This window comes from Lithobates pipiens, unplaced genomic scaffold (genome assembly GCF_037356315.1).
Source record: "Lithobates pipiens isolate NorthernLeopardFrog02 unplaced genomic scaffold, aLitPip1_a1.2 Scaffold_22, whole genome shotgun sequence".
Taxonomy (NCBI): domain Eukaryota; kingdom Metazoa; phylum Chordata; class Amphibia; order Anura; family Ranidae; genus Lithobates; species Lithobates pipiens.
The window spans coordinates 179292144-179412226 of NW_027507784.1; the positions used below are offsets into that span (position 1 = coordinate 179292144).

Genomic DNA, 120083 nt, shown 5'->3' on the forward strand with positions numbered 1-120083 from the left:
TAAAAAATGACTGCGCTCCTAGTTTAAAAATTTCACCACACAACTAAAGCTGCAGCTACCAGAATGTGATACATTTTTAAGCTTATTGACTTTTTGGATGTGTATGTGGCTGCGCTACCTAAACACTCCCACCCCACTCAGTATGAACAACAGATGTTGTCACAACCTGCAGACCATCTCCTTGATATATAAATTAAGTGAAAAATAAGTAAATACTTTCCCAATTAATTAACATAAGTGAAGCTTAATAAATAATTGAATAAATATTACACAAATTCATAATTCATTCAAATCATAAAATTAACATATTATCCTACTGATAAAGGATACCATCATTTGTGTTTCCTTTTATGATGACACGCATGTTAATTTTATGATTTGTCTTAACTAGAAAGAGTTGAGATTTACCTTAAGTATAATTTTTGGTATTCATTCCTATTGCCTTTTTGCTAATAATAATTATTTTTATCATTTTTATTATTTATCCACCACTTTGGCTGAATTACTTTGACCGCCATTGTTTAACCACTTGCTTACTGGGCACTTAAACCCCCCTCAGTCCCAGACCAATTTTCAGCTTTCAGCGCTGATGCACTTTGAATGACAATTGCGCGGGCATACAACACTGTACCCAAATGAAATTTTTATCATTTTTTTCCCACAAATAGAGCTTTCTTTTGGTGGTATTTAGTTACAGCTCGGAGTTTTATTTTTTGCTAAACAAACAAAAAAAGATGCAAAAAAATAAAAATAAATAAATCATGTTTTAATAGTTTGTTATAAAATTTTGCAAACGGGTCATTTTTCTCCTTCATTGAAGTGCGCTGATTAGGCTGCATTGGTGGGCACTGATGGGCTGCATTGGTGGGCACTGATGGGCTGCATTGGTGTGCACTGATGGGCTGCACTGGTGGGCACTGATGGGCTGCACTGGTGGGCACTGATAGGCATAGTTAAGGCGGCACTAATAGGCACAGATAAGGCGGCACCGATGGGCACAGATAAGGCGGCACTGATGGGCAAAGATGGGCACATAAGATGGCACGGATGGGTGGCACAGATGGGTGGCACGGATGGGTGGCACGGATGGGCACTGATAGGTACCACAGATAGATGGGACTGATAGGTGGCACTGATAGGTGGCTCTGATAGGTGGCACTGCTGGGCGGCACTGCTGGGCACTGATGGGCGGCACTGGGGTGCAGCACCTTTGAGGCACTGTGGGTGGCACTGTGGGTGGCACTGTGGGCACTATGGGCACTGACGGGGGGCACTTACTTTTGCGTTTTATTTTACTTCAGGATGGCACTGCGGGAGGCAGGTGGGCACTGGCAGGTGGCAGGTGGTCCCTTGTATTGATGGCCGTGATCGGGACTGATGTCCCGATCACGGCCGCCGGTGATCGGCTTTTTTTTTTCTCCTCGCGCTGTCAGCGCGAGGAGGAATAATAGCCGATTACCGGCTCCGTTCTATCACATGATCAGCTGTCATTGGCTGACAGCTGATCACGTGATAAGGGGTCGGGATCGACCCCTTGCACGGATCGGTGATCAGGCGAGTCTCACGGACTCGCCGATCACAGAGCGCGCCGCGCGCGCCCCTCAGGGGGCGCGCAGGCCGCTCGTATCCGGGACGACGTCAATAGACGTAGTCCCGGAAATGTAGGTCCGCGCTGTTGCCGTCATTTGGCAATAGCGCGGATCTGTAGTGGTTAATCTGGATATTTGCCATCAGTTGTGCCCTTTTCCAACATGGCATTTGCGATGAGTCGTGTCCGCCATGTTTTTTCATGTTAATGGTTACTTCCTGTCCTCCCCTCAGCTCAAAAGGAGGCTTGGTTTTATTTGTTGTATATTTAAACGTGATGCGTCAGTGCGTCGCCCACACCCCAGACGACGTCACCGTATGACTTAACGCCCTTCGGGTGGCTTAGATGTGCTGACGCAGTCACGTGACCTCTGAGGGAACGGGCGCTCGCTTGCCGGCTGGCATACATGCTATATTTTGATTTCTGTTTGAGTATAATTCGTTTTTTTATTCTAATAAAGTTGTCTGCCTGTTTTACGCTATGGGAGGCTTCTCTATTTATGTTTCATGAGTTACCATCTGAATTGCTACCTGCCTACATGAGAATTACCTGGGATAAGTTCCGGTCAGAATCGGTGGGATTCGTGTGATCCAGCTACATACTTAGTGAGTGTTTTATACGCTTCCTTTTGGTAAGCGTGCATTTTTACCGGTGATCAGCACTTTTGGTTTGGTGAAGGAGCACTGCACGTTTGATTAATATCCTGCGATATTTCTCTCACTGAAAGGACTTTGTTTGGACTGTTTTTACTTTTGGTTGTGTGTTATTTTTTTCACACATTATTCATGTATTTATTTTTATTAGATTATTTAATTTTTTATTTGTTCATATCTATTTTTCACTGGCACTTTGTGTAATTATTAATTTGTGTAATATTTACCTTATTTATTCACCATATTTATCATATATATTTTTTTGTAATATTCACAGTTATTAACGATTGTTTATGAATTTGTGTAATAATAATTCAATTTATTAAGCTTCACTTATGTTAATTAATTGGGAAAGTATTTACTTTTCACTTAATTTATATATTAAGGAGATGGTCTGCAGGTTGTGACAACATCTGTTGTTCATAATGAGTGGGGTGGGAGTGTTTAGGTAGCGCAGCCACATACATTCTTACGCTTATTGCCTTAAGAAAAACGCCCGTTGCTCAAAAAAGTACAGGAGCTTCTTTTTTGGCAGATTACAGGTGTTTTTTCATTCTTTTACATTGGTGACCTTTTGACCTTTACAAAATCGCGTGACTTTCTGCCTGAAAACAATACACCCACGTGTGAACAGAGCCTTAATGAATTCAGCTTTTTGCTCCTGTATACCCCTTACAGCCCACAGCAGATTTCAAATTTCAGCTGTGGGCCCATTGATTCAGCAATGGCTTAATTATTTAAATCTGAACTCCATGGAAATATGAAACCTCACTCTTGCATGGGGGTTCACCCACACTTGCTTGGTTTCACTTTGTGTCCCTTGGAGAATGAGTGCCTTTCCTTATTACATTCTATTTTGAGATGGAATATTATTTTCTCTACTGTCAACGGCTCCTGGAAGATTCAGGTCAGTTTTGGAAATTCTGGAAGTCTCCCCAGTAAGACCTTGTGTACACTGCTATGCCTAAACTCACGTTTAGGAGCTTTTGGTGTTTTTTTTTTTTTTGCCAAAGCCCCTGAACTCAACTCAATAAAAGCCTATGTGTCCATGCACACACAGGGTTGATTTACTAAAACTAGAGTGCAAAATCTGTGTTCTGTGTTTTATATAGATTTATTTGCGATTGAATAAATATCTGCAAGTTCACATCTGAGTGCTGTCATTCTATTTTTTGAGTTGTGGACTATTTAGTGAACTGGACAAGCACCTGATCTGCAAGGGGCGGAATGTGAGTCGGCTTAGATCAGCACTGCATTTAGTACTGTATACTGTTTTCTACGTGGCTGTGACGGTCCTGCAGTCAGCAATGGCAAGTGGACTGTGTTCCAGGTAACACAAGACTCCACCTTCAGGTCAGACCAGTACTTCTGGTGATTCCTTGTGAGCTCCAGAATCAGAGCTGTGACAGTTTCTGCAACATTCTCTGAAGACTCATTTTATTGTAAATTTCTAATCTAGGCCTTTGGCTATTCTTGGGATTTAATTTCCTTTTTTGTATGTCCCCAAAGATTTGCGCTTTACAATTTGACACCAAAGACACTCTGAGTAAGACACAAAACTTATGCCGCGTACACACGATCAGACTTTTTTCAATGGGCTAGGTCCGGCGGACCAGAATCCGTCGGACAATTCGATTGTGTGTGGGCTCCAGCGGACTTTTCTTTACCAAAATTTTGACGGACCTAGAAATAAAACATGCTTCAAATCTTTCCAACGGACTTGAGTCCAGTCAAGAAATCTGGTCGTCTGTGTGCTAGTCCGACGGACTAAAACCGACACTAGGGCAGCTACTGGCTATGAACTTCCTTATTTTACGTCATCATGTTAGTCTTCCTCGAACTTTTGGAGTGATCGTGTGTGCGCAAGTCCGTTCATTTGAAAGTCCGGCGGACCTCCGCTGCGAAGTCTGTCGGATAGTCCGATCGTGTGTAGGCGGCATTAGGGATACTTATTTCAGATTGCAAAAGTGAGCAAACCGAGTGACCATTCAGTAGGAAGAGCAATTAGAGTTCTAGGATGCATCACTAGAGTGTAGGGATGAGCTTCGTGGACTCGAACATCGGCTGTTCGCCCGTTCGGCGAATTCCGAACATTATGGGCCGTTCGCGCAAAATTCGTGTGGCGTTCACGGCCCACAATGCACTGCGTCATCGCAGTGAATTGCTGGCTCATGATTGGCCAAGCATGCACTGTGACCCCGCATGCTTGGCCAATCACAGCGCCAGCAGCGAGGAGAGCCATGATTGGCCACAGGCAGGATGCCTGTGGCCAATCATAGCTCAGGCTGTGTAGTACACGCCCCACACTATATAAGGCCGCCAGCACGGCGGCCTTGTGTAGTGTGTTGGCGTCTGAAGCAGTTAGTGGGTGTTCTGTGTACCTTCAACACAGTATACACCGATCGTTATCGGACAATTTTCGATCTTGCTCTTCTGTAGTGGTTGTTGTCTGCGTGCCCTGACCGCAGTATACACCGATATATTCACCTCACCTATATAGCTAGTGATCTATCTTTTATAATAGAGCTTGCAGTCAGTAGTGTTAGGAGCTTGTGCGTGCTGTCTGCGTGCTCTGTACCTAGTACACACTGCTATATCCACCTACATAGCTCTTCTCTATTTGAGCCCACTTGCCATCTGCAGGAGTTATTGGAAGTTGTGTGTGCCTCCAGCACAGCACAGTATACATCTGTATATACCCCTTTATCTCTGGTGTTCTATAATAAAGGCATCGGCAGGAGTTAGTGGGTGTTGTGTGCTTCCAGCACAATATACACCTGTATCTACCCTTTTATTACTGTTCTCTAATAGAGCCATCTGCAGGGCTTAGTGGGTGTTGTGTGACTCCATTACAGTATACCCCTTTATCTCTGGTGTTCTATAATAAAGGCATCTGCAGGAGTTAGTGGGTGTTGTGTGCCTCCAGCACAATATACACTACACAACTGCTGTTTTACCCAACTTCCTTCAGGCCATTACCATGTCTGGAAGGCCAGCAAGGAGAGGCAGACAGGCGCGAGCCGATAAAAGAGGGCAAGCAGGCTCTGTGTCTAGAGACAACAGTGCTGGTCGTGGACGCGGTGCATTGTCATCAGCACGTGGCCATGGGACAGGCTTGTCCTTCTTTTCGGCAGCTGGACATGTTGAACCGCAACATGCCAACGACTTGGTAGAGTGGATGACCAAGCCCTCTTCATCCTCCTCATCCTCTCTCACCCAGTCTCGGGGTACTAGCAAAGCAGCTGCCAACGCATCGTCTTCCCTCCTCTCAATGTCATCATCAGTGACTCCTTCCCTAGACCCACCACGTCCTCCTGAGGAGTCTCCTGAACTCTTTGAGCACAGTGTTGGGTACATGCTCCAGGAGGATGCCCAGTGTTTTGTAGGCTCTGATGATGACACTCAGCTAGAGGAAGGCAGTAGCGTGAATGCAGAGAGGGGATGCTCAAGAAGGACAGCAATCTGGCAGTCATGTTCCACAAGCTGCAGCATATTGCCAGGTTTGCTACAGCGATGAAGAGGGAGGGGATGATGAGGGCACTGACTCCACGTGGGGTGCCTGGTAGGAGAGAGGAGGAGGAGGAGGAGGCACATGTCCGACGAGGCAGGATGCCCTGCGGGGGCCAGCTTAGGGGCAGCACACTGACTGAATCACACTGCAGAGCTCCGCCTGTGCAGAGCGCTGCCTCTGCGCGTTATTCTAAAAGTTCTTTGGTGTGGGCCTTTTTTGAGACGAGTGCATCAGATCGCACCGCTGCTATTTGCAACATATGTCTCAAGCGTATCTCGCGTGGCCAAAACATCAGCCGCTTGGGCACCACATGCTTGACCAGACATATGTTGACCTGCCATGCAGCTCGTTGGCAAGCGTACCTCAAAGACCCACAACAAAGAACAAAGCGGACCTCTCCTTGCTCCTCATCAGCTGGCATCTCCAACCCCACTAGACCTTCAGTCCTCTATGAAACCTGCTCTGAGAGGAATGAAGGTGTAGAATTAGGTGTGTCACAGCCAAGTGCTTCCAGGCACTCTGCTAGCAGTACACCCACGTCCGATTATAGCAGGCAAATGTCCCTGCCCCAGCTGCTGGACCGGCGAAAGAGGTTCACTCCCAGCCATCCACATGCCCAGCGGTTGAATGCTAGCTTGGCTAAATTGCTAGCACTTCAACTGCTGCCTTTTCAGTTGGTAGACTCGGCCCCCTTCCGTGAGTTTGTAGAATGTGCGGTTCCTCAGTGGCAGGTCCCCAAATGCCACTTTTTCTCACGGAAGGTGATTCCGGCTCTCTACCGGCATGTGGAAGGCAATGTCCTTGCCTCGCTGGACAGGGCGGTCAGTGGTAAGGTGCATATTACCGCTGACTCATGGTCCAGCAGGCATGGACAGGGAAGTTACCTGTCTTTCACGGCCCATTGGGTCACTCTTCTGGCAGCTGGGAAGGATGCAGGACAAGGTGCAGTAGTGTTGGAGGTTGTTCCACCACCACGCCTCCAAAATGCTACTATTGGTTGTGACACACCTCTCTCCTCCACCCCCTCCTCTTCTTCTTCCTCCATTGGCTCTTCCAGTGCTCTGTCCTCAGAACCAGCGGTGCTCCGTAGGTGTTCCAGGGGCTACACAAGTACGCAGGCAAACCTATGCCATGCCGTGCTTGCCCGTGTTTGTTTGGGGGACAGGAGCCACACTGGGGCGGATGTTTTGTCAGCTCTGCAGGGGCAGGCCGAGAGGTGGTTGACGCCACGCCAGCTTAAGCCAGGAATGGTGGTTTGCGACAATGGCACCAACCTCCTCTCCGCCCTCCGACATGGACAACTGACCCATGTGCCCTGTGTAGCTCACGTCCTTAACCTGGTAGTGCAGCGGTTCTTGGGCAGGTACCCCGGCCTACAGGATGTCCTGAAGCAGGCCAGGAAAGTCTGTGTGCATTTCTGCCGATCATTTAATGCCTGTGCTCGGCTGGCTGAGCTCCAAAAGGAGTTGAACCTGCCCAAGAACCGCCTTATATGTGACATGCCCACCAGGTGGAACTCAACGTTGGCCATGCTGCAGCGGCTGCACACGCAGCAGAGGGCCATCAATGAGTACCTGTGCGACTACGGCACCAGGACAGGGCCAGGGGAGCTCGGTTTTTTCTCACCACGCCAGTGGGGCATGATCAGGGATGCATGCACTGTCCTGTCACTGTTTGAGGAGGCCTCAAGGATGGTGAGCAGTGACAGTGCATGCATCAGTGACACTGTACCTCTTGGAGCATACGCTGGGTGGAATAATGGACAGGGCATTTGAGGCAGAACAGAGGCAGGAAGAGGAGGACTTCCTTGCCTCTCAAGGCCCCCTTTATCCAGACAGTGTTCCTGCTGTGCCACCCATCACACAGGAAGAGGATGAGGAGGAGGAGGAAGAGGAGGAGGAGGATGATTGTGTCAGCATGGAGGTGGAGGCTGGCACTCAGCATCAGCAGCAGCAGCAGTCTTGTAGGGATGATTTACAGTCCCAAGAAACCCGTGGACTTGTACGTGGCTGGGAGGAGGTAGCTGCGGATCATGTTGCCCTTAGTGACCCAGAGGACTCCGGACCGAATGCCTCAGCTAACCTACGCTGCATGGCCTCCCTGATCCTGCAAAGCCTGCGGAAGGATCTTCGTATTCTTCGGATCAAGGAGAGGGACCATTACTGGCTGGCCACTCTCCTTGATCCACGGTACAAGGGTAGTCGACCTTATCTTGCCATCGCAGAGGGAGCAGAGGATGAGACATCTCCGGGAGGCCTTGCAGAAAGGTCTGTGCAACGCGTTCCCAGAGACTGGGAGGTTACAAACTCCTGGTCCTGGACAACGTGTTGCTGAGGCATCGGTCAGAAGGAGCAGTGGAGAAGGTGGCCGTCTGATGCTTTCAGACAATTTTTTAGTCCGCAGCCCCAAGGTATGATCGGTTCCAGCAACCATCGCCAGCGTCTGATTTACATGGTGCAGGAATACCTAGGGGCAAGGTCAGACTTGGACACCTTTCCCAACGAAAATCCTCTGGATTACTGGGTCTTGAGGATGGATCACTGGCCAGAGCTTGCACAGTATGCAATTGAGCTGCTGGCCTGTCCTGCATCCAGCGTTTTTTCGGAACGCACCTTCAGTGCTGCTGGTGGCTTTGTTACCGATCACAGGGTGCGCCTGTCCACCGAATCAGTTGATCGACTGACCTTCATCAAGATGAATGAGTCTTGGATCACCCACAGCTACCAAGCACCTGAAGCTGATGTAACCGAATAATTTTTTTTGAAATATCGCATCCCTTCAAGACTGCCTATGCTGATGCTGAGTGACTGTCCTGTTATGTCTATCCTCTTCCTCCTCCGCTGATATGTTGGAAGAACATTTCTGGTTCTGGGTGATGCCATCAGCCCAATTTTTCTGCCCCTGTTTAACAGGGGCGTTTAATTACAATTTTTGATGCAATGCTTTGCAGCAGGGCTAATTCCTGCAATAAAACTAGAGTATATGGGAGAGGTTGCAGTGTCGTGGCACCAGCACCAGTGCCTAAGGCCCAATTTTTCTGCCCCTGTTTAACAGGGACATGTAATTACAATTCTTGATATAATATTTCACAGGAGGGCCCGTTCCTGTGCCCACCCAGAGTAACTGTGAGGACTTATAGTGTTGTGGCACCAGCACCACAACCACCAAAGGTCAATTTTTCTACCACTGTTCAACAATGGCATGTAATTACAATTCTTGATATAATCGTTTACAGCAGGGCGCTCCAGCGCCCACCAAGAGTCACTTTGAGGGCTTACAATGTTGTGGCAAAACCAACACCTTGTTCCGCCATTTCTGCAGAGCATATAGGGCAGGCCCCTACTTTCAAACATCCAACTTACAAACATCTCCTACTTGCAAACGGAAGGAGACAACAGCAAGTGAGATGAAAAAAGATGTACGACAAAACAAATTATACAGGGGTGATAACCCTTCCCTATGTTTTCCAAAAAGCTTAAAAATAGTTTTTTTGACTGGAGCTACACTTTAAAAATGTACCAGTTGAAAATTACAAACAGATTCAACTTAACACAACAAACCTACACAGTCCCTGTCTTGTTTGCACCGCCTGTATACTGCTGTTCTGAGTATATAGGGCCTGGGGGCCACACGCATTTCCTTTTTTTAATATGGGTACGGGGTTCTCCTTAATATGCGTACAAGACCCAAAGGGGCTGGTAATGGGCAGGGAGGGCTACCCATGCCATTTTTCTCAATGATCTTCAACCATATTGCAGGAACCAGATATAACATTAAAACCGCAAGCAGTTTTAAATGATGTTATTTCCGTTTAATGTAATTTTGTGCAGGGACTGTTCTAAACACGGGAAACACGTGGCACTTCACAGGCATACTACAGACACCCCCTAGGCACCACATTTAAAGGAATATTTTACTTTTTTTTTTTTCACTTTAATCGTCATTAAAATCAGTGCTCCCGCCAAAACGGCCATTTTTGAAAACATTTTAGGCATTGACCCATGTCCCCTGGGGCAGGAGCCAGGTCCCCAAACCCTTTTTAGGACAGTATCTTGCTTATTAGCCGTTAAAATTAGCACTTGTAATTTCGAACGTTCGAGTCCCATAGACTTCAATGGGGTTCTAAAGTTCGTACGAATTTGGGGTCCGTTTGAAAGTTCTGGTGCGAACCGAACCGGGGGGTGTTCGGCTCATCCCTAGTCCAGAGGGAAAAAAAGGGGGAACGTGGAGACATGACTGAAACCTTTAGATACATTAGGGGGGTGAATAAGGTTCTTCGGGAGGAAAGTTCAAAACTAATCTTAGAAAGTATTTTACTAAAAGATTAGTTAATGCTTGGAATAGACTTTCAACAGAGGTACTGAGTCAGACAATAGTAAGTGTATTCAAGCATGCTTGGGACAAACCCAGATCTAAACGTCGCTCTATGTTTCTGTGAGTTTGTGGTGCAGGTCTCCTCAGCCAGTGCATAAAACGATTTTTCAGGGACACAATAGACTGTTAGCCCTTGTATACACAGTCGGAGATTCCGACAACCAAATCCGTTGGAGTAATTCCGACGGATTAATTCCGGAAGTGATGTTGCATACACACGGTCGGACAAAGTTGTCGGAAACTCCGATTGTACATAACGTGATGACGTTATTTAGTTACGACGGGACTACGTTCAGGCTAGTAGCCAATAGCTTTGGTCTAGGAATTTGATCTGAGCATGCGTGGCACTTTGTCCGTCGGAGTAGGCTACACATGATCGGAGTATGTCCAATCGGAGCATTTTGTCGGAAAATTTTACCGGCAAGTTGGAAAAGTTGGTCCGTCTGATATTCCTGATGGAAACAGTCCAATGGAGACAACACACAGTCGGAATACCTGACAAAACGGTCCGATAGGACACATTCCGTCGGAATCTCCGACCGTGTGTACAAGGGCTAATAGTGCTCTGTGTCTGCAGGACAGTTGTCTCAGCCAACCTCCACATACCCTCTGCAACTCTTCTAGCTCAGATGGTTGTGAGTATTCCTGTGGGAATAAGTGCTTTTCCCTAAACTCCCAATCCACTGCCCCCTCCTGCCTTACTCTTTGGGGGCTTATTTCTCTTCCTGGCTCGCAACAGAGGTTTTTCTTTTTTTTTTTTTCTTTTTTCCTTCTGTTTTGCAACGATTTATGACTTGGTGCAGCTTATAGATTATAAGCGCTTACTAACACCTTTTCCAGTAGCTCCTGACGTGGAGATGTCTAAAATAAAAATATTTACAAAGATTAGGAGCAAGAAATTGTTTATTTGGATGTTTCTAAATGGTTCTCATTTTTCCTTTTGAGGAGGACTTTGTCCCACATGTGTCTCACCTTAATAATGTTATGACCGTACCCAAAGAAGACACACCTACCTTTAAGGACCCTATTGACAAAATGTTGGAGGCAATTTCTTAGTCCATCTCTTCATTGGTGGGCTCTGCCTCTCAACCCAAGCTTGCTCCACATCTCATTTCTCAGACCTTAGTTGACTGGTCTAAGGCAGGCCATACATGGGTTGAATTTTGAAAGAATTTTCGTTTGTATTTCACACCATTAGTGGTCTGCAGCAATGGATGATTTTCGTGCGGCAATCAAATGTGAGTGATCGGACATGTTGAAATTATTTTTTTAAATGAACGATGAAGGGAGAATCGTGCAAGAAATTGAATCGATAAACAAATGCGCAAGTGCAAGAAAAGAAGATTCCCATCCACGAAAATTATTTTCTGTAGCAACATGAGGTGAAACTGAAGGCTTGGTTGGCCGAATTTTGAAATCAATGGTGGCACCATTGGATCACAAAACGCACAAATTTTCTGATTTTCAAAAGAAAATTATTTTCGAAATTCAACCATGTATGACCAGCCTAAATCCCTGAGCAGGGCCCTGGCAACACTGAACATGATTATTATTATTTTTTATTTATTTTTTAAGCAGATGGTTGTCTGTTTACATTTTAGGTGTGATGTTGAGCTAGCTGTCTTTTATGTCTTGGATAACCCACTCTTCTGCCCAGATCTGCTGGGCACTCTCTCACTTCAGTGCTGGTCGCCAGAGCAACAATGTGAGAGAAATTGTTACAGCTAACCCTCGCAGGACATGGTCTATTTGGCTTTTCAATTAATGAAATGGTTTAAAGTTGTTGCTGGAGTTACTAAGGTTGAATAAAGACACCAGCCCATCCAGTTCAACCTGAGTGAGTGTCTACAATTGTCCCTATCCCTGTACATTGCACACTCACATTGGTCCCTACCCTCAAGGAGCTCACAATCTAAGGTTCCCATTCATATACTAGGGCCAATTTTGGACAGAAGCCAATTAGCCTACCTGCATGTCTTTGGAGTGTGGAAGGAAACCGGAGTACCTGGAGGAAACCCACGCAGGCACAGGGAGAACATGCAAACTCCAGGCAGGTAGTGTCGCGGTTGGGATTTGAACCAGTGACCCCTTTTACTGCTAGGCGAGAGTGTTAACCACTACACCACTGTGCCACCCTGTTGCGAGTACTTGCTTAGCCGAACTACACAAAGCTAAGGATCAACAATGCAGGTTCCTTTTTCTGGACCCACAAGTCTTTTTCCACCCTCTAGCTCAGTGGTGTCCATAGCATGCCAAACCTGCAGTTAAATCCTAAAGCTTTAGTGGAGATGCTGGGTAGCTCGCATGGATGTTGGATGTAGTAACATGAGGTTATAAAATGTTTTTTTTTTGTCCCCGTCTCGTTTCTTCCTGTGCCTCAGATACATTGGACACATATATCTCTTTTCAGCCATATAGGGATCGCTGTCCCAGGGCAGTATTGTTTTTGTTCCTTTCAAACAAATTTTTTTTTATTAATACATACAGTATCTCACAAAAGTGAATACACCCCTCGCATTTTTGTAAATATTTTATATCTTTTTTATGCGACAACACTGAAGAACGTACACTCTGCTACAATGTAACCTAGTGAGTATACAGCTTGTATAACAGTGTAGATTTTCTGTCCCCTCAAAATAACTCAACACACAGCCATTAATGTTTAAACCGCTGGCAACAAAAGGGAGTACACACCCCTAAATGAAAATGTCCAAACTGGGCCCAAAGTCCCAATATTTTGTGTGACCATCGTTGTTTTCCTGCACTGCCTTAACCATTTTGGGCATGGAGTTCACCAGAGCTTCACAGGTTGCCACTGGAGTCATCCGCCACTCCTCCATGACGACATCAAAGAGCTGATGGAAGTTAGAGACCTTGTGCTCCTCCACCTTCTGTTTCAGAAAAACACACAGATGCTCAATATGGTTTAGATCTGGAGACATGCTTGGCAAGTCCATCACCTTTACCCTCAGCTTCTTTAACAAGGCAGTGGTCGTCTTGGACATGTGTTTGGGGTAGTTATCATGTTGGAATACTGCCCTCCGGCTCAGTCTCCAAAGGGAGGGAATGATGCTCTGCTTCATTATGTCACAGTACATTTTGGCATTCATGGTTCTCTAAATAAACTGTAGCTCCCCAGTGCTGGCAGCACTCATGCAGCCCCAGACCATGACACTCCCACCACCATGCTTGACTGTAGGAAAGACACACTTGTCTTTGTATTCCTCACCTGGTTGCCACCACACACCATCTGAACCAAATAAGTTTATCTTGGTCTCATGAGACCACAGGACATGGTTCCAGTAATCCAAGTTCTAAGTCTGCTTGTCTTCAGAAAACTGCTTTTTGTGCATCATCTTTAGAAGAGGCTTCCTTCTGGGATGACAGCCATGCAGACCAAATTGTTGCAGTGTGCGGCTTATGGTCTGAGCACTGACGGGCTGACCCCCCCACCCCTTCAACTTCTACAGCAATGCTGGCAGCACTCATACATCTATTTCTCAAAGATAATCTCTGTATATGACGCTGAGCAGGTGTACTCAACCTCTTTGGTTGACCATGGCAAGGCCTGTTCTGAGTGGAACCTGTCCTGTTAAACTGCTGTAGGTCTTGGCAACCATGCTGCAGCTCAGTTTCAGGGCCCTGGCAATCTTCTTATAGCCTAGGCTATTTTTATGTAGAGCAACAATTCTTTTTTTCAGATCCTCAGAGAGTTCTTTGCCAGGAGGTGCCATGTTCAACTTCCAGAGACCAGTATGAGAGAGTGAGAGTGATAAAAACAAATTTAACACACCTATTCCCCATTCACACCTGAGACCTTGTAACACTGAGTCACATGACACTGGGAGGGAAAATGGCTAATTGGGCCCAATTCGGACATTTTCACTTAGGGGTGTACTCACTTTTGTTGCCAATGGTTAATAAAGATCTAATAAAATATTTACAAAAAATGTAAGGGGTCTACTCACTTTTGTGAGATACTGTAATTATAGTTCTTAAAGGAGGCATTCATTCCATCCATTGGAGTTAAGAAAACAAAAACCAAAAAACTCTCAAAGCTTTGGTATGTCCGCAAAATTTTCAGATGGACTTTTTTAGTCCCTTTATTACCTCTCTAAATTGTGGGGACTTCTTGGCATCTGTCGATATAAATGGTGTATTTACACACCCCTATCTTTACTGTTTATCTGCAGTTTTTTTGATTTGCTGTTTGAAAGCCGCCACTATCAATTTTGTGTTCCTTCCCTCGGCTTCTAGAGTATACACAAAGGTCCTCCTCCCAGTCCTGCATCTTTTGTCTTGGGTATTCAAGTCATCAGCTAATTCCTCCAAGGTCTGCAGTGTGATCGATACACTGAAGACCTTGGAGGACTTTGGATGGATCCTGAACATCAAGAAGTCATATCTAATTCTTAACAACTCTTGCTTGGAGAAATTGGGCCTTCTCATGGAAAACCTTCAACCCAAGATGAAGCTGCAGAGTCAGGTTCAGTAAGTTGCCTCAATGTCGGTCTCCTTTGCAGAGTTGTGTGCATGTGCTGGGACTGATAGTATCCACCTTTTTAAAGGCGGTACCATTTGTTCAATTCCACTCAAAAAACGTTCTATAAAACATTATGTTAGACAAATCAAGACTTTCTCTGAAGAAGATCATCCATTACATCTGTGAACCAGGATGTTGCTGTAATTGTGGTTTCTGACCCCAGCATTGTAGTTTTTGTTTTTCTTTGCCCTTACTCTAAAAGATTATGGCTGATGACAGCTTTTTGGGTGGGGGGCAGAGTTCTCGGCCCTCTGTTTCAGGGTTGATGGTTTCATGAAGAATTGACACTTCCAGCCGACATGCACGTCTTGCGCTAGTCCAAATAGATAAAAATGTTAAAATAATAAAAATCAAAGTCCAGTCAGAAAAAATTAATTCCAAATAAGTGAAAAGAGGTTGAAAAATCTTGTATTTCAAAACTGAGGACAGGATGTAATGCTTACCACAGAGTATGGACCTCCTATTACGGAAGGTCACACAAACTCTGTCTCCTCATGCACCTATCACGTATGGAAGACAGGTGGAAGCAGTTTGAGACAGGCCATGGTATAATGTCAGTCCTCAGGACAATCCGTGTCAATGGTAGCAGTCCCAATAAATAGATAATTGCTCATAGTGTAAAAGTTCCTTACAAGTTGCGTTTATTATAAGGTAATTCACTTACATGGTTCAGGAATAAAACCCCATAAAGCACTAAATTACATTTGGTAAAATGGCAATCACTACTGTATCCGGGTATCGTGATGACAGGAACGTGTCACTCCGCCTGGCCAGTTTCGTCACCAAAGAACTTCTTCTGCAGCACGAGTGTCACGTCCTGCCATCGCTATTCAAATGTAATTCTACCAAGCCTCTCTTTCATTACTTGAACCCAGCAATTCACAAAACAACCAAGCCTCGATCTCAAACCCAATGACAACCATGCCTTGCTCTCATCACAGAAACGATGTAAAAATACCAATTGTAGACAGAAATTGTATTCGGGAGACCGCAGTACAAACAAAAGGGACCATTTCCGTTGATGTATATGATTCGCAAGCAGCCAATATTCAATAAACTACTTGGAAAATGAAAAACAGGCTTTATCAGAATATATACAAACAAAAAGCATATATGTATATATGATAAACATTATATAAAACTGTATAATTTAAAAAGTAATTTATGAACAAAAAGCAAGTTTAGGAATTGTCAATAATATTGTCAATCTTGATAGTTCCCTTACACTGAGGATGCCCTTCCACTGGGACACATAATGATCTATCCCCATAAAAGGGTCCCAGCTGGTTTTCTATTATTTATAAGATCATAGTGTCGTGAGACGCTATGATTTTTGTGCCCCTTTCGAATATTGGCAATATGCTCATTTAATCTCACATTCAACGCACGGGTAGTGCAACCCATATTTTGTAACCCTCAAGAGAACTCAAGTAGATACACCACAATCTGGGTGCAACAGGTAATAAAGGGTCTCCTCGTATATTTTAGCGGTAATGTTAGTGGACTGTCAGGTCACCTTGATGCGAGGTGACAGATGCACTCCGTAGGGATCAGGAGTGCACCGCAAGGTTGTGGACCCTACAGCTGACTGCTGCGGATGGGAGACAGGTCCCACCGGGGTTAGAGCGTAAGATTCCCTGGGGCGCGGAGTCTAAGAGCCAGCAGGTTTTCACCAGAGCCTCGAGTGGTGAGGATGGACTTGGCTGCAACTGGCTCCAGGTTGCGACCCCCAGGGTCCCCCAGCTCACACCCACAGTAGGCAACAGGAGGATAGGGATGGTGAGGGACAAAGCCAAGGTCGGGGCCACAAGCTGACAGAAATAGTCAGGGACACGCCAAAAGGTCAGGATCACAGGCAAACAGGGATAGTCAAAGACACGCCAAAGTCGGTAACGGAACAACAGAAGAGCACACGACAGGTAACAGGAAGCCAAACACACAAAGGAATACACAATGGTTGATCAGCACTGATGGCCTGCAGTGCACAGGTTAATATAAGGCTCCCTGATAGGGCCTGGGGTGGAGCCATACTTAGAGGAGAGGTTATAAAAACCACCAGATGGAAGTGGCTGGCCTCTTCGTCTGAACACACAAGGGGAGGCAAGCAAACACAGGAAGATCACTGCACAACCATGACAGTACCCTCCCTCTTATGAGGCCTCCCCCTCCCCCGCCTGGGTCCAGGCTTAAAGGGAAACTCCAGATGGAACCTCCTTAACAGACAGGGAGCAAAGACCTCAGATGCAGTGATCCAAGACCTCTCCTCAGGGCCCAACCCTTTCCAAAGTACGAGGTACTGAAGAATGCCTTTACGGAGCCGGGAATCCAAAACTTGACTAACCTCGTATTTTAGATTATCCTCAGAGACCGAAAGAGAGGTAGGGGGAAGACGAGAGGACTTGAGGACTAAAGGCTTTTTAGGAATGGGTAAGGGCATGAGAAGATCAGGAGTCTGAGCAGGGTCCCCCACACCCTTAAAGATCAGCTGGGCATCAATAACAGGACCAGCAGACTGGGCAGAGGTCAGTGGATCCCTGAGGTCAGGTTGGTTAGAAAGTGACATGTCAAAAGAGTCAAGCTGGATAGCTGCAACACAAACAGAATGCAGAGAACCCTGAGAAAAAGATTGAAAACCCCTCCTGGCCGAATGAGGTATTCTATCCAAAGGATGGATTGAGCCTCTTAAACGGGTTTGAACGGACATAGTAGCAATAGGGTGAGGCCAGGTCACCGAAGGTGCTGAACAAGAAGCAGGAAGCTCATTGGGCATGGGCTGGACTGGCATTACTGGTGCCGAGGTCGACTGAATAGTATTGTCAGGTGTAGCGACCATCTCAATCGCATCACAGGGCATAGCAACTGTGGAACTTGCAGACAAGTTAGCCTGGCTGTGCGTCCAAGGGAGATTAGGGACAGACAAAGGTAAATGGTTATGCGAACTGGAGTGAATGATTGACTCAGGTTCATAGGTGGGCCCCTCATCCAGAGTACCACATGACCTAGAGAGTGCATCAGTCCGACTATTGCAGGATGCATCCCAGAGATCGCTATATACAGCAGGAAGAGCAGAAGATACTGGGATGGTGGTAACAGGAAGTTTCTCCTTTGGGGTACCCTTGAGTAGGCAGGAAGAGGAACAGGAGGAACCCCAAGCCAGAATCTGTCCAGCAGACCAGTCAACGCGTGGAGAATGGAGCCGTAACCAAGGAAGACCTAATATGATAGGAGATGAAGCCTTAGGTAAGACAAGGAAGGCTATCCACTCCTGGTGGAGTTTCCCTACTGACATCTTAACAGGAAGAGTCTGAAAGCGGATAGGGCCCCCTGGGAGAACAGTGCCATCAATCGCCAAGACCACCAATGGTGTTGTAAGGGGCAAAAGGGTAAGTCTCATGGAGGATGCAGTTTCCCAATCCATGAAATTGGCAGCGGCTCCAGAATCCAGATGTGCTGAGACAGAACAAGAGGAAGCACGACCTGAAGCAACACAGAAAGGAGAAGAGGAGAAGGTGAAGGTGATATTTCAGGGTCTAATACTCCACCTTCCAGATGTATTAGCCCTGAGCGTTTTTCTGGACGAAGAGAACAAGTGTCAAGGAAATGACCTTTGGCCCCACAATAGAGGCATAGGCCCAGAGTTCTGCACCTAGCACGTTCTTCGGGAGATAATTTAGTCCAGCCCAACTGCATAGGTTCCTCAGTAGGCAGGGGGTGTTCCTCGGATCGAAGAGAAGGGACTGGGGGCTCAGGCTGCCTAAAGAACGGGGAGTGCTGGCGTCTTTTTTTCCAGGGCCCTCTCCTGAAAGCAAATATCGATCTGGTTACACAAGGAGATGACACTGTCCAGATCAGCAGGAAGGGATCTTCCTGCTAATTCATCCTTCACTCTATCAGAGTGGCCATGTAAAAAGGTTGCAACTAGGGCCTCATTATTCCAGCTCAATTCAGCTGTGAGGATACGGAACTGAAGAGCATACTGTCCCACAGACGCAGACTCTTGACGGAGATGTAAAAGAGCGCTAGCCGCTGAGGAGACAAGACCCGGTTCCTCGAAGATATTCTGAAAAAGTTTCAAGAAATCAGACAGGCTAGAAACCACTGGATCATTCAGTTCCCACAGAGGGGTGGCCCAAGCTAACACCTTGCCGGACAGGAGGGATATGATATATGTGACTTTTGCCCGATTGGACAGGAAGTTTTGGGGCTGAAGTTCAAAATGAATTGTGCACTGGCTAAGGAACCCCCTGCAAGCCTTGGAGTCCCCAGAGAAACGGACTGGAGCTGGTAGTTGTAATGAATGTGTGGCTGCGACTGATGCGATAGGTGCAGCGGCAGATAGTGGTTGAGGTTGTTGAACCGGGGGTCCTAATGAGGCCTGAACCTGTTCAACACGCGATGCCAAATCCTGAAGGAATCGCATCACCTGGGTCTGATGCGATTCTTGGGTCTCAAGTCTGCGAACTAAGCTCTGCAATGGATCATCTGCAGGAAGCGGCACGTCAGCCGGGTCCATAGCTTAGTATGGTCCACAGATACAGAGATTGAACTGTTTACCCCATCCTCCAGGTCGTTTATGAACAAATTAAATAGGATTGGTCCCAGCACAGAACCCTGGGGGACCCCACTAACCACCCCTGACCATACCGAGTACTCCCCATTTATCACCATCCTCTGAACTCGTTCTTGTAGCCAGTTTTCAATCCATGTACTCACCCTATGGTCCATGCCAACGGACCTTATTTTGTACAGTAAATGTTTATGGGGAACTGTGTCAAATGCTTTTGCAAAATCCAGATACACCACATCTACGGGCCTTCCTTTATCTTGCTGGCAACTCACCTCCTCATATAAGGTTAGTAGATTGGTTTGGCAAAAATGATTCTTCATGGGGGCATGTCTGGATGTAAAAGCAGGCAGACTTGCTAATGAGGAACTCCGAGCATCCGAATATCAATCCTTGGCCATCCTTACAATTCGCCGGCTAAAATAGGGGAGAATACCTGCCAAAAGACCCATCTACGCTATTCACTGCAGCCTGTGTGGATATTGTGGAGGTCCGGCCTGTGAACAGCCTGAAAGCAACTTATCCTCCGCATCCGCTGCTGCCGCCATATTCCCAGACTGTGTCCTGCTGGAGGGAACCATTCCTGAGCTAATGGCGAGCTAGGGGTCTCCCTTCATCCTCCAGCTTGCCCCTCTGTGTGCCTAGTGCGGCCTGCCGCCCACTGGTCTTTCCTAAGCAGCTGGCCAGAGGAGGAGTGCCGCGACCAGCCTCAATTCGGGAGCGCGGACACTGCCAGTGAGGTAGGAGACTCCTCACATCCCCCAGCTTGCCTGTCTGAGTGCCTGGTGTGGTCTGTGGGGCCGCTGTTACCCCCGAGCGCAGCCGCGGCCTAGTACAGCCTGCCACCCACCCCAGTTTCTTACATAGCCGGCCGGCGGAAGAGCACCGTGGCCGACCTCAACTAGAGAGCACACACACTGCCGCCCTCCCAGCCCTCCACCTTCCTTCTTACACACTACTGAGCCATCAGGGGTGGGCTGTGTGGGCAGGCTGAAGACCTCTGGGGCCCAGCATCCTTCCCATCCTCCACATCCATCCAGATCCCTGGTCCTTTCCTACATAGTGCCCCCAGCTGACCCTCCTCACTAGATGACCACCATCTGTGGGTAAGAGGAGGATTGCGGACGATTACTGCCTATCTTTCCTTCATGGGCCCTAAGCACCGGCACAGGAACTCATCTACACCGGGCTGCTTGGCTCCTGAACCAGCTGCACAACCAGATCCTTCTCTCATAGAGAGACTGCAGACCCTGCTGACGGAATTGGCCATGGAGCCTGAAGCTTTTTCAAGTGTGGCTCGGTCTACCCCACACTCCCAGGACAGCACTGCGGTGATCCTGGCTGCCACTGAACAAAGTAAAACCTCTATGCTGGTGAGAATAGACCGTCTTGCTGAAGAATTCAATCTGGATAATTAGAAATGACCTGGATAAGATCAGGGGTGGGCTGACCGAATCAGACTCTAGAATCTCTGCCACTGAAGATCTTAAAGCTACCCACACCAACACCATAGCAGAATTGCAACGCACGGTACAACTGTTTGTCGCTAAATCTGATGACGCGGAAAACAGAGCAAGGCGCAACAATGTCTTGCTCTGGGTGACCGACCAGCGAAGTTTGCGGAAGAATTCTTCAAAAAACTGTTGGGCCTCTCAGATATCTCCCTGACCTATGTAGTTGAGCGTGTCCACCATGTACCCACGGGACGCACTATTCCTGGTGCAAATCCCAGACCCTTCTTGGTCCGCTTTCTCAATTTCAGGGAAGGGGAGAGGATCCTTTTTCGCAGCTCGCAAACATTCCTCGCTTCCATACGGCAACTCCTCAATCCTTCTGTTCCCGGATTTGTCTGCCGACCTACAGCACAAGAGGAAGTCCTTTAATGATGTCCATAAGCGCCTGCGCGAAAAGGATATAAAATACAGTATGCTGTATCCCAGCGGCCTCTGGGTCCCTCATAATGGCTTGGTCAGGTTCTTTGACTCTCTGGCTGATGCAACAGCCTGGTTGAATAACCTCCGGTAACCACAAGTTATCCCCATTCCAAATTGCTATCTGCAAGTTACCACAAATTTTACATTCTTCTTCCGGATCCATGTTTGGGCGGTTTGTTTTAACCAAGCATTAATATCTGTTGTATAACTCCTTGGATCTCATCATCAGATGTCGTTGCTCGTAATCCTGAGCCCCACACGCAGGATTTACCCATTATTTTGGGTGGGAGTCCATTCTACCCCCGGAAGCTGTTGAGTTGACTTGCCCCTGACTGTGATTTTTATTTCTATTTTTTTCAAGACCCATCGATCACTAAAGATCCTAGTTCTAGACTGGATGTGCATTTTTCTACATTCTTCTAATCCAGAGCTACCTGGTTAGACGAAACTCACTAACGTATCCACCCCCCCCCCAAGTTCTCCATTTTCCCCGGCAATTGAAGAGGCATCAGCGGCACAGAGTGGCTGCACTTTGGAACTTTTTTTTTTTTAAGAAGTCTGAAGCGTTTGAATTCAGGTTTTGGATATTAAACTGACCATAGTTATTGTTTTCTGTTCTATTTTTCTCTTTCAGGGGTACTCATGGTCAGTGGGGAGTTCACAGGTTACTTTTTTTTTTTTTCTTTGTACGCTCTATATCCACTGACTGATGCTTATATTTTATGTGTTCTATTAGTGCTCACTGTGCCCACTGCAAAATTTGTTGTACTTTTGACACTCTCCCTTGGTCCTCTAGGGGCTGACTGGCCACAAATAGGTATCACTATGCTGTACCATAATTTGTCACTGCATTCATGGAGTTAAAACTGGTATCATGGAATATACGGGGTCTTAATGACAAGGTAAAAAGGGCACTAATGTTTAAATATCTGAATAATCACAGATCCCATATCTTGTTCCTGCAGGAGACTGCGCAGGCCCTGGGTACGGCAATAATTTCATGCGACATACTCTAGTTATGCAAGGGGAGTGGCCATTTTGCTGAACAAATCCCTTCCATATAAGGTCCTGCACCTACACGCTGATCGGGAGGGCCGATTCATAATCCTACTACTGGAGATCAGAATGGTGGTCTATGCTTTAGTTAACATATACGTGCCTCCTCCTTTTAATCAATGGGTCCTCTACAAATTGTATGAGCTTTTAGCTACATTACAATTTACCAGATTATACATAGCTGGAGACTTTAATTATATCTTAGACCTGTCCCTTGATTCGTCCAATCCAAATAGGGTGTATTCACCAGACCTGCTTCAATGGGCACAAGCTTTTAATTATACTGAGATCTGGAGATGGAAGCATCAAATCACTAGGGCCTACTCCTTTCACTCCACCACTCATAGGTCAGGTTCCAGAATCGACCTGGTCTTTGGCAACACCTGTGCCCTGGCGTTGGTGAGAGGGGGCCTCGTACTTGCCTGTGGGCCTCTCGGACCACGCACCCTTGGAGGTCACCTTGGAGTTGTCGGACACCAGGAGATGAGACTGTTGGCATTTAGCACCCAAGTGGTTGCAGGACTCGATGGTGGGGGAAGAGGACTCTCCTAAATTACAACAATACTGGGAGATCAATGAGGACTCAACTTCAGCGCAGGTAGTCTGGGACGCCTTTAAGGCCAACACCAGAGGAGAATACATCTCTGCTATTAAAGCAGTCCGTTCTGAGATGTCCTGTCAGGTCAAGGCCCTCGAGGAGGGAGAGGCTAGGGCAGCAGCAGAGGCTTTTTCTGACTCACGGACTCTAGATCACTTCAGCCAGCTAGCTGAGGCAAGGAGAGCACTGTCTCTACATCTTGCCTCGGCCACACATTTAGATTTAAATACTCTGGTGGGGAAGGTCTTCAAGTCCAGAGACAAAAACAGCAAATTTAGTAGTGGACCCTAAAATGCAGACGGTGGTGTCAGAAATTTGTGGTTTGGATGGTCAGGTGATATCTACTCTTGAACTAATTCTAGGGGAATTCAGGGGTAGAGAACCTTGGCTCTCCAGCTGTTTTGAAACTACAAATCCCATCATGCCTCTGCCTCTAGGAGTCATGCCTGTGATTGTTAGGGATTTTCAATGTCTCATGGGACTTTTAGTTTCAAAACTGCTGGAGAGCCGAGGTTCCCTACCCCTGATTCAGATCCTTCTATGAAAACTTATATAAGGCAGTACCTGGCTGGCCTGAAGACAGGCGTAGAGAGTTTTTGCTTTCTTTGCACCTACCCACTCTTTTGCAGGAGTATCTTGAATTCTTAGACAGAGATTTTACCACCGTGGAGATAGAGGAAGCGATATGCTCATTTCCTAGTGGTAAAGCACAAGGACCTGATGGCCTACCTGGTGAATGGTACAGAATATATTATTATTATATTATATTATATTAATAATACTTAATTGCACCAAAACTGTTAAGTCTTCTCTGAAATTAAAAAGCAGATGGCCTTACCCCCTTCAATGTGTAAGGCACACATAGTCCTTATCCCTAAACCCGGCAAAGACATATCCCTCTGCACATCTTACAGACCGATCTCCCTGCTAAACTATGACCTCAAAATCTTGACAAAAATATTAGCGACCAGACTGCGGACGATTTTACCATCCCTGATTAATATAGACCAGACTGGTTTCATGCCTGGGAAATTAACAGATTTAAACTTGCGTAGAGTGTTGTCAGAAACCATTAATCTGACTGAGACAGAAGTACAATTAAATCACACTTGTTTATTAATAAAAATAAAAAGGTAACCAGATCGGGTAGTCAGCCAGGCCAAAGTTCAATAATCAGAATGGGTAATAAGCCAGGCCAGAAGTCAGGGATCCAAGTAGAGCAACTGCAAGCAGGATAAGGAGCCAGGAGGGATGTCAGCAAGCCAGTCTTGAAACAAACTGCAGGAGATGGTTTCTAGTGATGTGACCAGCACAAAGGCAGAGGTGAAGTGAGCTGGAAGGCTTTAAGTAGGCAGGTCAGACGAGCATCATCGGGAACAGCTGGTAACTGTGGAGAGAGAAGAGAGCTGGCAATTAGCCGACAGCTGAGCGGCCAGCCCAGAGAAGGAAGGGCTAAGCCAGCCCTGACAGTACCCCCTCCTCAATGACCCCTCTCCCTCGGAGGGCCACTGGGCTTGAGGGGGAACCGTCTATGGAACTTGCGGAGGAGGACAGGGGCATGTACGTCAGAGGATGAAACCCAGGAGCGTTCCTCCAGACCGTACCCCTTCCAATGCACCAGGTACTGTATGCGCCCACGGAACCTACGGGAGTCAACAATGGATTGTACCTCATACTCCTCATGGTTCTCAACCTGAATAGGGCGAGGACGTGGCACCGAGGTGGTAAATAAAACACATTTGAGATGCGCATACTAGGAGGAAGGTCCAATGCGTAAGCCACTGTGTTAATCCTGCGAAGGATACGGAAAGGCCCAATAAACCGAGGTGCAGATTTCAGTGATGGAACACGAAGCCAGAGGTTGCGAGATGACAGCCAGACCCTGTCCCCAACCTGGTAGGAAGGCACAGGCAGGCGTCTGTGGTCAGCATGGAGTCTGTACCTATCATTAGCATGACGTAAAGCCTCCTGGACTTGTACCCAAGTGGAACGAAGACCCCGGAGATACTCTTCTAATGCAGGAATACTCTGTGGAACAAACGAGTCAGGCAACGTGGAAGGTTGGAAACCATACTTCGCCATAAATGGAGACAATCGGGAGGCAGAATTCAAGGCACTGTTGTGAGCAAACTCTGCCCAAGGTAATAGGTCAGACCAGTTGTTATGATGGTCAGAAATATAGCAACGTAGGAATTGCTCCAAGGAACGATTGGCTCGTTCTGCGGCCCCATTAGACTGCGGGTGATACGCAGAAGAGAACGCAAGCTGGATTCCCAACTGTGCACAAAAGGCTCGCCAGAACCGGGAGACAAACTGACTACCCCTGTCCGAGACAATCACCTTGGGTAGCCCATGTAAGCGAAAGAGATCTCCTGAGCAAAAATGGAAGCCAGTTCCTTAGAGGTGGGCAACTTCTTAAGTGGAATACAATGACACATCTTTGAGAACCGGTCAACTACCATAAGGATAACAGTGTTGCCTTGGGAGTTGGGCAACTCCACAATGAAATCCATAGATAGGTGAGTCCGGAGCCTCTCTCCATTGGGTATGGGTTGTAGGAGGCCCACTGGAAGGTGTCGTGGAGTCTTACTCTGAGCACACATGGGACAGGCAGCTACGAAGGCAGTAACATCAGCCCGTAGACTAGGCCACCAGAATTGTTGGGAAATGGCCCAAATGAGTTGATTCTTCCCAGGATGGCCAGCTGCCTTGGGAGAATGGTAAGACTGGAGCACAGCAGCACAGAGACTCTCTGGGACAAAGCAGCGGTCACAAGGTTTATCAGGAGGAGCATGGACATGAGCAGCAATAATTTTGTCACCCAAAGGAGAAGTAAGACTGGTGCGAACCGTAGCCAAGATACGATCAGGAGGAATCATAGGAACCGGAACCGACTCCGATTTGGAAGTGGAGGAAAATTGTCGTGTAAAGGCACCAGCCCTTACTGAAGCCCCCTGATTCCCTTGTGAAGACTGAGGAGAAGAATAAATTCAATGCCTTCGCCATCTCCCCGTCCTTTGTAACCAGATGTCCTTCCTCATTCTTTGTGGGGCCAATATGGTCTGTCCTCCCTTTTTTACTGTTTATATACTTAAAGAATTTCTTGGGATTTTTTTTCATGTTCTATCTTAGCCGTCCTTATTGCACCCTTACATTTCTTGTTGAATTCTTTATAAAGTCTGAATGCTGATGATGATCCCTCAATCTTGTATTTTTTTGAAGGCCTTCTCCTTTGCTTTCATATGCATTTTTACATTGGAGTTAGCCATCCAGGACTTTTGTTTGCTCTTTTAAATTTATTACCCAGTGGGATGCATTAGCTAATGCCCTTATTTAATATGCTCTTAAAGCAAACCCATCTCTCCTCCACATTCTTTGTTCCTAATATTTTATCCCAATTTATGCTTTCTAGTAAGGTTCATAGTTTAGGGAAGTTGGCTCTTTTAAAATTCAGTGTCTTTGTATTCCCTTTATGTTTGTGTGATTTATACGGAAGCCAATTGACCTGTGATCGCTGTTCCCTAAATTGCCCTGTATTTCCACATCCATGATCAGGTCTGTATTATTGGTAATCAGTAGATCCAGTAACGCTTTATTTCTAGTTGGTGCATCTACCACCTGATCGATAAAATTGTCCTGCAAGACATTTAGGAACTGGCGAGCCTTAGATGAATGCGCGGTTCCCTCCGCCCAGTCTATGTCTGGATAATTAAAATTCCCCGTTATAATAACACTTCCCATCCTTTCTGCTAATCCAAATTGTGATAGGAGATCTTCTCTCCTTCCTCCTTCAGGTTAGGGGGTGTATAGCCTACTCCCAGTATTATTTTCCCCTTAGCTTCATCACTTTGGAGCTCTACCGATCAGGATTCCACCTCCTCCCTAGCTCCCTTAGTGATGTCATCTCTCACATTCACTTGTACATTATTCTTGATATATAGGCATAACCCTCCCCCTTTTTTACCCACTCTATCCTTGCAATAAAGTATATACCCTTGAATGTTTGCCAGCCAATCATGAGAGCTTTGAACCAGGTCTCTGAAATTCCCCAAAATCCCCAAAATCAAAATCCTCCTTGTACAATAGTATCTCTAGTTATCACCTATCTTGTCCGCCTTCTCCTGGCATTGGTGAACATGCCATGTAGTTTAGACCGGTCGCATAATATCCTTTTATTGGGTGTTTTGATATTGCAACTAGGACTTGCTACTATACTTACCTTGGGTTTATGTGCTTTGGTCAACCTACCATTAATGCCCCCAATACTACCCTCTGGAATATGTTCTATGCTGACTATCTCTAGCTCTGGACCCTCCCCCCATCGTCTAGTTTAAAAACCCCTCTAACTTTTCGGCCATCTTCATTCCCAGCTGATCTGCACCCTCCTCATTTAGGTGCAATAGGTATCGTTAATCCAGTATATGCTGTGCGTGTGTTCCATCAGATCTAATAAGAGGTATCAGGGTGTTGATGAGCCAAATTTTATGTAGGATATATGATTTAACCAGTGAAATCTGCACCACTTGGTCTGGTATTTCACATTTGCAGTTATAACTTGTTATTGTTAGTCTATCTTCTCCTGGTAATTGTGTTGTAAGGATGTTTCACGATGGGTGTAGTGAAATTTATAGTAGTTGGTAATGGGATAGGGTCAGGCCTCAATGGCATATAAGTTGGCATCTTGTGTGGTTCCTTGTGAGCTGTAGATCACTTTGATTGTCCCTTCGTTGTGATCACATTAGGTGTCACTGTAAAAGTATGGCATAGTCAGTTAGTCATTTGAAAATGCAAGCCCACGTTTTCCGGGATAGCAGTGGCAGAATCGTGGGCCTGATGTGCAAGATCTTCCATTTCAGCAATCCTGTTCACACGTTTAATCCATTCTGCTATGGTGGGCGGGTGGGGAGATTTCCAGTGTACTGGAATAATCATTTTGGCTGCATTGAGGAGGTGCAGGGCTAGCGAGCGGTGGTAGGATTTTGTAGGTGTGGCGGAATGATGAAGAAGTGTTTGAGCCGGTGAGAAGTCAAGGTTAAGTGTGGTGATATGAGTAATGAGGCGATGGATTTCTGTCCGGAAATTTTGGATCATGGGGCATTCTCATCAGATGTGTAGAAGGGAGCCATCTCATGCTTGACATCTCCAACATGTGGGTAGGATCAAGGGGTTAAATTTGTGTAGTTTTCTTTTCCCACTGTATAGTCGCCAGGTTGGATTTTGTATTGTATTCAGCAAATAAAAGGGTGTTGATGAATTAGATCAGGTGTCTCTGTGGTTCTGTGTTGGTACAAAGCTTTTCGAAGAGTGATTGTTGTCTTGAGAAGGCTGAGCGCGTCTTAGGGTCATTAAGGAAGTGTCGAATTTCAGTGTATGTCCACAACGGATCTGTCGAGGGTCTTTCTGGGTTGTGAGTGCAGACCGAGGTAGAAGTGCGTCATTTGAAAAGAAGTATCCTGCTCTTAATTCTGAGTGGGATCTCAGGTTGTTAAGAAAGGTGTTGACCATTGAACCGGAGGAAATTCTGGGTTCTGACAAACCGGCGCTAGTTAGCCTGGTGATGAAGAAATTTTAAATCGTGGCATAATTTTGTAAAGATTCATAGGTGTTACCTATTAGCGGTTGCTGTTTACATTGTTGTGGGATATGGGTAGTAGCTGTCCAGGGTAGTTGTTTAAATGGCATATGAGAAAAAGCATTTTCTATGTGAATCCCCATTCCTTGGTACTTGCATGAATGTTCCAGTTAACAACCCTTGTCAGTTGACAGGCCCAATAATATTTATGAATGTCAGGAAGTCCTGAACTGCCCTTCAATTTGGTTAGGGTTAATCTATCAAAGCTCAGTCTAGGATGCAATTTACCCCAAATAAATTCTGTGCAAGATTTGCGCAACGACACACAGAATGTTTGAGGGATTGTTATAGGGACTGTCTGTAGAACATAAAGAATTTTCGGGCAGGATGTTCATTTTAACAATGGCCGATCTACGGAACCATGAGAATAATCCTGTAGACCGCGCACGGTTTAAGGTCTTTCTGTATATTGTGAAGAATTGGGGTATAGTTCTCTGTATATAGTTCTGATAGGTGGGCCGGGATTTGGATTCCCAAATATGTAATCGATTTTTTTATTCCATGTAAATGGGAAATTTGCTTGGCATTGTGTTTGTATTTCTATCGTCAAGGATACATTTAGTGCTTCTGACTTCGTGAAGTTTATCTGCAAGTTAGCCAAAGTGTTGAATAAGGATAGGTCTTTAAGAAGATTGGGGAGTGTGACGTGTGGATCTTTTAAGAATAATAGAATATCGTCAGCGAATGCTGCAAGTTTGTAAGTGGTCTGTGCAATTGTGATATCTTTGATGTCAGGATTCTCCTTTAGGCGTAGGAGCAGAGGTTCAAGGATGATAACAAATATGAGCGGGGAGAGATGGCAACCTTGGAGTGTTCTCTTGGAGATGGAGAAGGCATCCAACAAGTGACCATTAATTCAAACTCTAGCCGTCGAGCCTAAGTATAAGGCCATGACAAATTGTAACATGCATTCTAGTATACCGATTTTTAGAAGGACTTCCGTTATATAGTCCCATGCCACCCTGTCAAATACCTTCTCTGTGTCCAATGAAAGGAAAAAAAATGTTGATGTGTTGAAGTCAGCCAATGATGAATGTTAAATGCTTTCAGGGTGTTGTCTCTTGGCCCTCTCCTCGGAATGAATCCGACTTGGTCTTAATGAAATGTGGTTTAAGCATATCAATAAATGTTATGTAACACCCTACCATCAGTCCATCTGGTCCTGGGCTTTTGCCTGGATTTAGTTGTTTGAGTACAGTTTCTAGTTCAGCTAACGTTGTTCTAGATCAGCGGCTTCCGTTTCTGAGTTGGACTGTGTTGGGAGAGAAAGTCTCTCAATAACTTACGTCTTGCTTATACATCTGTCTGGGGAGCGTTTGTCTTGAGATTGTAGAGTTTTGTGTAATATTGGACAAATTGGTCCGCTATATGGTCATTATATGTAAATTTTTTCCCTGTCGAATTGTGTATACAGTGAATCATTGTCGTTCCTTTTTTCGCTTGCAGCGCCCTAGCCAGGAGTCTACCTCCTTTATTTCCAAATTAATAGAACATTTTTTGCGACAATATATAGTTACGTTTTGTTTTCTTATTCAGTTTATCCACTAACTCTACCTTGACTTGAGTACGTTCTTGTAAGGTAGATATCGCTTGGGTCCCTTTATTTGCTGATTGTAAGTCGTGAATGCGTGTTGTAAGTTGTGAGATGTGTGCTTGTTTTTCCCGTCTTTTTTTGGCTTTTATTGCTATGAATTCCCCCCCTTATGGGACATTTGTGTGCCTCCCATTGTCTCAAAGGGGAGGTGTCTGGAGAATCGTTCTCTGTAAAAGTATTGAGTCAGTCTGTCTTGTATGGTGTGGACAATGAGGGTATCTGTAAGTAGAGATATTGGTGACCGTGATTGAGTGGTAGGGAATTCCACGGACATAATAATAGGATGGTGATCTGATACAGACATTGGTCCGATGGTTGTCGTGAGAAGCGTGGGTAAATCTCTTTGAGAAATTAATAGGTAGTCCAATCTGGAATAACGGTCGTGAGGGGCCGAATAGAATGTGTAATCTTTAACATTGGGGTTTAGACTGCGCCATGAGTCATGTAATGATAGTTCTTGGAGGAGTTTTTTAATTGTATGTAGTGCTTTGAAATGCAAATTAAATGTGCCAGATGACGTGTCGGGGATAGGGGATTCAAGGAGACGTTAAAATCTCCACCTACTGTATTATCAGGGATCCTTCCTGAAAGTCTGATAATATTTGTAGAGTATTTCTGAAGAAGGGTACTTGTTTAACATTGGGGGCGTAAATGTTGGCCAGGGTAAGGCATTTGCCATACAGTGAGCCCTTGATGAATAGGAATCTGCCGTGCTCATCTGTGAGTGAGTCCGAAATCTGAAAAGGACACTGTTTTGCAAAAAGGATGGATACCTCTTTGGTTTTGAACCCTCTGGAGGTTTTGTGTGTCGCCGATGGGTAGTAGGAATTCAATAGTTTAGGGCTTGAGCCCGCTTTAACCACTTCAGCCCCGGACCAATAAACACCTTAAGGACCAGAGGTCTTTTTCCAATTTCGCACTGCGCTGCTTTAACTGGTAATTGCGCGGTCATGCAATATTGCACCCAAACGAAATTTGCGTCCTTTTCTTCCCACAAATAGAGCTTTCTTTTGATGGTATTTGATTGCCTCTGCGATTTTAATTTTTTGCGATATAAACGGAAAAAGAGCAAATATTTTGAAAAAAAAAGATATTTTCTTCTTTTTGTTATAAGAAAAATCGAATAAACAAAATTTTAGTCATACATTGAGGGCAAAATGTATTCAGCCACATGTCTTTAGTAAAAAAAAATGTCAATAAGCGTATATTTTTTGGTTTGCGCAAAAGTTATAGCGTCTACAAACTAGAGTACATTTTCTGGAATTTACACAGCTTTTAATTTATGACTGCCTATCTCATTTCTTGAGGTGCTAAAATGGCAGGGCAGTACAAACCCCCCCCCCCAAATGACCCCATTTTGGAAAGTAGACACCCCAAGGAAATTGCTGATGGGTATGTTGAGCCCATTGAACATTTATTTTTATTGTCCTAAGGGATTGAATAATGACAAAAAAAAATAATAATAATTTTACAAAAAGTTGTCACTAAATGATATATTGCTCACACATGCCATGGTTATATGTGGAATTGCACCCCAAAATATATTCCGCTACTTCTCCCGAGTATAGGGATACCACATGTGTGGGACTTTTTGGGAGTCTAGTCGCGCACGGCACCCCGAAAAACAATCACCACCTTCAGGATTTCTAAGGGTGCAAATTTTTGATTTCACTCCTCACTACCTATCACAGTTTCGAAGGCCATAAAATACCAAAATAGCATAAAATCCCCCAAAATTACCCCATTTTGGAAAGTAGACACCCCAAGCTATTTACTGAGAGGCATGTTGAGTCCATGGAATATTTTATATTTTGCCACAAGTTGCGGGAATATTACAAACTTTTTTTTTTTTTTTTGCACAAAGTTGTCACTAAATTATATATTGCTCACACATGCTATGGGCATATGTGAAATGACACCCCAAAATAAATTCTGCTGCTTCTCCTGAGTACAGGGATACCACATGTGGGGGACTTTTTGGGAGCCTAGCCACGTACGGGACCCCGAAATCCAAGCACCGCCTAAAGGATTTCTAAGGGCATACATTTTTTATTTTACTCCTCACTACCTATCACTACCTATCACAGTTTTGAAGGCCATAAAATGCCAAGATGGCACAAAACCCCCCCAAATTACCCCATTTTGCAAAGTAGACACCCCAAACTATTTGCTGAGGGCCATGTTGAGACTATTGAATATTTTTTTTTGTCCCAAGGGATTGAATAATGACAAAAAATTAAAAAAATTTTTTTTTTTACAAAAAGTTGTCACTAAATGATATATTGCTCACACATGCCATGGTTATATGTGGAATTGCACCCAAAAATATATTCCGCTACTTCTCCCGAGTATGGGGATACCACATGTGTGGGACTTTTTGGGAGTCTAGTCACGCACGGCACCCCGAAAACCAATCACCACCTTCAGGATTTCTAAGGGTGCAAATTTTTTATTTCACTCCTCACTACCTATCACAGTTTCGAAGGCCATAAAATGCCAAAATAGCAGAAAACCCCCCAAAATGACCCCATTTTGGAAAGTAGACATCCCAAGCTATTTACTGAGAGGCATGTTGAGTCCATGGAATATTTTATATTTTGCTACAAGTTGCGGGAATATTACAAACTTTTTTTTTTTTGCACAAAGTTGTCACTAAATGATATATTGCTCACAAATGCTATGGGCATAAGTCAAATTACACCCCAAAATAAATTCTGCTGCTTCTCCTGAGTACGGGGATACCACATGTGGGGGACTTTTTGGGAGCCTAGCCACATACGGGACCCTGAAAACCAAGCACTGCCTTCCGGATTTAAATATAAAATGCTACCAAAAAAACTGTTAGCGATCGCAGGGATCAGGCCTGACTCTGCGATCGCTGCAGTTATGTGTTTAGTGTTTTATAAGTGACAGTGGTCGATCGATACTGCACTTGGGTGGGCTGGGCAGAGGGGCAAAACGCAGGTGCTAGCAGGTATCTGGGCTGATCCCGCTAACAATGCGTTTTTTTGGAACCCTAAACTGCTGGGGACGCTAGTATAGATCTGATCAGATCAGATATTGATCTGTTCAGATTCTATACCACTACGGGAGGTTTATGCTTTGCGTGTGGGTGTTAGCGGTACTGGCACTAACCTAGCGCTGCCTGGGGCGACGCAGACCCTGACCTTAAAACCTAATTGATATCACCGCCGGGTGATCAGGGGGTTAAACCTTTATTGGGTAATAAATGGTGGGTGCCCTGATGCTGTAAAAAGCAAACTAACCAGAGTCACCCGTAACACTTATACGGTGATCAGTGGTGAAAGGGTTAACTAGGGGCAATCAGGGGGGTTCAAATTTTTATTAGGTAGTATATGGGGGTCCCTGGCGCTATATAAAAACCTGACGGGGAACCTAAATAACTAACTGGCTAACCAGCGTCACCAGTGACACTTATACTGTGATCGCTGGTGAAAGGGTTAACTAGGGGCAATCAGGGGGTTAAAACCATTATTGGGTAGTATATGGGGGTACCTAACGCTATAAAAACCTGGCGGGGAACCTAAAAAAATAACTAGCTACCTAACGACACTAGTGACACTAATGCAGCGATCAGAAAAACGATCGCTTAGTGACACTGGCAAAAGGGTTAACTAGGGGCAATCAGGGGGTTAAAACCATTATTGGGTAGTATATCGGGGTACCTAGCGCTATAAAAACCTGGCGGTGAACCTAAAAAAAACTAGCTACCTAGCGACACTAGCGACACTAATGCAGCGATCAGAAAAATGATCGCTTAGTGACACTGGCAAAAGGGGGTGAAAGGGTTAACTAGGGGCAATCAGGGGGTTAAAACCATTATTGGGTAGTATATCGGGGTACCTAGCGCTATAAAAACCTGGCGGTGAACCTAAAAAAATAACTAGCTACCTAGCGACACTAATGCAGCTATCAGAAAAATGATCGCTTAGTGACACTGGCAAAAGGGGGTGAAAGGGTTAACTAGGGGCAATCAGGGGGTTAAAACCATTATTGGGTAGTATATCGGGGTACCTAGCGCTATAAAAACCTGGCGGTAAACCTAAAAAAAAACTAGCTACCTAGCGACACTAGCGACACTAATGCAGCGATTAGAAAAATGATCGCTTAGTGACACTGGCAAAAGGGGGTGAAAGGGTTAACTAGGGGCAATCAGGGGGTTAAAACCATTATTGGGTAGTATATTGGGGTACCTAGCTATATAAAAACCTGGCGGTGAACCTAAAAAAATAACTAGCTACCTAGCGACAGTAGCGACACTAATGCAGCGATCAGAAAAATTATCGCTTAGTGACACTGGCAAAAGGGGGTGAAAGGGTTAACTCCAAGGGCAATCGGGGTTAAACCTTTATTGGGGGGGGTAGGGGGCTACCCTGGACCTAACACTAACTGCCCTGACAGTTATTACTGTTACAACTGACACTGAATGCAGTGATCAGTAAATAAATGATCAATGCAATCAGTGACACTGTGACTGGGGGGGGGGGCGGGTTTGTGTACCTATGTGTACCTATGTGTCAGTGTAGTGTTTTGGTGCACTTACTTTTAGTCTTCTCCTCGTAGTCTGGTCAAAAAGACCGCCCCGAGGAGAATGACATCACTTCCTCCTTCCTGTGTATACAATACACAGTGTGAGGAAGCTTCTCATTGGCCAGGAGCGATCCAGAGGGGGTGGCCAGAAACGGCCATCCCCTCATCACGGATCGCTCCTGAAGCGAACCGGACCGCCGTATCCAGCGGGAGGGGGTCCGATTGGACCCCCCACCCGCTGGAAGGCAGGCACGTACATGTACGTGCTTGTGCCTGCCTGCGCCATTGCGATGACGTACAATGGCAATACGGCGGTCCTTAAGTGGTTAAAGTGCGTTTCTTGGAGGAGTACTATGTCTGCCCTGAGTTTGCGCATGGAAAGTAGGATTTGTGAGCGTTTTTCGGGGGTGTTGAGACCCCGAAGATTTAGGGAAACAATTTTGGCACTACTGTTGTGGTGTGTGGCCTGTGGATTCATTGTTTTGTGGGTTGACATGTAATGTTGTGGCTCACACTGTTCTGGTAGAGCACTGCTATCCACTTGGTCACACTTCGGTGTGAGGTGTAAGGGTCTTTAAAGATATGTTGGGACCCTAAAAAAAAAAAAAAAAAAAAAAAGAAAAGGTGAGCCCTAATCAGGGATGAGGGAGAAAGGTCGGCTGAACCGAAGCTGAATATAATTGAGTAAACGATACTGCTGAGGCCAGTACTATATCTGGGGAGTTCTGCTCACTTATCTGAATTAGTTTTACACCTGTATATAGGTGAATCCGGAGTGGATCAGTGGTGTGAGGAGCTATAGAAAAAAAAAATATGGGATCTTAGATTTATACCACTGTGTGGGAGGAGAAGTCGATGCTGGCGGATGTAAACTCAGAATGTGTTGTGGCCTGCTGACAGGGGGTATAACATGTGTTCCATTGAGGAGGTTTGGGTAGAACAAGTGTATTGCTCCAGTTGTTGCCCACAGTTTTTGAAGGAACTCAGCAGGTAGGTTGTTCCAAACATCTCTGAGAAATAACCACAGATCTTCTGTGGATGTAGGCTGCCTCAAATCCTTCTGTCTCTTTGTGTAATACCAGACAGACTCATTGATGAGATCAGGGCTCTGTGGGAGCCAAACCATCACTTCCAGGACTCCTTGTTCTTCTTCATGCTGAAGATAGTTCTTAATGACATTGGCTGCATGTTTGGGCTCATTGTCCTGCTGTCTTCTGTTACAGACAAATATTTCAAATTTTGACTCCTCAGTCCAGAGCACCTGCTGCCATTTTTCTGCACCCCAGTGAAATAAAGGCAGATACTTATCCATCATGCCATATCATCAGGGGAGCTGTGATTGGCCCTAAATGTATTCTGCAGCAGGACAACAACCCCAAAAAAACAGCCAATATATTAAGAACTGTCTTCAGCATAAAGAACAAGTAGTCCTGGAAGTTATGGTTTGGCCCCCACAGAGCCCAGGCTTTTAATGGTGCACAATACAAACATATGGTTTGTGTAGCAAAAATGTAGGCCTGATCCACTTGCTGGCCAGCTGATAATTTTTGGGCTATTTGCCAAGGCACCCCTGAAGAATCAAAATTCAAAAAAAGACTGGCCAGACTGACAGAACTCCACCCCAACTACTGACATTTCCAGCACGCCCCCCCCCCCCCCCGCTATCCCAGACTGAGAGAACCCCAATCCTAACCACTGACACAATCGGAACAACTCTACTATGCGTTTACATGATCAGAAATGCAATCATAAAGTAGGGGGATGGGGGGTGCAGGCTAGTAAAGGGGGAGAGGTTCAGGATGAAACTTCCCTTTCTCTCTCTGTATAATGACAGCTGTCTAACAACCAGCCACTGCTGTAAGTAGCACCCACTGGTTACATACAGTATCTCACACAAGTGAGTACACCCCTCACATTTTTGTAAATATTTTATTATATCTTTTCATGTGACAACACTGGAGAAATGACACTTTGCTACAATGTAAAGTAGTGAGTGTACAGCTTGTATAACAGTGTACATTTTCTGTCCCCTCAAAATAACTCAACACACAGCCATTAATGTCTAAACCACAGGCAAAAGAATTGAGTACACCCCTAAGTGAAAAAGTCCAAATTGGGCCCAATTAGCCATTTTCCTTTCCAGGTATCATGTGACCCATTATTGTTACAAGGTCTCAGGTTTAAATGGGGAGCAGGTGTGTTAAATTTGGTGTTATCATTCTCACTCTCTCATACCGGTCTCTGGAAGTTCAACATGGCACCCTTATGGCAAAGAACTCTCTGAGGATGTGAAAAAAAAGAATTGTTGTTCTACATAAAGATGGCCTAGGCTATAAGATGATTGCCAAGACCCTGAAACTGAGCTGCAGCATGGTGGCCAAGACCATACAGTGGTTTAACAAGCCAGGTTCCACTCAGAACAGGCCTCGCCATGGTCGACCAAAGAAGTTGAGTGCATGTACTCAGCATCATATCCAGAGGTTGTCTTCGAAAAAATAGACGTATGAGTGCTACCAGCATTGCTGCAGAGTTTGAAGGGATTGGGGGGATCAGCATGTCAGTGCTTAGACCATACGCTGCACACTGCATCAAATTGGGCTGCATGGCTGTCATTCCAGAAGGAAACCTCTTCTAAAGATGATGTATAAGAAAGTCCATAAACAGTTTTCTGAAGACAAGGAGACTAAGCACATGGATTACTGGAACCATTTCCTGTAGTCTGGTGAGACCAAGATAAACTTATTTGGTTCAGATGGTGTCAAGCGTGTGTGGCAGTGACCAGGTGAGGAGAACAAAGACAAGTGTGTCCTGCCTACAGTCAAGCATGGTGGTGGGAGTGTCATGGTCTGGGGCTGCATGAGTGCTGCCGACACTGGGGAGCTACAGTTCATTGAGGGAACCATGAATGCCAACATGTACTGTGACATACTGAAGCAGAGCATGATCCCTTCTCTTCAGAGACTTGGCCGCAGGGCTGTATTTCAACATGAGAAGGACCTCAAACACACCTCCAAGGTGACCACTGCCTTGCTAAAGAAGCTGAGGGTAAAGATGGACTGGCCAAGCATGTCTCCAAACCTAAATCCTATTGAACATCTGTGGGGCATCCTCAAATGGAAGGTGGAGGCAGGGCCGGTGCTACCACTAGGCGGACTAGGCAACCGCCTAGGGCGCACTGCCGCCTAGGGCGCCCAGCCGCTGGTTATTGTACTCCTCTCCTGCACAGTGCACTGTCCTTGTATATCCTGCCATGTCAAGCAGCGCCGCCCCCCCTCCGTTCCGCTGATGTAAACACACACTGCAGGGAGCCAGCCAGTAAACCTCTGGGCGCTCTCTGTGTGTGTCACTGTGTCAGGCAGCAGTAGCGAACTCCACCCCCCCTCGCTCTCCTCTCTCCGTTCTCTGCTCTCTGACTGTCTGTCAGTCTGTCACATGACACATCTCGCCGAGGCCACTCTCCAGACTCCAGCAACACAGTTCCCCCGGCCCCGCCCCCCCCCACGCGCTCCTGGAACGGAGTAAGTGTCATGGATTAATGGAGGATGCAAGCATCGTGGGATACATGGCTGCGTGGCGCCTGGCGGCAGCTCTCTCCGGGCTTTGGGACAGGTGCAGCCTGGGCTGGCTGTAACAGGAAGAGGCACCACAGGACACAGAACAGAACCAGCAGGTACACACTGTACACAGACAACACAGCAGAGTGGGTGCCAGTGAGAAACAGGGGTCACTGGTGGAATAATTAAAAACTGTTGCTTTCTCTCTTAGGCCAGGTTCACACTATAGCGATGCGGGAACGCCGCGAATCCGCAGCGTTTTCCCGCATCGCATGACTCCCGCCAGCAGTTCACACTGCCCTATGCGGACTGCTGGGAGTGTCAGTGAAATGTTAATGACACCCCCAGATCCGTCTGCATATTGCAGTGCGATCTGCACACTCGCACAGGAATCGGATCGCATGGTGTGAACACCCATGCGATCCGATTCTGCTGCGGACCAAAAAAAGGGTCCCGTGCGAGTTTGCTGCGGGAGCGATGCAAATTCAGCCAGACTATCTGTATGGCTGAACTCGCATCGCTACGGAGATCGGATGTAATTTGCACTGCAGTGCGGTGCGAATCGCATCCGGATCTCCCCCCCGCAGCAGTGTGAACCCAGCCTAAATGAGATTGTATATGAAATGTCATTTTAAAATGTGTATGAGTGTATATGTATTACCGTATATATTGACTGATCTGCTAAAATGTCCCCCCCCCCCCAGTCTGTATTTTATGGGCATTGCTGAGTCTCTATTGGATCATGGGCGCTGGTGACATGGTATTTGACGGGCGCTGGTGAAGCGGCATTGATGGGCGCTGATCCGTCTGTATTTGGTGGGCGCTGGTGAGTCTGTATTTGATGGGCGCTGGTGACATGGTATTTGACGGGTGCTGGTGAAGTGGCATTGATGGGCACTGGTGAGTCTGTATTTGATGGACGCTGGTAAAGTGGCATTGATGGGCGCTGGTGAGTCTGTATTTGATGGACGCTGGTAAAGTGGCATTGATGAGTGCTGGTGAGTCTGTATTTGATGGGCGCAAAAATTTGTTTTGAATTATTTGATCCAAAACCTGGTTTGGGGCAAAACTGTAAAATTTAGTTGGTCTAGCAAAGTGTTGCATGCAAAATAGTAGCGGCCATTAAAAAGGTGGGGATTACATGAGCAGGGCAAAGGGGGTGGAGTCAGGGGTGGAGCCAAGGGGGGGGCGGCAAAATGAGGTTTCGCCTAGGGTGTCAAAAATCCTTGCACCAGCCCTGGGTGGAGGAGTGCAAGGTCTCTAACATCCACCAGCTCTGTGATGTCATCATGGAGGAGGGGAAGAGGACTGCAGTGGCAACCTGGCAAGCTCTGGTGAACACCATGCCCAAGAGGGTTAAGGCAGTGCTGGAAAATAATGGTTGCCACACAAAATATTGACTCTTTAGACCCAAATTGGACATTTTCACATTGGGGTGTGCTCACTATTGTTGCCAGCGGTTTACACATTATTGGCTGTGTGTTGAGTTATTTTGAGGGGACAGCAAATTTACACTGTTATACAAGCTGTACACTCACTATTTTACATTGTAGCAAAGTGTCATTTCTTCAGTGTTGTCACATGAAAAGCTATAATAAAATATTTACACAAATATGAGGGGTGTACTTGTATGAGTTACTGTATCAAATGTATCTAGAGATCTAGCAGCATACTCAGATCTTCCTCTGGCATTTGTAGGGTTAATGTTGTATGCCAATGTTTTTCTCCCACTATCCTCTGATAATCATGATGACCATGATATTCTTCCACCATGATACCTCCGCACTCCAATGATAGACCCCCCCCCCCCCCCCCGAAGTACTGCCCTCAACTACTGCCTCTCTCCCGCCAACAGACCCCACCCCCGCAACAACCAGCCCCTCCCCCACTGACAGACTCTCACTCCCCTAACTGTCCCTGATTCAGAGGCATTGTCCCTAGGGTTGCAACCTGTACGGGAATGACCCGGACAGTCCAGGTTTTGACACTTGTGCCTGGGTTTCTGTCCTCATGAAACCTGGACACAGTACCATTCCTCCAGTCCCAACCATCAGGTATCTGTCCTGGGGATTTAGGGATGGCTGACTGAAGCCAGTGAGGGAACTCGGTGGGGGTATCCTTAAATGCAGCAATAAAATCCTGCGGGTTCTTGCTTCACTGCTGTGCGCTCTAACTCCCTCACACTCCCCCAACCCCCCCTTCCTCCTCCCATGCGCCTGCCGCTGTTGCTGCCACCAGCTCCTGACTCCTCGGTGTATCTCGCTCCGCTCACACAGCGCACCTCCCCTGGGCCCCCGAATATGGTGAACACCCACAGGTGGTACTGGCTCTCCCCTGGGCTCACCCTGTCAGGCTCCTGAATATACTACACACCCCCAGGTGTTCCTGGCTCCTCCTCCAGGCTCCCCCAATCAGGCTCCTGAATATACTACATGCCCCCAGGTGTTCCTGGCTCCTTCCCCGGGCTCACCCCATTAGGCTCCCGAATACAGTACACGCCCCCAGGTGTTTCTGGCTCTTCCCGGATGGTATGCTCTCCCCACAGCAGCACATCTGACCTGGTGTCCCCATCTCCACTTCCTCCTCTCCAGGGTAGGATGCTGGGGACATGAGCGTCAATGAAGTTCCACCAGGACCTGTCCTTCCTCTCCAGTACTAAGGATTGCCCTCCCTCAGGTTGCAGCACTTAGGATGGCAAAGGACCAGGAGCTGCTCCAGGCTGTCAAGGCTTAGGACCTAAACATGGTGCAGAAGCTGCTGTAGAGACCCAAGGCAGGCAAAGCCAGTAAGTACACCCACCTATCCACCAATCTACCCATCGACGGACTGACCTACTCACTGTGATGATAATGGGTTTAACGGGATCAGTCATTAGATCAGAGTATACTGGGTAGGGAGAGGTTGTGGGCAGGTTGTGGGCAGGGGCAAATTGACCATTTGGGCGCTTGGGCCCTGTAGGGGACCCGATTCATGCAGAACCAGGCTGGAGTCCCGAAGCCCAATGGCAAAGTTCTAACACTTGGCTCTGTTAATTCATCTCTCAATGAAGGGTAGAAAACACTTCAGGGATTTACGATGGGGGGATTTACATAGGGGGATTACACTAGGGGATATTTACATGGGGGAGGGGGGTTACAGTATTACACCTGGGCAATTTACAGTACACAGGGGGGATTCACACTGGGGGGATTTATACTTGGGAGATTACACTGGCTTTAAGAGGATACAGTATGTGCTGGGGCAATTTGGAAGGGGAGAGGAATCACGCTAGAATGGATGGGTTGGGGAAAGGTTGTGCCAGAAGGGGGAAGAGAATTTGATGACCGACCATTAGTCAGCACCACCCATTAGATACCCCAATTATATCAGTATCACCTTATATCAGCACCCCCCATTAGAGACCCCAATTATATCAGTATCACCTTATATCAGCACCCCCCATTAGAGACCCCAATTATATCAGTATCACCTTATATCAGCCCCCCCATTAGAGACCCCAATTATATCAGTATCACCTTATATCAGCACCCCCCATTAGAGATCCAATGATATCAGTATCACCTTATATAAGCACCCCCATTAGAGACCTTAATTATATCAGTATCACGTTATATCAGCACCCCCCATTAGAGATCCAATTATATCAGTATCACCTTATATCAGCACCCCCATTAGAGACCCCAATTATATCAGTATCACCTTATATCAGCACCCCCATTAGAGACCCCAATTATATCAGTATCACCTTATATCAGCAGCCCCCATTAGATACCCCAATTATATCAGTATCACCTTATATCAGCACCCCCCATTAGAGACCCCAATTATATCAGTATCACCTTATATCAGCACCCCCATTAGAGATCCAATTATATCAGTATCACCTTATACCAGCACCCCCCCATTAGAGACCCCAATTATATCAGTATCACCTTATAACAGCACCCCCCATTAGAGACCCCAATTATATCAGTATCACCTTATACCAGCACCCCCATTAGAGACCCCAATTATATCAGTATCACCTTATATCAGCACCCCCATTAGAGACCCAATTATATCAGTATCACCTTATACCTGCACCCCCCATTAGAGACCCAATTATATCAGTATCACCTTATATCAGCACCCACATTAGAGATCCAATTATATCAGTATCACCTTATATCAGCACCCACATTAGAGATCCAATTATATCAGTATCACCTTATATCAGCACTAGGGATGAGCCGAACACCCCCCGGTTCGGTTCGCACCAGAACTTGCGAACGACCCCCGCGTTCGGTAGGAACGTTAGAACCCCATTGAAGTCTATGGGACTCGAACGTTCGAATTGGAAAGTGCTAATTTTAACGGCTAATATGCAAGATAGTGTGCTAAAAAGGGTTTGGCGACCTGCCTCCTGCCTCAGGGGACATGGGTCACTGCAAAAAAAAGTTTTAAAAACTACAGTTTTGGCGGGAGCAGTGATTTTAATGACGATTAAAGTGAAAAAAAAAAGTGAAATATTCCTTTAAATATGGTGCCTGGGGGGTGTCTATAGTATGCCTGTGAAGTGCCACGTGTTTCCCGTGTTTAGAACAGTCCCTGCACAAAATGACATTAAACGGAAATAACACCATTTAAAACTGCTTGCGGTTTTAATGTTATATCTGGTTCCTGCAATATGGTTGAAAATCATTCAGAAAAATGGCATGGGTAGCCCTCCCTGCCCATTACCAGCCTATTTGGGTCTTGTACACATATTAAGGGGAACCCCGTACCCATATTAAAAAAAGGAAATGCGTGTGGCCCCCAGGCCCTATATACTCAGAACAGCAGTATACAGGCGGTGCAAACAAGACAGGGACTGTGTAGGTTTGTTGTGTTAAGTTGAATCTGTTTGTCATTTTCAACCGGTACATTTTTAAAGTGTAGCTCCAGTCAAAAAAAATATCTTTAAGCTTTTTGGAAAACATAGGGAAGGGTTATCACCCCTGTATAATTTTGTTTTGTCGTCCATCTTTTTTCATCTCACTTGCTGCTGTCTCCTTGCGTTTGCAAGTAGGAGATGTTTGTAAGTTGGATGTTTGAAAGTAGGGGCCTGCCCTATATTATAGCGGTATGTACTGGGTACAGAGCACGCAGACAGCATGCACTATCTCCTAACACTACTGACTGCAAGCTCTATTATTAACCACTTGTTAGCCCAATGTTTGCATAAAGTGAAAGATGAAGTTATGCTGAGTAAATAGATATCAAACATGTCACTCTTCAAAATTGCACATGCCCGTGGAATGGCGCCAAACGTCGCTACTTAAAAAATCCCCATAGGCGACGCTTTAAATATTTTTTTACTGGTTACATGTTTTGAGTTGCAGAGGAGGTCTAGGACTAGAATTATTGCTCTCGCTCTAACATTCTCGGCGATACCTCACATGTGTGGCACATGCGAGCACATGGGGACATGGGCGCTTTAATTTTTATTTTATTTTTTTATTGTTCATTTTACTTTATTTTAGTTTGACATTTTTTTTCCCAAAAATATATTTTTGATCACTTTTATTCCTATTACAAGAAATGTAAACATCCCTTGTAATAGGAATATGGGGTGACAGGTCCTCTTTACAGTGAAATCTGGGGGTCAATATGACCCCACATCTCACCTCTAGGCTGGGAAGCCTGAAATAAAAAATAAAAAAAAAGATTCTGGCTTTGATCGTACTGGCGAGTTGGTAGAAGCACCAGAGGGCGGTGAGGGGTGGGGGGCGTCTATGGCTGGGTACTTCAGGGTATCACCGAGTATGGCTGGGTATCTCTGAGTATGGCTGGGTATGGCAATTTATGGCAGGGTATTACAGAGTATTGGCGGGGTATTGGCGGGGTACTACAGAGTAATAGCAGGGTACTGCAGAGTATTGGGGGTACTGCAGAGTAATAGCGGGTACTGCAGAGTATTGGGGGTACTGCAGAGTAATGGGGGTTACTGCAGAGTAATGGGGGGTACTGCAGAGTAATGGCGGGGTACTGCAGAGTAATGGCAGGGTACTGCAGAGTATTGGGGGGTACTGCAGAGTAATGGGGGTTACTGCAGAGTAATGGGGGGTACTGAAGAGTAATGGCAGGGTACTGCAGAGTAATGGCAGGGTACTGCACTGCAGAGTAATAGCAGGGTACTGCACTGCAGAGTAATGGCGGGGTACTGCACTGCAGAGTAATGGCGGGGTACTGCACTGCAGAGTAATGGCGGGGTACTGCAGAGTAATGGGGGGGTACTGCAGAGTAATGGCAGGGTACTGCACTGCAGAGTAATGGCGGGGTACTGCACTGCAGAGTAATGGCGGGGTACTGCAGAGTAATGGCGGGGTACTGCAGAGTAATGGCAGGGTACTGCACTGCAGAGTAATGGCGGGGTACTGCACTGCAGAGTAATGGCGGGGTACTGCAGAGTAATGGCGGGGTACTGCAGAGAAATGGCAGGGTACTGCAGAGTATGCACTGGTATTGCAGAGTATTGGCAGGGAATTGAGGGGTTAAATTCGGTGAGCAGCGATGTGGGCACTGCAGATGCAGCCCACATCGCTGCTGACACCGATCTCTTTCCCCTCCGCTGTACCGATCGGTACAGAAAGGGGAGGGAGGAACAGGCGTCATAACATGACGCCGGTTTGTTTCCAAGTGATCACTCCGTCATTTGACGGAGCAATCACGTGGTAAACGGCCGCTATGAGCGGCCGTTTACCGTGATGCGCCGGGTCCATAGGACCCGGCGGTCACGGATGCTCTCGAGTGCGCACACCTCGGGGCACGCAAGAGCAGAATTCTGGGAGGCCGTTAATTAACGGCCTCTCTGAGTTAAACAACCGCCCTGAAGCCGTTAATCGGCAATGGGCAGTTGTTAAGTGGTTAAAGCTAGATCACTAGCTATATAGGTGAGGTGAATATAGTGGTGTATACTGCAGTCAGGGCACAGACAACAACCACTACACAGCAGCAAGATAGGAAATCAGCCAAAAACGATTGATGTGTACTGTGTTGAAGGTACACAGAACACCCACTGCTTCAGATGCAAAGTAACACACTACAGGAGGCCGCCTTAAAGGCGGCCTTGTATAGTGTGGGGCGTGCACTACACAGTCTGAGCTATGATTGGCCACAGGCAGGATGCCTGTGGCCAATCATGGCTCTCCTCGCTGCCGGCGCTGCGATTGGCCAAGCATGCGGGGTCACAGTGCATGCTTGGCCAATCATCGGACAGCAATGCACTGCGCCAACGCAGTGCATTGTGGTCCGCGCGCGCGTCACTCGAATTTTGACGCGAACGGCCCAAACGTTCGGAATTCGCCGAACGCACGAACAGCCAATGTTCGAGTCGAACGTACGTTCGACTCGAACACGAAGCTCATCCCTAATCAGCACCCCCATTAGAGACCCAATTATATCAGTATCACCTTATACCTGCACCCCCCATTAGAGACCCAATTATATCAGTATCACCTTATATCAGAAACCCCATTAGAGATCCAATTATGTCAGTATCACCTTATATCAGCACCCCCCATTAGAGACCCCAGTTATATCAGTATCACCTTATATCAGCACCCCCATTAGAGACCCCAGTTATATCAGTATCACCTTATATCAGCCCCCCCATTAGAGACCCCAATTATATCAGTATCACCTTATATCAGCACCCCCCATTAGAGACCCCAGTTATATCAGTATCACCTTATATCAGCACCCCCATTAGAGACCCCAGTTATATCAGTATCACCTTATATCAGCCCCCCCATTAGAGACCCCAATTATATCAGTATCACCTTATATCAGCACCCACATTAGAGATCCAATTATATCAGTATCACCTTATATCAGCACCCACATTAGAGATCCAATTATATCAGTATCACCTTATATCAGCACCCCCATTAGAGACCCAATTATATCAGTATCACCTTATACCTGCACCCCCCATTAGAGACCCCAATTATATCAATATCACCTTATACCAGCACCCCCATTAGAGACCCAATTATATCAGTATCACCTTATATCAGCACCCCCCATTAGAGACCCAATTATATCAGTATCACCTTATATCAGCACCCCCATTAGAGACCCAATTATATCAGTATCACCTTATACCTGCACCCCCCATTAGAGACCCCAATTATATCAATATCACCTTATACCAGCACCCCCATTAGAGACCCAATTATATCAGTATCACCTTATATCAGCACCCCCCATTAGAGACCCAATTATATCAGTATCACCTTATATCAGCACCCACATTAGAGATCCAATTATATCAGTATCACCTTATATCAGCACCCCCATTAGAGACCCAATTATATCAGTATCACCTTATACCTGCACCCCCCATTAGAGACCCCAATTATATCAATATCACCTTATACCAGCACCCCCATTAGAGACCCAATTATATCAGTATCACCTTATACCTGCACCCCCCATTAGAGACCCCAATTATATCAGTATCACCTTATATCAGCACCCCCTCCCCCCATTAGCTCAGAGCCCCCTTAGATCAGTGCACCCCTTTACAGAGCTCCCATTAGAGTCTGCTGACGGTGTGCGGTACAACTCCTGGTTGTACGTCATCACATTACACCTGCACAGAATGGCGCTTTTACGTTATTGCATAAATTCTGCATTGTGTGCGGGAGTAAGGACCACCCTAAATTACAATTTTTGCATAGTATATATACTGCAAATAAAAGAAAAATGGCGTGCGCCGCTAAAGTGTTCGGGTTTGGTGGCAACTCTAGTTGTCCCTGATTTGGAGCCATGTCCCTCTGTCCCTCTTTCCTCCTCATGTGTCCCTCATTTTGATCTGCTCTATATAGTTGTCTATAAAATACACTTTTTATCTTTCATCCAATTTATAAAATGCTGCATTTTGCAACTTTCACAAGCCAGTAAACACTTGTGGGTTTAGCTAATCATTTTTTGTGTAATTCTCCTTTAAAGGGGCGTGGCAAGGGGGTGTGTCCTCTGCCTACATACTTTTGCTGATAGGTGTCCCTCGTTCCCATGTCAGAACGTTGGGAGGCTTGCATCTGCCCGGCATGCACGGAGTTAAATGCTTTCAGTGAACTCTTCTGCTCCAGCTCTGCTTGTTTCCTGATTGGTTCGCTGTGTGATCTGTAGGCGGTGTGCACATGAGGTAATTATAATGTAGCAGTCCTGTGAATAGACCGAACAGAGCAGTCACAAGGGGGCCCTCTGCACAAAGCATTGCACGAAATACTATGGTATCTGTGTGACTGCGTTCGCTCCGCTCGCTGAGTGATACGCTGATGCGCATGTGCCTGAAGCTCTCTTCCTGTACAGCTTTAACTCGGAAATGCGGTGATAGGTGGGCACGGTCATATACAATGTCACATACTTCACTCCAGGTTCATGTACCACAGAATTGATATCTGCTAGGTTACATGGTAATGATGCTTGTTACTTCCTCGTGTAGGAATACTGATATGACTTAGGAAATAACAGAGCAGCAGGAGGGAGATGTACAGCCTATCACTGAATTAGAATATTTCATTGACGGCTTATTGAGCAAATGGAGTAGACAGTAGAAGGTCCCTTGTGAAGGGGTAGGTGCAGACAGCAAAGTGTATATATGGAGAGGACATGTGATGCTGGGGTGTCACTGAGTACTAAATACAGCTTGTCTTTTCCCTAGTGTATGGTAGTCAGTGAACAATGCTGTCCTTCCTTGTAGAGAAGCCCCCCACCTTTCTGAATACTGTCCTTCCTTCTAGAGAAGGACCCCCCCGCTTTTCTGAATATTGTCCTTCCTTCTAGAGAAGGACCCCCCCGCTTTTCTGAATATTGTCCTTTCTAGAAAAGAAGCCCCCTGCTTTAATGAATACCGTCCTTCCTTCTAGAGAAAAAGCCCCCACCTTTATGAATACCGTCCTTCCTTCTAGAGAAAGACCCCCCGCTTTTCTGAATACTGTCCTTTCTAGAAAAGAAGCCCCCTGCTTTTCTGAATACCGTCCTTCCTTCTAGAGAAGAAGCCCCCACCTTTCTGAATACTGTCCTTCCTTCTAGAGAATAAGCCCCCACATTTCTGAATACCGTCCTTCCTTCTAGAGAAAAAGCCCCCACCTTTCTGAATACCGCCCTTCCTTCTAGAGAAAAAGCCCCCACCTTTCTGAATACCGCCCTTCCTTCTAGAGAAAAAGCCCCCACCTTTCTGAATACCGCCCTTCCTTCTAGAGAAAAAGCCCCCACCTTTCTGAATACCGCCCTTCCTTCAAGAGAAGAAGCCCCCCGCTTTTATGAATACCGTCCTTCCTTCTAGAGAAGAAGCTCCCACCTTTCTGAATACCGTCCTTCCTTCTAGAGAAAAAGCCCCCACCTTTCTGAATACTGTCCTTCCTTCTAGAGAAGAAGTCCCCGCCTTTCTGAATACCGTCCTTCCTTCTAGAGAAAAAGCCCCCACCTTTCTGAATACTGTCCTTCCTTCTAGAGAATAAGCCCCCGCCTTTCTGAATACCGCCCTTCCTTCTAGAGAAGAAGTCCCCACTTTCTGAATACCGTCTTGCTAGAGAATGAGCCCCCACCTTTCTGAATACCATCCTTCCTTCTAGAGAAGAAGTCCCCACCTTTCTGAATACCGTCTTGCTAGAGAATAAGCCCCCACCTTTCTGAATACTGTCCTTCCTTCTAGAGAATAAGCCCCCACTTTTTTGAATACCGTCCTTCCTTCTAGAGAAGAAGTCCCCACTTTTCTGAATACCGTCCTTCCTTCTAGAAAAGAAGTCCTCACCTTTATGAATACTGTCCTTCCTTCTAAAGAAGAAGCCTCCACCTTTCTGAATACTGCCCTTCCTTCTAGAGAAGAAGCACCCCCCGCTTTTCTGAATACTGTCCTTCCTTCTAGAGAAGAAGCCCCCTGCTTTTCTGAATACTTTCCTTCCTTCTAGAGAAACCCCCACATTTCTGAGTACCACCCTTCCTTCTAGAGAAGAAGTCCCCACCTTTCTGAGTACCGCCCTTCCTTTTAGAGAAGAAGTCCCCACCTTTCTGAGTACCGCCCTTCCTTTTAGAGAAGAAGTCCCCACCTTTCTGAATACCGTCCTACCTTCTAGAGAAGAAGCTCCCACCTTTTTGAATACCGTCCTTCCTTCTAGAGAAGAAGCCTCCTGCTTTTCTGAATACTGTTCTTCCTTCTAGAGAAGCCCCCACCTTTCTGAGTACCGCCCTTCCTTCTAGAGAAGAAGCCCCCACCTTTCTGAGTACCGCCCTTCCTTCTAGAGAAGAAGCTCCCACCTTTCTGAATACCGCCCTTCCTTTTAGAGAAGAAGCCCCCACCTTTCTGAATACTGTCCTTCCTTCCACCAGTCACATATTTCCTGGACATGACCTGAATTTGAACCAACATCAGCTTCTTAGGCTGTATTCACACCTGGGCGATTAGAATAGTGGGTAGAATCCGCGCAATTCTGCCCACAATTTCAAAATGCTCTGCTAAAATAACAACGCAAATTTCAGATGCAGTTTGTTTTAATGGCACCTAAAAATGCTGAGTGGTTCTGCCGCCCAAAAGAAGCTCCTGATCGTTTTTTTGGGCAACAAGTTACACGTGATGCGGTTTGCCACAATTGCACTGTGATTTATCGCATGACAATCATGGCAGAACCACATTGCATTTTTAGGTGCCATTAACCCCTTCACACTTAAGAATAAAACAAATGTAAATGTCTAAGCACAATTTTGCAACTTTGACATGTGTTAGTAAAACTATACATATCGTTACAACTACTTAGTGCATCAAAGTAAATTATTCCTTGTTTTTTTCAGGACAAATTGGGCTTTCTTTTGGTGGTAAATGGTAATGGATATCTCCTGATTTTTAATTTTTTTTGTTATTTTTAACTAGTTGCCGCCCTCCCACCATCAAATGCCGTGGGGCGGTGCACCTCACCTTCTGGGACAACATCATATGGCACAACCCCGATCTCTGTAAAGAGCCACGTCCGCAGCTCTTTAATCATGTGATCGGCTGTGTCCAGTCACAGCCGGAAATGCCGGTAATCGTCGCTCCTCGCCTCACACTGGCAGAGTGTGAGGAGAGGAGAGCCGATCAGCATCTCCTCACAGGGGGACATCTACAGATGTAATCAGGGCACTGATCATCAGTGCCCTAATTACAATATAGTGCCAACTGCGGAGCTCGGTGGGCGGGCCGCATATGTCCTAGTGCCACTGGCCACGCACGCAGTCTGGCCTGAGGTCGTGGTGGCCATCTTAAATAGGGGCAAATTTTACATTACATCCCATTACCAGCCAGTTGGTCTGCAAAACCTGTTTAAGACCCCTTTCACACGAGAGGCGTTTTTCAGGCGCTACAGCGCTAAAAATAGCACCTGCACAGCGCCTGAAAAAAAGCCTCAGCTGCAAACCCAGTGTGAAAGCCCGAGTGCTTTCACACTGGGGTGCTGCACTGGCAGGGCCTCTCACAAAAAGTCCTGCCGCTAGTGAGGGGTTAAAACTGCTGAATACCCCCGATAAAAAGATGGTAAAGCAGTGCTAAAAATAGCGCTGCTTTACCACTGACGCCCGGGGCGGCTCAGTGTGACAGGGGTCTTAGAGTCTATGCAGCAGACAGAGAGTCAGAGAGTTAACAGGTAAGCTGTTCTACTCAAAAGATGGGCAGGGGATACATAGCAGAAAGAGCAACAGCAGTTCTATTGCAGTAATTAGCTCAGTCTCCTCCAGAGAAGTTAATGCTTCCTGGTCCACCCTCAAGAGAATCCTCTCACCATGCAGCAAATATCCCTCCTAGACATCTGGATGATGGTAGGCCATCTGAGGATACCTCAGAAGAGCTCGGCCCTCTGACTTTTTCCTAGTTCAGCCTTATGTCCAGGCTGTAAAGCCAGCTATGGGCTGGGAGAAAGCCGACACAACATCTGAGTAGTCAAAAGATGTACTTCCTATTTCTAAAGAACCAGGTTTCCTTCTTTCGGCTCGTTTTCCACTAGTGCGACTTGTCATGCGACTTGGGACTGCAAAGTCGCATTACAAGTCATACCCCATGATTTCCAATGAGTACTGTTTATAAATGTGCGATTTCAAGTGGCAGCGACTTCAAAGTGGTCCCTGCACTACTTTGGTCCTTCTTTGATGCAACTTGAGGTCCATAGACCTCAAGAATACACAGGCATTGTTTCAAGTCGCCTCAAAATCTGCGTCTTTCAGGTCGCAATAGTGAAAACATGGGCTTACTCTGATGGATGATATCAGAGACATTGTTGAAAAGGAAAGAAAAATAGAATGTTTCCTCTCAATTGCCTAGGAAAACTTTATCCACGGTCCAAAAAAGATTCTGCAATGCCAGACGGTCCGCCGGAGGTAGTCGTGGCAGGGGTTTGTATAACAAAGAATTTCATCTCACCAATCGATAATTCAGCCTCAGTTGAGGATCCTTTAGACAGATGAATAGACCCCAACTTAAAGGAGCTTATCAAATGGTGGGTAAACGCCTGAAAGTCAGCAACTGCCTTATCTGTATCCAAAGCCCTGTGGGCATGGACCAAAAACATGCAAACAGTGATTCATCAAAATGTTCCTAGGGAAAATATAGTCAAGGCTTTGGATGAATTATGGCTCTCAGCAGACTTCAACGGTGAGACAGCGATGGATACAATTTGTTACTTCGCAAGATCAACATCACTACTTGTGATAGCCATATGGGTATTGTGGTAAAAACCAGGGCCATCCTATTAAAATCATGGGCCCTTAGGCAAAGTAATGCACTAGGGCCCCTAACAGGGAAATAGTGACCTGTGGCGCCCTATGCGCATGGTGGCAAGGAGTGGGTGTGGCTAAATGATGCTACCTATTGGGCGTGGCTTTTGAGTCTGATTAGCAACAAAAAAATACACACAACCGGGGAATTCTAACACCCTTCAGATTTTCATCTAACCTATTTGTATTACTCCAAAAAAAAAAAAAGACTGGGGAAAGAAGCATCACCTGGTACCCTCCGGCCATTCCAGAACTGCAGTATCCATCATGCCTAGTCATGTCTGTGAATATCAGAGCTTTACAATACCTTATGGGACATGTGGTTCTGCGGCAGCAGGCGAGCCATAGTTTTGCAGATCCTTGCTCTAGTACAATAGTTTCATGGCTAATCAAGTTGGTTAAGAAGGTGTACAGGGATAGGGGACTGGAATCCCCTCTTTAGTTAGGCTGTATGCCACCCGGTTGTTTTCTGCTTCTTGGATGGCCAGAACAGACGTATCCATCAAAATGATTTAAAGGATAGCATCATGATCATCCCAACATGCATTTACAAGACGTTACAGAGTAGACCTGGCAGCTGTCTCATTTGTAGAAACTGGCAGACAGGTTATCAGGCAGGCATTTGCCTATTTTAAATTATTTAAAAAAAAACTTTTACTTTGCATCATCCCACCCATTTCAGCTAGTTATTTGTCACAGGTATGCTGCCATGGAGCCACCAGTAAAACAGAAAATTGTTTCATACTTACTGTCATTTTCTTTTCCTGGTGCCTATCCATGGCAGCATACAATCCTGCCCTAGGTTTGCTATATTACGTAGAATGCTGGGAGTGCACTAATCCCTTTCTTTTATAATATTCATTGGTCCTGTGGGAGGACCCAAGGCGGAGGTTATCACAGGTATGCTGCCATGGATAGGCACCAGGAAAAGAAAATTAAGGTAAGTATGAAACCATTTTCTGTTTTTTCTATTTTGGATAGAGAAGGGCAGATTATAACCCCGGTCAGGTTTTTTGCAATGTGTGTCCTATTGGAGGAATTTTCTTTCACTTCCTGTCCCATAGTCAAAACAGGAAGTAAGAGGAAAACTAAAATGTAAGGGAATCCCTGGTTGTCACCAGAACTAGTTTCCCAATTGAAAGATTTCCTTATCTGTTTCTGTTCTTGGGACAACTCCAAATTTGGGATGTTCTTTCACTTTCTTTGATACCAGCAACCATGACTTATAGAGCGGGTGAACCTCCCTAAACCTCGGTTTACAACATTAAAGGATAAGTACACATTTTAGAACATGTTACATGTTCCTCCCGTATTTAGGATGGAACATGTAATATGTTACAGCAGCTGCAGCCTCTCCCCCCACTCCCCAGTGACAGCGGGCAGCCATCTTCTCTTGGCGCCCCCTATCATTATATATTCATTCACAGTAAATGGGAAACTACAAGTTCCGACAGCCTTTGCAGCTGTTTGCTTGTAGTTTCAATGGACTACCATGTTGAGCGCTCTGGTAGTTCATCCTGTCATCATGTCTCTTCCTGTCAGTGTGTATCTGCCTGCCCATATGAAGTACGAGCAGACAGAAACACAGACAGGTTTGCAGGAGTCCTGCATGACACCCCTGTTCTGCTGATCGAGGGTGCAATGTTTTCCAGGCTGCAAGTAAAAAAAAATAATAAATGCAAATTTATTTACCTGCAAAAAGATGTGTATTTTTTTTTTTAAAAGGTGAACCTATCCTTTAACTGCATTTGAATCGCCCAGGAACCGGACTGCAGACCTGTGCAAATTACATGCGATTCAATGTGGTGCAAACTGAGCACACTAATTTTGAATTGGCTCAAATCGCACCAAATTGCCCCAAAGTCATGCATGCACCAATTTTGGAAACGCACTACGGCTGGATTGCATTGTCTTTTTGTACCATGCAATCCAATGCAGGCAAATGGACTGCATTTCAAACCTACATTTGGGGTGTCGTTCAGATTGCACTGACACCCAGATCGCAAGGGCGGTTCGATTTGAATGCAGTGCAGGAAATGTGAACGAATTGTAGTTTTCCCTCACGGCATTCCAGTGTGAACCTAGGCTAAGGGGACACAGACAGTAGTAAAAACCTGACAGATGTTCTAATCCCTCTTATCTATCCAAAAGAAAATAAGTTTTGGCTTTAGTTTTACTTTACCTAACTCAGTGCTAAGGACTGGAAAAAGCCAATGTGTCATGCAGTGGTACTTTTCCATTAAACAGACCATTATATTTTATGTGGTACTTTTTCCCAAATGATAAAATAAACGTGTAATGGAAGTAGGTTGTTAACATACAGTATAATCTTATTGTACCTTTTTAGATTTTCCACAATTACAGATGAACCCTCAGAGTAAAAGATGGCTCGATTCATTTGTAACATGCAGAGGACTTCCCTGGCTGTTTATAAAGGACTTATATCTGTGCGTTCTATGGTGACATACCCCAGAGTAGTTCTGGGAATAGAAACAAGCTGTGATGATACTGGAGCTGCAGTTGTGGATGAACATGGAAAAATACTTGGAGAAGCACTTCAATCTCAGAAAGATGTTCACTTAAAGTGAGTAGAGTATTTTTTATTATGGGTGACAAACGAAATGATATAAAAAAGGAAACTGATGTCCTTGTTATGTAGTATTACTAAGATTAAGATTTCAATGTAAATTAACAGCAAGACACAGTTGTGTCTAGGCCTTACACATCTGCAGATGTTACTTGTGTATATGCATAAAGTCGGAAGAATTGCACGCATCTAAACGTGAGTGGATCATGTAATAGCTCTACCATAAAGAACCTGCATTCCAACCTGCATTCCATGCAGAAGATATACATGTTTCCAAACTAATGGAGCTTTACTTGTATTTTTTTGTTAATTAGAGTTGAATTTAAGTTTAACCTGTCACAAGCCTGTGCAGTTTAACCTGAGCATATGATGGTAAAACAATCAGTAATCCAGATATATAGGAAGTTGAAGTGATATGCAGAGCTTCATTCACATTACTGTAAAAAATCAAACCTCCCTTGTTAGTCCCTTATGTAATGTGCAGCCCCATTCACTGTTTCGGGGGGGGGGGGGGGTGCAGGGCCATGCACTAGATTTGTAAATGAATTAAAGTGGATGTAAACCCCTCTCCTATACCCAGTGAAGTGAAGGACCTCAGATGATACACAGAGATGAAACAAATCTCCCTACATACGTTTTACATGCATATCTGCTGTCTTCAGCTTGCTATATTCTTTAGAATTCTTACATCATGTTATAAATTTTACATCCTGTTCTGCAGTAGGAGTGGAATCTGGGCCTACACTGTGACTGTGTGACAGCTGATTGGAGGAAAGGCAACCCCCGCCACACACATAGGCAGAGGAACAAAGATACTTTCAGAGCTGTGCTGTGACAAGACAAGCTCTCTGCTAATATAATCACCTGACATAAATCACAGGTTGGTTTTATCTCCAATCTCTGAGAACTTGTCAGAAGTAATTATCCTGATAACAGAGAAATGAAACAGCAGAAAGACATGGGACTCAGGGCTTTGAAGAGAGATAAGTAAACACTACAGATATATGTGCACAGGTCAAATTTCATGAATTGGGTTTACTTCCACTTTAAGTCTTTACTTTGTCCTGTTATCTGTACCTGGAGGGAACCTTCTGTAATGCTTACCTGGCAACCACAGATTTTTTTTCCAAGAGAGGACAAAGAGATGGTAGACAATGGGAAGCATTAGAACAGAGTTAAGTAAGCTTTAAAATGTAGCCAGTGCTACAGCACTGTTTTTGGCTTTAACCCTTTCATGACTACGCCTATTTTAGACATTTGGTGTTTACAAGTTAAAATCCATATTTTTTGCTAGAAAATTACTTGGAATCCCCAAACATTATATATATTTTTTTACCAGAGACTCTAGAGAATAAAACGGCGATTGTTGCAATATTTTATGTCACACGGTATTTGCGCAGCGGTGTTTTAAAAGCAACTCTTTGGGAAAAGGGACACTTTCATGAATTTTAAAAAAACAAAACAGTAAAATTAGCCCAACATAATGTGAAAGATAATGTTATGCCGAGTAAATAGATATCAAGCATGTCACACTTTATAATTGCACGCACTCGTGGAATGACGACAAACTACGGTACCTAAAAATCTCAATAGACGACGCTTTAAAAAAAAAATTACGGTTACCAGGTTAGAGTTACAGAGGAGGTCTAGTGCTAGAATTATTGCTCTCGCTCTCACGATCGCGGCGATACCTCACATGTGTGATTTGAACACCGTTTACATATGCGGGCGCGACTTCCGTATGCGGTTTCTTTGCTGCGCGAGCTCGCGGGGATGGGGGGGCGCTTTAAAAATTTTTATTTTTAAATTAATAAATTGTTTTAAAATAATAAAAAAAAAATTTGATCACTTTTATTGCTGTCACAATGAATGTAAACATCCCTTGTGACAGTAATAGGTGGTGACAGGTACTCTTTATGGAGGGATCCCTCCTTTACACTTCAAAGTATTCAGATCGCCATTTTCGGCGATTCTGAATACTGTATATATTTTTAAATCCGGCACCATTGGCAGCCGAGTATACTGGAAGTGACGGCATGACGTCGCTTCCGTGTTTGCAATGCGGATGTGCGATCGGTGCTCCCGATTAAATGGGAGCCCCGGTAAGAGCGGCAGGAGGGGGGGACGTCCCCTCCCGCTCCTCCGGTATAACAGCCGAGCGGCTTTTAGCTGCATCGGTTGTTATGGCTGGAAAGCCAATCGCCCGCTGTAGAAATCAGTACCGGGATGATGCCTGCAGGTGCGGGCATCATCCCGGTATAACCCCCGGGAAGCCGAGTACGCACATCTGCGCATGCTTGGCGGCAAGGGGTTAATCTTGCCTTGATATTGGAAGTCTTAACTTTGGAGTGGAAGTGATGTGGGTCACCTCTCGCCCAGATTCAGTGCACTTTTTTCTAGGTTGTGGCAAACCTAATACCACATTTTGCTGTTGTTGCCTCACATCCTCTAGTTACTTCCCTGTAGCTGAGATCAACACATGTATTGTAACCTTTATAAATTGAAAATATTTTGCAATTTTGTTACTGTTAAAATTGAAATCATGGTTGTTCTTACATTAGTACCTTGCAGGTGACATTCTTGGTATGTCAGGTATTGTCTCAAATCTGGGTAACATCCTATGGGCTATAGTGTTGGCAGCACAATAAAATGACAGCAGTGTGCATGGAGATGGAACCATACAGTGATATTAGCAGAGGGGTCAGCTGATGTTGTTGCCTATGTACAAATGTAATGTGGCCTAAAGCTCTCTGATTGCCTCAGCATTTTTACCTTTCACATTTCTACCCTGGCAAGTTTGCTTTTGAAGCTGAACTCCAGGTATTGATTTTATGGAACGTTTTCTGGCATTCTCAGATTGAAAAAGATGTATATGTGGGGCAGTGATGTAACAATTTCCACCTTGTCCAATCAAAGAACATTTTGCATTCAGTGAGAAAAATTCAAGGGGTCCTGTAAATGGTGCTCATGCCAAACAAACTACCCGCTATCATTACTATGCAGCAGGGCAGCCACTTGACTTGGAACCTGGAAGACAGCGGTGATTACTGCAGAGATTCTTTGCTTCCACTGTGATCCCACGGGTAAGGCATGTGCTTACTTACATTGGTTCAAGCTGGACCAATGAAACTATAAACTATAAATCCATACTTCAGTAGTTCAGCTTTAAGCTTATCTTTTATATAGATGCTGTCCCAAGTAGTTAGAACTAGAAGGAGCTCACAAAAGTTGCTATCCATTAGGATTCTTCTGTCATCTATTCAGAATAAAGAGGCATGGCTCCTTTTAAGTACTTAGATTCCAGCCCCTCCTCATGTCTTTCTGACTAGTGAATGGTACATATTGCTCCCCCTTCAATACGTGATTTGCATTGAAATTACAGTAAAGACTGACAACCTTCCTAAAAAAAGTTTATAAAACTTGAAGAAATGGAAGTGCCACAGACAGCTGAGTAGCTATTGCAGTCACCCCTTTACTGTACATCCAGTCTGATCTTTTATTCAAGTATTCAGTACTAGTAAAAGCTACTATATACTGAGCTATGGTGACATACATTTTTCTTTGTGTAGAAGAATTTCTCAGCTCTCCATGATTTTCTGAGAAAGTGCTCCAGCTATGACTAGTCTCATTGCTAGTCTGCAGTGAGGCCATTCGAGAAATCCAACTCAAGTTAGTGCAATGTTCTAGCTCAATGCTATCCAAGTCGCTGACTTGGGGAAAGTATAGACATTAAGGATTCTGAGACTCATTTACAGCATTCATGTTTTAGTTGTTGCGAGTGTGGTATAGAATTTAATAATAATAAATATGGGGAATTTTAATTAGAATTTAGTGTTTTGGTAAATTATAAATAAAAGGGTAGTGTCTGAATATAAGTACACTGGATTTACCGTGCCTCCAGCCAGTTACAGCAATTTATAAATAACTTAATAAAATATGAATTTTGTTCAGACAATCCGTAGTATACCACTATAACTTCCTGAGTTTGTTAATCTCCCAATTAAATGAATAAGTAAATAGAATTTATTAATATACAAGTATAATTATGCAACTTCATACAAAATCTGAATTTTTGGTGATTAATATTTCATACACATAATCAAAAGACACCAAAACAATAATAAAATAATTTCTCTTAAAATTTACTAGTAACCCTGGGACAGCTCCAACCAATTATAAAAGGGGTGTTTAATCGTGTCTAAAACTATGAAAAATAATATCCAGGCGGAGGGAGGAAGCGGAGCCGAGCCGGTAGGTAATGCTGGCTTAGAGCTCCATTCTCAGCAGGACAACGGAGCCATATAACGGCGGAGGTAACTTGACCCTCTGCACATATATCATACCAAACGGTAGATAAATATCCCTACCTTACATAGGTGACATTCGGGGGGGGGGTCAGAGGAGACTCATGAGGCAGAAAATTAACAAGAAAGCGCTGCCTCACACATACAGCAGTATGGCACTGAAACCCTCCCCCTCTGAGGGGAGACACAGTGAGGAGAACAAACAGACAGCCCCTTCTGCTGCTTTACATAAAGATGTTCTCTCATTAAAGGCACATAGTCTCTCTAACCAAATACCTGAGAAAAATATGTCAGTTCTGGAGAATTTACAACTTTCCACACAAAAAGACTTATCCCCTCCTGTAACGCTGAAACAAATAGAAAATCTGCTTCAAAAATCACTCAAATCCACTGCAGATATCATCACCACAAACCTTACCAAAGAAATTAGAGAACTTGGTCAGCGTACATCAGCACTAGAAATTAGAGCAGACGATCTGGAAAATTATATATCTAACATTGCCTCAGAAATTGATTTTCTTAAAGAGGAAAATGACATATTACAATCCAAATTGGAGGATTTCGAAAATCGTGCAAGACGCTCCAATATACGTATTAGAGGAATACCCGAAGCTGTGACTGATTTAAACGGTGCTATTACTACACTTTTTCAAGAATTACAACCAGCTATCCCACTAGAGCGTCTTGAAATGGACCAGGTTCATAGAGCCCTAGCACCAAAGAAAATAGATGGTCCTCCCCGTGACATTATCGCAAAATTGCATTTCTACCGCACTAAGGAACTACTGCTAAATACAGCTAGAAATAAAGATCCCCTAATTTTTCAGGGTCATAAATATCAATTATTCACAGACCTCTCACAAATTATAATCAACAAAAGAAGAACCCTGAAACCACTACTGAAAATATTACAGCGAAATGACATAATCTACCAATGGGGCTTTCCTTTCTCAGTGCGTTTTACTTTCCAAAGTCGCAAATATATGTGCCGAACATCTAAGGACCTGCAAACTACTTTACAGAAACTAGGGATGATAAACACATCAAGAGATGCTGCGGACACTCGCCAAAAATCATCCTCATATGCTGATAATCCCTCCTCTGCTTCCAGAAGAGAAGAATACAATCCACAGAAAAGAAGTCGCATACAATCTACACCTCTGGATCCAGATCTGGCTGACACTATGGACTGATAAACACCTGTACTGAGGCTACTATCTTGCCTTTTCAACAGAATGGCTACTGCCGAGTTTTTTTTCCTGACTTCCAATCAATATTTTTATCATAATCTTATTTAAGCAATGTTCCTAATAATTTAGGCACCTTATTATAACAGTTTTTTTTTCTCTCTCTTCTCTACTTTGTCTCTAAGGTTGCCTTAATCTTACATTTTTATTTTTTGCTTGAAAAATGAAATTATATGATTGGCTCTTGGTGTTCTGCAGGGAAGTTCCTTGCACCCTCTCTTGCTACCCTCAGCAGCTCGGTGTACACCGTGCAGTTGACAGTGGCTCATGTACCCTTGGAGGGAGAGTTTTTCTCCTCCCAAAGGACACATTAAGAACATAGATATGTTAAGATATATTTCAATATTGTATATTAATTGTATTTTCTTTTTCAGTCATTATCTCCTTTCCCCTCCCTCCCTCCACCCCTATACTCTGGAGACAAATAATTTCTTATATGACACACGTTCTAACATAAACACGAACATATATTTACTTTTCCCAACTCCATGGCCCCATTAAACATCATATCATTAAATACTCAGGGACTAAACGTTCCACACAAACGCACTAAAGCCTTCCGCACATTTTCATCCAAAAAAGCACATATAGTTTGCCTCCAAGAGACTCATTTTGCGTCACAATCCACTCCCAAATTTTTCAGTAAAGACTACCCCCAAGTATACACAGCTTCGGCCTCCTCTAAAAAACGAGGCGTGCTTATAGCTTTCCATCGCAATACACCATTTTCACTAATGAAGGAAATCAAGGATCCAGAAGGTTGTTACTTGATTCTTAGATACCGCTATCACCATTGCATCATACTACGCTCCTAACAAAAATCCTATTTCTTTTCTTTCTCATTTATTTCAAACTATAGAACACCACAAAATAGGTACTACAATTCTATGTGGAGATTCTAATCAGACTATATTTCCATTTTTGGATAAATCACCAATCCCACAGTCACATACAGCAGACAAACAACTCTTATCAAAACTAATTACAAAACATAACCTAGTAGATACTTGGAGAGATTTGAATCCAACCAAGAGACAATACACACATTACTCGTTCCCTCATCGCTCATTCTCTAGGATAGACCATATATTTATGTCCATAGGTCTAATTCCAGAAATAATATCTACAAAAATTATTCCCATGGTCCGATCATAGTGCACTTGAAATTACTGTTGCATCTATAATTCCCAAAAAAAAAGATCCAACATGGATATTAAGAGATTTCCTACTCAAAAATCCAGCTCATAAAAATAATATTGAAATTGCGCTCAAAGATTATATAAAATATAACTCCACACCTGACATCTCTCCGACTACATTATGGGAAGCACACAAACCTGTTCTCCGTGGCATATGTCTAGGGCAAGCAAACATATTCAACAGAGAGCGGAAAATCCTTTGTCAGACTTTAGAAACAAATTTCAATAAATGTCACACAGCATTCCAAAATAACCCTTCTTCTTTATCTAAAATAAATCTTGACAAAGCTAAATTGGAATTTGATCTATTCCTTACTGAAGCAGCAGATAAAACCATCAAGAGATCACAACACAATTTCTATATCAATGCGAATAAACCTAAAACACTATTAGCCAGGGCATTCAAATCCTGCCAGAAGCCAATGAAACCGATACGTCTGAAAATCTCTAGGGGGGTATACACAAATAATCCTTTAAAAATATTACAAAAATTCAAAACACAATTAAAAAATGTATACTCTTCTAATAATGAGTTGGACCCTTCTAGAGCGAATTATTTTTTTTCTCTCATATATCTCTACCGACACTATCTAAAACACAAATGGAAATTATGAAGGAACCAGTGTCAATTATAGAGGTATCTGAAGTTATCAAAAATCTGAAACTAAATAAAAGGCCAGGTCCTGATGTTTTTTCTGCACTGTATTACAAAACGTTTGTAGACACCCTATCTCCAGTCTTGACAAACACTTTTAATTCCCTTTTGGAAGGTCATTCTTTAAGAAGAGAAACCCTAACTGCGATTATCTGTATGCTCCCTAAACCTCACACAGACGATTCAATATGGTCTAATTATCGCCCTATTTCGTTACTAAATTTGGACATAAAAATTTTAGCCAAAATTCTAGCTAACAGATATTAAATACTATTATAGGCAATCTTATACATCGTGATCAAGTGAGCTTCATTCCATTACGTCAAGCAGGAGATAATATTAGACGTGCAACACTCCTGTCACATGCCGCTAAAAAAAGACGTATTGCCACTTGTTTTCTTTCTTTAGATATTATGAAAGCTTTTGACACAGTATCATGGTCATATATGAACTATACCCTTTCCAAATGGGGATTCGGCTCTCATTTTTTACGATGGATCTCTAATTTGTATCAAGATCCCAAAGCTTATATCAGATATGCAGGGTACAAATTGGACGAGTTTAATATACTGAGGGGGACTCGTCAAGGATGTCCACTTTCACCATTATTATTTGCTTTACTCATTGAACCTTTAGCACAAAGAATTAGGATGGAACCCACTATAACAGGTATTGAAATTAGTGGCTTTCATCATAAGCTCTGTTTATTCGCAGACGATATTCTCCTTTTTCTATCTTCTCCACATGTTTCGGCCCCAAATCTTATGGTTGTACTACAAGAATTCTCATTTATTTCGGGCCTTAAGGTCAATATTCAAAAATCTTCAGCATTAAACATTTCACTTGTCGAGAAAGATAAACAATCTTTACAAAATTCACTACCCTTTAAGTGGGTAGATCATAGCCTCGCATATCTGGGTGTGCAGTTTACTCCTAACCCCTCCGATTTATTTGCAGCTAATTACCCAGCTCTATTAAAAAATATTACAAGGTCTAATTGGTCATCAATGCCGATATCATGGTTTGGGAAAATCAATATCATAAAAATGTCTGTTCTTCCGAAATTTTTATATTTATTCAGAACTCTCCCGATTCATATTCCTGCATATTTTCTTAGGCTGATTCAACAAAAAGTAACGAAATTTACTTGGGGGAAAATAAAACCCAGACTTCACAAAAAAAACACTTGTTCTCCCCAAAGCTTTGGGTGGTTTGGGATTTCCAGACTTTAACATATATTATAAGGCAGCTCAATTATCTCAATTAACAAAATATCACTCTTCTACAGAGATTCCTTTATGGGTCCTCATTGAAGCTGTAGACTGTGATCCTCTACCTATAAACAATATATTATGGTTACAACCTGCGGATCGTAAGTCTATAAATAACCTCATTTCTAAGCACTCTCTATCTATATGGGATAGGTATAGAAAATCTTTCCACAAGAATCCGACTTTTTACCCAGCCTGGAAATATCCCAAAACCTTTAAAGCTTGGCCTAAGGCTGGTATCACTTGTCTATATAATTTAACTTCAACTACATCAATAAAATCTTTTACAGATCTATGTGAATTATATAAGCTTCCACAATCAGAAATATTCAGATATCTCCAAATCAAAATTTTTTATACTCCTCTTCTCAATTTAAATGTAAACTTACATAATATTTCTCAATTTGAAAGATTTTGTCTCAAGGAACCACATGCTAAAGGTCGTATTACATCATTGTATACACAATTGATATCTAATTCTAATACTGTTATACCTAAATATGTGGCCAAGTGGGAAAAAGATTTGGATTGCACGATCAATTCTAGGTCTTGGTCCAACATATGGTCTTTCACAAAATCTTCTTCTATAAATATATTGGCGTCTGAATCATCATATAAAGTTCTCACACGCTGGTATTTGGTTCCTGCGAGAATCACCAAATTCTCAACAGACAACACTGGCCTCTGCTTTCGTGGCTGTCCAGAAAAGGGTACCTATATACATACCTGGTGGCATTGCTCAATTGTACAATCATTTTGGAAAAAGATCTTTCTGATAATTACAAAATTTTTTGATCGTCCAATTTTTCCAGACCCAATTATAGCTCTCCTTAATTTAAAACCAGCCTTTCTGAATCAGAAACAATTCAAATTAGTTCTTACACTCCTGATAGCCGCAAAGCAGACTATAGCCAATGCATGGAAAACAGATGTGGTGAATATTGCAGAAATCAAACGTAGAATGAATCAATCTTTCATCCATGCTAAAATGGACGCTATAGATAAAAACCAGATGACAAAGTTTGATGATATATGGAAACCCTGGATTAAATATTATACGTCAGATAATATTGACAACCGAGTTTTATTGTTATGGTGATTAAGGTTTTTTATAGAATTACAACATTAGCTGATATATAAAACCTCCTCCGGAGAATTATTCCCTCCCCTTCCCCTCCTATATACCTTTTATGTTCTTCCCTTACTATATAATACTTACTATAAATATACTTTAGAAGTTATGGTCAAAACTTTAAAATCATATATTTTCTTTTAGACATATTTATATTTTCTTGGGATTAAAATGTTTAAAACTCAGCTATAAGAATGTTTTCAAATTCTAAAATATATAAGGCCATTTATTGTCATTCCCACGTGAATATCTTGAAATTCTTCTTTGCTTTGTATCATCCGTACTTCAATATGTCTAATTTTTATTTCTGGTATCACATAATTTGTCTTATATTCTGTACATGTAATTTATTTTAACATAAAATAAAAACTTTTGAACGAGAAAAAATAATATCCAAATTAGCTTGTCTTCAACACACAGCATAGGCAAATAATGTGGAAAAATTATTAAATACTAAACTACTCGACACACTGTACTTACGGTTAAAATATAAACGGTAACAAGCAATTGCTACAATTTTGGGAGGGAAAAAATTATTAATATTTGTATGGTCAGTATCTCACCACTGTTTAAAAAGGGTAAGATGTCCAAAGGGCTACCAATATATTTGATTTGCCCTAGCAGCAAAGCCCAACGAGATGGGGGTGGTCAATTATCATCAAGCTTTGTGTTCGTCCAGAAAGTGTATGTCAGTGTGTGGTCCTCCGTCTCTCGAATCATGTATGTTTCTGCTTTTGTAAGGTGAAATGCCATTGTTAAATTGTTACCTCCCCTTCCTCATGTTTACCATCTCATGATTGTTTGGTTCCAAATATGGGGGGGGGTGACTGTCCTAATTTTCACTCGCCCATCTGTGATCATGGTAAATGTTTAATCAGGATAAAGGTGTTTATTATTATGAAATGTATTTTAATATGTTTCATGTTAATATGGTGATTGCTTGCCCTACCCTATGCCCTGTCATACGCTGTTCCCATCTTGCGTGCCTTGCTGGCTATAAGAAATTTATACCTAACTAAATATATTGAGATTGGCAGAGATTTATGGAATCAAGCAACCACCTTTTAACCATAAAAGACTGGTGTCAAGTCCTTGTCCAATATGTGGATGACTCCAGTATATATTGATTCTTACATATAGCAACATAGTAATGTAATATATATGTTATCAGGCCAAAATCACCGGGGTATGTAAACTTTTGATCAAGGTCTTTTGGGTAGTTTCTGTTTGTCATGATTTAAAAAAAAAGTAAACACAGTTTATTGATAATATTAATGGCTTCAGCCAAACTATCCATACGTGAAAGAAATGTTTTTGTGTTAGCATTCATATTCTCTGAAAAATGGGCAAGAAATCATAAATTCTGCCAGGATATATAAACCCTGTTTACAGTTGTGCTGACCTTGCATGAACATCCATAGCAGAGTACCTAGGACTTTTCATTGGGTGGGTTCCTGGGGTCAGGTTCCTTCTTTGGGGCATCTGGTTGTCTTTTCTGGTGTGATTGTTGGTGGTCGGGTTTCTGGCTCGGAACACTGGGTTATCAATGGACTTTCCTTCGGTCACTGCCACCTCCGATCGCTAGTTTGGACGACAGCAGGGATATCATTGCACTTATGTATACTGCAAGGAAATAGACAGTGTGAGTATCACATACGTATGGAAAATTTATGTATTCTGGTGAGGTAACATTTTTCATTTATCTCTAATTTAGAGGTCGCTAGTCATGATCATTCAATCACCAATGAAAGGTATGTGGGTTAGTCCTCCAGCAACTGTAATTGGGACTTGGGGTGGCAAGCACGTAATTGATTGTGCACCCATTTCTCACTGATTTCACCAGTCTGTCGAATATGTAATTTATATGCAAAGGGGGGGGGGGATAGATCCTGTTAACAATGTTAAATGGACCTCTCCAGGATGGCAGGAATTTCCGTTCTTTGACCTGGTTCCTCGCGAAATTGTAGAGATATACCTTGTCCCCAATTTCATACTGCTTGGTGGTCTTAAGATCATAGTACGTTTTAGCACTAGTTGCGGCTCTTTCAATATTTCACTGGACGAAGGAAAAAGTATTTTGTAGGTGTTTCTGTAAATCCTGTATGTATTGGTGGGTTGTGGTGGCATTGATCAAATTATGGTCAGTAGTGCAGTACAAGAGGTGTTGGGGCAGGACCATCCGCCTTCCGGTCATAAGTTCAAAAGGCGACATATTTGTGACCATATTTGGGGTTACCCTTAAGGTCATCAGGACTAAGGGAAGCTTTACATCCCAGCCCTTGCCTGTTTCCTTAACAAATTTCTTTTGGATGTTCACAATTGTCTGATTTACTGTTCTACTCCACCACTCAAGGCAGACCAGTAGACGATGTGCAATTTCCTATTTTCCACAGTTTGATCATTACTTCACTAGTGAAATGTGAACCCCTATTAGAAGGCCGAAGCATGAAAATATATGATTGATTAATAGAGCAGCACGTGTCTGAGCTGTTATTTGCTGCTGGAATACAATCTACAGACTTGGTAAATAAACATGTCACAGTTAACATATATTGATTCCCACATGAATAATTTAGTTAATGTCCAATGAAATCCATTTGAAGTTCTGACCAAGACATGCAGATTCCCCTTTTCTGAAGGGGTGCCCTATTGTTGGGCAAAGCTGGTTGAAATTTAGGACATATTAAGCAGCCTTGGCAGTGCGCCTTAACTTCACGCAACATGAGGCCAGTAGACGTAGTCCCAAAGGAGCTTGTAGGTGATCTTTTCTCCACGGTGCCTGGACGTAGGGGCATCATGGGCATGCTGTAGCACATGGGTGCCCAACCAGTGGCCCAGGGGCCACATGTGGCTCGTGACCTCCTTCTGTGGGATGGCAGATTGGCAAGCCCAGATCATGGGTTGCAGACCCGCCATCCCAGAGCATCTGTGTTGTTAATGAACAAGCAGCCGTGGAAAAGATCTGTATAAGCTGATGCTTCCTTTATAGCGCTGTCTCTTGCCACAGGCGGAACGATGCCAAATTCACTCTGCCCAGGGATAGCAACAGCAGGCGATACCTGAATGGAAGACTGTTATTAAAGGTCAGTTTATTACTAAAATTGCATTGGATATATGGGCATATCTTCGCAGTGGTTACTGGGCTGTTTTCAAACTGATCCACAGGTACAGTGCACCTTCAGGTTACCTGCACTGAGACATAGACTTCTGTTATTACCTGCAGGTTTTGTGAGCTTTCAGAAAGTGCCCCGCACCTGCAGGATATAATACAAGTATATGGCAAAGTGTAACTAACACACAGGTGCACTGCACTGTATTAGTGTGAAAGGCCCCTTTTCACACAATATGTCCAACTAATCGGACCCTCCATTCACCTCTATGAAACAGCAGATGTAAACAGATTTGTGTCCTTTACCTCCAATCTGATTCACAAAAAATAAATAAAACAGAAGGGGATCAATCAATTAAAAAGGTTGGGCACCCCTGCTGTAGCATTAGGCTTCTGAATTTAAGTGGGACTACCCATTGTTTGATACCCCCTTTTGAGGTGTGGCTCAACAATCCCTAATGCAGCGTAAACTGTGATTTAGATTTCATTAATATATGTATGTCTTCCTTACCAGTATAATTTTCTTGACTAAGGGCCAATTCACACCAGACGCAGTTCCGTTCTGTGTGCTTTTTTTCTGCACTAAAAATGCATGCACAGTTTTTTCCGTGTATTCCAATGGCTCTAGTTCACAACATGCAGTCAGTTTCTGCACCAGAAAACTGACCGGAACTGACTGTATTGGTGCAGAAAATATGGAACTGCATCTGGTGTGAACTGGCCCTAATAGTACTTTGGCCGGATGTTCAAAATGGTTATAAAATAAGCCAGTTATTGGGTTTTCTTTTTGGGCTGTGATTAAATCTTCACTGGGGGCTTCAGGACACCACTGCAATACATTTGAATCATCAGTCACCCTAGCTTGTTGTTTGGTGACAGGTTCTAACTGTACTGTACCTAAGGCTGCTTTCACACTGGGGCGGGAGCGGCGTCGGCGGTAAAGCGCCGCTATTTTTAGCGGCGCTTTACCGTCGTTTTAGCGGCGGTCTGCGGGCGCTAGTGGGGTGGTTTGCCGGCGGTATTGCCACGGTGTCCCATTGATTTCAATGGGTAGGAGCGGTATAGGAGCGGTGAATACACCGCTCCTTCACCGCTCCAAAGATGTGGCTAGCAGGACTTTTTTCACCGTCCTGCCAGCGCATCGCTCCAGTGTGAAAGCCCTCCGGCTTTCACACTGGAGGGAAAGGGGCCGGTTTTTTTCAGGCGCTACACAGGCGCTATTTTTAGTGCTGTAACGCCTGAATACCGCCCCAGTGTGAAAGCAGCCTAAGAGATGATCTATGTCTAGCAACTCGACTGTTAGGGCCCCTTCTTTTGCTATGGAATCAGCTTGATCATTCCCTTCCTTTTCTTCACCTGGGACTTTGGAGTGGCCCTTGGTTTTCTTAACCACTTCCAGACTGCCGCACGCTGATATATGTCCTAACTTTGAAGAGGCTACAAAAAAAGAGGAGAACCCCTGGTGGTGGACTTTAAAGGCACGTACGAGCATAGAGTAATGTGAGAAAATTTTTATTTATTAAATTGATATAAAATCATATGCAGTTAAAATGGTTCATACATATCACAAAACCGTATACAGTACAATAGAAAAAACACCCATATAGGGTAGAGTTGGCTACAGAGTTGTTCACCCTACACGTTAGGCTAATATAGTCTCGTTCTTCAGGGGTGGAGATACAGCATAAGATATAATTCTAATGAAGAATATAAATTACAGGGTATTAGAGCAGAAACAGCATGAACCAAAGGTAATCTTATATTATTGTCACATTTAGTACTTACATAGCCAGATAGAGTATCATGTGAGTAAAGAACACTATTCAATAAAAACAGCAGACCGAATAGGTGTAATACGTGACTTCCCAGTATCCGAGGCTCCCATAAGAGGGAAATGGTGATGGATATGGTAGTAGGATATACAGTAAATTATGGTCTTATATTGTATTCCTCCTCCTTGTTGCTGCCTGTGAACAGACAGATCCTGCAGAGACCTCCCCTAGAGCACCCCCTGTAAGAAGAAAAGGGGGGAGTTTTTAACTAGGCGTAACCAAGGGAAACACTGGGCCAGGCAAAAAAATGCTGGGTCCTAAAGATGAAATAGAGGTAAAGATGGGGAAAGAAGAGAAAGGAGGAGAGAGAAGAGGAGCGAAGAAAGGAAAAGACAGGAAGAGAAAGAAGAGAAAAAAAAGTTTGTAAGCCTCATGGAAAGTGTGCTATCTAAAGGATAGATTGAGTAATAAATAGTGGCTATAGTCTTTGTAGTTATAATAGTAATGATACTCCAAATAACTAGTAATGAGTATATCCCTGCACAGATGCTATAAATGAGGATAAATGGTATAATCAAGTTCAGAATAGATGGTGAGAGCTGCAAAGACTGTTAAAAGAATAATGCGAAAAATATATAAGTAAATTTTTTTGGGCTGACAACAGCGTCATAAACCCCAATCACATCTAGCACAATTTTGTGCCTATGTGAGAAGGGGTAGATATAGTATCAAGTAGGGTAAATGTGATTACCCATGATATAGGATAGAGGCAGGAAAAGGAAGCCACCGGACCGCCCGCTCGGCGTCCAACATGTGAAACCTGTGGGATACCGGTGGAGGTATGGGCCGGTGTATAAATAAGAAGGCTGTTCCAATCAGCTGGCACAAAAAAGATTGCACCAGCTGATGGAGGAGGCGGAGAGAAGGACCGATCTGGAGCCCACCCCCCGAGTGGTGTGCGCATGGCCCCGTCCCACTGCGCATGTCTGAGACAATGATGCCGGAACGGGGCCCCGCCCACTCCACCCGCCCAGTTAAAAACTCCCCCCTTTTCTTCTTACAGGGGGTCCTCTAGGGGAGGTCTCTGCGGGATCTGCCCGTTCACAGGCAGTAACAAGGAGGCGGAATACAATATAAGACCATAATTTACTGTATATCCTACTACCATATCAATCACCATTTCCCTCTTATGGGAGCCTCGGATACTGGGAAGCCACGTATTACACCTATCCGGTCTGCTGTTTTTATTAAATGGTGTTCTTTACTCACATGATACTCTATCTGGCTATGTAAGTACTAAATGTGACAATAATATACGATTACTTTTGGTTCATGCTGTTCCTGCTCTAATACCTTGTAATTTATATTCTTCATTAGAATTATATCTTATGCTATATCTCCACCCTTGAATAAGGAGACTATATTAGCTCAGAAACGCGTAGGGTGAACAACTCTGTAGCCAACTCTACCCTATATGGGTGTTTTTTCTATAGTACTGTATACGGTTTTGTGATATGTATGAACCATTTTAACTGCATATGGTTTTATATCAATTTAATAAATAAATAAAATCTTTCTTACTTTACTCTATGCTCGTACGTGCCTTTAAAGCCCACCACCAGGGGTTCTCCTCTTTTTTTTGTAGTTTGTGTAGTGGATGTGGCACAACAACTCTTCACAGCATTGCCATTCTACACCCCCTTTTTCTAACTTTGAAGAAGAATATCATAGTTATGGCAGCAGCTAGTGGAAGTCTATATTGCTTTACAAACACTGGTGAGGCCTGAGGGTCGGTCTGGATTCTGGCAATGTGCAGTTCAGTACTCCCACAATCGGAAGATTCCTGAGCAAAGATTTCTTGGAATTCAAAGAGAAGCTTGCGGAGAAATTGTCGCTCAAGGTCATTGGTGCATGCATCGGCTAGGGCTATTATCTCTTCGACTATCTCTTTGAATCCAGGAAAACTTTCAGGTTGCCCTATCTCATAGACCTCTTCAAGCATGGTGGTAAGGTCATTGGGTATGTGATATGTACTTCTCTCCCATTCAGGTCCCTTGCGGGTACTCTTCTTCTTTGGCTGTTCAAAGAGAAGAGATGTCTCTTCAATTCTACAGGTGCCATCCTTCGAATCAAAGGGGTAAATGGACTCTATGGTGAACATATCCTCAGGTAAAGAATTGAACGATTGTTCAATTTCTCCTGAGATAAATATTCATCTGGTATGAGTCCAATCACTTGGTAGGTGACTTCAAATGTATAATACCCCATCTCTACTGCAAGGCCGATAAGGGTGCCCTTGGGTTGGTTAAGGTCCTGATTTGAGAGGTTGTAGATGGATATTGTAGACTGATGTGTGTAGATCAAAGGTGCGTGAGTAATTTTCATTCCCTCCCTCCTGTATTCTCTGGGACAGGCATACTAAATGCATTGGACCCCTTCAGTTTTTGTCCCTTTTTTTTTTTTTTTTACATTTTTGCCCCTGGGGATGATAATTTCTTAAACTACTTGAACCTCAACAGCATAAGGCATCTGTTGCTGGAATTTCAGGGCTGAGGTCATATCCTTGTATCCCTTGTGGTCCCCCTTTAGTCGACTCCATGAGCAGTCATTTATCAGGTAAATTTGAGTGGATAAACGATGCAATAAGTCATTGCTGAGGTAAATTGGGGATTATCCAGCACTATGAACACGTGGGTGGTTGTCTTATTACCTACAGTGATATTTAAAAGGCATCTAGCAATTGAGTTATGGTCCTCAGAATCATCAATGGCATCTGACATCCAATGCCGCTGAGGAGTGGAGAAATGGATCATTTAAATTTTGGAAAGGTGGGTAACAAGCCCATGTCTCACAAAGCTATGCTCTTGTCTTAAATCAATTTGGCATATTTTGACCTCTTAAGACCATTTATCCGGATAGGGATAAATAGCTCACTGCTAACCCTTTCTACTCCTTTCAGGAACTGGGCGTGATTTCCCCCTTTCCTAGGCTTATTTTCTTGATGGAAGGATATGGTCAGTAAGTTATCTTGGAGGGACTCTTATTTTATCACAGGGAATTTTAAAAATATGGTCCTCATCTCCTACTCTCAGGCCATGATTGTCAGGTTGGATAACCGTAACATCGAGGAACTGACTATTCCTGAAATGGATTTCTAGGGAACCAGGCCTTTCTTCCACCAGGTGGTAGTGTTGCTGGGAATGGGGAGTTTTAAGTCTCTCATATTTAATCAGGGAGTTGACACATGACTTGGTTCACACAGTCAACAATTGTTGAGCCTCTTGAGAAGATCCATTCTAATTATCATATGATGGTGTGGGAAATTTGCAATAATGGGTGCCTAATTTCCTTATTACCTCATCTAAGTTTAAGCCAGGCAGTACCCATGACTTGCAGTGGCTCTCTACCCACCCCGATTAGCGAGCAATCAAAGATCCTAAGTTTTGGTTTGTTGGTCATTGAATTTACTACTTTATTAAACTGATTGTGTGACAGAATGGGGGCTCGGGACCCCGTGTAAATTAAACCTGAAATGGGAGTGATCACCGGCCTCATTTTACTGTAGTGAAATATTTTCCATCAGATTCAGACAACACACGCATGAAATTAGTGTGGTTGAGGATCTGTGGATTTTCCAATAATTTACAATGGGCATTTATCTCACTGCATGTCACAGATTATTTGCGCTTATGATTTCTGTGGGATGGCCTGTGGGGCTTACTTGAGAAGGAAGCACAAGGAGTAGGAGGCATGCTGCCCAATTGGTAATTTACAACGACTCCCAGCAGCTCAGCTACATTAAAGGGTTAGAAGGATACTGAAAAACAGGAGCAGAATTAACAACCCAACACTGCTTCTCCCTGGCCCTTTGGTTGAGTTACCTATTTAGGGGCATGGTGTGTGTCTCCTGTCATTGCACCCAGGGTTGTTCCCTGCTGGAGGACTGTCTGGGGTTTTACACATTCTGTGACCCTGGGTTGGTCACAGGAGTGGTCCCTAAAAAGACGGGTTAGCAGATTGGTGGTTAATCAGGTGTGTCATCTGTTCGCACATTCGATTAATCTCGGTCTCTACCTGTTCAATTCGCCGGCCCATGGCACTTTGACGATTTGCCCCATTTTGCCTGACACGGTTATGTTCAGGAAGGGACTGTACAGATGCATTAGACTCATCACCACTCCTCTGGTCTTCATACTGTGGTCTTTCTCTTGGGAGTTCCCGTGGTTCCCTTTGATTTTAGTGAATTTGGGGAGCTACACCAACCTCTGGATTACTTACGTGTTCCTGATTGGGAAGTGACCTATGATCATCAGGATTTTCATTAAAATGAGGGTCTCCTATGAAGTTGGGGTTTCTGTAATAACTGGGGTGCCCATGTAAGTTGGGGTTTCTGTTAAAGCGGGTGTACCCTTGGAAGTTGGGGTCTCTGTTAAAATTAGGGTTTCTGTCAAAGTTAGGGTTTCTTTTAAAGTAGGGGTACCTATTAAAATTGGGATCTCGATAAAAACTTGGATGTTGGTTGTTCTGGGACCCTTGTGGATATCCCCTCTGGCCAGTTCTGTGCCCGGGGCCCCTTTCACCCTCACTACTGTAACCTTATGACCTATGTCTGTCCCCCATTTGCTCGGGCATTACTCCGGGAGGTCCGGGTTTCCCATCTTGGACTGCCTCAGCATATGATTTTTCTCTCTGCAGGCCGAGAGGTTGAGCGGTCTCAGTAGTGGCCGCTACGGTTTTAGGGTTGGGTTTGGCTTCTCTTTTCACCCCACCTTCACTAGATTGCTGGATTTGAGTATAGGTAATCGCTCTCTCTGACTAACCATTCCAGGGAACGTCCCTTTTTTTAAATCCATTGCCAGCTCCAATTTTATATAAGCAATTGATGCTTCATAAAATAGTCTTAAATTCTGGCTGGTCTGGATTGGGGTCCTTTTCAGCCAGAAAGTAAGCGATTCTCAATACACCCAGAAATTCCGAGGGACTCTGATTAGGGCCACATTTTAAATTGTAGGCCGTGTCCTTGGCAGCAGTGACAGTTTTATAGGGTCCAAACTCCATTTGACACCTATGTTTAATCTACCTCCATGACTCACCATACAGGGCTTGTAATGAATCAAGAATTGTCTACTTTTCTTCAAATTCCCATGGTAGTAACTCAATTTTGATACAATCGTCCTGAATGTTAAAGATTTTTAAGGTACATTCATAGGTTCCTAGATGGGCAGTGATGGATGGGAACCCTTTCTTAGAAAAAACGGGAACAGTTTATTTTAAGAATTTTATAATTTTGGGAGTGTCATACCTTTTAACTGGGGTCCTAGGCTTACTTTTCTGCCCATATGAAGCCCATTCTACTTCCTCCTCTGTACACTCTGGGGAGTATTTTTGAAGCTTAGGGGGTGACCTGTATTCTGACCCTGTCTCATTGTGACTTACCAGTGTCCCCTGGAAATATGAATATTTCTGTCTTTACATTTCCTGTTCCTCTAAGCGACCTTGGCTTATGGATTAATGTTTTAACTGGGACGTTAATTTCTCTATCTGTTCCTGCATTGCTGGCATCTGTTTGGCAACTTCATTACACAAAAACCACAAGGTCGACCAAGACTCCAGAATGAGACGGTCTCGACCTTTTGAGCTAGCAAAGGCCATAATCGGTTGGTAAACTCGCCCACCTTCAATAAAAACATTATCACCCAAACTCTGGGCCTGTTCTTTCTCCTCTTTGATAAACTTCTCTAAATTGCCTCCTCGGTCGAATCTCTTACGAATGTATTCGGTTACACCATAGTCAAGAACTCCACTTAGGCTACTGAACCTCAGGAAAACTTTTTTCGGGTTTGAGGTAGCTACAGCTGGGGCAGTATTACCATCCCGGCTGTTTCTAGATGAATTTGATTCGTTATTACTTCCAGCCATGTTACTACACAACAGATATCCTTTGCAATGTATATGAAAATACAATCACCAGTATCTTTTGTAATGTGGTAAGTTTCCCTCTTACAAGATATCTTGGCAGTGTCTCCAATTTTATGTTGTGAGTGTGGTATAGAATTTAATGATGATAAATATGGAGAATTTTAATTAAATAGAATTTATTGTTTTGGCAAATGGTAAATTATAAATAAAAGGGTAGTGTCTGAATATAAGTATAGTGGATTTACAGTGCCTCCAGCCAGTAATGGAAAATTATAAATAACTTAATAAAATATGAGTTTTGTTCAGACAATCAGTAGTATACCACAATAGTTTCCTGAGTTTGTTAATCTGTGGAGAATTCTTACCAATGTATAAATATTAATAAGTAAATGGAATTTTATTAATTACATGCCGACCGGGCCATAGCCAAAAGACTGCTACAGTGCGGTTGGCTTATTCTGAGAGGGCCTCCATGGACGTCCTCCCAGAATCTTGCTCCCACGTGCCCCCTGAAATATCCGGATCACGGTAAATGACCACTGATAGCGGCCATTTACCACACCGATCCTCCGATCGTTACAGAGAGGGGAGAGATCGTTTGCAGAAGTGCTGTGGGTTGGATGTGTAGTGCCCACAGCGCTGCTCAGTGCCCATTCCAGCTGCAATACTCTGCAATGCCCTGCCAATATACTCTGCAATGCCCTGCCAATATACTCTGCAATGCCCTGCCAATATACTCAGCAGTGCCCTGCCAATATACTCTGCAATGCCCTGCCAATATACTCTGCAATGCCCTGCCAATATACTCTGCAATACTCTGCAATATTCTGCCAATATACTCTGCCAATACTCATCCATCCATCCATACTCTGCAATACTCATTTGTCCATCCATACTCTGCAATACTCATCCGTCCATCCATACTCTGCAATACTCATCCGTCCATCCATACTCTGCAATACTCATCCGTCCATCCATACTCTGCAATACTCATCCGTCCATCCATACTCTGCAATACTCATCCGTCCATCCATACTCTGCAATACTCATCCGTCCATCCATACTCTGCAATACTCATTTGTCCATCCATACTCGGCAATACTCATCCCTCCATCCATACTCTGCAATACTCATCCGTCCATCCATACTCTGCAATACTCATCCGTCCAGCCATACTCTGCAATACTCATCCGTCCAGCAATACTCTGCAATACCCAGCTATACTCAGCCATACCCAGTCATCCCACTCACACTCAGCCATACCCACCCAGCCATACTTGGCCATCCCATCCATACCCAGCCATCCACAGCTCATGTATGCCACATTAGTTTGCATCCATACTACTACTGTGCTTCAAAGTGTAATTAGTCAAATTAGAATTGAAATGTATGCCCCTAGAATGCCTGCTGGTGCTCCCTGCATGTCGGTCCTCTGTGGCCATGCTGTGTAAAAGTCTCGCCATACTCAGAAGGAGTCGTAGAATGTGTTTTGGGGTGTCATTTGTGGTATGCCTATGCTGTGTGTGATAAATAACCTGATAATGACACATTTTGTGAAAAAAATAAAATAAATTAACTTAATTTGCAAAGAATTGTGGGGAAAAAAATTACAACTTCAAAAACCTCACCATGCCTCTTTCTAAATACCTTGGAATGTCTACTTTACAAAAAGGGGACATTTGGGGGTATTTGTACTTTTCTGGCATGTTAGAGTCTCAAGAAATGATTGGCCATCAGTACGTCAGGTGTGATCAATTTTCAGCGATTGGCACCATATCTTGTGGACTCTATCTCACCTACCAAATAATATACACCAATTTTGATTATTTTTACCAAAGATATGTAGCAGTATAAATTTTGGCCAAAATTTATGAAGAAAAATTACTAATTTGCTAAATTTTAACAAAAACAATTTTTTTTTTTTTAAACAGAATTTTCTGTATTTTTTGATTTATAGCGCAAAAAATAAAAAACCCCAGCGGTGATTAAATACCACCAAAAGAAAGCTCTATTTGTGTGAAAAAAGGACAAAATATTCATATGGATACAGTGTTGCATGACTGAGTAATTGTCATTCAAAGTGTGAGAGCACCAAAAAGCTGAAAATTGGCCTGGTTTGGAAGGAGGTTTAAGTGGCCAGTGGTCAAGTGGTTAATATACAATAAATATCTTCCAATTAAATTAATAAGTAAATAGAATTTATTAATATACAAGTATAATTATGCAACTTTATACAAAATCTGAATTTCTGGTGACCCTGGGAAAGCCCCAACAAATTATAAAAGGGGTGTTTAACCGTGTCTAAAACGATGAACAATATTATCTCTCTTTTTCTTTTTTTAAGACAACTTTCTGACTTTCTCTAGCTGGTAGAAAGGACATTTATCCTGGGGAGCCGATAGGTATTAGGACTTATAGACAATAGACAATTTCCCGGGAACCACAATAGCCAAATTAGTTGCCATACAAAGTTTATACTTAATTTCACCAAGACACAGCTTCAACACACAACATAGACAAATAATGTGGAAAAATGAATAACTACTAAACTATCCGACACACTGTACTTGATACGGTTAAAATATAAATGGTAACAGGTGAGTCCTACAATTTTGGGAGGGAAAAACATTAATATTTGTATGGTCAGTATCTCAGCCCTATCTCGACCAGTGCACGACGATATACGGCGGCACAATGGCACGGCTGCGCAAATGGGTGTACAAGTGCGTCCCCTTTAAAGACGTGGCACTGTGGGTGCGCGTGGGGCGCACGCGTGCCCGCAGCATGCTCCGTGACCATACCTGTGGACTCGATGTCCGCCAGTGACCCGCGATAGTGTCACGGAGCGGCAGAATGGGGAGACGCCTATGTAAACAAGGCATTTCCCCGTTCTACCTAGTGAGATGACAGATCTACTGCTCCCTGTCATCGGATGCAGTGATCGCTCTCATGTTCTAGATAGCCCATCCCCCCAACAGTTAGAATCACTCCCTAGGACACACTTGACCCCTTGATCGCCCCCTAGTGTTTAACCCCTTCCCTGCCAGTGCCTTTTATACAGTAATCAGTGCATTTTTATAGCACCGATTGCTGTATAAATGACAATGGTCCCAAAATAGTGTCAAAAGTGTCCGATGTGTCCGCCATAATGTCACAGTCATGATAAAAAATTAATAATAAAATGTCATAAATCTATCCCCTATTTTGTAGACGCTATAACTTTTGCGCAAACCAATCAATATACTCTTATTGCGATATTTATTTATTTTTTAACCAAAAATATGTAGAACAATACATATTGGCCTAAATTGAGGGAAAACATTATTTTTTATATATTTTTTGGGGATATTTATTATGGCAAAAAGTAAAAAATATTGCTTTTTTTTTGTTTTCAAAATTGTTGCTTTTTTTTGTTTATAGCTTAAAAAATTAAAACCGCAGAGGTGATCAAATACCACCAAAAGAGAGCTCTATTTGTGGGAAAAAAAGGACATCAATTTTGTTTGGGTGCAACGTCGCACGACCGTGCAATTGTCAGTTAAAACGACGCAGTGCCGTATTGCAAACAGTGCTCCAGGAAGGGGAGTAAATTCTTCCGAGGATAAAGTGGTTAAAAAGGGGAAGATGTCCAAAGGGCTACCAGTATATTCCATTCGTCCTAGCAGCAAAGTCCAATGAGATGGGGAGTGGTCAATTATCACCAAGCTTCGTGTTTGTCCAGAAAGTGTATATCAGCGTGTGGATTTGTGGTCCTCCGTCTCTCGACTCGTGTGTTTCTGCTTTTGTAGGGTGCAATGCCATTGTTGAATTGTTACTTCTCCCTCCTCATGCTTAACATCTCGTGATTGGTTGGTTTCAAATATGGGAGGTAACTGTCCTAATTCTCACCAGCCCATCTGTGATCATGGAAAATGTGTAATCAGAATAAAGGTGTATTATAATATTATTATTATTATTATTATTATTATTATTATTATTAACCACTTCAATACAGGGCACTTAAACACCTTCCTTCCCAGACCAATTTTGAGCTTTCAGCGCTGTCGCACTTTGAATGACAATTGCGCGGTCATGCTACACTGTACCCAAATGAAATTTTTATAATTTTTTTCCCACAAATAGAGCTTTCTTTTGGTGGTATTTGATCACCTCTACGGTTTTTATTTTTTGCGCTACAAATAAAAAAATACCGAAAATTTTGAAAAAAAAAATGTTTTTTTTTGTTTCAGTTTCAAAACTTTGAAAATAAGTACGTTTTCTCCTTCACTGATGGGCACTGATGGGGCTACACTGATGGGCACTGATAAGGTGGCACTGATGGGCACCAATGTGGCACCAATGAAGTGGCACTGATAGGCGGCACTGATGGGCGACACGGATGGGCGACACGGATGGGCGACACGGACGGACACTGATAGGTGGCACAAATTGGCACTGATAGCTGGCACGGATGGGCGGCACGGATGGGCATGGATAGGCGGCACAGGTGGGCATGGATAGGCGGCACAGGTGGGCATAGATAGGCGGCACAGGTGGGCATAGATAGGCGGCACAGGTGGGCATGGATAGGCGGCACAGGTGGGCACTCATAGGCGGCACAGGTGGGCACTCAGGCGGCACAGGTGGGCACTCAGGCGGCACAGGTGGGCACTCATAGGCAGCACAGGTGGGCACTCATAGGCGGCATCGGTGTTATAGTAATGGATGCCAATCAGTGCCAAACAATAATGCATGCCAATCAGTGATGCCCATTGTGGCCACTGATTGGCATCCATTATGGGCACTGATTGGCACCCATTGTGCTGACTGGCACCCTGGTGGTCTAGGGAGGATTATGGATTTTTATTACCTTTTCCCTGGTGGTCTAGTGTTGTCCCTGGTGGTCCAGTGTGGGCATCCTCGGGGGGGCTGTGCTGATAATCGATCAGCACAGACCCCCCCTGTCAGAGGAGCAGCCGATCGGCTCTCCTCTACTCGCGTCTGACAGACGCAAGTGAGGGAAAGCCGATCACCGGCTCTTCCCATTTACACTGTGATCAGCCGTGATTGGACACGGCTGATCACATGGTAAAGAGTCTCCGTCGGAGACTCTTTACCGAGATCGTAGTTGCCGGGTGTCAGACTGACACCCCGCAACAACGATCGCCGCGATGCGCGCCCCCGGGGGCGCGCAGCGGCTCATAATCCTAATCAAGTCATATGACGTCCGGTTAGGATAATGAAACCACTTTGCCGCCGTCAATTTGTAATAGGGCGGGCGGCAAGTGGTTAAATGTATTTCATTATGTTTGGTGTTAATATAATATGGTGATTACTTGCCTTATGCTCTGTCATTCACTGTCCCCATCTCGTGTACCTTGCTGGCTATAAGAAACTTATACCTAACCAAATATATTGAGATTGACAAAGATTTATGGAATCAAACAACACAATTTTTAACCATAAAAGACTGGTGTCATGTCCTTGTCCAATATGTGCATGACTCCAGTATATATTGATTCTTACATATAGCAACATAGTAATGTGTGTGTGTGTGTGTATATATATATATATATATATATATATATATATACACAGTATCTCACAAAAGTGAGTACACCCCTCACATTTTTGTAAATATTTTATTTATATGTTTTCATGTGACAACACTGAAGAAACTACACTTTGCTACAATGTAAAGTAGTGAGTGTACAGCTTGTATAACAGTGCAAATTTGCTGTCCACACAAAATAACTCAACTCATACTGATCACTGGAAGTTCAACATGGCACTTCATGGCAAAGCACTCTCTGAGGATCTGAAAAAAAGTTACTCTACATAAAGATGGCCTAGGCTATAAGAAGATTGCGAAGACCCTGAAACTGAACTGCAACACAGTGGCCAAGACCATACAGCAGTTTAAAAGGAGATGTTCCACTCAAACTTTGAATCAATAGAGCTGTTTATCATGGCTTGATATCTGGATCTCAAAACACCAGTTTCACCATTGTCCATTGGGGTTGAGTAATTGCTTAATTTAGAATTATCTTCGCATTGATTAACTTTTGGTCAACTTGATTGTCTGAAGAACTGGTTTCTTTAGACCTTTCTTTCTATCCTTGTTTTAAGTGGTTTCAGGAGAAGAATTCAATTATTGCGAAATGATAGTTCATTGGTTTTGTAGTTTCATATAGAAATATCCTGACATAATCTGTAATTCAAAAATATTGAGGCCAGAAACAGACAGACCGTTATCATTTTTAGGAGGAAGCCATCAAACGGCAGGTTATGTTCATCTTTCATGACAGGTGTACTTTGAGCTCAGAGCAAACTACACGTTTTAACCAAATTATTTTTCCTGCAGTGTTTCTCATTGTGTAGCTATAAAGTATGACTTTTTTTTTTCCCCCAATGTCTTTCATTACAGGACTGGTGGCATTATTCCAGCAGTGGCACAGCAGCTTCACATAGACAATATTGATAGGGTTGTCAATGAAGCCATCATTTCTAGTGGAATTTCAGCAAGTAACCTTTCAGCTATTGCCACAACAGTCAAGCCTGGACTGGCTCTGAGCCTTGGAGTTGGTCTAATCTACAGTTTAAATATGGTCAAACAGTATAATAAGCCTTTTATACCTATACACCACATGGAAGCTCATGCCTTGACTGTTCGGTTGTTGCATCCAGTGGAGTTCCCATTCTTGGTACTGCTGATTTCAGGAGGACATTGCCTTCTGGCTGTAGCCAATGGCGTATCAGATTTTATGCTGCTTGGACAGTCTCTAGATGAAGCACCAGGTGATTCTCTGGACAAGGTATTATAATTTCTTTAATATAGAAATCATTTTATAGAAAAATTTACATCTTAAGTAAACCAGTGTGTTGCAGATGTGAAACATATGGAAAAGCATTAAAGCTGCATCTGTATTCCTTGTGCAGGGACTGCTTAAGATATACACATTCATGCTGCCTGAATGCTGCACGCAGTGGGTCTTATAACTGAATACCTTTATTCTATGACTTTCATAACCCCTTTTCTGTGTTTTATTTTATATTTTTTTCATTTATTTATCTTCTCTAATTGCATTTCAAGCCCTATACTTTTTTTAGTTTTGGATCAAGTTGGGGAGGGTTAGAACCCTGTTTGTTTGTTTTTTGCTGTTCAGGGCTTTAACCTCCCTGGAGGTAATCCCGAGTGTTGCTCGGGGTGAATTTTCAGTACCAAAAGCAGTAACCCCAAGCCACACTCGGGATCGCATCGCAGGATCCAGGCAAAGTTTCTTACCTTGTCCCCAGGATTCTGCGATGTCTCCCTGCTGTGCGTCCGAGCTGCTTCTCCGCTTGATCTATCACAGTGCCGAGCTCCAGTCTCTACGAGCGTTGCATGGGGATGGAGCACAGCAACAAATTCAAAAAGTTAAAAACACATTACACATACAGTACACTGTACAATCTAACAGATTACATTGCTGTATCACATTATTTCACCTCCCTTTTGTCTCTAGTGGCTTGTCCAGCATGCAGTTTTATAATATATATATTACACTGTTCTTTCTGCATGGAAACTGGAGATTGTCCATAGCAACCAAAAAGTTTTCCTTTACATCAAAAGCGGTTTTAGACCAGCTAGGAAACAGTGATAATAAATTAGAATCACTTTCAGAAATGAGCGATAGTGATTTGTGGGGAAATTTGTCATCAAACACTGAAACACTGAAAGTAATGACAGTGAGAATTCTGCAACTAAGCAAATTTCAGTGTTTTTGATTACATTATTGAATCATTTTTATTATTATTATATTATTATTATTTGTAGTTATTTATTATATTATAATTTATCATACCCAGGCTGTCTACTAGACTTTTGTTTTGGACAGATTTAAGTGAGTTATTCCTAAGAATTACAGGCCTACAATATAAAAGGTCAAATTTCCATGAAAAACATTGTACCTCTTTGAGCATCAAAAATCTGACATAATAATACTGCCAGGGAGGTTAATCGAGGCACATCTTCTCACTTTCTGTCCCACTGACAGCCAGGTAAGAAGTGTAGGAAATCTGCAACACGCACAGGGTGTTCCAGCCTTCCTCCACTCCACTATAAAGCAATTTATGTTATATGTTCCATTCTACCTCCTGTACAAAACGAATACAAAATGTTTTGGTTGGACATACACTTTAAATAATGGTAAGTTACACAGTTATGTGAACTTTGTGTTGTTTTTCTGGAATCCTTTCTTACTGAACCTGGGATACCTGATTAGCTGGTACTTTGGAAGTACTGTTGCTGTTAATACTGCTCAGCCATTATTAGCTGAAGGAAGCAGGCTAAATGTCCTTATACCGTATATACTCGAGTATAAGCCGAGATTTTCAGCCTCTTTTTTGAGGCTGAAAGTGCCCCCCTCGGCTTATACTCGAGTCATCGCTGTCTGCCCGCTCGATCAGCGTGTCGAGCAGACAGACAGCGGCCATTCTGATTCAAAAGCCGCGCCTCCGGCTCCGCCTTCGCCTGTGATAGGCGGAACACTGAATTTCCCAGCAGCCTGTGTTCCGCCTATCACGGGCATCTTCTCATCCTCGTACTACGGACGAGGATGATACGACGTCCGTGATAGGCGGAACACAGGCTGCTGGGAAATTCAGTGTTCCGCCTATCACAGGCGAAGGAGGAGGCGCGGCTTTTGAATTTTACAATGGCCGCCGACGAAGAGGGCACGGGACGGAGGCAAGGCAAGGCACGGCACGGGACAGGACAGGACGGGACGGGACGGGACGAAGGCAAGGCACGACACGGGACGGAGGCTCGGGACAAAGGCTCGGGACACAGGTAGGCTGGACACACACACACACACACACACACACACACACACACACACACACACACACACACACACGGATGGAGACACACACACACGGATGGATGGATGGATGGAGACACACACACACACAGGGATGGATGGATACACACACACACAGGGATGGATGGATGGATGGATGGAGACACACACACACAGGGATGGATGGATGGATGGATGGATGGAGACACACACACACAGGGATGGATGGATGGATGGATGGAGACACACACACACAGGGATGGATGGATGGACACACACACACACAGGGATGGATGGACGGACACACAGGGATGGACGGACACACAGGGATGGACGGACACACAGGGATGGACGGACACACACACAGGGATGGACAGGCATGTCTCACCCTCGGCTTATACACGAGTCAATAAGTTTGCCAGTTTTTTTGGGGGTAAATTGGGGGCCTCGGCTTATATTCGGGTCGGCCTATACTCGAGTATATACGGTAACTACAATTTTACTTGAATTGTTTATCTTGTGGCACTAAAGTAAAATGCTTACCTCTGTTACAACAGTCCGATGCATGTAAGATTCTACACTAGCATCTTATCCCCTTCTTCTTGTGGGTGCTGCTATTCAGCTGTCTTGATTGGCCAGTGTGGGATGACATAACTCCCATGCATGCATGCATGCATGGGAGTAACTTATCCCAGAACACTGGGACCATGCAAGAAATGTAAACTGAGCAGCGAACACACAGCTTAGCTTACATTTGCAAGAAATTAAAAACTGGCTAATATGTTGGCTTTATTGCAGAAGAGACATTGACTAAAGGCAGACTCCTTATTGGAAAAGAGATGTGCATTTTTTTTTTTTTATTGGTTTAGTTCATCTTTGAAAGGCTAAGTACACCTTTGAGAAAAAAATAATAAATTCACATATTTTTGCAGGAAAAATGTGGAATTATAAATTTTTCCCACAGAAACCTGCAAAGCATTGCACTTAAAATCAGTGGATCACTGGTGAAATATCAGGCTCCTGCAGACACTTCCACCAGCTCTCTGCCTGTACAGGCTTTCAGTTAGAAAGCTGGAGGAAGCATCAATGGATTATGAGTGCACAGTGGCAGAGAGGACTTCATTTACAGATGTCTATGACGCTGCTGTGTGAGCTGATATCTGAGCAGCCGCAACTATTTTAAATGTGACAGCAGCTGCATGGGAGAAGACCCTACACATGCTGTCACAGGGGATAGGGCTCTAGGGTGCGATGTAGGTGCTTAGAAACATGTTACGTTACACCCTAAATGAATGAAGTGATAAGTGAATAAGTGAATTTAGCCTATAATTTTAATATATTTTTTTGCCTGGACAGAGGTGCAGGGTATAATCTGTATTTTATGTAATGTGTAATATGCTTCAGGTTGCCAGACGTCTTTCACTGATTAAACATCTTGACTGCTCTTCTATGAGTGGGGGACAAGCAATAGAACACTTGTCTCAGTTTGGAGACAGAACGTTTTGTAAAGAAATTCACCCAATGTCACAATACCAGGACTGCAACTTCTCCTTTGCTGGACTGCGAAACTACTTTAATTGTATTATTCAGAAAATGGAGGATGTAGAAGGTAAGTTTGAACAGCGTAATATTAAATTAAATATCAAATATTGCATTATGGCCACTAGATGGCACTAACGATCATACAAGCATTTAAAGTGGTTGTAACTCATTACAACCACTTTAACCTACAGGTAAGCCTAGATTAAGGCTTACCTGTAGGTGCAAGAAATATCTCCCAAACCTAAAAGGTTTAAGAGATATTTGCAGAACTAGCTGCACCGATGTCTACGGCGCATGCGCCATAGACAGCGGGCACAGGCGCACTGAGCGTGCCGTTTCTAATGGCGATCATGCCATTAGTGGCGGCACCAGCGCGCATGCACAGGAGTGACGTCATCACGGCTCTGGCCAGTCACAGTGCCGGAGCCGCGATACCCGGAAGTCACTCCGGGATAGATGGCGGTCGGAGGAGGGGAATTGGGACCGCTTGGGGGGCTTTGATCTCATTCATAATGAGCTAGTATACTGTGTATACTAGCTTATTATGCCTTTGTCTTGCAGGGGTTATATTTTATTTTTTATTTCTGAGGCTTTACTTCCTCTTTAACTGCTTGCCGCCTACCCCGCCATCATTTGCCGTCAATGATGGCGTCCCAGAATGGCCGCACTTGCGCGCCCGCAGCACAGCGATCACAGCCACACCGTGTTGCTAGGACACGGCGTGACCCCGATCTCTGGGAAAAAAACGCATCAGGGGCTCTTTAACCATGTGATCGGCTGTATTCAATCACAGCTGGTCACATGTAACACAGAGGCATCTCCACGCAGGGGGATATCTAGGAATGTAATCAGGGCCCTGATTACAATATTGCAAAATAGGATCACAAATCAGTGCCCACCAGTGGCAGCAATCAGTGCCCACCACTGCCCGCAATTGCCACCAATCAGTGCCCATTAGCGATCCCAGTCACTGCTGGCAATCAGAGCTGCCCATCAATGCTCATCACTGCTTTCAATTACTGCCCATCAGTAATGCCCCCTTAGTTCTACCTATCAGTACCGCCTATCAGTGCTGCCTATTAGTGCCACCTAATACTGCCCAGCAGTACTGCCTATCAGTGCCCATAATTGCGGCATATTAGTGCCTCCTCGTCAGTGCCACCTCATCAATGCCCACCAGTTCAGCCTATCAGTGCCCATCAGTACCGCCTCATCAGCGCACATGAGTGAAGGTGAAAAATTACTTAGTTACAAAATTTACTGACAGAAAAAAGTAAAAAAAACTTTTTTTCTACAATTTGGTCTTTTTTTTTTTTTTTTGTAAAAAATAAAAAAACCAGCAGTGATTAAATACCACCAAAATAAAGCTATATTTGTGTGAAGAAAATGATAAAAAAAGAAAATTTTTGGGTACAGTGTAGCATGTCCACGCAAATGTTATTCAAAATGCGACTGCGTTGAAAGCTGAGAAGTGGCATGGGCAGGAAGGGGGTGTAAGTGCCCGCTAGGCAAGTGGTTAAAGAGGAATTCCTGGAATGGATATTATAGTCTTAGTCACATTGGTCTATCTTGGAGCAATGTAACTATGTATGTACCGTACCTGGATGGAAATCACGAAAGTAGACACCAATACTCCAATGATCTTCTCTTCATTTGCTTCTAATGAGTGGCTGGCCTTCTGTATTGTGAACACAGGAGGTAAGCTGCTCAGGAAGGCCACTATTTAGAGAATGCTTCACATATTCTGGATGAATGCAAAGTGTTCTCTGAACAAGGGGAAGAGACGTGGCTGTGACCATTTTATACATAAACATAAGAGCTAGCTCCTGTGATCCAGCCAACCCCCACCCCCCCCCCCCCCCTAAATTTGGGTGTGGATATAGAGGGATGTTGGCTGGATCACAAGGTGGTCTCTGGAGTTATGTCGGTATTGCACATGCATGATCTGCACACACACCGCTGTTTGTACAGACAGATGTTTGCATCCAGCGGGGGGTTATATAAATGGAAAAAGGTGCCCTCTCACTGTGAGGATATATGTATGCCCTCTATTTCTGGGACATTGAGGACCAGATTGTTCAGGAAAGATACCTATTGAGGTAACATGTTCTTTACTGTCTGCCTGATATTGTAGGTTTATAGATTAATTGTATTTTTAGTAAAGTTATAATTTAAAAGTCTGCCCACCCTCCCAAGTATTTTACAATTGATCGACTTTGCAAAAAAAATGCATCATTTATGCCCTACCTAATCCTTAAAATATGATGGACTATTTTTTTAATTCTGACAGACTACTGCTGATTGAATGCAGCCACTGTTTGACCAACAATTTTCTGCCTGGCTCCTTTGATTTTTCAATCTTAAAATGACCGGCTATAGGGAGTCACCTGGAGCAAGCCTTAAAGTGAATTTCAGCTGGTTCATCATGAAACCAACCAAAATTTAAACACTCTATGGCCAGCTTTACAAACGCATATTAAAAGTAGAACAATTAACTGAATGCTGTAACAGCAGATGTTTGTTTGTTTTTTTTATTTTTATTTTATTTTTTATTTTGGGTAGAGTAATGGAGGGTTATGACAGCTGTCAGTTAATTTTTTTACCATATGTGTCCCATAGGGGAGAAATTCCTTCACTTCCTGTTCCGTACCCAAAACAAAAAATTAAAAGAAATCCCTACAAAGTGAGGGAATCCCAGAGTGTAATGAGGGCACAGACGGCAACAAAAACTGACGGGTGCTCTAAACCCTCTCCACTCCATCTAAAACTAAAAAGAAACGTTTTGGCTTTAGTGACACTAATATACCATACACTCCTTCAGATTTACCAAAACCATGTAGTGCAGGGGCCTGCCTGATTGCATACAAATTGAAACTCCTAAGGTTTGACCTCATATTATATGGTTTTGGTAAATCTGAAGGAAAAACTGATAGTGTGTATGGGGCTTAAGAAACAAAACTGCACTAACTACAGAAGAGTGGTGGATTTTTACAAATGCCCATTCCCAATGGATTGTTTTTAAAGATATTATACCCTTTTCTTTAATAACACTCTTTATCCAACAGGTATAGAAAAGGGGGCTGTTCTTTCATGTGCAGCTGACATTGCTGCATCGTTCCAGCATGCTGTGGCCCACCATATCGCCAAGAGAACACAACGAGCTCTTCTGTTTTGCAAGCAGGAACATCTTTTACCAATGAATCCATCCTTGGTGAGAAGTCTGGCCATTTCTCTTTCCCATATTGCTTCACTTAGATATCCTAATCTTGCCAGAGAGCAGTGCCATCATTTACTAATACCTGCCTTAGTTTAACCGCCCCTTCTGCTATCTATTTACGCACACAAACAAAAAAACTTGGTGTGGTGTGTTTTAGATATTTTTATTTCTGCTGAATGCTAGTGGAGAAATTTTTATCTACAAGTTTTAATTACTACATATTTATGCTCTGATCAAATTTGTCCTTTAAAGCTGAACACCTTGATTTTTGTAAAACAAAATGCAGTAGAAGTACCCAACTCCCATCTCCCACTGCAATGATTAACTGCTCTTTAAAGTAGTTGTAAACTCTGTTACACCACTTGTACCTACAGGTAAGCCTAAATTAAGGCTTACCTGTAGGTACTGTGAATATCTCTTAAATTGTGCAAGTTTAGGAGATATTCAGAGTGCATGCAGCCGTTGACATCATCCGGACCTTCAGAGCCTGTTGCCGGAAACGGCATACATGGGAGTGACATCATCGTAGTCCCAGCCACTCACAGCGCCGGTGCCCGCGAACTTGGAAGAAACATCAGGGAAAGATGTCAGCCGTCTCAGTGGTGAGTGGGCGCCGCTGGAAGGGCTTCGTTCTAAGGTATTTCAGAATGTGCTAGTATGTGATGCATACTAGCACCTTATGCCATTGCCTTACAGGCATTTTTTTTCAGTGGTTTACAACCACTTTAAGTCTGGTGGTAGAGGAATAAGCTGTAATACTTACTCTACTCATTGCTCCAGCATATTTCTGGTGATATCCTCTTGTGGGCATGCCTTCATCGCCCTCCTGTACAATGCTGAATTGCTGGACCTGCACTGTACGCAATAAGGTCAGATTGCAACCACCAGCTTCACAAAAGAGGCTTTGGGGGACTGGTCACATATTATGGTGGAAGACAGCTTACAGTACAGGCAGGCCTTACTGCAAGAGTAAGGCCGCGTACACACGGGCGGACTGTCTGACGGACTTGGTCCGCTGAAACGTGTTTCAGCGGACAGTCTGCTCGTGTGTGGGCTTCAGCGGACTTTTTCAGCGGACAGTCTGGCGGACTAAGTCTTTCGGAATTTCCATAATATTGTCCGTCCAACTTTGGTTTCAGCGGACAGTCCGCTCGTGAGTAGGCAAGTTGGACGGACTAAGTATGGCGCATGCTCAGAAAGGATTTACACGGCCGAAGGTTGCATTGCAGTGTATTGGACGTCGTATTTCTAGTCCCGTCGTACGTGCTGTACACGTCATCGCGCAAGCTTTCAGCGGACTGTCTGTTCATCGTGTGTGGTCAAGTCCGTTCATTCAAAAGTAGGACGGACTGTCTGTCGGATTGTCTGACGGACTTAGTTGGCCAGACAGTCCGCCCGTGTGTACGCGGCCTAAGTTTTAAAAAAATCTTTGAGTTCAGCTTTAACCACTTCAGCCCCGGACCAATTAACAGCCTAAGGACCAGAGGTCTTTTTACAATTTCGCACTGCACTGCTTTAACTGGTAATTGCGCGGTCATGCAATGTTGTATCCAAACAAAATTTGCGTCCTTTTCTTCCCACAAATAGAGCTTTCTTTTGATGGTATTTGATTGCCTCTGCGATTTTTACTTTTTGCGATATAAATGGAAAAAGACCGAAAATTTCGAGAAAAAAATATATTTTCTACTTTTTGTTATAAGAAAAATCAAATAAACTCAATTTTAGTCATACATTTAGGGCAAAATGTATTCAGCCACATGTCTTTAGTAAAAAAAATGTTAATAAGCGTATATTTATTGGTTTGCGCAAAAGTTATAGCGTCTACAAACTAGAGTACATTTTCTGGAATTTACACAGCTTTTAATTTATGACTGCCTATCTCATTTCTTGAGGTGCTAAAATGGCAGGGCAGTACAAACCCCCCCCTCCCAAATGACCCCATTTTGGAAAGTAGACACCCCAAGGAAATTGCTGAGGGGCATGTTGAGCCCATTGAATATTTTTTTTTGTCCCAAGTGATTGAATAATGACACAAAAAAAAAAAGTTTACAAAAAGTTGTCACTAAATGATATATTGCTCACACATGCCATAGTTATATGTGGAATTGCACCCCAAAATATATTCTGCTGCTTCTCCTGAGTACGGAGATACCACATATGTGGGACTTTTTAGGAGTCTAGCCACGCACGGGACCCCGAAAACCAATCACTGCCTTCAGGATTTCTAAGGGTGCAAATTTTTGATTTCACTCCTCACTACCTATCACAGTTTCGAAGGCCATAAAATGCCAAAATAGCACAAACCCCCCCCAAATTACCCCATTTTGGAAAGTAGACACACCAAGCTATTTACTGAGAGGCACGTTGAGTCCATTAAATATTTTATATTTTGCCACAAGTTGCAGGAATATTAAAAATTTTTTTTTTTGCACAAAGTTGTCACTAAATGATATATTGCTCACACATGCTATGGGCATAAGTGAAATTACACCCCAAAATAAATTCTGCTGCTTCTCCTGAGTACGGGGATACCACATGTGGGGGACTTTTTGGGAGTCTAGCCCCGTACGGGACCCCGAAAACCAAGCACTGCCTTCAGAGTTTAAATATAAAACTCTACCAAAAAAAACTGTTAGCGATCGCAGGGATCAGGCCTGACTCTGCGAACGCTGCAGTTATGTGTTTAGTGTTTTGTAAGTGACAGTGATCGATCGATACTGCTTTTTTTTTGGAACCCTAAACTGCTGGGCACGCTAGTATAGATCTGATCAGATCAGATATTGATCTGTTCAGATTCTATACCACTACGGGAGGTGTATGCTTTGCGCGTGGATGTTAGCGGTACTGGCACTAACCTAGGGCTGCCTGGGGTGACACAGACCCTGACCCTAAAACCTAATTGATATCACCAGCCGGGTGATCAAGGGGTTAAATCTTTATTGGGTAATAAATGGTGGATGCCCTGATGCTATAAAAAGCAAACTAACCAGAGTCACCCGTAACACTTATACAGTGATCAATGGTGAAAGGGTTAACTAGGGGCAATCAGGGGGTTAAAATCTTTATTAGGTAGTGAATGGGGGTCCCTGGCGCTATATAAAAACCTGACGGGGAACCTAAATAACTAACTGGCTAACCAGCGTCACCAGTGACACTTATACGGTGATCGCTGGTGAAAGGGTTAACTAGGGGCAATCGGGGAGTTAAAACCATTATTGGGTAGTATATGGGGGTACCTAGCGCTATAAAAACCTGGCGGTGAACCTAAAAAAATAACTAGCTACCTAGCGGCACCAGTGACACTAATGCAGCGATCAGAAAAATGATCGCTTAGTGACACTGGCAAAAGGGGGTGAAAGGGTTAACTAGGGGCAATCAGGGGGTTAAAACAATTATTGGGTAGTATATCGGGGGTACCTAGCGCTATAAAAACCTGGCGGTGATTCTAAAAAAATAACTAGCTACCTAGCGACACTAATGCAGCGATCAGAAAAACGATCGCTTAGTGATACTGGCAAAAGGGGGTGAAAGGGTTAACTAGTGGCAATCAGGGGGTTAAAACCATTATTGGGTAGTATATCGGGGTACCTAGCGCTATAAAAACCTGGCGGTGAACCTAAAAAAATAACTAGCTACCTAGCGACACTAATGCAGCGATCAGAAAAACGATCGCTTAGTGACACTGGCAAAAGGGGGTGAAAGGGTTAACTCTAGGGGCAATCAGGGGGTTAAACCTTTATTGGGGGGTGGTAGGGGGCTACCCTGGACCTAACACTAACTGCCCTGACAGTTTTTACTGTTACAACTGACACTGAATGCAGTGATCAGTAAATAAATGATCACTGCAATCAGTGACACTGTGACTTCACATCCTCACAGAATGACATCACTTCCTCCCTGCCTGTGTTTACTATACACAGCGGGGGAAGCTTCTCATTGGCCAGGAGCGATCGAGAGGGGATGGCCAGAAACCAACGGCCATCCCCTCATCCCGGATCGTTCCTGCAGTGAAACGGACTGCCGCATCCAGCGGGAGGGGGTCCGATCGGACCCTCCACCCGCTGGAAGGCGAGCACGTACATGTACGTGCTTGTGCCTGTCGGTGCCATTGCACCGACGTACATTGCCATGCGGCGGTCCTTAAGTGGTTAATATGCCATAGTGTTTGTACTTGTTTATCTGTGTTTGTTCTTGTTTAAATTATTTTTGTCCAACAGCCTTCAGTGTCTCTCTGGTATCTTTAACTCTCCATTTGTAAAGCACCCTTACTAAAATCAGTGCTGAAGACTTTCCTTCGTACTGTTTCACAGTCCCCTAACAACACAAATCGTACCATTCTAATTCCTCATGTGTATTTGGCAGTTTGTAGTAGGTCCCAATTACACCTGAGAATTTCGTTGCTTGATTTCTGAAGCATGACAACACTCAAGGTAATAAAGCATGACAACACTCAAAAATCGTCTTATTCTCAATAGACCTGATGAAACCTGGGTGATGTGACACCTATTGTGTGAAGCTTGAAAAAGTACATGGGCTTCTTTTGTGGCACACTTGTGCATCACTCCACACCTTTTACCGCCACTTTTGCTTATAGGGTACTCATGTGCTTCCTTCTGTCTTTTAGCCATGAATATTCACTACAGAACGGACTGCTCCAGGGTTCCTGCATTCTCCTTCTTGATATGTATACTGTATATTCTGTACCCTACTCCATAAGTACCCCACAGGGAATACCCTAACAAGTGTGTATAAGTGAAGGGAATGGCTGACAGTTCAATTTCTGAATTTCCGAATTAGAATATTGCCGATTTTAGGTGGATCTGAAAAAAATTGGGATGAAATTCAAATAGTTTTTGAATACTTTTCAAATTAGAAAACTTTGCAAATTCAAATAGTTTTCCAATTTCCAAAGAGACTAGAAAATAAAGGAGTAGAATAGAAAAAAATATTTTTTTTTTATTTTATTCTCGTTGGAAATTGGAAACGGATTCAAATTTGAAATCTATTTGATTTTGAAAACTATTCGAAATTGTTTTGAAAACTTTTTTAGAATCGATCCTCATTTGAAAAGTTTGAATCGATTCGAAAACGAATAAACAAAACAAATTCCGAAAAACGAATGAAACAAATTTATGTAAATAACGAATCGAAACTAAACAAATATTTTCGTTCTGCATGTGTCTAAATCCGATTCAACTGAATTGAAAGGCAAAACGAATTGTCTCATAAGTCCCAAATCGAACAGATGCCGATCCCAAGGTGTATGGACACTTCAATATAAAAATACCAACGTTCTCAAAAATAATAAGATTGGCTGCTTACCAGACCCACAGAGGTCACAGAGTGTGTGCTGATCCTCAGCTCATGGATCCATCAGCAACAGATGAGCATCCATACGTACCAACTTATCCGGGTCTGCTGGGAGCTGTTGTCCAACGTAAATCCCTGCGCTGTGGTAGACAAGGAATTGCATCCATCTGTTCATAATAGTAAAGAATGAGTGGTCTATGATGATTGGATCACTGCAGACAGGATTTTTACTCCCCCCCAGAAGTCTTTTTGAAACACAATCCAGTGGAAAAAGAGTTCACAAAGAAGCGGTCTATTCCTGTGGTTGATCCTTCCATATCAGACTTAAAAAAGAATTCCAGGCATGGTATATCTTGGGTCCAGCTTGAACCTATGTATATAACATACCTGGGCAATTGCCCTGGAAGCTGGAAGTCACTGAAGTAGACACTGCTACTCCAGTGATCTCCACTTGCTTCTCTTCTGGGGTCCCATGCTAAGTGGTCAGCCTGATGCATTGTGAACACAGGAGGCTGGCTCGAGTGTTCTCAAATTGAAAGAGGTGGCAAGGCGACATCATGCTGTTCACCTCGTCCGATCACAGAACACTTTTCATGCATTCAGTACATGCAAAGCATTCTGTAATCGTTGCCCGTGCCGATCGGCCGACCTCCTGTATTCACAATGCATCAAGTTGGTTGCTTAGCACAGGACCCAGAAGCAAGAGGAGATTACTGAAGTAATGGTGTAAAAGGATAGCATGTCTAGAATTCATCTAATAACCAACATCTCACTGTACCTATTGAAGATGTACCTTCCTTCAAATGTTCCGCAGAAAGAAAGTTTGAGATGCTCTTAAAGGCTCTCTTTACCCTTACAGTCTCAGCCCCGCAAACCAGCTCTCACTGCAATTTCGGTATGTCAAACTGCAGCTAACTGGACTGGGGCAATGAACAAGCAACGTGACCCTGTTTTTCAGGATCATACTGTAACAGATCTGATTAAGGGGATGTTAGCTCTCATGATAGATGCGTTTGTACAGTGAGTGCACGGCAGAAAGGAACTATAGTTAAGAGCCTAGTACTAGCAGCCCTCCAGCTGTTGTGAAACTACAAGTCCAGCATCGTAAGGTTGACAGTTACAAGCATGACTCCCACAGGCAGAGGCATGATGGGACTTGTACAAATGGAAGGCTGACTGCAGGTCAGCCTGATTTTGTAGGAGGAGTCGAGATGTATTTAAACCCAACCTCTATCCTCCTTGCCTGTCGACAGTTTCTCGTGTTTCGTCGGTGGCTCACGTATTCCTGGTTGGTTCCATCGTCGCTTCCAGTTTTTGTACAGCGAAACGGCAGGTTTATTTTCTTTCTCCAGGCGCTCACGCCTGAGGTAAAATGTGGGGGGAGTCTCGAGGGCATGCTGCCTGCATTTCTACACACTAGTCAGGTCGGTGACTGGTACCATCAGTTGGGCAGCGCCCGTCCCAGTCACCAGAGCCAAGTCCTCCACCCTCTGAATTTTTTTTTTATTTTTTTTTACCTCATGTCATGTTGCCGTTCAGTTTTGGGCACCAGTTCTCAAAAAGGATATCGGGGAACTGGAGAAAGTGCAGAGAAGGGCAACCAAACTGATGAGCGGCATGGAGGTACTATGAGGAAAGATTAGAGGAACTGAATTTATTCTCTCTTGATAAGAGGAGATTAAGGGGGGATATGATCAACATGTACAAATATATAAGGGGTCCATATAGTGAACTTGGTATTGAGTTATTCACTTTACAGTCAACAAAGAGGACAAGGGGGCACTCTTTACGTCTAGAGGAAAAGAGATTTCATCTCCAAATACGGAAAGGTTTCTTCACAGTAAGAGCTGTGAAAATGTGGAATAGACTCCCTGCAGAGGTGGTTCTGGCCAGCTCAGTGGATTGCTTTAAGAAGGGCCTGGATTATTTCCTAAGTGTACATAATATAACTGGGTACTAACATTTATAGGTAAAGTTGATCCGGGGAAAATCCGATTGCCTCTCGGGGGATCAGGAAGGAATTTTTTCCCCTGCTTTAGCAAATTGGATCATGCTCTGCTGAGGTTTTTTGCCTTCCTCTGGATCAACTGTGGGTATAGAATTGGGTATATGGGATTGTATGATATTTAATTCTTTTTTTGTGTTTGAACTTGATGGACATGTGTATTTTTTCAACCTGACTAACTATGTAACTATGTTCCCCCACTCGGAGCGCTGCTCCATCATCCGATTCCCCTACCCCCCCCCCCCCACTTGTCCTCTCCGGACAGAGTACCGCCAGTTCAGAGTGGGGGAGGGGGCGGGGCCACTTAGTCTGAAGACCTCCTAAATGTCCAAGCAGCAGGGCATGTCAGAGAGAGAGAGGGAGTTCCCGCCCAGCCAATGGGATAGACGAGGGAAGTGTGGGTTGGGTGCATGGCCCGGTCTCAGTCCTAGACCGACTCATGGTGGCAATAACTGAAGTACCCAGGGATAGGTCACTTTGCCTTTCCCCAGTGCTCCCTTCTTCACTAGCGCAGTGCATGAAACATCACCATACCCTGCTGCCATACCTAGGTTTGCCCATTCTTTTAGGATAGGTGTGTTTTTGCTGCTTCTCACCAAGGGGTCCATGTTTCACGTTGTGGAGAAGTTAGCCAGGTGTAATTCAGAGTGCATTTCCGGATACATCCCGGATCCACATGTTGAGATGTCACGGGCTTTCATGCGTTTGGCTGCTCAATGTTACATACCGTTACTTTCAATTAAATCTTTTACTAGTTCATCCTACTGTCTTATCTTTGCCCCCTTTTAGACATACTAACCAAGTGGCCTTTTGGCACACCCCAGGTCACTTTTCCCGTTTCCCTTCAGACCTTTCCTAATACGGTTTACTAGAGACTCCGAGTACAAATGGAAGGCTGACTGATGTATTTAAACCCGCCTTCTATCCTCCTTGCCTGTCAACAATTTCTCTCGTGTCCCACCCACCCTTCCCCTTTTTTCTTGCTATTTCTTCTCTTTTACTTTTACTTGGGAATGCCCCCCTTTTAGGCATACTGACCACGTGACCTTTGGCACACCCCAGGTCACTTTCCCGTTTCCTGTCAGACCTTGCCTAATATGGTTTACTAGAGACTCCAAGCTAACTGGACTGGGGCAATGAACAACCAACATGACCCTGCTTTTCAGGATCATACTGTAAAAGATGTAATTAAGGGGATGTTAGCTCTCATGGCAGATACGTTTGTACAGTGAGTGCATGGCAGAAAGGAACTTTAGTTAAGGGCCTAGTACTGGCGGCCCTCCAGCTGTTGCGAAACTACAAGTCCAATGAGGCATCGCAAGGCTGACAGTTACAAGCATGACTCCCACAGACAGAGGCATGATGGGACTTGTACAAATTGAAGCCTGACTGCAGGTCAGCCTGATTTTGTAAGAGGGGTTAGGATGTATTTAAACCCGCCTTCTATCCTCCTTGCCTGTCGATGGTTTCTCTCGTGTTTAAGCAGTGGCTCACTTATTCCTGGTTGGTTCAGTCGTCACTTCCGGTTTCAATACTTCTGGTTTTCATACAGCGAGACGGCAGCTCGGTGTTGGGCTGCATCAGATTTATTTTCTTTCTCCAAGCTCACCCCTGAGGTAAAACGCGCGCGCCGAGGGAGGGGAGGGTTCTCGTGGGAAGTGCTGCCTGCATTTCTACACACTGGTCAGGTCAGTGACTGGTACGACCAGTTGGGCAGCGCCCGCCCCGGTCACCAGAGCCAGGTCCTCCACCCTCTGAAAGTGTTTTTTTTTTATGAAAATGCCATCAACCCTGTACGATACATAATTGAAAAATTCTCTCTATTTTGTGGAACTAGTATTGGCAAATGTGAGCTGTATATAAAACATTCCAAGCTTTATTAATACAAAAACATATTAAAAGAATAAAAGTAGAGATTGCGGCTAATCATTACATGTACACATAATACAGTGTCAATTGCAATGGAGTAATCGGCATATGCTGTATCTGTGCACAATACAGTTGGTCTGAAGACACAAGCAACCAATACGTTTCAAGGTAGGGTTTAGCTCTTCATCAGGGGTGTGAATATGCAGGCTCAAGGGTTTTCTATAGTACAAAAGTACCATTAAAGTGATTGTAAAGATCATCTTGTAAAACAACCCATTCGATAAAAAAAAAAATGAATGGCAAAACATTTGTGTATAGATATAAAAATACATTATAAATGTTTCCCTTTTTTATAAGTGATCACATTCCATGTTCTGCATAAGAACTGGGAGGAGGAGCAGCATCAGCCCACTGAGCTTCCCAGTGAATGGCTGTGCAGAGGGGTTATGTCAGGACAAGTCTGACCATTGGAAGAGAAGAGAGTACACTGATGTCCCAGCATAGCTAGAGAACTGACCACGGTGTGTTCTGCTTAGTGTAGTCAGCTTTTAATAGGAAAGCAGAGGGACTGACAGGAACACCAGGGATTTCACATAAAGGAAGCAACACAAAGGGAGCAGGATACTTTCTCATACAAGTACATAGTACAGCAGACACTTATCAGGAATATGAAGTTTTGGTGTAACAAACGCTTTAAACATCAGGTTGCAATACAATTTTTCATATATCCACCACATGAACATAATATACTGCCCTCACTGTAAACAAACTACATATATATAGCCACTGTAGTAGAAACAGTAAAAAAAAGTGTATGCTGTCGCTGCCAGCCAAACATCTCCCCCAATGGGGCCACCAGGATCAGATCACAACTCCCAATGGTCACTGTGGCCACCAAAGACCAACCAAAAAGCCCATCACAGTGCTGCTGGAAATGTGAGAATGTATAAATATCCTTTCTGCTGCATGGGAAGCCCCTTTCTAATAAGTGATATGAAATTAATTGCCTAAGCATCTTCTCAGTGCAGCGAACGCTTGTATACCTGCACTGTGGAAGAGCCCCAACGCACCTGATAAGGCGCAATGGCTCATCCGCATTCCAGAGACCTAGCAAATAGAGAATTTCTCTATGCTACTTAAAGAACAGGAAGAGAAATATTGTAAAATCTGGACTCCATACTCTTGCTTCTCAACAGCAATTGATAGGTCCTTATAGTCCTGGCAAACACCGCAGAGTGGTAGTGTGGCCCAGGCAGATAGGAGGGACTCCTTAACCTCCTTTCCCCATCTTCCCCTTTACTTTTTTCCCACCCTCTTTCTTCCCTCTTTGTTTTAGGGTCCCCCCCCCAAAAAAAAATGGATCCTTGTCCTATGTATGATTTCTGGCTATGTGATACAGTCTCTTGCTTCTTATATATGTTATTCCTAAATGTTTTGACTTCTGCACTGTCACACTGATTCTTCTAAATAAAGAATTAAGAAAAAAAGAGAGTACAAATATTACAAGGTCTCAAAATCCAACTTGGCATAACAAATGTACTATCTGATCTCTACAGTCCACTTCCCATTAGCATTGGATGCCTTGGGAGTTTTCTGGTCCCATTTCAGGTTGATCCACTCCTTCCCTCCAGTGAGAGTGTTTTAGAGCTGTAAAGGAGATGGCACTTGTCTTACTGTACCATAACTGTAAGTTATTTTTATCCCTATCTGACGAAGTGCCTCACAGTGATAATAAATGTTTTATTAAGAGTGTCAAGATATTGGCCCTGTGTTGTTCTTCATACATATATTGCTATTTTTTAATCTGCCAAGGGGAATACTTGAGTTTATTAGATTTGTTTAATTTTCTTCTAGGTTGTATCTGGTGGTGTTGGCAGTAATGGATATATTAGGAAAATGCTGCAAAATTTAACAGATAGTATGGGAATGTCATTGTTCTGTCCACCTCCACACCTCTGCACAGACAATGGTGTCATGATTGCTTGGTGAGAAAATTTTTTATTATTTATAGAATTAGAAGCATAACAAAAACCCAGAGGACCCTGAACATTAAACTTAAATTATGTTCTTTTCATATCTCTTACCAAAAAAAAAAAGTCTGGCACATTTTTACCCTTGTGGTACTAAGTTTTGTAACCTTTTCAATGGCAGACGTTTAGTGCAGTTACACTCTTACTATGGCTACGATAGCTTTTTCTAGCCCCTCTTCAACTCCTATATTTACCTGTTGCTGCTCTACCAAGAACTTTGCTGTATGCCTGCTTGGCACCACACAGCCTCCTCTTTACACTTTAACTCTTTTACTTTTGGATCCAACTTCTTCCACACGTGTGTGGCAATTTTCTATTTACAGTACATCCGGAAAATATTCACAGTGCTTCACTTTTTCAACATTTTGTTGCATTACAGCCTTATTCCAAAATGGATTAAATTAATTATTTTCCTTTAAAATTCTACAAACTTCGGTCCATTGATCCTACCCTGGCATCCCTGATCCTGCTTTCTTCGGCTCCCCAGCTGGCTACTGATCCCCAGCACCTCCTGAACCCACCGCCGGCCCTTGGTACATGGGGAAGACCCACTGAGGCCCATTGGAGATGGCGGGACCAGACTCCCAAGATGGCACCACCACTGCTGCGGCCCTAGCACAGTGCACACCACAAAGGACCGACAAGCCCAGGGAAGGAAGCAGCAGAAAATCACTGAAGGCACAGGGTAAGGAGCACTACAGGGACATGCTCTACTATGCCCAAAAACTGCAGGGCCCTGTGGTTACTGATGCAGGGGGGGCAGCAACTGAAAGGGAGGACGCAGGCCTTATCACACAGCCAGACTGGGGACAGGCCACAGACAGCATTCACAGACACTATGGCAGATGCAGCACATCCCACCTCTCACCCCCCTCAGATGATATCTCGGAGACACTGGAGCAACCCATATTAGCAGAAATACTGCGGATTGTTCACATGTGCACAGCCTCTGTCAATATTATGAAGGACCAGTTTGGGGGCCTAAGTGAAGAGGTGTCACTTCTCAGACAAGACCTTCAAAAGGTCAGAGAAAGAGCGACAGCAGTTGAGAGCAGAGTGTGCAATATTTAGGACAATCTACCTCCACTCGCACGAGAAGCCAGAGCAGCACACCACATGGCCCAAGAAACATATAACAGAGCAGAGGACACAGAAAATCACTTACGCAGAAACAGTGTCCACATGGTCTGTCTCCCTGAAAATTCTGAGGGCAAAGATCCCCCTACATTTGTGGAAAACTGGCTTATGGAGTCCACCTGTGGTAAATCCAGTTGATTGAACATGATTTGGAAAGGCACACACTTGTTTATATAAAGTCCCACAGTTAAGAGTGCATGTCAGAGCACAAACCAAGCCATAAGGTCCAAGGAATTGTCTCTAGACCTCCGAGACAGAATTGTATTGAGGCACAGATCTGGGGAAGGGTACAGAAACCAAAAACCTAATGGTCACTCTGACAGAGCTCCAGCATTTCTCTCTGGAGAGAGGAGAACCTTCCAGCAGAATAACCATCTCTGCAGCACGCCACCAATCAGTATTGTATGGTAAAATGGTCGGACGGAAGCCACTCCTCAGTATAAGGCACGACAGCCCATCTGGAGTTTGGCAAAAGACACCTGAAGGACTCAGAAACAAAATTCTCTGGTCTGATGAAACAAAGATTGAACTCTTTGGCCTAAATGGAAAATGTCATTTCTGGAGGAAACCATCACCTGGCCAATATCATCCCTTCAGTGAAGCATGGTGGTGGCATAATCATGCTCTGGGGATGTTTTTCAGAGGCAGGAACTGGGAGACTAGTCAGAATCAAGGGAAAGATGAATGCAGCAATGTACAGAGACATCCTTGTTGAAAACCTGCTCCAAAGTGCTCTTGACCTCAGATTGGGGCAAAGGTTCATCTTCCAATAGGAAAATGACCCTAAGCACACAGCAAAGATAACAAAGGAGTGGCTACAGGACAACTCTATTAATGTCCTTGAGTGGCCGAGCCAGAGCCCGGACCTGAACCCGATTGAACATCTGTGGAGATCTGAAAATGGCTGTGCACCCACGCTCCCCATCCAACCTGATGGAGCTTGAGAGGTGCTGCAAAGAAGAATGGGAGAAACTGCCCAAAAATAGGTGTGCCAAGCTTGTAGTATCATAGTCAAAAAGACTTCGTTTTTTATTTTTAATAAGGTTTCAAACTTCTTTCACAATGTCACTATGGGTTTTTGTTTGTAGAATTTTGGGGGAAATAATTAATTTAATCCATTTTTTAATAAGGCTGTAACATAACAAAATGTGGAAAAAGTGAAGTGCTGTGAATACTTTCCAGATGCACTGTAATCCTACTGAGGATTTGTACTTTGCTTGTCCCAATGGAGTACCAACTCTTCATAGGATTAGAGATTTTGGCATGGATATGGACACGATAGTAAAGAATTTGAAGAAAAGACCATGCGGTGCTGAGCAGGCCACACAGCAATCTCATAATCTATATTTTTTTTAATTATAGACTCCCATACCGTACAGTGAGCAGAGGGTTTTTTTTCTTATTTTTATTTTTTTTTGTCTGTAAATATACATTTTGAAATTGCAGCCAGAATTTTTTTCACAGACACAGTACTTGGTTTCATAATGATTGTGGTTTAAGTGTTGCATTGCATACTGATGGATGCAGATCATATTGACATTTTGTAACTATAGATAGATAATCTAAATTACCATAACCTTAGAAATGTGTTGCCTTATTTCTCATACTGTCCATGATTCCTTTCTTTGTTAGGAATGGTATTGAAAGGTTGCGTGTCGGTGCTGGGATTCTAAATGATGTGTTCGACATTCGTTATGAGCCTAGGTAAGACGCACAAACCACAGACTATAAGTAAAAAATCGCATACATTTAGAATTACTACAGGTATCCTTTTTTCATATACATGTATATTGAAAGGATTGTTTCCTCTATTGGTAAGACCCCTTTCACACTGGGGCGTTTTTCAGGAGCTTTAGCGTTAAAAAAGCGCCTGTAAAGCGCTTGAAAGAAGCCTCATCTGCAATCCCAATGTGAAAGCCCAAGTGCTTTAAGAGCCCTTTCACAATGTCAGCGCCCAAAAACGCTCGTAAAGCGCCGCTTAAACTAGCAGCGCTTTACCAGCATTTTTCAAGCGTTATTGGGGCGCTTTAAACCCCTGCTAGTGGCCAAATAAAGGGTTAAAAGCACCCACAAAATGCTGCTGCCAATAGAGCTTTTCAGGCACTTTTTAGGCGTTTTACAGGTGCTTCCCATTGATTTCAATGGGAAGGGGCGCTTTAGGAACGTTGTATTCATTGCTCCAAAAGCGCTGCAAAGAAGCTGCTTGCAAGACTTTTTTTGACGCCCTGCCAGCGCAGCGCCTCAGTGTGAAAGCACTTGGGCTTTTACATTGGGATTGCAGTTGCGGCTTCTTTCAGGCGCTTTACAGGTGCTTTTTTTTAAAGCTAAGCGCCTGAAAAACGCTCCAGTGTGAAAGGGATCTCAGTGTGAAAGCACTCGGGCTTTTACATTGGGATTGCAGTTGCAGCTTCTTTCAAGCACTTTTTTTAACGCTAAAGCGCCTGAAAAACGCCCCAGTGTGAAAGGGGTCTAAAGGGCAGTCATTTAAGATTTTTTGATTTTTAAATTTCTGCCACAAACAGTGAAAAATCATTTAAATACCTGTGGCATATTTAGTGCTATACCTATATACTGTTTGCAGCTGAATTGCAAGCAGAAGTCACATATTATATAGTAAGTCTAATTTAACAATGAAAAAAACTAAAAAAACATTTTTATATAGCAATAACATTATAAATGCAGGTGGAAGTTTTGGTTTGGTTGGTTTATACTCCAACAGGATACCAGCTGTGTTCTAATTACTTTCAATTATTTAAAACATTTTAAAATACATTTTTTTATTATAAAACACTGGCACAGTTCTATAAATATCCCTGTTGTGGAAGCTTATATGAAATTTTAGTGATTGGTTTACATATACTTTATTCACATTTTATTTACAGGCTAATCATTGTAGATTTTGGCTGTAAGACTGCTTTCACACTGAGTCGCTTTACAGGCGCTATAGCGACTGCATAGCGCCTGTAAAGAGCCTCTCCTGTCTCTCCAGTGTGAAAGCCAGAGTGCTTTCACACTGGAGCGGTGCGCTTGCAGGACGGTAAAAAAAAGTCCTGCAAGGAGCATCTTTGCAGCACTGTAGGAGCAGTGTATACACCGCTCCTAAAGCGCTCCTGCCCATTGAAATCAATGGGGCAGCAGTGCTTTGCAGACAGTTTTAACCCTTTTTCCGATGCTAGTGGGGGTTAAAATCACCCCACTAGTGGCCGAATAGCACCGCTTTACCACCGACACCCATCGCCCCAGTGTGAAAGTAGCCTTAGGAGGGGAAGGGTATTTGAAACGTATGCGATAAAGTATGCTACATAAAAAATGAGTGCACCTCCAGACAAAATGCCCCTATTTTTATGCCAGCAAATCATCCTCAGCAAATCAATTCCACCCTCACCTTCCACACATGCATACTTACCAAGATCCCCCCGTGGTCTTTTGGGATGGTTTACAACCTGCTCTGCAAGTCCCTTGTCTCCTGCCTGCACCTGCATAGTACAGCCCTATAGAAGTCTTCTGGCCAGACACACAGGAAGTAAGACCTTACTGTATATAAAATGTGATCAGTCTACCTGAAAGTGACTTTCCGCTATAGATGGAGCCTGGTGGGCTAAGCCAGTCATGGATTAGCCAAATAAATATGTCCATGATATAGCTCCTCTGTTCCCCCTCTGGTTAGGTTGGATTCTAGTACAACTACAGTTTGAAGTCTTCTTTTCTTAATCATACATCACGGGACGCCGAGCCACCTTAATTATTGTATGGGTTATATAGGCACCTTTAGGTGATGGACACTGGCACACCCTAGACAGGAAGTTTAGCTCCCTATATAACCCTTCCCCTTACTGGGATTATCTCAGTTTTTTCGCCAGTGTCTTAGGTGTTGGTCACGAGTAAAGATGTGCTGTGCTGAGCTCCACTGGAATATTCCTTTGCTGGGGCAAGCTATGCAACCAGATACATTAAAAGTGTCTTTTTAGGCTGAATTGAATGGTACCCGGCCTCGTGTCGTAAGAAACAAGGTTTCTTTTCTTACTATTAGGGGACACAGAGCCATAGTAATAACTATGTGGGTTATATTGGCGTATTAGGTGCTGGACACTGGCACGCCCCTTAAGGCGTGTACTTCCCCCATATAACCCCTCCCATTACTGGGAGTCCTCAATTTTTTTTACCAGTGTCTAAGGTGTTGGGCACGTGTAAGGATTTGTTGTACTGAGCTCCACGGGCAGTAATCCTTGATGAGAGCCAGCCATCCTGACCGGATCCATTATGATGTCTCCGTAATGGACTAAATGAATGGTACCCAGGCCTCGTAATTTTGAAGACATGAGGTTTTGCTTCTGAATGCTTTGAGAGCTGGGCCCTGGGATCCAGTACTTTTTGGTAGGAAGGCCAATAAAAGTTTACTGGCAGGGTCTTCTCACAGGTCCAGGATTGTGGGTCAACCTGAGAGGTTTCAGGTTCCTGAAGGTTTCCTTTTAAGGTTTCGGAGCCTACCATGAAGGGCGAAGATTGGGTTTTCATCTCTGATAAAACCCTGCTGCGAGGATAAGGTAGTAGTAGTAGTAGTTTTCGTAGGAATCTCTCCTTCCATGTATTGTGTTGTTATGTCATGTCTGTGTCACCACTGGAGGCTGTATTGAAAACTCACCATTCTGACGCTGGGAACAGCAGAAGCTCCAATCTCCTCTCCTTCTAAGCCAGCTCAGACCCTCAGGTAAGAGAAAGGGGGGTCTGATCACTTCCTGTGCCACCAGATTGGCGATTTTTGTCTGAATTAATGCCAGCCAGCTGAAAAAAAAAGTTTTTTTGGCAAACCACAGCTGCACACTGAGCGGAGGATTTACCCCCCTGCCATGATGCCGCCGCTCGCCCGGCAGATTCAACATCCTTGTTTGAAAGAGGAAGGGGGGTGTATTCCGCACAGAGGGTGTGGCTAAACGGCGTCAGACGCCGGCCACACATGTAGGAAGTATTTTAAAACTCTGCAAGGGAAGCTGCTGCCTGGCGGTGAAGGGACAGAGCAGAGTGGTTGCTGGTCAGGTTTGGTGACACAGGCATTTCCCTTTTGACAACATTGTACTATATAGCTAGGATTAATAGCAGTTATTGTACTGCACTATAGCCTAGCAAGTGAAACATTATTTTGCTTGTACTGCCTCTGCTTTATACTGTAAGCTATGAGTGACAAAGGGACCAGGAACTCATTTAAGGGTTCTAAGGGGTTAATAGTATACAACAAAGTAAAAACCCTTTCAAAAGAATGTCATCCTCCCCTGAGAGGTATACGGCCAGTCAGAGGAGTCAGATAGAACACCTCTGTCCCTGTGTATTTCAAACAGGTTTTTTCTTCTACCATTTAAAAGATTATTGCTATGATGTCTCTCCATAGTAGGACTAAACATGGCAGATTCCCATCTAGTCCTTTGGGACCTTTTGTTCAGGTGCAGGAGGCTGGGGATCAGGTAGATCTTCACAAATATTGGAAGATACTTATCTTTCCTCTTCGGAGGATCCTAACAGGGAGGGAGTAGGCGCACAGGTCAGGTGTTTGTCTACTCCCTTAACACTTTTGTTTCCTGCAGCACAGGCTCTTGAGGTATCTACCTCTAATAAGGTTCATTTGAACCCTCCCCCACCTGGGTATTTTTTTTTCCTATTCATGCATAGCTATGTATTCTGAATGGGAACATTTCTATGAAGAAATGGGGGGTTTGCGGCTATTAATGCTGCAATCACCTCAGTGAGCAGAGTCTCACATGTCCAGTGGATAATGCACTGATGTTAAAGGATCCAGCAAGTTAAGGTTAGATTTTCCTTTTAAAGACAGGATGTCTTTTACAGTTCTTGCTACAATTGGAGTAGCTCAGTCCATTAACCCTTTAACGTCCGCTCCACTATTTTGGTGGAGCACATTTTCAGTCACGCCAATGCATTGGAAAATGTGGCCTCCAAGGGGTTAAGGAACAGGTGTGAGATACCTGAAAATTCTTCCTGATCAGTAGGCCCAGCAGGGGGCTGGTGTATTTGACGCACTGTCTCTCACAGATCCTATGAAGGACTCGATCGTTTAAGCCTTATGGCTTATATTTGGACTAGTGCATTCTTGCAGAGGTCCGTGGCTGGAATATTGATCAGCCGAAGCACCAGGTGAAAACACTTAGCCAGTCTGTGTCCCTTCCTGGGGTATGACTATTTACAGTGGATAAGTACATCCAAAAGGGGGTAAAGCTCTCTTTACCAGTAAAAGGAGGTTCAAGCAGTTCTCCTTTAATCATGCAGCCTCTCCTATGCCTGGGGCATCTGCCTTTAGTCAGTCTCGACGGTCTCAATCGTCAGGTTCAGGAGAAAGTTCCCAAGGACAGTACCAGGATCTTGGGGGCAGAAAGCCCATAAAGCAGAATGCTAAGGCCTTCTCATGAAGGAGCACCCCAACTCACTTGGGTGAGGGGAAAGGTCCTGTGATTCTCAAAGTCTGGCAGGAACAATGTTAAGAGCAGAGGGATTTTTTCTCTAGGTTACATCTAGAGTTTCAAGAGCCTCAGTCGGCTTTTGATCTGAGGGTCCGGGGTTCGGGTCCTGTTTGGGTGCTGCCTGTGGGGTCCTTGGGCTGCTGATGCGGCAGTCTTTATGCAAGAGTGTCTGTCTCCACAGAGAATGCTCCTTAGGTTAAAAAAAAAAAAAGATGTCTCTCTTTCTGGCCTCTGGATCAGCTGTTATCCCAGTCAGTGATATCAGAGATTCCCTTAGTGGAACAGTTTTTTTTTTTTGGCTCAAACCTTTTAAGGTCCCAGAGCCAAACAGAGAGGTAAGACCCTTTATAGATCTCAGAGATCTGAATCGGCACTTAAACATCCGATCCTTTCATAATTTGATCAGCTGTCTCCATCCTGCAAGGAGGGGAGTTGCATATCTCCATGTGCCAGAGTTTCCCGCTTACCAGAAATCTCTATGGTTTGAAATATAAAATAATTTTTTTCAGTTGTGGCACTGGCATTCGGCTTAGCCACAGCACCACGAGTGTTCTGAAAGATTCTGGCACCTCCTTTAGCCAGGTTAAGGGCTCAAGGCATAACAGTCCTAGCCTATTAGAAGATCTACTTTTTAATAGATCATTCAGGCTCAGGTCTAAAACCAGAGTCTGATCTCAGCTGTAGATAGCTGAAATCTCTAGGTTGGATTCTCAGCCTAGGAAGATTCTCCTTAAAACCATCAAGGAGGTTACTTGGGGGCTGGTTATGGATACCATACAGAAGAAGGTATTCTTACACCAGACGAGAATCGGTTCCATTGTAGGACTAATTCAACTTATCAGGACAAAGGAAAATTCCTTCATTTGGCGGCAGGAGATTTTTTAGGGCAAATGGTGGCCTCCTTCAAGGCCGTCCCTTAAACGCAGTTTTATTCAAGGACTGCTTCAAGACACTATCCTGTCGGTCTGGAATAAAGAGGATTCAGGCCTTGTTTGTTTCCAAGACGCTTGGCTCCCGACATAGGTCAGAGCCTAAATTGGTTGTTATCCAGCAGGAGGGAGAATCTTTATCCTGGAAGGTGTTTCAGGCAGTACATCTGGCCATAGAATCTTGGCGGTCAGACTATGGGACTGTCCTGACAGGGCCACGGCAGTGGCTTACATCGATCACCAGGGGCAGCACGAGAAGTCGTGCAGCCTAAAAAGAGGTGAATAATGTTCTAGCTTTGGCAGAACACAACACTCCTTGCCTATCGGCAAATTCTAATTTTTCAGGCGTCCTATTTGAGACGCCAACAATTATTTCCGGGAGAATGATCTCTTCACCCCGACATCTTCCTAGCAATGTCAGATGGGGTACTCAGGAGATGGGCCTATTCACGTCCAGATTCATTATTAAGGTCGACAACTTTTTGTCGAACAAGGTGTCTGCTAGCAGGCGGAACAAACACATTAGTCTTCCCAGGGGATCAGTTTTCTATGCATTTCCTCCAGTTCTGCTACTTCCACGCCTTGGCAGGATTAAGCAGAAACAGAAGGAGGTGATTCTGGTGGCCCCAGACGGGTCCCAGAAGATTTTAATTTATCGAGATCATAAATATGGCAGTAGGATTTCTTTGGACTCTGCTATTATTGCCAGACCTTCTTGCACAAGGTCCGATATTTCATCCTACCTTACGGAAAAGGAGTTTAACAGGTTTGACTGTTGAATTCCACTCTATAAAGGATCATGGGTGATCTCCTTTGGTAATGTCTACTTTGACTAATGCCAGGAATTCGGCTTCCAGAATCGCTTACTTTAGAGTCTGGAAGGCATAGGTTTCCTGGTGTGGATCCAGGGTTTGGCACCCCAGGAAGTATGTCAATAGGCAGGATTCCTCCTTCCTGCATATGGGATCTGAAATTTAAGCTGGCCTTGACTTTTATCAAGAGCCAGATCCAGGCTGTGTCGATGTCTTTTCCTATGGCCTCTTGCTTCCCACTCTTGGTGCGTAGCTTATTCAGGGGGTAACATGGTTTATTCCCCCTATCAAGGCACCTCTAAATCCTTAGGCTATAAAATTGGTCTTATCAGCTTTGTTAAATAAGCCATTTAAACCTTACAAGAAATTCTCTTGGTTCTTTGACAAGAAAGATAATCTTTTTCTTCTGCTAGAAGAGTATCTGAACTAGCAGCTCTGTCTTGTAGGAGCCATATTTCATCATGTATAAGGATGAGGTGGTGTTATTTCCTCATCCTGAATTCTTACCAAAAGTGGTAACAGGTTTTCATTTAAACCAAGATATTATTCTTCCTTCTTTCTCCCCAGAGCCTTAATCTGGGGAGAAAGCACTACGTTCGCTTGTAGTAAGAGCGATCAGAGTCTATGTAAGGGTGACCGCTCAGGTTCGCAAAACACAGGTTTTGTTTGTACTGCCAGAGGGTCCAAGATGTGGACAGGCAGCGTTAAGATCCACTATTTTCCAAATGGATTTGTCAAGTGAGTGTTCAAGCTTCAGCTTAAAGAAGAAAATCCTTCCTTCTCATATTAAGAGCACACTCATCCAGGGCGATTAGTGCCTCTTGGGTGATGCATCATCAGTCCTCTATGGCTCGGATCTGTAAGGCCACAACCTGGTCTTTGGTTCATACGTTTATCCGATTTTATCAAATCGATATTAAAGGTCTTGAGGATATTGCCCTTGGGTACAGCATAAACTGCAGGCTGCAGTATGAGTCCTATGGCTCTGTGTCCCCTGATGTAAGAAAAGAAAATAGGAATTTTAAAACAGCTTACCTGTGAATTCCTTTTCTTTGATGTACATCAGGGGACACAGAGGTCCCTCCCTTCTTCTTATACACTTGTATCGCTTGGCTGCAAAACTGAGGACTCCCAGTAATGGGAGGGGTTATATGGAGGAAGTACATGCCTTAAGGGGCGTGCCAGTGTCCAGCACCTGATACGCCAATATAACCCACATAGTTATTACTATGGCTCTGTGTCCCCTGATGTACATCAAAGAAAAGGATTTTACTGCTGTTTTAAAAATCCTATATTTGCCTGTAACGCTTCTCTTTTGAGAGAGCTGGACCACGAATCCAGTGCTTGGTTTTTTCAGCCATATTTCCTGGCAGGGTGCTTTATGGGTCCAGGGGTGTGGATCCCCTGATTAAAAAGGGGCCCCGGTCCCTGAAGGTTTTTTAAACGGAGCTCACCATGAGTGGTGAAGATTGGGTCTGTCTGGTTTACCACAGAACCCTGCAGCTGGATAAGATAAGTGGAGACTCCTAAGCAATTTTCTAATTCTTATGGGTTTTCTCCTTTTAAGTAAAATGTTGTCATGCCTATAGTCTCCACCGGGGGCTGTCAAGAGCACATACTTGATTTCATGCTTCTCAGTCTCGCTCTGTGTCATTACAAGCTGCACGCTTCCTCCAGCCCAAGCCCCAGGTAAGATGTTGGAAGGGGGTGCTTTTCTTTTAGAATCCCCCACCTGGACTGGTTTATATTCTCTCCAGGAGGCCGAGGAAGCATGGGTCAGTCGTCGGTATGCCGCGCCGCTCCCACCGCCATAGTACAGTGGTTTTCTCCAGCAGCTCTCCTCCACCCCAGCCCCCCCAGTCGGATCGGAGCAGTCCTTTTTGAAAAAAGTGAGGGTGGGGCACGGTGGGAAGTTGGAGGGAAGGGGTGGGGCTTAACATTAAGTTGACGTGCTTTGACGTTCACAGGTGGCAGGGGCTGTGTAGGCTTTAAGTACACCTTGTGCAGATGTATTCAGCTGATATAGGAATACAGAGCAGACGGGGGCATGTGAGTGTTGATGACACAGGCATCACCCGGAGCCTTGATGGAAGCGGCAGTTGCTGGACTATTTGCTCAGGAGACCGTGAAGAGACTGATGACTCCTCTTCTGATGGGATCAAGTGGGGAAGGACTTCCTTCAGCTTCACAGGCTGAGAAATTGCTGGTGCAATCTCTTACTGATATGGTTTGCTCCACATTTAAGCTACCCTTAACTGAGTTGGTTGAAAAGCCAACTTCTTGTTTGGGTTCGCTGAAGCCTCCTCAAGCTTTTGCTGGAAAGGCTTATGTATTCTGAATGGGATCACCCAGATGAAAACTTTTTAGGAGGGAAAAAGTGCTTAACACTTTATCCTATGGAGGAAAAATATACAAAGATGTGGAGTATACCAATTGACGCTGCTATATCCTCTGTAAGTAAAAGTTTTACTTGTCCTGTCAACAATGCTCAAATGCTTAGGGATCTAACCGATAAAAAGCTGGAATTCCTGTTAAAAATTTTTTTTTTGCTTAGGCAGATTCAGTAGCTCAACCTGCAGTGGCGGCAATTGGAGTGTGTCAATCCTTGAGAGACCACTTGAAACAGTTGCTCAAGGTTTTCCCTTAACAGAAAGCCCAGGATTTAACCGAACTACTAGCGGCTTTGTGTTTTGCAATTCAATTCAGAGATTCTATTCTTCTGACCTCTTGCCTTACACTTGGGTTGGTGCATATGCGTAGAATCTTATGTTGAAAAATTGGTCAGCCAAAGCGCCACGCAAAAAACTCCTGGCTGGGTTTCTTTTCCACGGTGAAAGGCTGGGGATTATTTGGACAAATATATCCAAAAGATATCAAGTGGCAAAAGTACCCTTTTGCCAGTTAAGAAAAGGAGTAAACGTCCCTCATTTAAACTGGCTCTTTCTTCAGTGCCAGGGGCATCAGCCTCCAGGCAGTTTTCACAGCCTCCACCGTCAGGTTCAAGAGGTAAACCTCAGAGTCAACCCCAGGGACAAAAGAAGTCCTAGGGGAGGAAATCTACAAGACAGAACGCTAAAGCCTCTTTATGAAGGGGCGCCCCCACTTGCTCGAGTGGGGGGAAGACTGCTACAGTTCTCAAAGGTCTGGCAGAAGGATTTTCAAGACAGATGGGCTGTCTCCACAATTGCTCTAGGTTACAAACTAGAGTTTTGAGAATTCCGTCTCCTCCTTTCCTCAGGTCAAATGTTTCCAAAGATCCAGAGAAAAAGAAGTCTTGCCTTCAAACGGTAGACCGACTTTTGTTGCAAAAAGTGATCATGGTGGTCCACATTGAAGAGCAGGGGTTGGGGTTTTATTCAAACCTATATACAGTTCCAAAACCAAATGGAGACGTCAGACCCATTCTAGATCTCAAAGATCTAAATTGGTTCCTGAAAATTCACTCTTTTCGTATGGAATCAATTCAGTCAGTAGTCTCCATACTACAAGGAGGAGAACTTCTGGCATCAATTGACTTCAAGGATGCATACCTGAATGTACCTATCTTCCCCGCTAATCAGAAATATCTTATAGTTTCGAAGTGGAAAGCCTTAATATTCAGTTTGTAGCTCTGCCTTTTCGGTCTAGCTACTGCAACTCGGGTGTTTACAGAGGTCCTGGCTCCTCCTCTGGCCAGATTAAGGGTCCAAGGTATAACGATTATAGCTTACCTAGACAACCTGCTCTTGATAGATCGGTCGGTAGCCCGCTTAGACCAACACATGGTCACCACAGTCAACTACTTGAAATACCTAGGTTGGGTCCTCAACCTAGAGAAATCTTCTTTAAAGCCAGTAAGAAGACTAGAGTACTTGGGTCTGGTTATAGATACAACCCAGAAGAGGGTGTTTTTACCCCAGGCAAAGATCAGTGCCATAAAGGAGCTGGTTCAGGTGGTCAGGGCGAAGAAGGATCCTTCTATTTGCCTTTGCATGAGATTGTTGGGAAAGATGGTGGCTTCATTCGAAGCAGTTCCCTGTGCTTGGTTTCATTCGAGACTGCTGCAAAACATTATCCTGTCTGCCTGGAACTAGAAGGTCCAGGCACTAGATTTTCCTATGTTTTGTCTCCAAAAGTGCGCCAGAGCCTCAGTTGGTGGTTGATACCCGAGAATCTGCGGAAGGGGAAATCCTTCTTACCAGTTACCTGGAAGGTGGTAACAACAGACGCCAGCCTTTCGGGTTGGGAAGCAGTCATGGAAGAGACAACTGTCCAAAGGAAATGATCCAGAATCGAAAGGACCTTGCCCATCAACATTCTAGAGATTCGAGCAGCGTACCAAGCTCTAAAGGCCTGGACATTCAGGTTGCGGAATTGTCCTGTCAGGATCCAATGCGACAATGCCACAGCAGTGACTTATATCAATCACCAAGGGGGCACCAGAAGTCGTGCAGCCCAGGGAGAGGTAAACCATATCCTAGCCTGGGCAGAAAAGCATGTGCCGTGCATATCGGCAATCTTCATTCCAGGGGTAGAGAATTGGCAGGTGGACTTCAGAAGTCACCAGCAGTTGTTTCCAGGGAAATGGTCTCTTCACCCTGACATCTTCTGGGCTATATACCTAAGATGGGGGATCCCGGACGTAGATCTGTTTGCGTCCAGGTTCAACAACAAAGTCGACAACTCTGTGCCAAGAAAAAAGGATCCACTCGCATATGGAACAGATGCGTTGGTGACTCCGTGGGATCAGCTGTCACTGATTTATGCATTCCCTCCTATTCTGCTGCTACCATTCTTTGCAGGATCAAGCAGGAAAGGAAGTCGGTAGTTCTTGTTTCCCAGAAGATCTTGGTATGCAGAGATTGTAAAAATCGTGGTAGGGGCCCCATGGACCCTACCACCACGTCCAGACCTGCTATCTCAGGGATCAGTGTTCCATCCTATCTTACAAACGCTACGGTTAATGGTTTGGCTATTAAAACCCACATTCTGAAGAATCGTGGGCTTTCAGGCTCAGTGATATCTACCTTGATTAATGCAAGGAAGCCAGCTTCCAGGGTCATGTCTGTAAGGCACATGTTTCCTGGTGTGAATCTAGGGGTTGGCATCCCAGAAAGTATGTCATAGGTAGACTCCTTGCCTTCTGCAAATGGGGTTAGAGATGAAGCTGGTCTTGAGTACCATCAAAGGCCAGGTCTCGGCCTTATCGATTTTGTTTTAAAGACCACTTGGTTTGCATTCTTTGGTTAGAAGCTTTATACAGGGGGTAACGTGACTTAATCCACCGGTTAGAGCACCCCTGAACCCTTGGGACTTGAATTTAGTTCTATCTGCATTACAGAAACAGCCTTTTGAGCCGATACAACATATTCCCTTGGTCCTGTTGACAAGGAAGCTAGTTTTTCTGGTAGCCATATCGTCTACAAGAAAGAGCAGCCAATTCTGATACCCTTCTTGCAAAGAGCCTTATTTATTCACTCACAAGGATGGAGTAGTATTGCATCCTCATCCTAGTATTTTGCCAAAGGGGGTTTCAGGTTTTCATCTAAACCAAGATATTGTTTTACCTTCATTTTTTCCAGAACCCTATTCTATGGAAGAAAAGTCACTACATTCTCTGTATGTAGTGAGAGCAGTCAAAATCTATTTGGAGGAGACTGCTCAGATTCGGAAAACTGATGGTTTGTTTGTGTTGCCTGAGGGGTCCTAGGAAAGGAAAGGAGTCGAAATCTACTATTGCTAAGTGGATTCGGCAAGTAATTATTCAAGTTGGTTTGAAGAGGAACGTTCCACCTTTTCACATCAAAGCTCACACCACCAGGGCTGTTAGTGCTTCGTGGACTGTGCATCAGCAAGCCTCCATGGCTCAAACCTGTAAGGCCTGCAACTTGGTCTTCAGTCCATACATTCACCAGATCAGGTGGATGTAAGAAAACATGAGGATATCGCCTTTGGGCGCAGTGTGCTGCAGGCAGCAGTATAGGTCATCGGGTCTGATTGCACCCTACTTTTGTGTCTCCCTCCCCTCAGATAGCGTTGCTCTGGGACATCCCATACAGTAATTACAGTGGCTCTGTATCCCATGATGTACAATAAATAGGATTTTTATAACAGATTACCTGTAAAATCCTTTTCTTCTAGTACATCACAGGACAAAGAGGTCCCTCCCCTCTTCTAGTACACGTATATTGCTTTGCTACAAAACTGAGGTACTCCCAGTAAGGGGAGGGGTTATATAGGGAGATAAACTTCCTGTCTAGGGTGTGTCCATCACCTAAAGGTGCCTATATAACCCATACAGTAATTACTGTGGCTCTGTGTCCCATGATGTAAAGGATTTTACCGGTAAGTTGTTATAAAAATCCTATTTTATGGATGCTGAAAAAAAAACTCAAAATGTCTGCCGGCTTTGTACCCGTTTGAGGAGAGAATTGTTAAAAAGGGGACTGCCCCTTCTGTGCTGCTAGAAGTTTCCAGTCTTAACACAATATCTACCATCCCAGTATAGCAGTGATGGCGAACCTTGGAACTCCAGATGTTTTGGAACTACATTTCCCATGATGCTCAATACACTGCAGAGTGCATGAGCATTGTGGTAAATGTAGTTCCAAAACATCTGGGGTGCCAAGGTTCGCCATCACTACAGTAGAGGATGCACCTATCTTTAAGGACCGCATTAACAAGCGACTGGAGGCACTTTCAAGGATATTTTCATGCGCCGTATTTTTTTGTGGTCATGACCTTAATCTGTCAAACTCTAGCTGACTGTTCTAAGGCCATTAGAAGGAGCCTGATTACTATAGCCATTGATCCTTAAGTTAACTTTTTTTTTTTTTTTATGCGAGAATGCAGCTAATGGTGAAAATGGCCACAACTTTTGGCCAGTAGAACAGTACAAAATTTACAGCATACAGTTTGGCAGTATTGTTTGAGAAACAGGTATCAGTGTTGGGTCAAAGGATGCACATTAAGGAACAAAAAGCGGGACGGTGGTCAGTCTAACAACTAGCAGATAATGGAAAGAGGAGAGGTCTTAGCTGCTACAGAGAAAAATATATTTTCATTAGAAGGTAGGATATCAATTGGAGGGTCATGGGTTAAGTCTGGTATGAAATCATTAAGTATGTCAAAAACATTGTACTATCTATTGGGTATCTGTAGGCAAGGTTTGAATTAAAGATATCAAAGAATCTTTGGACCCGTGACTCCTTATGTAGGGAGGCCTCCACCCATTCCATGCGGAAAACATAAGAGAGTTTGTCTATGACAATTATAGGCTGGTGTGGTGAGCGATGATTTTATCCTGGAGTGGGCCTTTATTGGCATGGATCTTGAAGCTTGAGTTATGAAGGACAGCTGCATCTCTGCATTGTTGATTTCCACAATGCTGAAATCTAGGAAGCCTACTTCTTGCAAGGTCTATCAACGCACATGAAAAGCATGATTTGCCTGGTGCAAGAGAGAAGGATCTCTCTCTGGGACAAATTTTGGCCCTCCTGCAGAAAAATCTGGAAAAGCATCAGACCCCTAGCACCAGGGGTCAGGTCTCCATGCTTGTGATACTCTTCCAGAAACTTCTGGCTTCCTTTTTTTTTTTGTAAAGGGTGTCTGCCGTGTGTCCACCTGACTCCTTGGGATCTGAATTTAGTCCTCTTGGCTCTTTAGAAAAAGCCTTTTGAACTGATGAGGGATATTCCCCTCTTTACTAACACAATGTTGTGTTTCTTTTTGCCATCACCTCTGCGAGGTGAGTGTCTGAACCAGTCGCCTTATCCTGTAAAGAACCCTTTCTGGTGTTGGACAAGGTGGAGCTGAGGCCCAGAACTTCCTTTCTATGTGAGGTAGTTTTGAACTTTTGACCTTTCACCTCAGCTTGGACATCACTCTCTTTTGTCCCTCTGGAGTTCATAAGAAGTTTTCCCCTCATTGCATAGATATAGTTTGTATTGTGTAAGTGTATACTTCAGCCACTGCATCCCTTAAAAAGACTTACTCTCTTTTTTTCATTCCTGTTTGTCCCTGTAAAGGAAAACCTCCTCCTTCATCTTCCACCATTTCTTGGTGGCTCGGAAAATCTGTTGTTCAAGTCCAGTGTCTTAAAGATTGGGTTCCACTAGGTCTGAAAGTGCCTCAGGTTGTTTGGTATCAGGCTACTGTTTCTTATATTTTCAAGGCTGCATGGTCTTCTGTTTTAACGGTCTCCGAGTTTTATCTGGTAGATGTTCAGACCTTTTCTGCTGCAAGCTTCAGATGTAAGGTCCTTAAGGCAACTCTTTTAGCTGCAGTCAGTCCCCAGTTCCTTTGTGGGCCTGTTTTCTGCTTGCTGTTGCCCATCCCTCAGTTGAGCTGCTTAGAACATCATCCTGACCATCTCTGAATTCCTTTGTCCTTCAATGGGCAAGAAAGAAAAAAAAAAAAACTGAAAGATATTCTGTGCTCTACAAACTATTATTACCTTGTCTCTTCTCATAGTTATCTAGTTTATAAAACCCTACTAGGCATACTGATATAAAGTTACTTATGAAAACACACACAGTGCTGCTAGTAAAACACTATCTTATTTATTTCCCAAGAAATTAGGAAAGCTAACATAAAGTATTAAAAAAAAATTACAATATCACAAAGCTTACAATCAGAACATATAATACAAGAATATGAAAGATACTTATCAGACGGTCCTCCGTGAGGCTTTGCTGCATCGGCTAGGCTCAGACCAGGACAGGGCCTTCACCATGAGGTTTAGGCCGGAGCCATCACCCAGAGTAGGCCGAAATCACCACATGGCAGGCTCTTGCAGCAAAAAGAGAGACAGCATTGTCTGTGTGTGAGCCTTTTCATTCAAACATACACGCCCACTCGTAGCCACCCCCATTTGCCTTCCATCCAATAGATTTCGCCAAGAGGTATTCCTTCATATGTATGTCCATTCTTCAGGAAGCATGCTGTATTGTCCACTATTGATCAGTGTCTCTATTAACGATGAGCCATCTAGCTCGCTCTTACTCCCTTTGAAGCCTGCAATCACACATATCACAGCAGGTGGGTCTGAGCCCAGCTATTGTTCTTCTGATTACAAAGCTTTCATGTGCTTCATTCAACTGAGGCTAAGTGGCTACCTCAACCATGAACAAATACCAGAAGTATTATATGAATTCAATCCAACAAAAACGTTCTTGCCTTGAAATCCTTTTCTTGGAGTTCACTGAATGACACAGATCCCACCCTTCTATGTTTATGGTGTTATTGCTTTTCCACAAAACTTAGGCATGCTGGGAGTGGCTTTTTTTTTTTTTGTCCAGTCCTCCTGTAGGGAGTAGTATAACCCTACAGTCTCTGAATTCCTGTATTTCTTGATTGATCCTAAGGAAAGAATTTTACAACGCGTACAATTAATTCTGTTTTCTTTTCATTGCAGAGCTCCTCTTGGAACAGACATTTCAGAGCAAGTACGAAAAGCTGCAATTAAACTTCCTCCTCTTACAATTAAGAAAAAATAATCGAAGCAAGGAGAAAACACTATCTGAAAATGTATATCACATGAAGATGGACCTCAGTTATAACTCTGGTATATGTAGTTGATTCAATGATAGTAGTGTACGTGAACAGCTGTGTACATAAAGAAAACCATTTTCCTCCATCTGCCCATTACCTACCCTGGACTTTACAACATCATAAATTTTGTATTCTGTAACATTTATACAAATTATTACAAATTTTCCTATTTTTTTTTAGGCAGTATTAAAGTTTTACAACTGTGTGGATGTTTTGCATGTTTCTGGGGTTGTAAGTACTGTGTATTCATTTATTGGCTAAATTATTTGCAAGAGCTTGTGTTGGTGGAGTTTGGGCTTGTTTCAGTGGCATCAGTTTCATCATTCAGTATCCAATAACAAGTGCATCTGACCTACAGCTTATCTATTTCTAGACTTGTATGGGAATGCAAAACCCGTTTGAAGCTAACAAAACGTTGTCAACACAGGCCCTAATAATTATTGTTAGGGGAGAAACACATTTTCGCTGGATTTCAAGTACAGAAGAGGTGTGTGTTTTTTAATTGGAATGCACCACATATTACAAATGTACTAGGCGGAGGACACTTAAGTAGTGTCCAACATCTAGTGAACACATTATCAGATGGAGCAGTCAGAATCCTGCCTAAATGACAGTTTCCAGGTAGTTAAACATATTCTAGAGATCATATTGCTCTCAGTGGAAGTCTATTGTCAAATATTAAACTTTAAAAGTGATTTTTTTTTTTTCTCAAAAAATTACAAACATGTCATACTTACCTGCTCTGTGCAGTGGTTCTGCACAGGGCCACTCAGATACTCCCTTTCTTGGGTCCCTATTTGGCTCTCCTGGTCCTTCGCTCCTGTTGAATGCCCCCACAGCAAGCAGCTTGCTATGGGGGCACTCGAGCCGAGTCACAGATTCCTATGTCCATTCAGACAAGGATTCGGTCCCGCCCCCCCCTCTCCTGATTGGCTGACTGACTTTGACAGCAGTGGGAGCCAATGGCACCGCTGCAGTATTTCAGCCAATCAAAAAGAGGGTCCAACGCGGCCAAGGAACTCGTGGACATCGCTGTAGAGAGATAGGACTCAGGTAAGCATTGGGGGATGCTAGATGGCGGCTGCCGCACACACAAAAGGTTTATTTATATTAATCACTTGCCGACCAGCTCACATAGATATACTGTAGCAGGTTGGCAGCAATGCGCAAATCGCAGGAGCGTGCCTGTGGGTCAGGAGGGCACAATGTCCGCCGGCGACCCGTAATCTTTGTACAGAGAGGCAGAATGGGGGATCTGCTTGTGTAAACAAGCAGATCCCCGTTCTGACAGGAGACGTGTCAGAGAT

General features: G+C 43.9%; 1 protein-coding gene across 3 annotated transcripts; it reads left to right on the top strand.

Moving 5' to 3' along the window:
- Positions 1-47168: 47168 nt before the first annotated feature.
- Positions 47169-118981, top strand: OSGEPL1 (O-sialoglycoprotein endopeptidase like 1). Of its 3 annotated transcripts, none has more exons than XM_077448687.1 (8): positions 47169-47321; positions 54264-54500; positions 81518-81905; positions 85335-85539; positions 88538-88683; positions 99728-99858; positions 102673-102744; positions 118640-118981. In XM_077448687.1, the coding sequence occupies exons 2-8, from the start codon at positions 54301-54303 to the stop codon at positions 118719-118721; spliced, it is 1224 nt and encodes a 407-aa protein (XP_077304813.1). In that variant the 5' UTR covers positions 47169-47321; positions 54264-54300; the 3' UTR covers positions 118722-118981. The 3 variants fall into 3 exon arrangements, with proteins under 3 accessions (XP_077304813.1, XP_077304815.1, XP_077304814.1); XM_077448689.1 differs by lacking the exon at positions 47169-47321 and adding an exon at positions 47360-47513; XM_077448688.1 differs by lacking the exon at positions 47169-47321 and adding an exon at positions 47459-47592.
- Positions 118982-120083: the final 1102 nt, after the last annotated feature.

What these genes read in the sequence shown, in the direction of transcription:
- OSGEPL1 (XM_077448687.1), top strand. Translation starts at nt 54,301, where the DNA reads ATGGCTCGATTCATTTGTAACATGCAGAGGACTTCCCTGGCTGTTTAT. An exon ending in GAAAATGGAGGATGTAGAAG is followed by an intron (nt 85,540 to 88,537) that starts GTAAGTTTGAAC and finishes TTTATCCAACAG; the next exon opens with GTATAGAAAAGGGGGCTGTT. An exon ending in GACATTCGTTATGAGCCTAG is followed by an intron (nt 102,745 to 118,639) that starts GTAAGACGCACA and finishes TTTTCATTGCAG; the next exon opens with AGCTCCTCTTGGAACAGACA.